At 33.9% G+C, this 125,418-nt stretch overlaps 11 protein-coding genes and 1 pseudogene across 14 annotated transcripts; 10 read left to right on the forward strand and 2 right to left on the reverse strand.

The window, feature by feature from the left end:
• The first annotated feature begins 7,345 nt into the window (after positions 1–7,345).
• On the forward strand, positions 7,346–8,201 carry LOC131606031 (uncharacterized). Its single transcript, XM_058878318.1, has 2 exons — positions 7,346–7,423; positions 7,623–8,201. Exons 1-2 carry the CDS (start codon positions 7,346–7,348, stop codon positions 8,199–8,201), a joined length of 657 nt encoding a protein of 218 aa, XP_058734301.1.
• Positions 8,202–11,882: 3,681 nt separating this feature from the next.
• Positions 11,883–26,314, forward strand: LOC131606032 (alpha-1,3-arabinosyltransferase XAT3-like). Its single transcript, XM_058878319.1, has 2 exons — positions 11,883–12,108; positions 25,197–26,314. Exons 1-2 carry the CDS (start codon positions 11,883–11,885, stop codon positions 26,312–26,314), a joined length of 1,344 nt encoding a protein of 447 aa, XP_058734302.1.
• Positions 26,315–34,771: 8,457 nt separating this feature from the next.
• LOC131606033 (uncharacterized) lies at positions 34,772–36,222 on the forward strand. Its single transcript, XM_058878320.1, has 4 exons — positions 34,772–34,991; positions 35,084–35,340; positions 35,394–35,446; positions 35,634–36,222. The coding sequence occupies exons 1-4, from the start codon at positions 34,772–34,774 to the stop codon at positions 36,220–36,222; spliced, it is 1,119 nt and encodes a 372-aa protein (XP_058734303.1).
• Positions 36,223–36,586: 364 nt separating this feature from the next.
• LOC131606034 (uncharacterized) lies at positions 36,587–37,549 on the forward strand. The gene is made up of 2 exons (XM_058878321.1): positions 36,587–36,794; positions 36,837–37,549. Exons 1-2 carry the CDS (start codon positions 36,587–36,589, stop codon positions 37,547–37,549), a joined length of 921 nt encoding a protein of 306 aa, XP_058734304.1.
• Positions 37,550–40,375: 2,826 nt separating this feature from the next.
• Positions 40,376–43,414, forward strand: LOC131603990 (alpha-1,3-arabinosyltransferase XAT3-like). Its single transcript, XM_058876474.1, has 6 exons — positions 40,376–40,706; positions 40,855–40,935; positions 41,266–41,322; positions 41,413–41,478; positions 41,681–41,743; positions 41,832–43,414. The coding sequence occupies exons 1-6, from the start codon at positions 40,565–40,567 to the stop codon at positions 43,001–43,003; spliced, it is 1,581 nt and encodes a 526-aa protein (XP_058732457.1). The 5' UTR covers positions 40,376–40,564; the 3' UTR covers positions 43,004–43,414.
• An 864-nt stretch (positions 43,415–44,278) lies between these two features.
• LOC131603989 (DExH-box ATP-dependent RNA helicase DExH3-like) lies at positions 44,279–60,202 on the reverse strand. Of its 2 annotated transcripts, XR_009284565.1 has the most exons (20): positions 59,801–60,202; positions 59,076–59,230; positions 58,511–58,598; positions 55,859–56,104; positions 54,460–54,555; positions 52,992–53,180; positions 52,732–52,891; positions 52,515–52,645; positions 51,877–52,050; positions 51,505–51,777; positions 50,058–50,252; positions 49,040–49,243; positions 48,812–48,881; positions 48,515–48,663; positions 47,821–48,129; positions 46,089–46,148; positions 45,813–45,965; positions 45,578–45,688; positions 44,815–45,432; positions 44,279–44,674 (listed from the first exon to the last, which is right to left on the reverse strand). XR_009284565.1 is itself a non-coding variant. In XM_058876473.1 (19 exons), the coding sequence occupies exons 1-19, from the start codon at positions 60,110–60,112 to the stop codon at positions 44,962–44,964; spliced, it is 3,546 nt and encodes a 1,181-aa protein (XP_058732456.1). In that variant the 5' UTR covers positions 60,113–60,202; the 3' UTR covers positions 44,279–44,961. The 2 variants fall into 2 exon arrangements, 1 of the variants encoding a protein (XP_058732456.1); XM_058876473.1 differs by having other exon boundaries at positions 44,279–45,432.
• A 4,063-nt stretch (positions 60,203–64,265) lies between these two features.
• LOC131603991 (T-complex protein 1 subunit delta-like) lies at positions 64,266–66,255 on the forward strand. Its single transcript, XM_058876475.1, has one exon. The coding sequence runs from the start codon at positions 64,417–64,419 to the stop codon at positions 66,007–66,009; it is 1,593 nt and encodes a 530-aa protein (XP_058732458.1). The 5' UTR covers positions 64,266–64,416; the 3' UTR covers positions 66,010–66,255.
• A 5,572-nt stretch (positions 66,256–71,827) lies between these two features.
• On the reverse strand, positions 71,828–74,303 carry LOC131603992 (pentatricopeptide repeat-containing protein At3g61520, mitochondrial-like). The gene is made up of 2 exons (XM_058876476.1): positions 73,909–74,303; positions 71,828–73,794 (listed from the first exon to the last, which is right to left on the reverse strand). Exons 1-2 carry the CDS (start codon positions 74,092–74,094, stop codon positions 71,947–71,949), a joined length of 2,034 nt encoding a protein of 677 aa, XP_058732459.1. The 5' UTR covers positions 74,095–74,303; the 3' UTR covers positions 71,828–71,946.
• Positions 74,304–80,470: 6,167 nt separating this feature from the next.
• LOC131608224 (2-oxoglutarate and iron-dependent oxygenase domain-containing protein CP2-like) lies at positions 80,471–85,216 on the forward strand. 2 transcript variants are annotated; one of them, XR_009285535.1, is made up of 10 exons: positions 80,471–80,561; positions 80,753–81,083; positions 81,389–81,436; positions 81,592–81,768; positions 81,914–82,064; positions 82,211–82,297; positions 82,668–82,792; positions 83,075–83,193; positions 84,060–84,163; positions 84,598–85,216. XR_009285535.1 is itself a non-coding variant. In XM_058880144.1 (10 exons), the coding sequence occupies exons 1-10, from the start codon at positions 80,494–80,496 to the stop codon at positions 84,613–84,615; spliced, it is 1,233 nt and encodes a 410-aa protein (XP_058736127.1). In that variant the 5' UTR covers positions 80,471–80,493; the 3' UTR covers positions 84,616–85,211. The 2 variants fall into 2 exon arrangements, 1 of the variants encoding a protein (XP_058736127.1); XM_058880144.1 differs by having other exon boundaries at positions 84,055–84,163; positions 84,598–85,211.
• Positions 85,217–102,824: 17,608 nt separating this feature from the next.
• LOC131603994 (uncharacterized) lies at positions 102,825–105,117 on the forward strand. The gene is made up of 3 exons (XM_058876477.1): positions 102,825–103,452; positions 103,542–103,727; positions 104,555–105,117. Exons 1-3 carry the CDS (start codon positions 103,036–103,038, stop codon positions 104,840–104,842), a joined length of 891 nt encoding a protein of 296 aa, XP_058732460.1. The 5' UTR covers positions 102,825–103,035; the 3' UTR covers positions 104,843–105,117.
• A 2,563-nt stretch (positions 105,118–107,680) lies between these two features.
• On the forward strand, positions 107,681–113,896 carry LOC131603996 (nuclear poly(A) polymerase 1-like; annotated as a pseudogene).
• A 4,503-nt stretch (positions 113,897–118,399) lies between these two features.
• Positions 118,400–123,481, forward strand: LOC131603995 (nuclear poly(A) polymerase 1-like). Of its 2 annotated transcripts, XM_058876479.1 has the most exons (12): positions 118,402–119,378; positions 119,470–119,547; positions 119,899–120,006; positions 120,282–120,344; positions 120,434–120,595; positions 120,695–120,808; positions 120,914–120,976; positions 121,063–121,392; positions 121,508–121,672; positions 121,798–122,583; positions 122,763–122,833; positions 122,972–123,481. In XM_058876479.1, exons 1-12 carry the CDS (start codon positions 119,256–119,258, stop codon positions 123,009–123,011), a joined length of 2,103 nt encoding a protein of 700 aa, XP_058732462.1. In that variant the 5' UTR covers positions 118,402–119,255; the 3' UTR covers positions 123,012–123,481. The 2 variants fall into 2 exon arrangements, with proteins under 2 accessions (XP_058732461.1, XP_058732462.1); XM_058876478.1 differs by having other exon boundaries at positions 118,400–119,378; positions 120,695–120,976.
• Positions 123,482–125,418: the final 1,937 nt, after the last annotated feature.

Raw genomic sequence — 125,418 nt, forward strand, 5'->3', positions numbered from 1 at the left:
AAACAGAGCGGACACACGAGATCCTGATGACCCGAAAGCACCCCACACTTAGCTAATTCATGTAGGTTTTTAAAATGTTTTATTTTGTTATTTAATTCAACCAAGTTATGAATCAACTCACAATAACATTAAGTGTAAAGTGAGGCAAATGTCTCTTATATCAATTTCGAGCTCAAGTTATTATATATTTTTATTAGAATATATTATTATTATTATTATTAAAGTTCGTTTCGGGATTATCCTAGAAGAAATAGCCACGACAAATAAGGCAGCTAGTTCGATCAAGAACTTTTCTTTCTTATCTTTTCAAGATGATATTTCATCCTCAGCAGATTAAAACTGCAACAACAATTACAGTGGACATGACAATGGTGCTTGTGGTAGCCGACACAATGACTACAAAGGTGGAAGCCACTCTCAGCTGCAACAACAACAGTGGTTTCCATCTCTCTATCAGCAACAACAGTCATGGGCATATCCATGGAAATCATGGGAAGTTCAACCATGTCCCTATCTGACAATAGGTGCGTCGAAGAAATAATCTGGAATCCTTGGTCCTAGGCATCAGCAAGCCCATATAGCCACTGCTCATGAACTTTCAACTGTCAGCAAATACCACAATACTATGCTTTGACAGACATCCGGGCTACTATGCATATTTTCTTCATCTCTCCTCCTAATGATCAATGGTATATGAGTAGTGGAGTGACTTCTTATATGACAGACAATGGACCCTCGCTTCTTATTTTAATACGAGTAATAATATTACTGTTGGAAATGGTCATCATGTTCTTGTTATAGGTTGTGGACATGCATATTGACCTAAATTCCAAACATTAAACAATTTCTTACAAAACTTATAAAAAAAAATTATTTTTGTCAGAAAAGTTACAATTGATAATGATGTCTCAGTTGAATTGAACCCTTTTGATTTTTTGTGAAGAATTTTTAGACAAGAACAATTTTAATGAGATGTAACAGCTCATGTGACCTTTACCCCATTCCCACAAGACAAAACACAACAACATCACCATCATCTACTTTTGTCGCTTCATCTACCGAGTTATGACATAGTCGTTTTGGACATCCAGAAGCTTCTATTTTAAATTCTCTTCATCGAAACAAACTTTTGCTATGTAATAAGTTTCAAATTGATTTCTTTTGTCACTCCTGCCCATTTGGGAAACAAATAAAACTACCTTTTTCATAATTCTTTGTCATTTACTTACATGCCTTTTGAGATCGATCATACTAATCTTTGGACTTCTATGGTATTAAGCGCCATAAGGCATAATTATTATGTATTATTCCTTGATGATTTTACAAACTATTTATGGAATTTTCCAATCTCAAACAAATCATAAGTACATTCCAACCCTGAAATTCACTAGTGTCACAATAAAAAGGGTCCTTAACAACAGACACTTTCCAACCTTGGACGAACACCGACTATAATTTTTAACATCAGACAGTCCAAAACAAGTAAAACATACTAACAAACATAAAAATTAAAAACTTTAAACAATCAGACTCTCGGAGATTCACCATCAACTTTCTAGATCACAATTCACAACTGTCACAATAGAAATGGTCCTTCTCAATTATCTCTTTCCAACCCTGGACAAAACTGGATCACATTTTCAATAACGGGCCGTCCACAACTTGCAAAATAGACTCACAAAAATAAATTCAAAGATTTTTATAAATCACACTCCTAGAGGTTTATCATCACCTTCCCAGATCTCAGTTTGTAAGTGTCACACTAGAAAAGGTCTTTCTCAATAGTCTATTTTCAACTTTAGACAAACACTAACTTCAATTTTCAACATTGTCCACAATGTGTAAAACAAACCAACAAACATAAAAATTCAAAATTTTAAACAATCAAACTCCTGGAGGTGCACAATCACTTTTCTCTATCACAATTCACAAGTGTCACACTAGGAAGGTTCCTTATCGACTGACTCTTTCCAACCCTAGACGAACACCGACTCAATTTTTCATCAATAAATCGTCCATAATGTGTAAAACGGAATAATAAACATAGAAATTCCAAATTTTAAATAATCAGACTCTCCGAGTTCCACCATCACCTTCCCATATCACAATTCACAAGTGTCACACTAGAAAACGTCCTTCTCAATTGACTATTTCCAACCTTGGACGAACACTAACTAAAATTTTCAACATCAGACCATCCATAACGTGTAAAATGGAATAACAAACATAGAAATTCCAAATTTTAAACAACCAGACTCTCAGAGGTCCATCATCACCTTTCCATATCACAATTCACATCTTTCACACTAGAAATATTACTTCACAATTCTGTCTTTCCAACCTTGTACAAACACTGAGTTACATTTTCAACACCGAACCATCCACAACGTGTAAACATGAATAACAAACACAAAAATTCAAAACTTTAAACAATCAAACTCTCGGAGGTCCACCATTGTAACACCCTAAAAACCCGCACTTATTATTATAAGATAAATCATACATAAAAGACATAATCAAATAATATAACCAAATAAAGGAAAACAATCGTTTGTCCCGCCCAGTGTTACAGATCAGAACAACATAATTTCTAAGAATTCCAAATGAAAAAATAAAAGAAGAATAGTCTCGTGCCATCCCCCACTTTAAGCAGCTTCTTAGTTACCTGCTTTTCTGTACTTCGAAGAGGAACACATAACACAACAATAACAAAGGGGTGAGAAATTACGTTAATAAAGTAAGTGGTACATATTTCAATATAGCATATTGACACATACATATTCTACAGATAATTGAATACAACATTGCACGATACATTCTCACACCCAACTCAACAATCACACACAAACACATATTATTTATATAATACATTCATGTAATTTAACTCAACTATGCAACTCGATGTGGTACCAACTCAACATTTGGTTCTCTCAGGAACCGGGTCCCTTCTTTGAACCCCGAGCCCCATCTCTGAGCTCTAAGTCCCCTATTCAAGCTTGAAACAAGCCACTAGTCTCTTCTCTGAACTAGCGAACATGCCTTTTGGCACAACTCGAATGATGCATGCCAATATCACCAATATCAATGCGTTAAAACCCTATCTGATCCTAACATAATGTACTGACAACTCTCGTAATTCCTCTATTTCTCATTTTAATTAAATAAACCACAATAAACTATTATTATTTTATTGGTTAAATAACTCTAACTCTAATAATTCTACTAACCTTTATTTACTCTTTGCGCTCCCTCCTTAAGGTCACACACCCATATCACCCTATTAGTTTAATTATCATCATATAATAATTAAACAAATTAAACACACAAAATTCATAAATAATCTAAATAAATAAGATAATCTAAATTGGGGTGTTACAACCATCGCCTTCCCAGATTGTAATTCACAATTTTCACACTAGAAATGGTCTTTCTCAACTATCTCTTTCTAACCCTTGACGAAGGCTGAGCCACATTTTCAACATCGATCGGACCATCCACAACGTGTAAAATGGACTAACAAACATTGAAATTTTAAAATTTAAACAATCAGACTTTCAGAGGTTAATCATCACCTTTCCAAATCACAATTCACAAGTGTCCAATTAGAAAGGATCATTCTCAACTAACTCTTTCCAACCTTGGACAAACCCCGTCTCGAATTATCAACATTGAACGGTCCACAACATGTAAAATAGAATAATAAACATATAAATTCTAAAATTTAAACAATCGGACTCTTGGAAGTCCACCACCACCTTCACATATCACAATTCACAATAGTCATTTTGAACTATCTATTCACAATCCTGGACAAACACTGACTCACATTTTCAATAACGAACTGTCCAAAACGTGTAAAACAACTAACAAACATAGAAATTTAAAACTTTAAACAATCGGACTTCTAGAGATCCACCATCACCTTACATATTCCTAATTTTCAAGTATCACACTAAAAATAATCATTCTCAACCGTCTCTTTCCAACTCTGGACAATACCGATTTGAATTTTCACAATCGGACCTTCCAAAATGTTTCAAATATATATATATATATATATATATATATATATATATATATATATATATATATATATTCTTTTAAAAAGTCAGTTTCTTAAAAAATTAATTTTAATAAAATACTTTTTAATTTATTAAATTTTAAAACAAATAAATATTTTTGAAATAAATAATATTGAATTATTAGTAAAATTTGTTTAATATTTCTTTGAAGTGTTGAGTTAGAATCATTCAGTGTTAATTAATTATTATAATATAAAAAAAACTATTTAAAAATAATGTGTAATAATTAGATCTATTTGAAAGTCAAATTAAAAATTATCATTGTAAATGGTTCAAGATTAATTGTTAAAATTCTACTAAAATTAATTAATGTATGAAAATAGTTACATAGTTTGTTGACAAAATAATAGTGTATGTTATTTTAAAATTATTTTCTTAAAACATGATTAAATCGCCAACTTGTATATATCAGCTCAAACACACCAACACCAATTTTATAAAATTAGTAACACTATGACACGCTTATATATAAAAAAACAAAAAAAAAAAAAAACAGTATCATACATACTCATTGCATAAGTATGGTTAATACATTTTAGCGAGTTTGTTATGTTGAGCTGTAACAAAGCCGTTATTCTAGAATGTTCGAATTTTTGTTACAACCAGTTATATAGATAGTAATGCGATAGTGACTTTAGACAAAACAAGAATTGAAGTTGAAAAGCTGAGAGAGGAACCATGTTCCTCACACACCAAGAAACTGTTTCATCTCCTAACTATTCTCCTCCCCCTTCTAGTGTAGAATCTCAGAATCCTCCATTAATGCAGGTCAGTGATTCATCTTCATCTTTATCATATTTATATTCTTGTTCTCTTGTTTTCTTCACTCACTAAAATGCAATGCATGTTATGTTCATACGATCTTAGCATTTTCGTTACCGTAAAGCATTGATCACTTGTTTGAACACACACACTGTTTGGTTTGCGCTATCACGATGTATAATAATATGTGACTTATATTTTACTAGTTTTTTACACAAGTTCACTTAATTTAGGGTTTCGTCAGTGTTCAAGTTGGCAATATATGATCTGAAATCTTGTATAAAATTTTGACAATCATGTGTTTGCAGCTTTCTGTTATCCTTCAATTCAGTGGCGCAACAACATCATCAATAGGAGATTCTGGTGCTTCTGCATCAACATCAACTGGACATGGATTATCTGGACTATCTGCTGCATCAACAGCAAGCAGAAATGGATTTCATGCATCAACATCAAATGGACATGGATTTGTTGAACCAATTGGTGCTGCATCAAGAGCAAGTAGAAATGGATTTCATGAACCAACTGGAAATGGATTTTATGGGCCAGCTGGTGCAACAGCTATCGTGCTTGTAAAAGCTGTTGGGGACAGTGATGAACATGCATCTGTGGTATCAAAATTCAATTCAATATTACATTACATTATATTATATTGTTGCTGTTATTTAATTACAAGATGCAGCTTATGCTCATGTTTTCTTTTCTCCGAACGTATATAGGTGCATCAATTTCGCCTAGGGTTAGGAAATCAAAGAATTAGCGTAGCTGAGTATCGCGGATTAATTTTAGGACTTACCGAAGCATTAAGGAAACGATACATGGAGATCACTGTCCAAGGAAACTCTGAACTTGTTGTCAATCAGGTTTTCATTTATTATTACTAGTATACATTTCATTACTACATACTTTTCACTTTTGATTCATTTTTCTTTTCCAAACAACAGTTTTTAGCTAATTGGGAAATCCACGACCCGGAACTAAGGGCCTTATGTTATCCGGCATTGGAACTGCGTATTTACTTACTAATTTGGTCTCAAAACAATATTGCTTTGTCAAGTTGAATACATTTACAAATAACTTATTTTTTTATTTTATTTTAATGTTTACAGAACTTAAGCCGCGCAGTTTATGATGAAGCAGTCAGGGCCATTTCTCTCCCAGGTTGGAATAATCTTGTCTTTAGCTTGCCTTAAGATTTTTTATTCATATATATATATATATATATATATATATATATATATATATATATATATATATATATATATGTATTAGGTAGGTAACCATAAAGTTTAAAGGATCTTAAATTTTTTGTTGATGGTCAAGTTGAAGAAGAACCATAACCACCTAGCAGCATGCTGTTATCCAAAGCTATTCGCAACATTACAATCAGCTCACGTTTCTGCCTAGAATTTAGCATGTCAATGGTCAAATGTTTGTAATATTGTCAATTTGAACATGTCTTGTTTGATGTATGTCCACCATTAGCAGTTTAGGGAATTCAGAGTGTTGTGTTGCTGTGATGTTTGGATTTTATATGCTTATTTTCCAACTTCATCTTTACAACTCTTTGTTATGTGTGATACTGATGATGACCACCATGCACTCAAGGTGTTTGATACAATATATACTTCCTAATATTTTGACTATCAAGTGTTTCGGAAAAATAAAAAAATCGAGTTTTTTACAGAAAAACAAAAAAATCTAGTTTTTTTAGGAAAACGAAAAAAATCGAGTTTTTCGGAAAAACGAAAAAGTTGAGTTTTTTTTCAGAAAAAATCGAGTTTTTTTCAGGAAAACAAAAAAAATCGGGTTTTTTCAGAAAAACGGAAAAAGTCGAGTTTTTCCGAAAAAACAAAAAAGTCGGGTTTTTTTCGAAAAAAATCGGGTTTTTTACAGAAAAATGAAAAAATCGAGTTTTTTCGGAAAAACGGAAAAAAAATGAGTTTTTTTTGAAAAAATCGAGTTTTTTCGGAAAAATGAAAAGTCGAGTTTTTTCGAAAAATCGAGCCTTTTGTGTCATCATACTACTAGGATTGTGACTATCTATTGTTGACTTGTACCTGAGAATTTTCTTAATGACTCATTCTACATAGTTGGTTAGTTAAGTCACTGAAGTAACTTTTATTTCTTTTTTATGTGCAGCTCAAAATGGATGAAGCTCCTGCACAGGAACAACAAATTGCTCCACTACAAGAACAACAAATGGCTGCTGCACAGGAACAACAAATTGTTCCACTACAAGAACAACAAATGGCTGCTGCAAAAGAACATGGATTTTGTATCTTCTTACCCCTAGATATGATGGCCACTTGCTTGTCACTTCTGCCTGTCTCATAAAGTTTAGAGCTATATCCACGGGGTTGAATTCCCTTATTCAAAGCTTACACTTTATCAGATTGCATCTCAGTCAATCAACAAGTAACACGAACTTGGTCGGGTGTCCATTAAAAAACACGTGGAGATTTACTCCCTATGAACGGAAGACTGAGCCTCACTTTAAAATGACCGAGAAACAAGGCATGAGTGCCACGTTTAATGCTTGCGAGAAATTAACTACTATAACCACTTGCAACGATCTTGTATGTTTTGGTTGGAGCTTTATTCCGCCGCCCAAGAAAATTGAGCATAAAAGAAGCATGTCAATCAGTGAAATTGCTCCAATAGAAAAAGGTCTGAAATACCAGTTGCAACTTACTTTTTTTGACCCGGCCACCGAAAAATTCAGCTTTCCATCGCCGAATTTGGAATTACCCTTTGGGGGCTGAAATACATTTACAGGGTGAGCTAACCTATATAGGATTTGGTTTTGCAACGTTTGATAATTTGCACAAAGTGGTGGCTATGAATGAGATTTCAGGGTGGGCGTGCAAAATATATGTTATGGAACTATGTCAGTGGAGATCCATAGATAGGTTTCCTGGAATTCCAGTGGGGATGATTGATGACCCCTATGGAAAGTTTATGAAAAAGAGTGTATATTTTAAAGGATTTTTAATTTGGCTTGTGACAGATGAAGACAAAATCCAGTTATGGATTGTGTCGCTGGGCTTGTCAAGAGAAACCTTTAAACAAAAGACCTTACCTGAAGACGTGAACATTACAAATGCAAATATTCCCAGAATGCGGCTTGGTGTTTTGGCTGACAAACTGTCATTTTCATACTATAGTAATAGAGAGTTAGTTGTATGGAGGTTGGAAAATTATACCACATTCGAAAATTGGTCCATGCTTACTATTGTTAACCTAGATTCCTTACCTTCAATCCCTGATATAAATCCTAATCAGTTTATTGCATTTAACTACATTGAAGAGATGGATATTCTGATACTGCAAAACTACGGACGGCTTTATAAATGACGCCGTCACATGATATATTATAACTGCAAATATGAAATTGCAGTAGCTATTCATGGGATGGAATTTGAGGGGGAAATAGACGTCCCGGGTTTGTGGATTGACGATGTTTTGTTCGTTGAAAGTTTAGTGAGGCCTAATTAAGGTTCTTGGTTTTGTTTTTTGTTTTGTTTGATAGCTTTATACTTTTGAATTTGAACCTTATTGGAATAAGGTTGGTTATGGTTTGAACATTTATTTCTGTTTCATGTTTTGTTTCCAATGATGACTTGTGGGACAAGTTTGCGTAGTTTTGTTTTATGTTCTTTCATTTACTCTACTTGATTTCTCCATGTATCCTCTCAGTAAACCCTTGTAATTGCTATTGAAGAATAGGTCGGGTGCTGGAGCATTGTTATGCATTTGAGAATCCTAATAGTTGTGTTCAGGTGTGTTTCTGAGTTTGGATAAATATTCGCTTAACCCGCAAACAAAATAACAAATTTCCGACTTAGAGTTTGTCAATATACTAAGAGCATGTTTGTTTCAGCTTTAAAAAAATTGATGTTTTTTTTTGTATTTTTTAAAATAGATTTTCCAAAACCGTTTTTCAAAATATTACAGTTTTTTATAGTTTATTTGTATGGAGGTTGGAAAATTATACCACATTCGAATATTGGTCCATGCTTACTATTGTTAACCCAGATACCTTACCTTCAACCCCTGATATACATCCTAATCAATTTATTGCATTTAACTACATTGAAGAGATGGATATTGTGATACTGCAAAATTACGATCGGCTTTATAAATGACACCGTCACATGATATATTATAACTGCAAATATGAAATTGCAGTAGCTATTTGAGGGGGAAATAGACGTCCCGGGTTTGTGGATTGACGATGTTTTGTTCGTTGAAAGTTTAGTGAGGCCTAATTAAGGTTCTTGGTTTTGTTTTTTTGTTTTGTTTGATAGCTTTATACTTTGAATTTGAACCTTATTGGAATAAGGTTGGTTATGGTTTGAACATTTATTTCTGTTTCATATTTTGTTTCCAATGATGACTTGTGGGAGAAGTTTACTTAGTTTTGTTTTATGTTCTTTCATTTAGTCTACTTGATTTTTCAATGTATCCTCTCAATAAACCCTTGTAATTACCATTGAAAAATAGGTCGGGTGCTGGAGCATTTTTATGCATTTGAAAATCCTAATAGTTGTGTTCATGTGTGTGTTTCTGAGTTTGGATAAATATTGGCTTAACCCGCAAACAAAATAACAAATTTCCGACTTAGAGTTTGTCAATATACTAAGAGCATGTTTGTTTCAGCTTTAAAAAAATGATGTTTTTTTGTAATTTTTAAAATAGATTTTCCAAAACCGTTTTTCAAAATATTACAGTTATTTTATAGTTTATTTGTATGGAGGTTGGAAAATTATACCACATTCGAATATTGGTCCATGCTTACTATTGTTAACCTAGATACCTTACCTTCAACCCCTGATATACATCCTAATCACTTTATTGTATTTAACTACATTGAAGAGATGGATATTCTGATACTGCAAAATTACGGTCGGCTTTATAAATGATAACTGCAAATATGAAATTGCAGTAGCTATTCATGGGATGGAATTTGAGATGGAAATAGACGTTCCGGGTTTGTTGATTGACGATGTTTTGTTCGTTGAAAGTTTAGTGAGGCCTAATTAAGGTTCTTGGTTTTGTTTTTTGTTTTGTTTGATAACTTTATACTTTGAATTTGAACCTTATTGGATTAAGGTTGGTTATGGTTTGAACATTTATTTCTGCTTCATGTTTTGTTTCCAATGATGACTTGTGGGACAAGTTTACTTAGTTTTGTTTTAAGTTCTTTCATTTAGTCTACTTGATTTATCAATGTATCCTCTCAGTAGACCCTTGTAATTGCTATTGAAGAATAGGTTGGGTGCTGGAGCATTGTTATGCATTTAAGAATCCTAATAGTTGTGTTCATGTGTGTTTCTGAGTTTGGATAAATATTGGCTTAACCCGCAAACAATATAACAAATTTCCGACTTAGAGTTTGTCAATATAGTAATAGCATGTTTGTTTCAGCTTTAAAAAAATTGATGTTTTTTTTTGTATTTTTTAAAATAGATTTTCCAAAACCGTTTTTCAAAATATTAAAGTTTTTTTATAGTCGTTTTTTCTAAAATGAAACACTAATTTTGACATGTTATTAAATCGCAATTTTTAAAAAAATTTGTATTTCAAAAATGATTTTAACGAAAATCTATTTGAAATAGCTTCAAAATTAAGTGATTTTTTGAAATTTGATATTCATTTTTTTTTTAACAAATAGATGAAATACATAAAATTACATTTTTTTTAAAATAACTATTCAAACAAAATTTTCATTTAAAACTTTTATAAAAAAATGATAATATTTTTCACAAAAAATTATGTAACACTATAAAATCATTTTTTTAAAAGTCAAAACAAACAAACCCTAAATTGTTAATCAAGCTTCTAATTTGAGTTGGATTAGTCAAAGATTTATCATTCTCAATGTCTATTTTTCTATAGGTCTTGCAAACAAGTGCCCTCAAGACACTCTTTAAGCATACTAAATGTTCTGGACTGGGTTAAGATTCAGCCCAGTCTACTTTCGGCCTAATTGGACTTGGAAGCCCAAAACGTCTCTAAGCCTTGGAGGAGCGAACACGTGCTCAGCTCTTGGGAAGCCCAAAAGCGTTGGAGCACTGCAGCACGTGCTCGGTATATGATGCTCCTCGTTAGCGTCCCATTTGACGAGGACTTCCCTCCTCGTCCAGACTCAGGCTTACCAAGCACCCTCCCCGCGAGCGTCCCTCCCGCCGAGGACTCTCTTCCTCGTGGCCTAATGTCGAGGTCCCTCCTCCTCGTAGGGTCACTTCACATCCAACCCCCGAATAATACAGAGTCTATGTAGTCCTTGAAAGACCGCGTCTCCCTTAAACTTCGGAGTGGTTGACCAGGACGGAGACCACATACTGGTCTCCGATATTTCTGCTTAGAATCCTGGTCGTCTCCTAATTGGGCCTGGGCGTCCAGTCCAGTAGCAAGATCTTGGCCCAGCGCTAGGGGCTATAAATACCCTCTTTCACTAGAAGGTCAGGTATTCACTTTCTATCCTTTATCTTGTACTTGCGCTCTATTGCTCCTTTTCTCATGTTACCATCGGAGTACCTTGCAGGTACATCCCCCTCCAGTATTCAAGCTTCGAGGTTGTTGCAGACCACGAGGATCCGTCTGATCAGGTTTGATCAGTGGCTTCGTCTGTGGGAAACTTACTTCCCCATCTTTTGTGAATAAAGATCAAAGCACAAATCCAACCTACGACCATCATGGCCGGCAACACCAACAACCAAGGCCCCGACCATTTCAACTTCGACCCCCTGATCCACGCTGCCACGAATTACGGGCAAGGTCGAACAAGGCGTGAAGGGCCACAACCCATAACTCAGTGGCAAGGTCGAGCCTGGCGTGAAGGACAACAGCCCAGGACCGACGGGAAAAACCGAACCAGGCGCGAAGGCCCATAGCCCACAACTGACGGGCAGAACAGACAAAGACAAGAGGGGGCACAACCCGCTCGTAACGGGCAAGTTCAAACCCAGAACAACAAGGCAGACTCCAGAGACGGACAGACCGCCTCTTCCTCCACTCGCGCCTCCCGCTAACATGGAGGTCTGCAAGAATGCAGCTACGAACACATCGATGTTCCCATTCTCGAGAACGTTGATCCTACCACCGATCTCGTGCTCACTGCCCTCAACCAAACCAACCGGCTCATTCGGCAGCAGAGCAAACAGATCGAAATCCTGGAGAAAAGACAGCGATCGCAATCTCCCCCGCAGAGACGTTGCTGATCATGTTCTCCTTCATCCTCCCGGTCTCCATCAAGAAGGTATCACCTCCGCATATCTCACACGCTTTCTCCCAGAAGAAAGGATTCCCCAAACCGGGGACCTGAGGGAGTAGATTCGGGAAGCATCTCCCCCAAACCCCGAACTCGAGGCCCCGCATTAGAAAGGGAAAATTCTAGAAAAGGTCGCGAACGCTCCCCTCCCGAGGACATCCGCCGCTCCACTGAAAAAACACAGGGGAAGAAACGTCTGCGAAGTCCCCCCCGGTGGCACCTCCGTAACCGGGGAAGAAACTGATCCCCCTCACCCGGCAGGAGCGACGTCGACTTCCGAAGTCCCTTATCTAAAGAAACCAGAAGAGCTCGTCGTTCTAGGGGGTGGAGAAACCTCCGTTGCTGGACCTATACGACGGGACAACAGACCCTGACGAACACATTCAAAGCATTGAACCCGTCATGGACTACCATGTCGTTCGAGGGTCCATCAAATGTCGCATCTTCCCGACGACCCTCAGAAAAGGCGCCATGACGTGGTACATAAACCTACCGCCAAACTCCATCCACACATGGGCAGATTTGAAGAGTTTGTTCTCCAACCACTTCACGGCCTCCCGCCGACATCCGAAAACCGAGGCCTCCCTGGAGGCAATAATTCAAGGTCCCGAGGAGCCCCTCCGGGATTATCTGGACAGATTCAACAAAGCAGCCGTCCAGATTCAGACTACCGACCAGATGAAGAGATACTTATTCCATAATTTTCCAGTTAAATCCAAATTAAAATACAAAAATTCCAATTAACTAATTTAAATCCAAATTAAATTAATAAACGAAAAATATTGGGTGATACAGAAAGGGTCTTTCTCAACGATTTCTTTCTAACCCTGGACGAACAATGAGTCACATTTTGAACATCAATCGATCCATCCACAACGTGTAAATCGAATCATCAATTGTAATATTGTCAACCATTAGCAGTTTAGGGAATTTAGAGTGTTGTTGTGATGTTTGGATTTTATGTTCATATTTTCCAACTTAATCTTTACAACTCTTTGTTATGTGTGATACTGATGATGACCACCTTGATACAATATATTCTTCCTAATATTTTGACTATCAAGTGTTTGAGTACTATACAACAAGAACAATAAAATATTCAAAAACTTTCATTTTACAAATTGTTTGCATGGAAGCATTTAAGATGGACAAGTTCAAAATTTGCCTATAATACTATTGTTGATTTAACAATAGGTAAAAAAGTTACTCTTTCACCCTCAAAATATTTATATTTTTTTATTAACCTTTTTAAAAGTTTAAATATTATTTTAAGTCGTATCCTTTAATTTTGCTAATAACCCTTTATTTTGTTTCTTCACAAAACCCTTTAATAAGTCTTAAGAAATATTAATGACTAAAATAAGTTTTAAGATCCTCAAAATATACTTAGAGCTTATAATACAACTCATTTTAGTAGCCATTGGGTATGTATACGTTCCTTAGATTATATAATCTTAACTATATTTTATTGGACTAAATATAACCCGTTTGGAATCCTCGTTATCTATAAAGTTTTACTCTCGAGTCTACTAGAGACCAAAGCATATGAGATAGAATGTTTTATCCAAGAGAATGAGTTTGAGAGATCTAGAAATACCCTCCATTTTATTTCTGAATTGCTAATCTCTTTCCAATTTCATCTCTAAAGTGTATTAATATATTAAGGAAACCATAAACTATTTTTTATTCTTCAATTTCATCCTCCATCGTACTTTAAGTTTTAAAGTTAAATATTTAATTAATGACTATTTTTCTCTTACCAATTTAGTCATTAATTTTTAAATTCATCTTTTATTTCTTTCTTTGAACTTCTTTTCTTAAAAGTAAAAATGGAATTAATATTCAGAATTACGGCCAAAAATATAATTGAAGAAAAAAAGAAAATTAATTAAACTAATTTAAATGGGGTTTTGATACCATTAAAAAATACATACGTTATCCATCTATTCCCTTCGTAACGGTTTATAAGCAAAAAAATATGCAGTTTTCTTGTAATAAATTATAAGTAAAAAAATATCAACTTTATTCCATTTAAGTTTTTTTTCTTAAAAATTACATCTTTTCCAAAGTAAAATTAAATGCAAATTGTATTTAATTTGAATTCTCTCACATTATTTTCATAAATAACAACCAATTAAAACTGTTTTTACAATTTTTCCTATAAAACATACTTCAAAAAAGACTCAACAATTTAAACTTTCTAAATAAGTGTGAAATCTTGATTTTGTACTTATAATATTGATCCGAAGTAGTAACTCTTAGTCAATCTCCAACAAGATTCTTTGCCAACAGATTAATGTTAATGTCAAATGCTCCTTTGTGACCACATTTAAAAAGAGTTTCATTTCCAGCCAACCAGATGACCCAAACTATTGCCAACCAAAAGATAAACCACCATTTTTTTTTTCAAGATCTTACTTGGAAGATTAGATTCAAAAGCAACTAGATGAGACGATAAATGTACTTAAAATGGCCATTGTTCCTTTTCGATCCAATAAAAAAAATTCACCCAAATAGTCTTTTTTTTTTTTTTTTTGAGCAACACCCAAATAGTCTTAGTAATAGGGCACAACATAAAAAGATGATCAGCCGATATCGGTTGTCCGAGGCAAATGGGACATACGAGATCATGAAACCCAAAAAGGATATTTCTCCTAGCTAATTCATCTATTGTAGGGAGTCTTCCTAGAAGGAGCCTCAAACAAAAAATTGAATGTTTGAGGGCACGTGCGCTATCCAAATGAAATCTAACGCTGAAGCTAGCTTGTTGTTCAAGGGAGAAGGAGGAAAAGAAATAGATGAAAATGTTAAGTATATCGATTTTACTGAAAAAACTAGTTGGATTACGTCACAAAGAGATTGAGTCCCTGCCCATGAATCAGGAGAAATATAAAGAAGAATTGATTGCAGATCATGTAGCTCGTATCTTGCTTCGTAGTTAAAAGAGATGAGTCTGCTTTGAAATTCCATCTCCAATTGCCAAAGGATCATTCACATGAATTACTCACCAACAACCTATTATTACAAAATTTCATACATTCTCTTCATATAACTGGAGTACCCGAGTCAAAAAGTGAAACAGTTCACGAGAAATATGCATACGCCTGCGTCCAAACTTTTCATTATTTTTTTGTTTCCTTAAATGAAGCATTTAGTGTTTGTGTCTTAAGTTTAACCTTTATTTAATGTCATTTACTGTACTTAACTCTTTGTCATTTATCAAAAAAATTCTTCATTCAAGCTTTGTCTTTGCACTATCTCTGTACAAACAGTCGCATTTAAATCACACACATTTTCTTACAAAATATTTGTACAAATTTTTTTGGAGATTTTTTTTGTTAATCTCACTATCTTATTAAACTTGTGATTGGTTAAAAAAACATTGATAAACAATATGGGAGGAGAGTGATACTATTTAATTTTGTGGTTAATACTATTCTTATTTTATATTTGTCTTTTTTGTAAATGTTAATGAAGATTTGAAAGAAGTTAGTTAAAATTTAAAGATAGTCCCTCTAGAGTGGTGTGAAGTGTGATTCTAAGATATTTTAAGTTAAGTGGTTTGAAGGGTGATTCTAAAATTTCTTAAATTAAGTGGTATGATGTCTACAAAACTAAGCATTAAGGTGGACTGAGGTTATGGATCTTTGTTTGGTTAATTCCGCCCTTTTGGCCAAATGGATTGATATTGGGTGCTTTAGGTCTCTGGTGTGAGATCTCAGGTTCTAGATATGCCATTTTATCTGGCTCTTTATAGAATTTAATAGGAATACATTGATAATTATCAATGTAAAGAAATTTTACAGGTGTCAGTGAATAGAAACCATCATATATTAAATTACATGTAATTTTTATTTTAAATATTTCTAAAGCAATAACTATAAAAGGTTGTGATGGATTGATTGTGTATAAAATTTTACACTGGTCTCAATTTTATATATTTTTAGAAAATAATCAAAATATTAATTATATATATATATATATATATATATATATATATATATATATATATATTCAAAAGAATTTTAAAATTTAAAAAGTGTCATTCTTTCTTAAAATAAAATAAAATCTAAAAAGTGTCATTCTAAAATAATTAAAATAATGATTTGGCTATATATTGTTTGAATTTAGTTTTTTTAGTTGTTTTTCTTTTTGAATTTTTTTAAATAACATTTTAAAGTTAAAATTTTCATTCTTTCCTAAGAATTTCAAATACTATATGATTTAAAAAGTTTGTATAGTTATTTTCGTAATTATCTCAACACTAGTTTTAGTTTTACTATAATTATTACTTTTGTTTACTATATATAGTCAATAATTTTTATGTGGGTAGAATATGATGAATATTGATATGAATTAGGTAGGGATGATACGAGTGAGTTGGACTGAGCCAAACTTTACTTATTAGTTTGTTCAAAAACTAATAAGTAAAGTTTTAAAAATCTATTTAACTTATTAGTTTGTTCAAAAACTTATTTTGTAAAATCTGAACATCCAAGTTTTTAAGAATAATAAATTTTTTTAAAACTATACTTTTTTTTCACTTTTTGCGACATACTTAATGTATGGATAAATAAGAGTTATATGCAACATAAAAAGTTTAAAAGAAAATATGCAGAAAAATAAAATATTGTATTAAGAATATAAAAAAATAAAAAATTAATTATTATATATAAATAAATATGATATGTAAGATTGTATATAAATAGATCGGCTTAATAAACTTTTCTATAAACTTTAGTTTGACTTATTCAATTTAATAGATTTTTTAAAATATTTTTTCAGACTTTTTTATCAAACTAGATAGGTTGAGTCGTGTTTTAAATAGACTAAATCATAAACTCCAAGTGGACGGATTGGATTATTCTCAACCCTATAGTCAGATATCTCTATTACGAGTATACTCGTAATTGAATTTGAATTCAAGATTTATGATTAAACTAGGACGATTTTTCTCATCTCATTATTTTTAAATGGTTGTATAAGTAATTTTTATAAATATTAATACATTTTTTTATAATAAATAAAAATAACAAGACTGGTATTGAATTCTATATTAAAATTTTACACTATTGAACTCAATTAACACATATAAGTTAAGCTACCGCACTCACCATTTCTTTTAAGTATTTATTATTATTATTCTTGTTTTTTTATTTATTTAAATAACAAATTTCTAGAAAAATAAAAATAATGGCTTAAAGTTGACTTTATAAAAAAAAAGAGATTTTGCAAATAAATATGATTTGATTATTTTATTTAAGCAAGGATTTTTTCCAAATGAAGACAATATATAATTGGAAGAAATAAATTTCCTAAAAATCATACCTTCCAAACTTCACATTTTCCTTGTCCAAAAGATTAAAGGGAATGATAACAAAGATCTTAGGATCATCCACTAATCAACTTTCATTAGAATAGATTTTTCTCTTGAGTGCTATAAAAAAATGATTTTCGATACAATTTTTGGCAAAAGCTTTAGTCATTATAAGGGAAAAATATTGGGATATGGAGCATATCTGTGCTTCTTGCTCATGATTTTCAGTCTTTGTACACTCTTAAAGCCTTACATGTTGGATCCTACACATCATTTTTGTAAGTGCTTCCATTTTTCTCCTACTTATTGTCATATACCATTAAAAAATGTTGAGATTGCGGTTTGAGTAAAGCATGGTTTGAATTGCGGTTGCGGTTGTAGATGCGGTGGGGTTGCAGATGTTGCGATGTTGCGATTGCGGTTGCTGCAATTCGAATTGCGGTCGTTATAGCATGAATTTTGATTGGGGTGTTTGAAATATGAGAAAATGGTGATGCACTGACAGTGTAAAATAGTTTTACACTGTCAACCAATCACAACCATGTATCCAATTAAAGTCCTCTTTTATTTTTAAAAAAAATTTAATGACATGGCATATTTGTGATTTTCTATTGGATGACAGTGTAAAACTATTTTACACGGTCAATGCATATCCATTAAACCCTTGAAATATACTTTTAAAAAATGTTTAAATATTTCATTGTAAATTGAGTTTTAGATTATGAAATTTTCAATTTTTTATGAAAATATTTGAAGAATTTTGGCTAAATTGTCTTATATGAAAATCAAGAAAATTTTGCGAAAATTCATGATTTACTTGTTCCATCACTTACCGGTATCGCTCCGATTTCGAAGTGGATGTCATTCTCCGATATGGGTCATCTAATAGCAAGTGCATATGATCGGGTGTTTGTCGATTTGACGAGGTTTGGACTAAGTGAGACTTTCTTTCCACTTCATAGTCGACCGCCATTGGACGCGTCTAGCCGCATCATGTGCATCGGGTATCTACGATCGCGGCACTTCGTCCAAGTGTTTTTGAAATCGGGGTGTCCTATACCGGCTACTTCTTGTCAATGGACGGCACATCGTTCAAATGAGGCGGAGACTTGGCCGGATCCTTTCGTTTCAAGAATGGCGGAGTTTGAAGAAATGATAAGCCAAGAACGCGAGCAAAATAGAGAACGGTCGAAGAACATACCTATTTTGGACTTAGGATCCACCGATTGGTTCGGAGAATTTTAGTTTGTTCCAGATCGTTTTTGGTATGTAATGACCGTTTTTGTATGTATTGTTGTTTATCATGTAAAATCGGACCGATTCAATACATATATAATATAAGTATGTTTTATGTCATCATTGTCTAATTTATGTCTATTTTGAATTCCTTTTGTATTTTTTACACAAAACACTAAGCAATCAACAAAATGCAAAATTTACATTTGTTTCTGCATAATTCGGAAATGAACTTCCGAAATATACTTGTCTGCCTCTAATTTTCGCAAGTTCATTTCCGAAAAGACCACTGAGCAGGATAAGGTTTGTTGGGTCATCATTGCTCCAATAAGTCTATAAATACAACACACTCTTCTTCATCCTCTTCACACCAGAAAACACAAATGACACAAACCTACCCCCACCTAGCATTCGTCTACTTCACCACCGGCTACCCGATGTCGTTCCAATTTCGCTTCTCGCGCGACACGCCGTTTGCGGAGTTGATAACGTCGCTCAACACGCTATTGCAATATCCCGAAAATCAAAAGGTTGTCAAGCTCGAGTAGCGCTCGCCATCGCTTAACGACGAGAGAGATATTGAGTTTACACCTTTTGAGATCAAGAACGACGAAGATTTAGCGGTTTTATGGACAACGTTCGACCGATTTTCTTCGAAGGGTCCGATCGAGTTGGACGCGAAACTTCAAAGATCGGGGGCCGACGTTATCAAAATGTTGACTCATCCTTGCCTACCCGTGTTTATCAATATGTAACTTTAATCTTATGTAATGTGATCGATGTAATCTTCATCCGATTAAATAAAGCGAATCGTTCTTATTTGTTATTTTTCTTCTGTCCAGACCTTATTTCGGAAGTACATTTTCGAATTCCTCCAAGGGGGTGAATTCGGAGATAAACTTCCGAATACACCAATTTTCTGAAAAACAACTTTATTTCGGAGATGCATCTCCGAAATCAATATTTTTCATTAAAAATAACACTTTTTCGGAGATACATTTCCGAAAACACATTTTTTTTCAATATAAGTACGTTTTCGGAAATGAATTTTCGAAATAAGGGATATTTTAGTAAATTCACCAGAGGTGACCAAGAAAATTAGGAGGTGGATAAAGAAATTTCCTTATTTAATTATGTGGTTAATGAAGATTTGAAAGAAGTTAGTTAAAATTTAAAGATAGTTCCTCTAGAGTGGTGTAAAGTGTGATTCTAAGATATTTTAAGTTAAGTGGTTTGAAGGGTGATTCTAAAATTTCTTAAATTAAGTGGTATGATGTCTATAAAACTAAGCATAGAGGTGGACTGAGGTTATGGATTTTTGTTTGGTTAATTCCGCCCTTTTGGCTAAATGGATTAATATTGGGTGCTTTAGGTCTCTGGTGTGAGATCTCAAGTTCTAGATATGGAACTTTATCTGGCTCTCTTTATAGATGAGACGTTGATTTTCATGTTTTTGCTTTGCGTCTGCTTGGTGGAAAAAGTGTTTCTTCTTAGACTCATAGAAGATGATCCATTTGATTGGCTTGTGTATGGTATTAGTAAGAGAGTTTGAAGGACGGGGTGTTGGTTTGGGATCTGAAGTGGTTGAAATATTTTTTTTGTCTACGAGAAGCCCTTAGTTATCAACCTTTTATGTGTTCTCCAAGAAATGACTCTTACTCTAGATAGAGATATGTGGTGTTATCGGCATGCTAAGGATGAGTTTTTCTCGATTGTGTGGTTAAGATTATTAAGTGGTTGGAAGTGGTTATTGGTCTCGGAATGTTTTAGATTTAAATATAGAAATTTAGGATTTTTATAGAATTTAATAGGAATATAGGGATGGCAATGGGCAGGGTTTGGACAGGGTACTATAGTACCCGTCCCCATACCCGCAGTTTAAAATATCCACATATTCGAACCCAAACCCGCGTGGGTATCAATATTCATGCTCGTACCCGTATCCTGTGGGTACCTCAATGTTCATATTTGTACCCGTTTACCTGCATTTATAGTAAAATAAAATCGTCTAATTACAAAATATCATATAATTTAAGTTCTCTTAACAATATTAAAAAAATTATGTATGTTATTGTTGAGTTAAGAACCAAATAAACACTTTTATTAAAATGTGTAATGATTTAATAACGATATATTTTTAAAAAAAAATTAGAATCATGCATTTTTATATAATAACATAAATGACATTATAGAAATATATAGTGTGGGTATGAGGCGGGTTGGATAGTAATGTACTCGTACCCACACCTAGGGGTGGCAAAACGGGCCGAGGCCCACCAGGCCGCCCGCGCACCCGCCAAAAATTGGTGGGTTGGATTGGGATTTTAGGCTCGCCGCTCGCCAAAGCCCACCCCGCCAAAACCCGCCGCCCGCCATACTCGCCCCGCCAAAGCCCGCCGCTCACCAAAACCCGCTCCTCCTCCAAAACTCACTATTTTTTTAGTTAATTCTAGTAATTGCAATTCTTGATGGTTTATTTTATACATTTATTTATAAATATATGTAATATTTTTTAGAGTAAATTTGTTAAAAAATTACTTTTATAAAAAATTGTTTTAAATAATAAGTGAAAAGTTTAATTAAAAGGTAAAAAAAGCATATTAATCTATTAAAAAAATATAAATAAAAATAGGCGGGTAAGCCTGCCAACCCGCCATCTTGGCGGAACGGGCATGATTTTGATGCCCATTTTACTTGGCGGGCATGCCCGTCCCGCTCGTTTTTTGGCGGGCATAAGGCGGGGCGGGCGGGCCGTTTTGCCACCCCTACCCGCATCCATACCCACATATTTTAATGGATAATTACCCATGTCCGTGCCTATACCCATTTTTATGGGTATTTACCCTATTCGATATGGGGTTTTTTGTGGGTATCCACTGAGAATGGCCAAAATTGCCATCCCTATAGAAATACATTGACAATGTAAAGAAATTTTACAGGTGTCAGTGAATAGAAACCATCATATATTAAATTACATTTAATTTTTATTTTAAATATATCTAAAGTAATAATTATAAAAGGTTGTGATGGATTGATTGTGTAAAAATTTTTACAATAGTTTTAATTTTATATATATTATTTTTCTTTTCAAAAGAATTTTAAAATTTAAAAAGTGTCATTCTTTCTTAAAATAAAATAAAATCTAAAAAGTGTCATTCTTTCTAAAATAATTAAAATAATGATTTGGCTACATATATTGTTTGAATTTAGTTTTTTTAGTTGTTTTTCTTTTTGAATTTTTTTAAATTATGTTTTAAAGTTAAAATTTTCATTCTTTCCTAAGAATTTCAATTACTATATGATTTAAAAAGTTTGTATAATTATTTTCGTAATTATCTCAACACTAGTTTTAGTTTTACTATAACTATTATTTTTGTTTACTATAGATAGTCAATAATTTTTATGTGGCATATATATTGATATGAATCAGGTAGGGATGATACGAGTGAGTTGGAATGAGCCAAACTTTACTTATTAGTTTGTTCAAAAACTAATAAGTAAAGTTTTAAAAATCTATTTATCCTATTAGTTTGTTCAAAAATTATTTTGTAAAATCTGAACATCCAAGTTTTTAAGAATAATAATAAATTTTAAAACTATATTTTTTTTCCACTTTTTGCGACATACTTAATGTATGGATAAATATGAGTTATATGCAACATAAAAAGTTGAAAATAAAATATTGAGAAAAATAAAATATTGTATTAAAAATATAAAAAAAATAAAAAATTAATTATTATATATAAATAAATATGATATGTAAGATTGTATAATAGATCGGCTTAATAAACTTTTTTATAAACTTAAGTTTGACTTATTCAATTTAATAGATTTTTTAAAATATCTTTTCAGACTTTTTTTTATCAAACTAGATAGGTTGAGTCGTGTTTTAAATAGACTAAATCATAAGTTCCAAGTGGACAGGTTGGATTATTCTCAACCCTAGAGTCAGATATCTCTATTATGAGTATATTCTCATAATTGAATTTGAATTCAAGATTTATGATTAAACTAGGACTTTCTCATCTCATTATTAGTAAATGGTTGTATAAGTAATTTTTATAAATATTAATCCATTTTTTATAATAAATAAAAATAACAATACTGGTATTGAACTCTATATTAAAAATTTACACTATTGAACTCAATTAACACATATAAATTAAGTTACCGCACTCACCATTTCTTTTAAGTATTTATTATTATTATTATTATTATTCTTGTTTTTTTTATTTATTTAAATAACAAATTTCTAGAAAAATAAAAATAATGGCTTAAAGTTGAATTTTCAAAAAAAAAGAGATTTTGCAAATAAATACGATTTGATTATTTTATTTAAGCCAGGATTTTTTCCAAATGAAGACAATATATAATTGGAAGAAATAAAATTTTTAAAAATCATACCTTCCAAACTTCACATTTTCCTTGTCCAAAAGATTAAAGGGAATGATAACAAAGATCTTAGGATCATCCACTAATCAACTTTCATTAGAATAGATTTTTCTCTTGAGTGCTATAAAAAAATGATTTTCGATACAATTTTTGGCAAAAGCTTTAGTCATTATAAGGGAAAAATATTGGGATATGGAGCATATCTGTGCTTCTTGCTCATGATTTTCAGTCTTTGTACACTCTTAAAGCCTTACATGTTGGATCCTACACATCATTTTTGTAAGTGCTTCCATTTTTCTCCTACTTATTTTCATATACCATTAAAAAAATGTTGCGATTGCGGTTTGAGTAAAGCATGGTTTGAATTGCGGTTGCGGTTGTAGATACGGTGGGGTTGCAGATGTTGCGATTGCAGTCGTTATAGCATGAATTTTGATTGGGAGGTGTTTGAAATATGAGAAAATGGGTGATGCACTGAGTGTAAAACTATTTTTAAAAAAAAAATTAATGACATGGCAGATTTGTGATTTTCTATTTGATGACAGTATAAAACTATTTTACATGTCAGTGCATATCCATTAAACCCTTGAAATATATTTTAAAAAATGTTAAAAATTTTCATTGTAAATTGAGTTTTAGATAATGAAATTTTCAATTTTTATGAAAATATTTGAAGAATTTTGGCTAAATTGTCTTATGTGTTTTTAATGGCGGCCGAACGCATGGTTTTAGTTAACACCACAATTGCAGCGTGATGGGTTGTTGACGCTAATGCATCAGCAATATTAGATTGGGGCTGCAATTGTATTTGCGTCCTGCAATTTAAAACCACAATGTAGAGTCTTGTAAATTTGAAATATCAAAATTATATCAGATGCCCAAAGTGTGTGAGTGTTGTAAACTTTAGATATCAAACTCTATTCCTATTGACAAAAAAAAAACTCATTTATTTTGCAGTTAGGGCTGTGCAAAAAAACCGGTTATCCTTAACCAAATTGATATCCAAATTATTCCACTTTTTAAAACCCAATCCAAATGCTAAAATATAAAATCGGGTACCCATTTTGTTATCCAAATATAAACCGGTACCCATAATAATAATTTGGTTTAGTTATTGGATACCCAAATTTCATTATATATTAAATTTATACGTTTTTTTTTTCATGGTTCATCATATACATATATTAAAGTTAAATTTCTCTAATAACATATTAATAAATTATAATATAATTTTAATTTTACTGTATAAAATTTCTATACTTAAGTTTATTCATATTTAATGATTAACTTTTCTAAATCAAAATGAACAACTTTAATTTTAAAAAAAAATAAATTTTGTAATATAAACAAATCACGGTGCTATTATTAAGTGTAAGTGCGTAACGTGATTTACCAACAATCACTTATTGAAACTGAGAGGAAATTAGAAAATACATAAGAATTACTATATAGAAACAGAGTCTAAAAGGATGGTTTGGAAATTATTTTTCATTTCAGCTATGATAGCCTTGGCCATTTAGTCATGAAATTTTTTCATGTTTCATAGCTTCTGATTACATTTTAGGCACTACTTCTTTATAATTAAATGTTTACTCACTTTTTATAAATAAATAAATTTTGTCATTTGTATTAATACATTCTTTAAGAAAAAAAATTATATTAAAATTTACGTGTACATGTTAGTAGTTTTATGAAATTTTTTATTAATTCTTATGATTAGATAATATTTACAATTAGAGATATAAGGAGTAAAATTTAAACATACTTATTTAATTATATTATAGAGAGAGATGTTTCTTTGTGATGTTGAAAATAAAATTTCATTTAACATTTTCTTGAAAATAATAAAATAATTAAACTGGTTTTAAAATTTAATTTTCTTATTAAACTTTTTTTAAAACTGATTCTTTTAAAAAAATAAAAAATTGGTTTTGAGAGAAACCGGTTTTAAACCGGTTTTTTTTATAAACTGGTTTTTATGAGAAACCGGTTTAGAACTGAACCGATCCACATGTAAACCGGTTTTAAAAAAATAAACCAGTTTTAAAGAAATGGTTTTAAGATCCAAACCAAACCATATATATGGTTTAATTTGGTTTGGTTATTGATCCATGCACACCCCTATTTGCAGTTGAAGAAAGCAAAACAATGAAAGTAGAGGAAGAAGTATGCACCTCAGAACCAAGAACAGAATATTGTCAAACAAATGGAGATATCAGAGTGCATGGAAAATCCTCCTCAGTTTACATTGTGCCAAACAAAACAATCACCATGGATGAAAACATGTCAAGGAGTGTAAAGCCCTATGCAAGAAAGGATGAAACAAATGCAATGAAAAGGGTAACACAATGGTCAATAAAAACCATCCAACAAGCCCCAAATTGCACCAAAAATCACACCATTCCAGCAGTAATATTCTCCACTTCAGGATACACAGGAAACCATTTCCATGAATTCAGTGACACCATCATTCCACTGTTTTTGACTTGTAAACAATTCAATGGACAAGTGCAGCTTCTCATAACTGATAACAAGCCTTGGTGGATTCTCAAACACAAACCATTTCTTGAAAAACTTTCCAACTACGAGATTATCGACATTGATAAAGACGAAGAACTGCATTGCTTCCCTAAAGTGATTGTTGGTCTCAAAAGGTATGATAAAGATCTAACCATTGATTCTATGAAAGAGTTTAGAGATTTTTTGAGAAGTTCTTATTCATTGGAAAGAGTGGATGCAATCAAAATTAGAGATACTAGTAAACAAAGCTTGAAGGTTAAGAAACCTAGACTTCTTATTGTATCAAGAAAAAGAACAAGATCATTCACCAATATACCTCAAATAGTAAAAATGGCTAAAGGGTTAGGTTTCAAAGTACTTGTTAAGGAAGGAGGAAGGAACATGACAAGGTTTGCAAATATTGTGAATTCTTGTGATGTGTTAATGGGAGTTCATGGTGCTGGTCTTACTAACATACTTTTCTTACCTGAAAATGCAATTTTCATTGAAGTTGTGCCTTATGGTGATGTGGAATTGCTTGCTACAAATGCTTTTGGAAAGGTTTCAGAAGATATGAATATTAGGTATTTGGAATATAAAATAAGGTTGGAAGAAAGTAGTCTTGTAGAAGAGTATCCATTGGATCCTTCACCAATAAGAAAACAAGATTGGGAGAAACAAAATGTAAAACTTGATATTATTAGGTTTAGGCCAATATTGCAAAATGCCCTTGAGTTATTGGTAGAATAGAGATGGCTTTATGATTCCATTTTACCTTTTGCATTTTTTAAATATACATTTTTATTAAGTTGATATTTGAAATTTTCTTTTCTATCATGTTCTTGAGAATACTAAGTATGTGAATTATGTGGAAAAAATATGAATAATTTGACTATTATTATTTTTTCCATAGTAAATAGAGGGGTTTTAAAAATAAATAATTTAATTTATTATTATTATTATTATTATAATAATAATAATAATAATAATAATAATAATAATAATAATAATTATTATTATTATTATTATTATTATTATTAGTGGATTTGATGGAATTGTGACATTTATAGAATGTGATTGATTATAGTAATTCTAAGGTTTTATATATTTTTAGGAAACAATTAAAAGATTATGAATTTAATTGAAATACATTCACAGAATGAATAAAATGTTAGACTGTCAATTATTCAATGAATCTATTTATAAGTAAATTTTGACTTTTTTGGTTCATTGAATAAATGATGCATTAAGATTATATATAGGTTAGATACATCAATTATTCAATTAATCTAAAAAATTAAAATTCGCTTATAAATAGGAATGTGGGTATAAAATATCACTTGTGAATGGTAGTGATGCACTGATCATATAAAATATTTTACACGCACTGTGGGTAACAATTATTGTTAATAATGATTTGGATTTAATACATTGTTTGAACTTTGTACAATTTCTTTTGAAATATTCTCAAAAAAAATAAATTAAAAGCTTTACTCTTTCCTAAAATTTAAATTTTAAAATATACCGCTTGGTCAAAAAAAATATTTGTACAATTATACTCAATTATTTTAACAATGGTTTTAATTTTTACTATATTTCTTTTTCTATATTTGTAAATATAAGGTAATGGAATAGTTGAACTAATATTTGTTAGTTGGATTAAATGCGGACGAAATTTTGAACCATAATTAAAAATAATTATTAATATTTTTTTATAATATATTAATATAAATAAATTATTAATATTTATAAATCAATAATTTTAAAAACAATTGTCATTGTATATATAGTCAATAATTTTGGCCGTGTAAAATATTGGTATTATCAAGACTGAATTTGAACTCCAAAATATCTCAATACACCCCGTGAATATTTTAGGTATTTGGTAAAATTTCAATAATGTCTCGAGTTTCCGTAGATGCATTTTCGGAAACACATTTTTTTTAAAGAAATTTAGTTTTTTTCATAGGTACATCTACGGAAGCGTTAAAACCATAATAAATGTTGGGAAAATTCAAATTATTTCAATTCAGTAATTATTCCGTAGCTACATCTACGGAACGTGTTAAAAACAGAGTGTTGCATAGATGTACCTACGGAACCTTCTGCTATATTTTCAAATCCTATGCATTTCACTTAAAAACTCAATTTTTATAACATTTATGAAAAATCAAATTATAGTAAATTAAAGTAATGCAATTTAAAGACAATAGTAAATAGTACACCAAAAAAATACATCGTATAAATTGTCGGCCATAATGTCAAATACATAAATAGTCGAATACATAATCAAAGTAACTTACATAAATGAAATCAAAATACAGATATTAAAAAAATCACAGGCATCACTACTGTGTGTGTAGGACATCATCATGCGCCTCTCCACTGCCTTTGGCCCCGCCTCCGCCTCTGCGTCCACCATATTGTCTGTTGGCTACCCTACCGTCAAGTGCCCCACCTGTCCTGACACAATTTCTACAGTACAAAAATGACTCCTCTGCCACCTTAATGATACTCTGAAAAAAGCAGCGAGGATCAAACATATTATCACAAATATATAATAAACTTTGAGAAAAAGTGGAATGATATAAGATTGTTACCACTAAGAGGGTACAGCTTCCAGCCAAAATCCTTGCCTTTCACATGCATCCCTCTCTGAGTCTATGATAGTTCTACACCAGCGTAGTCGTTCCCCAGTTGTACTCATGGACATGTGCGGTGTCCGATAAGTACCTCAGGTAAACGACGTCTGTGTACGACGAGCTCTTGTCCATGAACAGCTGGGTTCCTAACAAGTATAGGAAGTAACATCTCAGCACCCGCTCTCTGTGTATCTCCACCTCTACCGGGTCACCAGCAGCTTCATGTGCCACAAGAAGCTCGGCATCATATCTCTACTACAAGAAGGAAAACTGCATGTGCGCCACGCAAGTCCTCTCCACCTCCTGAAGCGCGTCATCAGGATCAGCCCTGAGCTCCTCAATCAGAATCTCCATCGCTTTCTCCTTCGTCAGCGTACCGTGACCAAGGAGGGTACCATTGATAGGTAAATGCAAGAGGCATGCTACGTTGTCAAGAGTGATAGTAATCTCACCGTGAGGAAGATGAAATGACGAAGTCTCTAGATGCCACCTCTTTACAAATGCAACTGACATCCCATTATGTATCGTCTAGAACCCGACCTGACATAGGTCCCTCAACATAGAAGATGCGAGGACATCCTGCAACTATGGCTCGTCAGGCTGCACTAGAGCGGCAATCTTCCGGCCATGGTTATAGAACTTCTGGGGATCCCTATCTTAAGATTTTCCAAAAAAACACTATTAATAATAAGCAAAATTAGAAACAATTAATCAGAAACTGGAGAAAAAAAGTAATAAGTAATAACAAAAGAAAATTTACCTCCCCGTCCCAGATATGCCTAGCTAAATGATCTGCATACTCTGTCAACAGGGATGCATCTACAGGACCTCCCAGGTACCAGACAAGCTCCGGAACCTCATCATCATCGTGCAGCTCAGGAGGTGGCATCGAAGATCCTGTATCGACCTTCATTGGCACAGGCACAAGAGTAGAAGAAATTCCCCGGAGACGTTTGCGGGTGGAGGGCGTTTGTGAGGAACCCTCACCATCATCCTGAGGTCTCCGTGATGAAATAGTAGTTTTGGAAGACTTCTCAACTGGAACATATGGAGAAGGCCCCTCTGCTGGAACAGGTGTAGTAAGTACATCTGTAGGAACGACAGCTCCATTTGTAACCTGTGACACTACCTGCATCTACCCACGTCGCACTGAGGCATTTGTGCAGTCCCCCCAGATATAATGCGGTTTGGATGGTCGACCATAATATTTGTGTTGTATTACAAATAAAATTGAGTGAGATAAAATTTAGTTATAACTAGAAAAGGAAAAAAAACAAATTAACCTTCGTAGATACACATACGGAAATCTTCCGTAGATGCATCTACGGAAGTACCTACTTTTCAAAATATTAGGTTTCTTCCATAGGTGCATCTACGGAATGACCTAACGTTTCATTTCTTCTGTAGATGCATCTACGGAAGGTTCTGAAACCTCTAAAACACAACAATGGCGTCTGTCAGTGTTCTAGAGGGTTAAAAACCTTATTTCGATGGTTTGATCGTCCGTTTTACACATCCAAAAATACCTACATTGTCTGTAAACTATGTTTCTAAAACTATCAAATCATTTCTACATCTAAAAATTCAATTCTAACTCTATTACAGGAAAACTCGAAAATAACTCGAAAACTTATCGATTAAGTTGAGTTTTGAAGATGTTGGAATGTGTTGATTGTTGATGTTGATGTCCAAAGTCGAACTCGAGAGAAAACAACGAATTTTGGTGGAAGTCTAATTTTTTATGTTGAGATAGATTGAGAGTTTGAAACGAAAAGTGAAGAATGAGGGAGGAGAAGAGTCTAGCGCGAATGTAACATCAAATGCTTCTGTAGATGCATCTCAGGAAGTCTTTCGTAGATGCATCTCAGGAAGTCTTGTTATATATACGGTCATAATCAATTTGTCTATTAATGCTAGTATGGAGATTTTAATTCTGTTTGTACCCTTAATGCTAGTAAAGTAGTGTGTAACGCTTTCAATAATTTTATTTTTCAAATGGAGTTGGTTTATCTACCGCTATTAGGAATGAAGTTTATTTGGTTTTAGTCTAATGGCATAGTTGTTAGTAGGTTAGATAGGAACTTTTTGTCCGATAATTGGTAGAATTTATGGGGTGTGGTTTTCCAGTGGTCCTTGCTTAGAGATGTCTCTCATCACCCTTAAGTATTCCAATCAATAATTGGAGCATAAATCGTTTAGATTCAAAGATCATGGGCTAGCTCATGGTGACTTTGCAGACTTAGTTCACTCTTGTTGGAATAACTTCATATTTTATGGTTGGAAAGCTTTTGTCATAAAAGAGAAACTCGAAAATCTTAAAGGATGGTGAAATTTTGGATTAAAATATCTTCAGGAATCTTGACTCCCAAATTGACTCCTTGAGAGATGAGGTGAGTTCTCTAGATTCTAGAGTTGATATAGGTGCCTTGTCTAGTGATTAGATTGGGGGCATATTGAGGTTATTAGGGATCTGTGGTCCTTACCGGGAATTAGAGACTCTCAATAGTTCCAAAGGTCTAAAGCCAAGTGGCTTAAAGAGAGTGATGAAAATTATGGTTTCTTTCATGCTTGTGTGAAGAGTATGACTAGGAGGAATGTAATTCCTACTCATAAGGTGAGTGATATTTGGGTTGAGGGGGTTGTTTGCATTATTGTTATACTAAACAACTGTTGTTGTATGTCTTTTAATAAAATTAAAAAAAATGCAGCAGTAGAACAATAACAATAACAAGAACAACAAGAATAACAACAACAACAACAACAAGAAGAAGAAGAAGAAGAAGAAGAAGAACAACAACAACAACAACAACAATAATAAGAACAATAAAAAATAACAATAATAACAACAAGAACAACATCAACTAACATTGCTAACTTGAATCCATAATTTCCTTGACTCATTCAAGTTGAAGAAGAGAAGATGGAGTTCTGAAATTTGTTAATAAAAGAAAAGATGTTTACGAGTTTTGTTTATGGAAGAAATGATATTTTCGACTTTGGTTTAGTGGAGAAATAGAGTTTCGTAAATGAAAGATGACGTTTAGAGGTAGAAGATGAAGTTAGTCTAAGTTAGAAGTTCGTCTAAGTTTTAGGTCTCACGCGAATCATTAATAGTAGTGTCTTGAGTGTTGATAATCACTAAATGGACAACCAAGATTTGTTTAAGGACGGTGATAAAAATCAATAAGCGCGCTACATACAACAACGTTTGTATTAAATAATCGTTGTACGTCTTTTAATAAAATATAAAAAAATGCAGCAGTAGAACAACAACAACAACAGCAAGATCTCATGACAATGCGCTACATACAACAACGGTTATATTAAACAACCATTGTTGTATGTCTTTTGATAAAATATAAAAATTGCAGAAGTAGAAAAACAACAAGAGCAAGATTCAAACTCATGACCATGCACCAGTTTTTACCACCGTTGAAATTTCTAACCGTGGTAAAAAGTGGGCTTAAAATAAAAACAAAAGCAAAGTGTCTAATTGAATAGATTCTACCACGGTGGATCATTTGACTGTGATAAAAATAAAATTTGATGGCGTTACAAAAGGTACTTTTTATAGTAGTGTAAGATCCTCTAGAAGCTAGTTAATTTCTTATCTAATCAGTTTAAGAAATCTCTAGAAGATCTCCTTCGGTTGGATGGGATTAGCTTTTGATCCCTGTTCGCGGAGGCGAGTGCTTTTATTCCATATTATTTATTGCTTTCTAAGAATGACAGGGCATTGGCCTCTTGTGATGGGAATAAAGGGCTGGGACTTGATTGTTTTAACTATTCTTTTTTAAGAGGTTCTAGCTTCTCATTAGAGAGGATGTGGTGGTGATTTTTAAGTAGTTTTACGAGTTCGCCTCCCTTCATAGATGCTATCCTAGTTCGCGACTTTTATCCTTAAGGTGCCTGCCTCCAAGAGAGCCTCTACAGCATCTATTTAAGCCATTACCTATGTGATTGTACTAGTTCCATCATCACTTTCCAATATAAGTAGAGTACGTAAGGCACTACTTCAGGTGGTCTTTGATCTAGATTGAAGCAAGCAACCTTATTTAAACAAGACGAATTTCCAAGTAAAATTGATAGTATATATGAGGAATGGAAAGGTCAACTTGCAATATGACTTTAGATATTTCATTAACTCCGCCCTCTTTTGAAATTTCATTTGGTCATACAATTGCAAAATGGACAATGGCCTTCAAAGTTCTCTTTTGCAATATTTGTACAAGGCCAATTAATGATTGTCATTAAGTCCATTTATATACCGAATATTCAAATTATGTAATAACTATCCTTTTTTGAAGAAAATTGGAATCATAGAAGTTTTTCACATGGAATTTGCTTTTGTCATGTTTGTTAGTCAGTAATTTGTGATGCTTTCAATTCAAGAATTGAATTTCCAAATTATGTAGCTGTGTTTATATATATAATTTTTAATTAATAAAATATTATTATAATTAGTATTAAATATTAGGTCTAATTAGTAATTTGTGATAAATTTGGGGTCTAATTTGTAATTTGTGATCAATATTTGGGTTTAATTTATAATTACGATAAATATTGTGATCTAGTTAAAAATATATGTTAGGATATAAATACAAAAATTTGTTTCTTTATCTATTACTTGAAGAATAGATCACCTATAATCAATCATAACCATTGAATTTATTTATTATTAAATCAATGGTAATTTTTTGTAGTTCACCATGATGAATAAATAAGTTAAGTTCACCATCTTATCCTTTACCTCCCTTTGATCCTAAATTCTTATTTCTCCCTTTTACTCTAAAACTCTGAAATTGTCACATTGTACTAACCATGAGAGATACATATTTATAACAATTAAAATCCAACAAACAAAGCCAAAATACAACCAAAAATTATTAGAATAAAATATTATAAATATCTTATAATATATTTTATATTAATTTAGACTATTTTTAAATTTATATGTATCCAACATTCTAACATTAAATAATGGATCTGCAAACCGAACCGGTCAAACCCGAAATTCGTGAACCGCCAAATCGGACTTCTTGTTGCTTTTCGACTTCCTGATATTTGGAAATCTTGAAACATATTTTCTTTCTCTTCATCACTCAAAGGTTTTAAGGCATACTTCAGCAGCAATGATGATCGAAACTAACTATTAATACTATAATCGAATTGAAAATCAATCGATAAGTATTATGTCGTAGTATGAGAGTTTAGCAGTGAATTTTTATCTTCATTCATTCAATCATTGAGCTCCTCAGATGCATTAGTACAAGTTTATGTACAAGTTTTTACAGTTACACAAGAGAGGCATGAGTAAATGGTTACTCTGTTAAGATCTAATAAACTCGTCCAGTCATCTAACGGTAAACAATAGAACTCAACTAACTTTGTTAAAGAACGAAGAATTCGGCTGAAGACATCTCAGATTCGTGCTTGGTAAAGGAAAATGGAAGATTCACGGAGAGTTTCTCTGAGGAGGTGGCGGTGAAGTTGTGGTCGAAGACGACGGCATATGGTATTGTTGGAGGAGAAAGCAGTGGGGTTTATGTCGATGCGATCAAAGAGTTGGAAATTAGATATGGTATTTCCCTTTCTCAGTAGGTTGTTCCTTCATCTGTTTCCTTATGAATGTTATTTCATATAACTTAAGGGGGTGTGGCTGTCTCTTGAAGCAGAAGAGGTTTAGCCAATTAATCAAGAAAAGATGTTCAATTTTTGCCTTATTCAAGAAACTAAGATACAGAATCTTGACGACAAGTGGGTGTTCGAGCTTTGGGGAGGTACTGATGTGGAGTGGTGTTCCAAGTACTCGATTTGCAGGTCTGGTGGTATGATCACTATGTGGTGTAAAGGTATGTTTGTTCTGAATTTTAGCTTTGTGGGGGAAGGATTTTTGGGTCTGAATGTTCTGTGGAAGGGATTAAATGATTATATTGTGAATGTTTATGCGGCTTGTTGCTTTCAAAAGAAGAGAAGGTTTTGGAAGGAATTGGTGGAGTTTAAGGAGAGGTTGCCGGAGAGTGTGCGGTGTGTGGGAGGGGACTTCAATGCTATTAAATCGGAGGACGAGAGACGGGGTTGTTCCAGGTTTGTTAATTTCAAGGATATGGAGGAATTTAGGGGTTTCATTGATAAGTTGAAGGTTTTGAATGCGGTGGCAGTGGGAAGAGAATTTTCTTGGTTCAGACTCGATGGAGCGGCTAGAAGTTGTTTGGATCGGTTCTTAATTTCGGAAGCTTTGTTGGATTTATGAAAAATTGATAGTCAGCTTATTAGGAATAGGGAGCACTCTGATCATTGCCCTATTTAGTTTAAGGGGAACAGTCATAATTGGAGTCCAAAGCCATTCAAATTTTTCGCTTGTTGGACTAAACATACTGAGTTCTTACCCTTTGCTGAAACGACATGGCTTGCGGTTCTGAATAGTAGGAAGACTATTTATACTTTGAAGGAAAAGTTGAAGGTTCTTAGAAATAAACTACGCTCTTAGAATGTGGAGGTTTTTGGGTTCTTAAATTTGCAAGAGGAATAGGCTTTTAAATATCTTAATGCTTTGGATTTTGTTATGGTTGGTGATGATCTGGTGGACATTGAAGCTTTGGCCGTCAATCATTCTTTGGTTTCGAATAGAGTTTGGGAGGTGGTTCATTCTAAGGAGAGCATTCTTTGCCAAAAAGCGAGATCTATTTGGCTTAAGGAAGGAGATTCCAATACTCGTTTCTTTCACAAGGTTGTGAAACATAGCAATAGGAGGAATTCGGTTGTAGGTTTGAATGGGATTACGGGTTGGTTGTAGGATGTGGCGTTGGTTAAGGAAGAGATTTGTAGTCATTTTGAAAGAAGATTTTCCGAAATTCTTTCTCAAGGCTGGTGTTAGAAGAGGTGGATTTAGCAAAGTTGTCTTTGGAGGATTCCATGGGTTTGGAGGTGCCTTTCTTGGAAGAGGAAGTGAGGGATGTGATTTGGAATTCTGACGGGGATAAAAGTCCGGGTCTTGATGGCTTTAATATGGGATTTTATAAGATTTGTTGGCCATTTTTGAAGAAAGATATCTTGAACTTTGTTAATGAGTTTTTCGAGTGTGCTATTCTTCCTAAAGCGGTTACGGCTTCTTTTCTTTCTCTAATTCCGAAGGTAGAGAATCCTAATAATTTGGATGATTTTAGACCAATTTGTCTTATTGGTAGCATGTATCGTATTTTGGCAAAGTTGTTAGCGTAAAGAATGAAGAAGGTGATAGGTAAGTTAGTCTCGAATTGTCAATCGACCTTTGTTGCGGGAAGGAATATGCTAAATGGTGTGTTGATTGTGAATGAGATCTTGAATTTGGTAAAGAGAGAAAAAAAGAGTTGTATGATGGTGAAAGTTGATTTCGAGAAGGCGTGCGATTGTGTTTCTTGGGACTATTTGAGATTTTTATTGAGAAGGATGGGTTTTGGTGAAAGATGGAGGAGATGGATGGAAGCGTTGGTTTTTAATAGCTCTATGTTGATTCTTGTCAATGAGAGTCCGACTAAAGACTTTGTTGTTTCTCGTGGTCTTCATCAAGGGGATCCGCTTTCTCTGTTTCTTTTTCTTTTAGTGGCGAAAGGCTTGACGGTGTTGATGAATAGAGCTTCGAGTTTGGGTGATTATGTTGGGTTTAAAGTTGGTCATGATGTGCATTTTGAGATCCTTCAATTCCCACATGATACGCTCTTGATTGGCGATGGGTCGTGGAATAACATGTGGAGCGCTAAGGCTATTCTAAGGGGATTTGAGTTGGTTTCCGGTCTTAGAGTTAATTTGTCTAAAATCCGATTTGTGGGGCTTAAATTGGAGCCGTGTTTTATTCAAGCGGCTTCAACCTTCCTTAATTGTATGGTGGGATCTTATTCCTTCTCTTTCCTGGGGATTCCGGTTGGGTTCAATCATAGGAGGAGGGAAGTGTGGAGGCCGGTGGTGTCGAAGTTGCGGAAAATGTTGGAATCTTTGAGATTTAGACACTTATCGATTGTGGGAGGGTGGTGCTTTTAAATTCGGTATCGTCTAGTATTCTAATCTTTATGTTTTCTTTCTTTAAGGCTCCAAAATTGGTTATTAAAGAGATTATCAAGATTCAAAGGTGTTTTCTTTGGGGAGGTACGGAGGATAAGAAAAAGGTTAATTGGATTGGGTAGGATAAGGTTTGTCTTCCTAAGAAGGAGTGCGGTTTAGGAGTCAAACATTGTGGGATGTTTAATGATGTGATGCTTAGTAAGTGGAGGTGGAGGATCTTGAGTGAAAAAAATTATTTATGGACTAACTTTCTTTCTTGCAAGTACGGTGACATAAGGAGAGTTATGCTTTCTAATATCGTGACTCATAAAAGAAACAAGGTGTCTCTTTGGTGGAAAGAATTATGTTTGGTTGGGTCGGGGGGAGTGGTCCGCTGGAAAATTGGTTTCCTTCAGCTATCATTTGCAAACTTGAGAATGGTGATCTTATTGATTTTCGGTTAGACAGGTGGTTGGTGGGAGGGGTTCCACTTTGTGAGCGGTTTCCTTCTCTTTTCCGTTTTGCTAAGTCCTCTGGTTCAAAGGTGAATGACAACGGGTTTTGGATCTCCGGTGTTTGGGAGTAGCGCATTAATTTTTGCGATAACTTTGTAGAAGAAGTCGAAGATGAGCATGTGGAGGATCTTATTCGGGAATTAGGTGGGACTACGCCTATGGTTAGGTTGGACGATTTGTTCATTTGGTGGAAAAATTCTTCAGGGTATCCGGTGAAGGTTGCTTATGACATGTTATTGGAAGGGCGAGTTCGGGGTCTAAGGTTGGGAGGCTCTCTTGTGAAGGCGTTGGACCATTTTTGGAAGACCAAAATTCCTAGTAAGGTTTTAGTTTTTGGTTGGAGGCTTTTGCTTGATAAACTTCCAACGAAGGTTAATTTCTCAAAGAGGGAGATTTTGTCAACTCCGATTGAAATTGTGTGTCCTTTTTGTGGGTTGGAGGAGGAAGATTCAGATCATTTATTTGCTTCTTGCTCGGTCACCTTCCTTTGGTGGACTAAGTTTTGTGATTGGCTTGGATTTGATACCGCCTTATTACCGGTTAATATCTTTAATCGTCTTTTTCTTTTGGAGTCGTTTTGCAAGTCCAAGTTTATGGTTGATACTAGTTGGCTCTTTGGAATGGCTTTTTGTTGGGGTGTTTGGAATTGTAGGAATGGTATTGTTTTTAATGGTGTTATTTTGAGGGATTTTGACACGGTAGGAATGATTAAGTTTGTTGCTTGGGAATGGTTTCTCTTCTTTTATAAGGTGCGAGAATCCATTCTTTATGTCGCTTGGTGCGTTAGTCCGAATTTGTGTATTAGGATCTAGTAGTTGGGTGTTTTGTGAGAGATGTCTTTGACTCTCTTTTTTGTATTTGTTGGTTAGCACCCCTTGTGCTTTTTTTTAATGCCATCTTTGATTATAAAAAAAATAATAATAAAACTAACTTTGTTAGTTGTTGAACTATTGAAAGGTTTTGTAACAACTTCTGTAACATTAGTTAACCAGTCTATTTGAAATAATTATGACAAGTGCTCTTGCATTCTTGATGAGATCTATTGGAAAGCTAAGATTTGTAGTAATATCCGAGTTTTTGTGTGGAGACTCCTTTTGAATAGGCTTTCATTTCGTTTAGAGGTTAAGAATTGCTGAGTTGTTAATGGCCCTCAAAATTTTGTCCTTTTTGTTTACATCATGAAATAAATGTTGCTCATCTTATTTTATTCTATCTGATTAGATTCAGAGAGTTCCTTGTTTCTCCATCAATTTTATATTAATTTTTAAGTTTTGATATTTTGTTTTTAGAAAGAATCAATAAAAAATTTAAAATGTTATTTTGGTTTTCAATTGTTTGAAGTTTGTCGTTAATTAGGAATGTTATTCTTTTTAAAGAAAATTTTTACTTATTGAATCGGATCTAGTTTATTTAGTTAAACTTCGAACTTAAAATTGGTTTGAGATTAGATGTAATGATTCTTTTCATTCTATTTTGTTAGATTGGTTTGAGAACATGTTATTGTGTATTAGCTGTAGGTTAATGTTTGTCTGATCAATTTTTGCCTTTTTGAATTGAGTGTCCCTTTTAGTCTCTTCAATATAATTCTTTTGTTTAAAAAATAAAAAATAAAGGTGCACCATTTGTGCTATAAACAATAGTATGTAAATAAAATTCTATCTTACATTGTGTTTAAGAAGGTTGAAGAAAAGAACTAGCTTTTTTTTATAAATAAAAAACAATATTTTGTTTTTATTTTATTTTTTATATTTCTAACATTTTGTCAACTTTAATTTTTTAGTGTGGGTCACAAAAGCCAACAGCAACCAAATGGCATCCAATAGATCATAGAGCTTTATTTAACACGTGATATTTTTTAGTTAGAGTCGGTTGATATTTTTCTTTTTTCCATGAAGAAGACTTGTTTAGTTTTCTATTATCTAATATTCTAATTAGTTAGGTTCTTCTGTAAAATAAAATTTTAAAAAATGGTTGAGGTTTCATATGAAATTCTTAACATTTTTAGTCATATTCCTAGTTTAAAAAACTGACTTTTAGAAGCTTAGAATATAGTTCCTTTTACGGAATGAATAGCATTAATAAAAATTGGTTAAATTTCAATTAAAAAAATTATCATTGAGTTATAGATTAGAATGATGTTTTTTAAGTGTTAAGTTATGCATCAGTCTCGTTAAATCAGCTAAGTTGATAATTTTGTAGAGAGATTAGATGTAAGGGTGCGAATTTGGCTTGCAACATCTCACTTGTTCATCTTTAAAGAGTGAATTTTCGATCTAAGTCAAAATTCAAAAAATCATGATCATTTAAAGTCATCGTATAAATAGGTTAGAAGATACATTTGCTCACCGTGTGCACTAGGACATACAATCTATTGATATTTTTAATCTGAAATTCTATTGATATCAAAATATAAATTAATTAATTTATATTTGAATTTGTGATTAGTTGGTGCATATATAAAGTGGAACATGCATAGCACACAGTGACACAAGGCACACGTTGGGCACGCATTATATATCCTAATCCCACAATTTGTTACCTAATACTCCCTCTGTCCCAAAATAAGTGTCACATTTACTTTTTAGATTCATTGAATATTTAATGTATCTGGTCTCTATACAGACTAGATACATTAAATATTCAATGAACCTAAAAAGTAAATGTGACACTTATTTTGGGACGGAGGGAGTACTTGACTTACGACAATACACAAAAGTTTAAGGTCAAGGATTTGTTGAGTAAATCAATCAATCCTTAGATTATTTTGAATTTGTACGTGCGTGCATGTGTGTCAGAAAGAGAGAAAGAGATTTAGTTCATTATTACTAAGAGGGTACCAAAATGTCTCAACCTAAAGGGTAAAGGGGACATACATAAGGTTGTTTGCATTTCAAGAAATCCATAAACAGTGCTTACTTTTGGAACTACCTTGTTTTTGTGTCTAGAATCAAACATTTAATGATTTTGTGATAATATATTTGCACACGTATTCCATAAGCAGAAATCACACATATAATACAAAGCCATTCCAATATGTCAATTACTCTAATTCCTCATCATGCACCCCACTAAAAATTAGAAACTAAATTATTCTTCTTGTTAAAATGTCTCACTCTTTGTTACCAAACGACTTAGACTAGTAGCATCCTGCCGACAATTCCTTTGCTTTTAATTATAAGTTTTTTTTATAAAGAAATCTTATATTTTATAGCATATATTATAATTCATTAAAAGGTTAAAAGTTTGATTGTTGATTTGTCCTTGGTTTTTTGTTCAGCAAGTTAACTAAATAAGTTGCTATATTCATGCAAAGGCTGGTTGATGTAACAAGCTAGTGAGATTTTTCACTGTGTCACCAAATACCAAGTAGGGTAATAGAATTGCAATAATTGATTGATATATCAACATTTTAAACAAACTTTAGTTGGTTAAAATATAACACTTTTCAAATCTAGCTGTTGGTTCTTGCTTCATATATGAAAAAACTACAATTAACTAACAAGAAATGTACTAATTAATCATTGAAAAAGTTTCCATATATGTCTCAACAGTCAACTACAGAGTCATTTTCATTCCCTATTTTATTAGTTTTGGAGAATCCTTATGATTCAAGAGCTAACAACTACGTGAGGAGCAGCATTTTATAGACAAATAAGTGCACCTTCCTCCATTTGTCACAAATATAAAAGTATGTCTCAAAATCTTAGCTTGGCCTATAGAGATTTTATATATGGTCATTCATTAATCAGCTTTTGATCAGAATGGCTTTCATTAGTGAGATGGCATTCTGATATAGAGTAGTTGGTTGTTTGGTTAATGAAATAAAAATGATTTACAATACAATATTTGCCAAAAGCTTTAGTCGTTATGAGCAGAAAAAGTTGGGATATGGAGCATTTGTTGGCTTCTTGCTCATAGTTCTGAGCCTTTGCACAGTGTTTAAGCCTTACTTGGTTCCTACACATGATTGTGAGTACTTAAAATTTTCCTATGTGTGAGTAGTACAAGCATGCATGTTGTTTTTCATTTAAATAGTTATTTCGCATGACGTGCAGAAAAATCCAATTTCATTTGTGAAATGAGTTTAAGTAAATCTTTACTTCTTTTCTTTTCATAGTGAACCTGAAGCTCTCTATTGGTGCTGACACCAAAATGTTGATGGTCAATGACACTGGTGGCTCTCTAAAAATAGCCAAAGGTAAGAAAAACATATATATAACTCCATTTTGGATGTACAACTCAATTAAGCACTTGTAACATAAACGTTTATCAATTTATGGAAAAAAGTTGAGAATAGCTTGAAAACATGTCATAATAAGTTATTTTCATAAAAAATTTCACAAACAGTATCACAACTGCTTATTTTAATAGATAAGCTTAAATAAACTGATCCTAAGAGATTTATATTCTGAATTTCAATAAGATTAACACAGTAGAGCTTTTTGTGGTAAGAATAATATATAGTTTTTGAGCCAAATGATTTTGACAATATATGATTATGTGATGATTCTTTGGTCTACTGTTGAAGACATTGTAACAGAAATACTTGTTGAAAGCACTAGCAATTCTCAACGTATGATTGAAGGTAAGATTTTCTGAATCTCAGTAAGGTTAAAAGAATTTATTTAAGGTAAACCATTAAATTAACCATGTATGTAAATATCTCATTCTTCAGATGAAAGACTTGTACCAAAGAACCCTGTTAATAATGCGAAAAGAATCTCTCCAGAAATAGCTAAAGGTAAATAACAAATTCATATTAGTAAGAGCAAGTTCAGATCAGATATACTTGTGGTTTAAGTAAATGAACACCTCAACCTACTTAATTTCCATCAAAAAAGTTAAAATCAGCAGAGCAGGCTACTTACTACACTAGGAGGAGTATAAACCATAAGGAGACAGTGAAGGCTAATGACTTTGACAGAAACTTTTTTGTTTTGCAGTTGAAGATAATGCAACAAGGACTCTCATCAATGAAACCAGCATCTCTCCAACAAAAGCTGAAGGTAAAATTATTTTTAAAGTGAATGACATTCTCAAAGATCTTTTATATGCAAGGCTTGATCATTCTTTATTTTTCAATTGAAAAATTAGAAACAAGAAAAGTAGAACAAGAGCAACAACCACAATGTGTTTCAGAAGCAAGAACAGAATATTGCCAAGCGCGAGGAGATATCCGAGTGCATGGAAATTCCTCTTCTGTTTATGTTGTGCCACAGAAAACAAACAGCTTGGCTGAAAACATGTCATGGATTATAAGGCCTTATGCTCGGAAGACTGATGCATTTGCAATGAGTAGTGTAAGAAAATGGTCGATTAAAGCTAGCAACCAAGTCCCACAGTGCACAAAAAATCACAGTATTCCAGCAGTAATATTCTCTACTGCAGGATACACTGGAAACCACTTCCATGAATTCAGTGACATTATCATTCCACTGTTTTTGACTTGTAAACAATTTAATGGACAAGTACAGCTTATCATAACTGATAAGATACCATGGTGGATTCCCAAACACCAAGCATTTCTTAAAAAGCTGTCCAAGTATGAGATTATGGACATTGATAAAGATGATGAAGTGCATTGCTTCCCTAAGGTGATTGTTGGGCTTAAAAGGTATCATAAAGAGCTAAGCATTGACCCCCAAAAGTATTCCTATTCTATCAAAGACTTCAGAGATTTTTTGAGAGACTCGTATTCACTAAAGAGAGTTAATGCAATCAAAATCAGAGATATTGACAATCAAATTAAGAAGCCTAAGCTCCTGATTCTTTCAAGAAAAAGATCAAGAGCCTTCACTAATATAAATCAAATAGCAAAAATGGCTAAAGGGTTGGGTTTCAAAGTAATTGTTATGGAAGCAGGGCAGAACATGTGGAGTATTGCAAATGTTGTGAACTCTTGTGATGTACTAATGGGTGTTCATGGTGCTGGTCTTACTAACATACTTTTCCTTCCTGAAAATGCAATTTTCATTCAAGTTGTGCCGTATGGTGGGACGCAAGTGGATTGGCTTGCCACAAATGATTTCGCAAAGCCCTCAGAGGATATGAATATAAAGTACTTGGAATATAAAATAAAGTTGGAAGAAAGCACTCTTATACAACAATATCCGTTAGACCATATGATTATAAAGGATCCCTCATCAATAGTAAAACAGGGATGGGAAGCCTTTAGGTCAGTGTATTTTGACAAACAAAATGTAAAGCTTGATGTTAATAGATTTAGACCAACATTACAGAGAGCCCTCGAGCTATTGCACCAATAAGGTATGGCTTTTGATCTAGTTAGTTGGATTCTTTAGGTTGTCATGGTTAGTAATCAGATGAGGTCTCCATAATTTATTTGTTTCTATCCATGTTTTTTCTAGAGTAGTTTACAGAGTATTTGCATTTGGATTAGTGGAGTTTTAGGCATGGCTTTGGGATATCTTGCAAATAACAAACAGTTTAAGACACTGTTGTGCTTGATTCTACGTGCCCAAAATTAATAAACCTATGAATGCTAAGGATCTACGCTTTGAAGCATAGGTACTTCTAAAATGATGTGGATACTCGTACCAGATAAGTACCCAGTACAAGCACACGTACCGTACTCGTGGTACTTCATTTTTTCTCATTATTTTGTTTCGAGTGAAATTTGTAATTTTCTCGTATATTTATATAATATTGTTTATGTATTTTGGTTTCTTTATTGGTAAAACTTAGAACAACTTAGTACTCTATGTTACATTATACAAACAAAAAAAATATCGTTTTTTATTGATGTGTTCATACCTTGAATTTTTTTAAATGTGGTACCCCGTACAGATACCACCGGGACCAGTACTCTACCCGGTACCGTAGATATGCATCATAGGATCTACATTATTAGAGCTTCAGGTATTTTAATGAATAGCAATATCAATGTATATTCAATATATACTAATGTAACATTATTAGACTCAAATGAAAAGTATCTGCCATTTTATAAACCAGAAAAATAAAATTATTATTTTATCATTAAAAATAGTTCCATAATTAATAAAAATAATAATCAAAGGTATAGGATACAACTGTTTAAAAATTATTTAAAAATATTTTAAATTTTAATTAGGAACCATATTAAATATATTTTGCAGGTATGAAGTGATACAAAAACTGTAGTATCAAAATCATTAATTTTTCAAACCTAATTTTATCTGTGACAATTTATTTGGACTGTGGTTTGGTATTTGTAAAATCAAAATTCAAGACGCTCTACTGTTTTGCATACCTAAAGACGGCAACAATTTAACTACATACTAGTCAATAATTTTTCTGAGGACTCTTCACTTGCATCATAATAACTAATAAATGACTCGTGAGCAAAAAAGAAGTTTTTGCATATTTGCAAGTCATTTTCTAGTGGAATGTGGATAACATGCGATGAGAGGTGATTGAACATCTGTACAGGGAGAAAATAAGAAAGAATTTGTTCAAAGGCCATAGAAATTCATAGCACTGTCAAACTGAGTTTGCATTGTTGCTATGGAAGACTATACTTCTAAAAGTCAGTAAGCAACTTAATAAATAAATTCACTTGCTTTTTCTAATTGGATTGAAATTTGACAAATCAAAATTGATTTCCATATTCCTTCAAGTTATCTCTTATAGCTTACAATATCATGTTGAAAAGAACCCATCTCAAGAGGTCTAACATGCATCATAATCCTCTCGAGAGTAAAAATAATTGTAAATACATATTCTATAATTTAACTGGATAATCAGATGGTTTGATTAACTAAGCAACTACAACTCTTAGAAATGCACATAAAAACTGTGAGTGAATTACCTTGTAAAGTATCTCTTATCTGCTCACAAGAGCAGTGCAGAACAGAATACATCATTAGCATGTGGATACGAACTTTAGAGGCTTACTCCCTCCATTTTCCTCCATGAATTCGTTGCATGTACAGTAGCTGCTCATCCAGCCATGCAATGCTATGGGTCAGATAAGTCAAAAGCAATTGTAGAAATACACTTCTTAAAATGTGCCCCAAATGTAGGTGGACTCTAGATAAGATCACCCTGGTACAAAATAAAGGGCTCAGATCTGTACCTTTCAGATTCAAAATCCCTATAGCTCTGTACACTCTTGCTGGCAAAATAAACCCTGAATATATTGCACCAAAGAGAGACCATAGACAAGCATTGGTATAGGACGCTATCAAACAAATTTATCCAACATAGTTCTTGTAAAGGTAACTTAACCCCATTTAGCATCACTAAACGATTTTTTCCTACTTTTTTTGTTGCTTTTCTTCAACAGCACAGATGCATGACCCATATCACCATATGAGTGGGTATTATCTCCTTTTAACCATAGAATAGCCTCAGCAGCAGCAGATTTTTCAGCTAGTTTTTTGCTGCTGCATGGCTGGCCAACAAAATCCAAGCCATTGAATATGACAGTAGAACGGAATTGGTTGTTTCTCAGTTGCTGTGTTTTGTAAGTCGGTGGCTGATGTCCAGCTCTGCTAAGGAATGTTTGAAGCTGATTTTTAGAATTATCACCCTCGAATCCATCACCACTTTTGGATTTCGCTGCCTTCTTCAACTGTGGTAGGACCTGGTGACCATACACAAATCTGCCATCGCAGTTGTCCTCTGATACCAACAATCTTACGGCTGAAAGAAGCTCATTCTGCGATTGTATATCTAACATAGGATCCAGAAGCTGGTATAACATGCAGAGCATAAAGTAATTATGTCAAGGACTTGAAGAGCAACAGGAAATTGAGGGGAAAATATGGTTAAACAACTGAATTATTCTCTTGATAAGTATCAGAGTTTAAAGCTATGGCCAATAAAACTAGACTTACTTTTTTCTGTATCAATTCCTCCAGTTCCCTCTTTAAAGTTGAGTAAGTCTTGGCTAATTCTGGTTTCATGAAAAATTCCAGATACCCTCCCAACATTTTTAGGTGACCATCCTGTCAAAAGAACCGTATGTTCACCATATGTCAAAGCACAATGAGTAGTCAAAAGGAGCTAACAGGTATAAACGATAAAGAGCTGATCGAGGGAAGACGTGAAGAAAAAAGAGTAGGAACTTACCAGTCCACCTTTGGATATGTTCCCACCAAATAAGAGCAGCATAGAATCAGTTACACCAGTTGAATCCCTAAGGAATACTGTATTCACTTTAATCTTTTCATTAAACACTAACCATGGGTATGGAATTTTGGGTACACTTCCATTTACAGAGTTCTACACGATACAGCACCAAAATTTTAGAACTTCAATGGATTATATTTTCCCCCAAAACAAAATGAGGTCATATAAACATACAAGGATTGATGAAAACATTGGGTATTGGAAGGAAAAACTTACAGCGTACAGAAGAACAGGACCATCCTCCATTGTTTTCAGTGCTATTGACTTTTCCTTATTCTGCATAACATTTTGCACAACCTCACATCAAAAAGAATTACACAGGAAAATTCAACTAACTTACATAAAAAAACACGAAAGACAGCATTTCCTCCATACCTCCTTAATGAGATTACCATAGACAATATCCAAAGACAAACACTTACGAATGTAACAAAATATGTATAAATATTTGCTTAAATTACAATTTCAGTAGTCCTAACTTTAACAAAAGATCAATTTATGTCCCCCAAATTGCATCGTTATCACCTCCATCATTTTCAAATCAATACCTCCATCATTTTCAAATCAATACCTCCATCATTTTCAAATCAATGTAATCAATTCCTCCGGTTATATCCTACTTTCGATATAGTAATGCTGTCTTTTTTTTCTCTCTATTTGTTTTTTGCTGATGTGATATTAGATGAAATGAAAAGTTGTTTATTTCCTGTTTGCTGATGAGGATATGATACGGCATTGATAACAAAAAAAAGTGCAATTAAAATCAATAATGAACATTAATGTTTAGAGGTATGTCATTTATTGTGTTCATAACTGGAGGCAATCATGACCTTACAAGTCGATTTTGTAACCCCTGCCCACACACACACATATATTTTTGTAGCCCTTCAAGGCCCTGTCATGCAAAACCCTCAAAAAACAACTCCCAGAAAAAAAACAAAATTGAACTTTGACAATATTATGGAGAGCAAATATGTAAGCTCGTGTGGTTCATATATATGCTGCTGTATGTGCCATTGAATGTGTGTTATACGAATGTGTGTTATACGAATGTGTGTTACTTTCATGAAAATTCCATAAATGTAGAAAATGAATTCTGCTGACAAGAACAATTCAACATGCATCAAACCCAGGGCCGTCTTTGAGCGTGTGCAAGGGGGCCTACAACACAAGGCCTCACACTTTTTTCATTATTAAGCTATGGCAAAGAGGGCCTCCATAAACATATTTCACAGTTAATTTATGGTCAAGTAGGGCCCCTTACCAAAAATTCATGAATCAAGTGTCTTAGAATTTGGGTTGGGCCTAACTCATCCCTTCAACACCATCCCTTCAACACCGGCTTGTAAGGTGAGGATTGTCCCCCACTTATAAACACAACACAAGCCATATCTCTAAGCAATGTGGGACTAAATCCACCTTTTAAACCCACCACAATGAAGGTGTTGGGAGCTGCAATGAAGGCATGCCAAATGCCGTAATTAAGGCGACTAGGGGCGGAAATTCTAACACACCCTCTCACGCTTGGGCCTCAATGAGCCCGAAGCATGGACGATGCGGGAAGCCCAACAATGGATCTACCATCTTAGAATTTGGATTGGACCTAACTCATCCCTACAAAACCGGCTTATAAGGTGAGGATTGCCCCCACTTATAAACACAACACAGGTCATATCGCTAAGCAATGTGGGACTAAATCCACCCCTTCAGAGCCAACACAATTAAGGTGATGGGGGCTGCAATGAAGGCAAGCCAAATGCCGCAATTAAGGCGACTAGGGGCGGACCGCAATTAAGGCGGAAATTCTTATAAACTGAAACTAACTTCAACTTCTTATACAGGGCCCCTCAAAAGTTTGAGATGACTCTCAAAACCAGAATAAATTTGAAAAGGTAAAAAAATCAAATTGAAGTATCACAAAAATGAAAAGAACTTATAAGTGAATTACCACAACAGAGGATATTCCCGGAAACAAACCCGCGCAGATAACTGCTCTGAGCATATGCTCCTCATTACTCCATTTATTGTTGGTTTCAGAATTGTTGCCAACCAGACCAATATCTTTGAGCAAGTGAAAGAATTGCTTTCGAAGAGAGTCAATAGCCCTAAGTGTTTGAGAAGAAAGAAAATTACGCCAACAGTACTCGTAACCAGCTTGCTGTGCTTCAGCATCTTTCCATCCATCATAAGCCCGGATAAGTGCAAGATGATCACTGTATGCACGAGCAGCAAACTGGGCCTTGGCAGATTCTGCAAGCTGCATAAAAAGTACAAAGTAAACAATTAAATAATCTAAGGTATAACACAATTCATGTACCTTCACTTAACAAATTTAGCTTATTATGCGATAGTTGGTTCATAACATCGCATCAAAGCCTCTAGGACCATGTGAACTACATTTGATCCGAAGCAAAACACGTTGGAGTGAGAAAAACGCGCTTAACAGCCATGGTTTAGGCCCAATGTAATAAACAAAACAGCACAAACATAAGAACTTACTACACTTTATGTCCAACAAAAACAATTAGACTCGCTTCATCATGTCACAACGTCAAAACTAATATAATCAATCACTATTTCTATCAAGAGGAACATGGCAGTGGGAGAGGTAGGGGCAGATATTAGCAGTGCTCATGACTTACATCCTTCTTGTCAGCTGGCACAACAAATGGATCTCTCACACTAAGCCCAGCAACAACAGTCAATATGGGATCCAAACAGTTGAAAATAGCTCCCAAGATGAGCATCTTGCCAAGCTTAGGCTCTACAGGAAGCATTGACAACTTGCGCCCTGAAAATTTACAACTCAATATTCGTAGAGACTTTTGAAATAAATTGGAATAATGCATAAAAAAGGCTTGGGAAAACAGTGGCATCAGTTGATAGAAATATGGCAGGAGAAGCTGAGATCAAGATGCAGAAAAGAAAGTTTTTTTTACCTAGAACTGTAAGATTTTCATTCTCATCTAAGGCACCGATAATCTTCAAATATTCAACAGCATTTTGAACCTGCACAACAAAATTATTTGACGACATAGTAAATTAAATCAAACAACTCTGATGCATGATGAAGAATGTCCTAAATCAACACAGATGTCATTGAAAATAAATTCAAACAACCATCATATTTCAGTTCAAGTTCCAAAAACAAGTGCAATGAAGTTTACCGAAAGGGCCTCTGGTGGCTGGAGAGCACTAGACAAAAACTCAGAGATGCTTCCAAGTTGTAGACTTTTTATTTGTAGACATAAGGACTGTAATGGTGTTCTTAAAAGCTCTGGCAGTTGATAATCAGCAAAAGCATCATAAACACATCTGGGATAAAGATGAAAGCATTCGCCAGATTGAACACGACCAGCCCTTCCTTTTCTCTAAGAAAAAAATGTAAACTTTCTAATCAACCAGAGTACCAAAAATCTATCCAAATGAATTAGGTAAAGAAGACATTGTGAAGCTGTACACAGATAAAATGAAAGAGTCATATTTGGCAGCTTAACTAGAAAGATATAGCTCAATTTGATAGCAACAATCACAATTTAACAATTGTCCATGGTCCAACTACAGTCATATTAAAATAGTGAGCAACAGTTTGTAAGGTTTCTAAGATCTTCCCGGAGCCCCTTTAAAAGAAAAAATGACTTTGATGAAAAATAATTCTGATTGTTTTTAGATTTTTTAAAATCAGAAGTTAATTTATGTTTGTTTGCAAGTTGCAACTATAAATGTAAACAAGAAAAACATTTTTTAACATGGTTGGATCAAAGTAATCAAAAGCGGACCGGAACTTTTAACAGGTGTTGGTACGACCGGTTCAAGGTCTGGTAATAATTAAATATTGTTTTTTATTTTTTAATTTAATATATAAAATAATAATAAAAATTAACATAATATTCAAACTTTAACACATTAAAAATTAAACTCTACATAATAAGTCATTGATTTTCTCTTCCATCTATTGTGACTGATTTTTCAAATATTTAATGAAAATAGCTTCAGATTTTAACCTAAAAATCTTTTTTTTTAGATTCTATTTATTTTAATTATTGAAGGCATTAAAAATTGCTTTTTTACTCGAATTATCAATAACGAACAGACTCTTAATCTGTCTTTTTCCTTTTTAAAGGAAATAGACAAATAAATTCTCGAATAATCCAAATTCACAAACTAATTTGAACGATCAAATACCTGTCGGGCAGCAGCTTTTGAGATCCAGGATGGAAGCAAACAAGGAGTGTTATTTAATGCATCGTATGATGTCTCTTTTGCTTTTCCACAATCAACCACAAAGACAACATCGTTGATGGTAATACTAGTCTCTGCCATATTAGTAGCCAGAACAATTTTCCTCACCCCTCCTTCAGGATTTTCAAATATTAATTTCTGCAAGTAAAAACAGGAAAGCAAACAAAATTCACTATACAATATCTTGAATGAATAAATGAAAAGAAAAGAGTATAAAACTCTCAGAATTTGGGTTGGGCATAACTCATCCCTACAAAACCGGCTTGTAGGATGAGGATTGCCCCCACTTATAAACACAACACAGGCCATATCTCTTAGAAATGTGGGACTAAATCCACCCCTTCAAACCCAACACAATGAAAGGACCACAATTAAGGCGGAAATTCCAACAAAAACTATGTGGTTTTAATAGGAAAAGAAAAAACCCCGTGAGATTTAAAAGAAAGTGAAAGAGAAATGCTAGATGTGAGAGAGACCAAGACAAGAGTCTCTTTTGAAAATTTGGTGCACTGCCTACTTATATAGTGGCCAAGCCTTTACAAGCTCAAGGTAACTGTTTATGACTTGGTCTCCCAGAGAAGAGATAACAGTAGCACTCAGATGGGTTGGACAATCTGATAGACACTAGATGCACCAGAAACTGGTTGTGGATATGTACTTAAGGTGAACCAGACATCTTTGTAGGGATCAGTCTTGAGAAAAAGCTCTAAATACCATGTTTATTCGATTTGAGAGAAAATGAAAGAAAGTGTAAGAAAGTGAGTGAGAAGTTCTAGATCAGATTCTCTGTTTAGAGAAATTGATGAAAATGATTCTCGACATTTCAGCATGGTACACTGCCAACTTATACAATGAGTGAACCTTTAGAAGCTCAAAGTGACTGTATTGTAACTAACAAAACAGTGTATTCTGCTAGTATGATCAGACCTGCTACTAACCACCTATTCAACTAAACACTAAATAGGTTACTATGCTGATACAAGTACATATGGAAAAATTACTGTAATACCCCCTCCCTCCCTAACAAAAAGAAAATGTATTACAAAGGAAGTCCTTTAAATAATCAATTGCAACTGTCTTGATCACAAAAAAAGTGAAGAATTGGAGGAAAAATTCTTGTTTAACAAGCCACTCTAAAATATTGTTTTTAAGTTTGATACTAAAATGTCTATCATTATCTCGGACAAACTGAAATAGTGTTACCTGGAAACTAATAATACAGAACCCAATTTTACAGTACTTAATTTCAATAAGCTTAAGAGATTCAATATTCCCAATGTTTTAAATTAAAATAAAGTACGCATTAGATATACAGTACTAAACTGCAAAATAGATAGCAACGGGTAACATTTACTGTGATAGCATTTCAGTCTATTAGTAGAAAGGTTACCTGCTCTGAGCTGGACATAGAGCCATGGCATGCAAGAAGTAATACACGGCTCTGATCACCTAATAAAGGATGAGCATGGAGTTGATCCTTCAAAGAGTTTATATCATCCCAACCAGTCATAAAAACCAAAACAGCACCTGGCCTTTCATTCTTAACAATGTGGCAAAGCACGTGTTCAATAAGGTTAAAACCAATTGAGTCAGGGTTCCAGCAGGACATTGACTCCTTAGTGCGTAGGCTATACCCCTTAAAGTCCGCAACTTCTAATGCATCCTATGCAACATCATAGAGAAATTAACAGAACTAGTCAAAAAAATGACCTCCCAAAAAAAAAGATAAAACAAGAAAAGATTACCAGATCAACTTGTGTACCTCAACAGCAGAAACAATCTGGCTCTTTCTTTTTTTGAAAGATTGAGCTTGCTTCTGCATTTTCCATGATTTCTCTTGACCATAGTTATCAATTTGATTATAAGGAGTCAAACGATATCCAGTCCTTTCCAGAATATCCTCAAGAAATTGTGCTCGAACTGGAAAAGTAAATCCCTAGATATTGCACAAGTCCCAAAATTATAAAAGGAAAATAAGTGTTATTGTATCCTTTCACAACATCTGCAAACAAATGTGTACTCATAGCCAAAGCAGAAAATTTGGGAACTTTAATATGCTAGTTTGTGGAAATATTAGCTGAAAAGTATGTTGTCTGTGAGTTTACCATCTTACTAAAATGTTAATATGCCAAATAGTTCTAACAGAAGCATTTCTTTCAGCAGCTAAGTTGTTGAATTGCAAAAGTACACAGTTTTACTTTGTAAAAGCTTAGACAATCAATATCAAGAGAGAAAATTCATCATGTCCATAAAAAGGAACATTGCAGATCATTGAAAAGTTATCAAATGAAACACATCAGACCAAATTATACGACTGCTGAAATACAACATAGTAAGATATATCGTGATGGCATCGATTGAACGTTAATTAAGTTGCAGAAATTAGTATCCTATGCTTACAGGGATATGCATAGTTGGGGCACCATCAAAATACGAAGAAAAAAGCTCAGCATTTAAAGTTGCACTCATCAAAATTAATCTCAAATCAGGACGACGAGGGAGAAGATCCTTCAGGACAATGAGAAGAAAATCTGACAAAAGTGAGAGCCAACGGTAAGCATCGTACTGACATAATAAATATAACAAAAATACTGGAATAAAACAATTATGTTGCTACCTTCATTCATTCCGCGTTCATGAATTTCATCAACAATAACATGAGTTACACCTTTTAAACTTCTATCCACGAGTAGTCTCCGCAATAACACACCTGTGGTGCAAAAAAGAAGACGAGTATCCCTTCCTCTCATACCCTCCAACCGAACTTTATAGCCGACCTTTCAGAATTGAAAACATGCAAATAACTGAAGTCAAGTAGAAAGCATATAAATTTAAGTAGTTCAAGCATTGGCAAGTTAAAAAGGTCCAGAAACTAACAGATTCTCCCAATTTTTCCCCATGTTCTGCTGCAACTCTTTCAGAAACAGATATAGCAGATATTCTTCTAGGCTGAGTACAAATTATGCTACATAGAGCTCCACGTGCAGCTTCAATCTCAGATTCTAATATGTATTGAGGAAGTTGTGTAGTTTTACCACAACCAGTTTCACCCGAGACAACAATGACCTGCGAATTTTCATTAAAGATACCAATTGATACAAATTATCATTAAGCAGCACAAACATAACCTGCGAATTTTCATTAAAGATGCCAATTGATACAAATTATCATTCAGCAGCACAAACATAACGGTACTAATATTCTGAAAAATAGATAAACCTGCAGAGAAACTATTACCACATATGTTACCCATTTTAAATTATCATTTGCTCTAAATGGATCAATTTGATTGTTCGCTTTTGACTACTGTCGCATACAAAGAGACAATGTAGTTCAAATTTTACTGAAATATTGTACTATTTCTTATTTAATATATAATATAACAGTTATAACTTATGCCCAAATTTGTTATATATTTCTAAAACTATCTAAAAAAAAGTGGATTACAGTGTCTATATCTCTTCATGCTTGCCCTTTTTTTTGCCCTTCACTCCTCCATTCTAATATTTTACATGTCCGCTTGATTCAGTTATGCAATCTAGTTTGTATCCATGCAGAAGCTCTACACATATTGATATGTAATGTAATACAATAATGTTGGGCTTCACATTATGAAGATAGAGAGTAAAAGTTTGCAGATGAGATATAGCCGATGTTGGATGAGCATTAAGAAAATCTGTTTTGATGATAATAATAATAATAATAATAATAATAATAATAATAATAATAATAATAATAATAATAATAATAATTAATAATAATAATAATAATAATAATAATAATAATAAAAATAATAAAAATAATAACAATAACTTTGTGACTTATCAAAGACAGACAGCATATTGTAAAAGTAAGAAAGATTGACACTAATTCACAATAAGAAGTTATAAGTTATACACTAGCACCCTATATAAAGGATCATACATGGGCATCAAATCTTTAAACCTTTTTTCACTTGGCTTATCATTTGTAGAAGTAAATAAACTATAAGGAAAGTAATAATCCCTCTGTTACATAATAACTGTCACATTTGCAACAAAATAATTATCCCAAAAAGAATGTCACTTTTAATTTTAATTGTAATTTTAATTATTATGCTTCCGATTGTACCTCTAATTAATTAATATTATGTACCTCACTCCCATGTTACTATTCTCCACTTTAGCTTTATAATAATAGGAATACACTAATGGTTAGTAAGAATAAATTATTAAAATCATCATTCTCTTTCTTTTATTTATCATCTTTTTCTTATTATGGGTGAAATGGTCAAATGTGACAGTTCTTGTGGCAATAGTAATAATAATTTACAAATTGCAGAGGGTACCACATATTCCTTTTTCACCTGATTCTCTTTAACGGCTTTCAAAAATGCATCTTTCTCTTTGAATGCAGGAAGACTTCGGCGAAATTCAAGCATCTTTTGCCCTTCGGGAGATTCCTATGGATAAACCAGCATATGTTGTAACATTTAAGGCTAAAAACAATGACAAAAAAATATTTAAGTATAGATAATTTCACTAATATCAATAAACAGCTGACATCATATGATGTATCAAGGTAAGAAACCGTAGAACACAAATTGTCAAATATAGATCTAGAATATTCAATCAAAACTTATTAGTCAATAAGTTGGAAAATTTGAATTATTATAACCAAATTTCGTTAATTGTTTTGATGTACTAATAAGCTTTGATCTCCGCTAATAGTGTGTTGTTAAATTGATAGCTATCAATAGTGCGCAATAGCACCTTTAATACCGAAACTGATTTACTTGATGAATACTACATAGCAGAGCATTTTCTTTCACTATACTTTTGTATTGTTGCTCACATTCTCTTAGCATTATTTTATTTTTTTCAGACTCCGTGAACTCCTTTGCCACTGTATCCTTCAATCATAGTTTTAAACTTATTTAGTCTACAGTTTTTTTGTTATGAACATGTGTACTTGACTTAAACGCATTAATTATGTGCATGCCTTTAATTTTATGCATCTTTTCTTGTTGAGTATTTATATATGTTGATTAAAAATGATAAATATATTGTAGTCTTCAGTATAGTGGCCATCCTACTATAGCAGTTTTGAGGTCAGCAACTCCGCTCCATGCCTCTATCCAAGAGTTTTACATGAAAGATATCTGTTTTAAAATGACCAGATAAAAAGATAGGTTTATTTACTTTGTAAGCTCCTGAGCTTTTTGGCGATTTTTAGACAGGTCATTGAACTAAAAAAATTTTAATCGAGTCTCTAAACTTGTCAACAAATTGTAACTAATAACTATGTCCTTAAATTGAAAAAAAAAAAATCAAGTCTTTGAACTTTTAAATTATTCGTAATTACTTTTCTGAATTACAAAAAATTTAGATGTTCAGAACGGGCCTAATTGCAAATTTTAGGGACCTCATTAAAAAAATGTACGCTGGCTTAATTCCAAATTCAAGGGCTGCATTACAAACTCTTTGTTCAAGGACTTATTAGAAAATCCTCAAATAGTTCAAGAACCTTCATTGTAATTAAACCTAAAAGATATAACTCTTGAGATAAAAGATAGACTACAAGATATAACTATTATGAAAAAGATCAAGGCTGAACCTAAAAACATTGTTCATTAAAAAATTTACATTATATATTTTTCAAATTCACACAACAGGAATGTGAAATAGCCAAAAATTACAGAAACAGCTGAGACTGTAATTGCAATTGAGATGCACAACAAAGTTTAGACAGGAAAAACAAGAAACCTGCCAGTTTTGTTGTTGATGACGCAGTTGCAGACTTTTTCGTTGAAGGAATTTCTCTTTGGCAACACTAATATGGCTCGTGGGTTCTGGATGCCCATAAATCCCTTCATCAGCAGGAATGCTTCCATCATCCCTTGATTGATGCAAGGAATCATCCAAAGAGCCTGCTCTTTTTGTAGCCTTATGTGAAAGATGAGCAAGAAGATGAGTGTCTACTTCTCTATGAACACCAAATGGTAAGGTTACCTGCAGAGCATAGAAAAGCAGTCAATCAAGATATGTGCAAGAGAGGATAAAAAACCGTCCAAACAGTGCAGTTTTGCAGTGTTAAAACTGAAAACATTAAGACAGCTGTTTTCTGTTTATAATTCTTTCCACTATTTATTGCTAGGGATCTATTATAATCTTACAAACAGAGTCACAAACAATTGGTTGACACCAGATCACATATTTCTCCATATCACTAAACTGATGAGGCGCAGTCATTGAAAACAATTCATGCATTGCTTCTCCGTAGCTCACCAATTATTCACCTAAACCTCTCTCATCAATACCTACACTTTTGTCTCCTCTCACTTCCATCCCGAAACAGTAACATAAAATATGTAATGACCTCTTTAAACATTACAGATTTTTAAAATTCTTTTATTATAAAATTTACACCATCATATCAATGGATATTTTACTACGTTATAGATTACGATTTAAGGTTTCATACTTTCATATAGCATAAATAATTTATTCAATCTCTAATTTCATTACTATGTTAACACAAATTTCATTACTATATTAACACAAATTTTTTAAAACCATTAGTAGGCCTTCTTAATTTAAAAAACTTATTCATTCTACCAATTTATATAAAAAAAATACCATTGTTTTAATCTATTTTCTTCCACATATTCTCATAAGATAACTTTCATTGACATTCATATTCGCTGGTGTTCATAGTTTAATTAGCTTAGTAGCATGCTTATGAGAGAACCTGCGGTATAGCATACATGATAATTGGATCGTGATAGGGCGGAAATGTTTTTTTAGACAAAAATCTGACGTCAACACCGTAACAGTTGTTGACTTTTGTGTTGTTTCTTCTCTCTCCCAGATTTCAACACCATGCACACTGAGTTGCATTTCATACGGTGTCGGATATGGTGTCTGACTTTTAAGTGTCTAAATAACACATCTCATGATAGAGCCTGTGTATGTCAAATTAAATTCAGTCATGTAATTATTAATAACGGGACGGTATTATCTTGAACAAATCAAATCAAAAGCAACTCCAAAATAGAGATCTTTTAGCAAATAGTACTAGATCCTTGGTTTTTATTGCAATAATATTATTCTAAATTCCAAAAGATCATTATATATGGACATATCCATTAAAAACTGTCGATATTGGGTTGCCAAAGATTAAAATATAGACATGTATAGGATAATATACTCTTAGGCTTTGTTTGGGATATTGGAGGGAAAATGAAGGGGATTTTGGAAGGAGATAATTAAAGAAAAAAAAAGATAAATCTTTAATTATTTTTGAAAGAGAGTTTTGTGTAGAATGATAAATAAACAATTATTAATATTATTTTAATATTTGGACTATTATAATAACATAGATTGGATTTGGAGTGTTTATCTAACCCGTCCAAAACCCTCCTCCAATATAATGTTTAAGTTCCCCAAATTATGGAGATTTTGTGTTGTGAAGAAAAATAAGCCTTCCACTCTCAAACCTCTCAATTCTTTACTTCATCCTTTTTTTTTTCTCAAGCTCTCTCCTCCCTTCCCTTCCCTTTCAAACTCCCAAACAAAGGCTTAGAGTCAACACATAACTTTGAAAAGGCTTTCTAAGTTGTTAGCTTTAAAATAGAAGTTGTCTAGCCTTTTATAGTGATATATGATATCTGAACTGAAACAGTTCAGTCTTCCCTGACGGAGTTAGTAACTCTCAGAATTTGGGTTGGGCCTAACTCAATCCCAACAAAACCGGCTTGAAGGGTGAGGATTGCCCCCACTTATAAACACAACACATGTCTTATCTAAACAATGTGGGACTAAATCCTCCCCTTCAAAACCAACACAATGAAGGTGTTAGGGGCTGCAATGAAGGCAAGCCAAACTGCCAAAGTGCCGCAATTAAGGCGACTAGGGGCGGACCGCAATTAAGGCAGAAAGTCCAACAGTAACAGAAATATAATTTCATACGGTTGATTATATGGGAGCCTCAGTGAGCTCGAGAGTAGTTTACACAAATACTCTCTCAAAAACACAATATTATAATTTCCTGCTGTCCTCTATCTGGACATTGACCGTGCCAGCAAACATGCTTCACCGATTTCTCCACCGCTTGTGAAACCACCACCACCACTCCCGACCATCAATACCACTAGTAACTACGACAGAGTCTCCTTCACATGTGGCATAAATGACATCAAACTATAAAACTATACTTGAACTGAACTAATTGCAGTTCTAGGATTGCAACTACAAGTGTAACAGATATGGTATTATGGTATCCCCTAAAAGTGTTTTCCTTCACCCAAATTTTACAGGTCCATCAAATTCATTTAGTTAACCCAGTTCATGCATTAAAACTCCTTTATACACAAGAATTAATATAACAGAAATGAAACACTTGATGCAAAGTGATACCTCTCTCAACGGACGCTTATCATCAAGATCAGGGCGATAATTTGGCAAAGGAGCCTTGCTAAACACGACAACTTTTGCATACTGTCGACTGCCAAAGCAAAAATATAAACATTCATTAGACCCTAAGGCTATGTTTGGGAGTTTGGAGGGGAAGGGAGGGGAAGGCTTCCGAAAACGAATTTTTAAAAAAATATAGAAAAATATTTGATATTTTTTGAAAAAATGGTTTTGTTTAGAATGATAAAAGAGTCATTATTATTACAAAATTTTTAATTTTCAAAATAGTATAACAACCTAAAAGATGTTTTCAAAATTTATATAAGCCCTTCAAAACCCTCCTTCAATACAATTTTTGAGTTCCCCCATTTTATGGGGTTTTTGGTGTTATGAATAAACTCAAACCCTCCAAAACCCTCCTACCCAAAATCTTTTTATTCTTTTCACCTAATTCTTCCTATTTTCCAAAGTCCTCCCCTCCCTTCCCCTCCAAACTCCCAAACATAGCCTAAGCAAACAAAAAAATGCAAGAGAAAACGTGATTAAATTGATGCAGAAGTGAACATACCTGTATAAACCCATCCTGGTAGCTAAAGTTTCGAGTTGCAGAAAATCACGACGGTCCTTTTTCTCATTAGACACAACTTCTTGCTCGTCTTTATTGCGAAGAAGCATGGTGAGTTTCCATCTCCAAGAGTCAATGTTTTCAAGTGTCGAATCACCCTAATAAGTAAAATCACACATGAAGGTATGTTTGAATTGGCTTATTCGAGCTTATCAACAAAGTTAAATATTGCGAGACGGTTTGGAAGAATTGACGAAAACAACTTATGAAACTAACTTATTTTTATAAGTTCTCCAAAATAATTTACAAAAACAACTTGTAACATATAAAAAAAAAAATCACTGTAGCACCGACATTTCTAGAAAAAAAATGTGTATGTATCTGTGTTAGACACTTGCACTTAGACTTGAAATTACGTTTTAATTTATTATTTTTTCAAATTATTATCAGTGTCCACCGTCGGTGTCATTTCCCGGGTGTCCGTGCTTCATAGATAAAAAACAATTTATTCTATCTTTTGCTAGCTTAAATAAGCTTATGCATAAGTGCTTAAATAAACTTCGTTTGTATTATAAGCTGCAAAATAGTTGTTTATCCAAACAGGAATATGATTCGAAAATTGAGCAAACATGCTTTTATTCAATTCAATCTACTATGAAGTATAATTAACTAACAGCGTAAGTAACAGTGATGTAAAGAAGCGAATAAGATGAATTAAGAGTCTATACCAACTGTTGTTGAGGGCGGGATTGAGAGTGAGGAGGAGCGAATTCGAGGTCGGACTCATCGCTGGAGACGTCGTGAAATGCGAAACGGCCGTAAGTGGAACTTTGCTGGTGAAAAAGCGGAAGAGCAAAGGTTCTGTATCGGAGAGGCGCGCCATATCTGTGGTGGATGGCGGTTAAGGAAGTTGAGAGACGAATGCGGAGGTTTATGGTTGTTGGAGTTAGGGAAGTTGCGGTTAGGAAATGACGAGCGGCGGTTCTGAAGATGCCGGAGTATGGGAGTACGGGGGCTCGAATTCGCATTGGTAGTGGCATGGTGGTGATTCTGCGGAGTTGCACTGACCACGCAGCTTTTGCATCCCTAACTCTACCTCTTTTTCTTACTTCAAGATGTATTTTTTTTGTAAATGGTAAATCATTTTTCTTCCTTTTTCCCCGACAAAAATAAGTATTTTTAATTTTAAATTTATTAAGATAAATTATTTTGAAACTTCTCAACGAACCCATGGTTCTTTTAAATACCACACGAAATTTTATTTTTGTCTCCAGTTTCCGTAGATGCACATCTGGAAGCACTCAATATTTTGAAAAAATTCCGTAGATATATTTACGGAAGCGTAATAAACTAGTGTATATGGGAAAAAATACACATAAAATCAGTTTGAGGACGTTTCCGTAGGTGCATCTACGGCATAGCTTAGCACCACATTATTCCGTAGATGCATCTACGAAAGTTTCTGATATAGTTTGAACCAGTGTGATCATTCCTCCATTGTTTCATTTCTCCAAAATCTTCATATCCCACACCCTAAAAACCCTACATCATCAATACCCTATTTCACTTCAAGACTCAAAGGGAGCAAAAAGAGTCTGAATTTCAGGTAAATAATCACTTTCAATCATTACATTATCAATGATTTTTTCTGTAAAAAGTTTACGTAGCTTTCGTAGATCCATCTACAGAACGTGCTGAGGAAGAACACTTCCGTAAGTGCATATACGAAATAATCCCTGCAGTTTTTTTTTTCAGCATTTTGTAATTCGGTGTGATTTTGGCAAAATAGGTATGGTGCACCTCGATAATATTTCAAGAGAATTAGCTACTTTAGTCGATGTTTGTACGAGTATCGATAGGGTAGTCGCAAGTGTGGTAGATGTCGGAGGTGACTTTAGTAGTAAGCAAGACTTTGATGATCGTGAAAGCATGTTAACATGGATTCGTAGGAATGCAATTAACATTGGTTTTGGTGTGGTGAAAGGAAGATCGGATAATGGTACACCAAGAAGAAACCAATTTGTGAGGTTGCACTATTACTAGCACGTATGGTCTCCCGTGTGCTTGTGTTATTGCTAAAAAGGTGACATTAGGTGAGCCAATAGGAATGGATGAAGTCACTCCTCATTGGAAGAGACTTAGTTTTGATGATGACGGTTGTATCGAAGAAGATTCGAATATCTCTATTATTTACAAATTGGAGGCGATACAAGAGAGGTTTTTGAAGGTCGATGACAAAATGAAATTAAACATCAAAGAACAATTGTGGAGGATTGGATTTCCTGAAACAACCGACATGAAACCATCGTCTCAACCCTTTAAGACAAAGGGTGCTCCGAAGAAAGTGAAGTCTATGTCAAATGACAACTCGACAACACGGTCTCCTTCATATTGTGAGCACGTCGACAAACGCTCTCCCGACTCACCTACTTTGAAATCATAAAAATCTCAAAAGAGTTCAAACAAGGGAGCTGGGTCTATCAGAAAATTAGTTTTCTTAATTTTCTGTTTGAAATTTCATTGTAATGCCGATTAATCAATGAATCAATGCGTGGGTCTTTATGGTTAAAAATGATGTTGTTCTGGTTTTTTGGGTCTAGGCTGATTCCATAGATGCATTTACGGAAGTCTTCCGTAAGTGCGTATACGGAACAAAATAACTTTAAACAAAAAAAAATGGGTGCTTCCAGAGATGCATCTACGGAAGCACGAGGGCAGTTTCGTCAATTCGGTGGTGGGCCTCATACCTATAGAGTGGGTTAAGAAATTTTCATTATTTTATTATTTTATACCTAAATATATTTAAATTTTATGCATCATAGCTTTCACCTTAGGATGTCTTGGTTGTGGATGCAGGGAGGTATCAGGCTGCTGCTAGGACATACATGCTACATCTAGTGACGTGTAGTCTCTTTGCGGAAAAGTTTGGAGTTTATATAGATGTCCATTATTTTTCTCTATTCAGCGCCCTAGACACACTGTGTTGGGCTTAGGGAGTGGCGACTTTGACGATGTTGTACACGGCGCTTGATGTTGCATCTCGTCCTGACACCAGACAACTGACTGGTTACCTGAGCTTGTTACATGTATATTTATAATTTTTTTACATGGTTTTTTGTGTTTTATTATAATTTATCCGAGCTTGATGATTTTTATTTATGCAGTGTTTGATATACTAGTACTTCCTTGACATCTGTGAGTGGAGCGTGTTGCGACTGCTGACCCTTGTGCAAAGAGGTGGAAGGCCAAACAGACCATTCCAGGAGGGTTGATTGAGTACAGACGGAGGTTGGATGCTCAGACGCTAGATGATGTCATTTGGACATCGTATACAGGTCATTGTCATCATCGTCCTTTTGATGTATCTTCCTTATATTCAGGCTATGTCAGATGGGAGAGTCATGTGTCTAGACACTTGCCTGAGAGGTGTCTACGCCAGCATGGTTATATACATGGCATCCCACGTTTGGTTCTAGAGGCTCTAGCAAGTGGCATTGATCGATGGTTTCAGAGTCACATCATCAGCTCCCCCCATGAGATCACAGATACAACCGTTGAGGTTCAGTAGCCTGAGCAGTTCTAGGATGGATACCTGGAGTGGTTCCACAGTGTGTCACACCCTAGGATCATACCACCTGACGCAACATCTGATATTCCAGGGCCTTCAGGTATTAGGGCTTATTCGGATCCACCACCACCACCTCCACCTCCCGCAGGTGACTAGGACAACCGGCTGCAGTTCATCGTCGTTCACTTAGATAGCCTAATGGGTTTGGTGAACCTTGATGACGAGGTTCATAGTATTTTAGCTAGGTTGGCCGATGTTGCCAATGGAAGGCCTATGTAGATTTATTTTTTTATTAATGTATTATATGTATACATATTTTTTATTGCATAATCTTTTTTGTTATTCCATGTTTCGAGTAAAAAAAAATAACATCAACAACAAACAAACATAGTTAACAAACTTCATATGACAAACAACAAACATAAACAGTACTTTGAAACATGAAAAAACCTAGGCACTAACAGATGACTTTGGATCTTTCACACACTTCATTACGTCGTCCACTGATCTTTGGATTTGCGCATTCAATTTGACCGAACCTTTAGTTAACCTACGGCGAAATGATTTCCACACGACCTTCACATTGTCATCATTCTTCAACTCGATTAAGTTGCATTTCACTCTTTCATTTGTATCAATCCATTTCTCCCGAAACTCGATCTTTGTCACCCTTCTATTATCGGAATCAGGAAGCAAATTGTTCAACTTTTCTTCAAGGTGGCAAAGAATTTGGTGTCAATTGGAATATTTGTTTGAACAACAGGGTTGCGGCCATTGAAATTCACAGATACTTTAATCATATATTGAGGAAGAGACATTTTGTTGAGATGTGTTATCCAATAACTCCAAGACCCCTATTTATACAAATGGTTGTGCATTCTAGACCACACTATGTGTCGGTGTAACCAGGATTCTCCAAAAGTGTCGGCAAAATCTCAATCGTTGAAAAAAACTAATATTAAAACATACCGAAAATTTCAGTTATAATGAAATTTTCGATACTCCCTAAAAATTTGAAATATATGGCATATTGGAAATTTCATTATAACTGAAATTTTCGGTATGTTTTACCAAAAATTTCAGTACAACTGAAAAATCTGATATCTTATCCTAAAATTTTTGCACGCGTTATCAAAAATTTTGTCCAAAAATTATTTGTATCTCACCAAAGATAAAATTGGAATAAATGTCATATTTTAACAAATTATTTGTCCCAAAATAAGTGTCACTTTTGATTTCCAATGCAATTTTTATTTTATTCTTTCAATATTACCCTTCAATTAATATTACCTATATCACTCTCAATTTATTATTCTCTCACTTAACATTTATGATCATTAAAATAAACCAATAATTAACAAAAATAATATAATAAAATTATCATTCTCTCTTTCATTTATTATGTTTTTTAATCAGTGTGAAATGTTCAAATGCGACACTTAATTTGTGACAGAGAAAATATAAGATAATATCGGGCCCGTTTGAAATACAACGTCAAACAATTTTAGAAATTGCCCGTGTCCTTTAAACCACTTACATAAAAAGAAATGAGATATTTTGGGAGAGAAATAATATAATATAACACCCATTTAAATTTTAAATAAATAGACTAATTCAATAAAGAAACAACACTAGAGTGAACATTCAGAAAATGCAAAACCCTCATTTCTTTTAAACCACTCTTTCAATTTTATTACAACTCACACACAATTTCTTCTTCTCTTCACTGAAACACTCGCTCATTTCTAAAATCTCAGTTTTAGGGTTCGATCTCCAATGGCGGCTCCACCACACCGTTCCTCCAAAACCGAATCCTACACTGACAACAAACGCAAAGATGACGTCCGTCAATCCAACATCATCGCCGCTCGCTCCGTCGCCAACGCCGTCCGCACCAGTCTCGGTCCCAAAGGTATGGACAAAATGATCTCCACCTCTTCCAATGAAGTCATCATCACCAACGACGGCGCCACCATTCTCCACAAGATGCAGGTCCTCCAACCCGCCGCTAAGATGCTCGTCGAACTCTCCAAATCTCAAGACTCCGCCGCTGGTGATGGTACCACCACCGTCGTCGTCATCGCCGGCGCGCTTCTCGAGAAATGCCTCCTCCTTCTCTCTCATGGCATCCATCCTACCGTGATCTCCGATTCACTTCATAAAGCCTCTCTCAAAGCTGTTGATATCCTCACTGCCATGGCTGTCCCGGTCGAACTCTCCGACCGTGAGTCTCTCGTCAAATCGGCAAGCACTTCGCTTAACAGCAAGGTTGTTAGTCAGTACTCTTCGCTCCTCGCTCCCATCGCCGTCGACTCGGTTCTCTCTGTCGTGGATTCTGATAAACCTAACATGGTTGATCTCCGTGATGTTAAGATCGTGAAGAAGCTCGGTGGGACTGTTGATGATACTGAGCTTGTGAAGGGTTTGGTGTTTGATAAGAAAGTTAGTCATGCTGCTGGTGGACCTACTCGTATGGAGAATGCGAAGATTGCTGTGATTCAGTTTCAGATTTCGCCTCCCAAGACTGATATTGAACAGAGTATTGTGGTGAGTGATTATTCTCAGATGGATAGGATTTTGAAGGAAGAGAGGAGTTATATTTTGGGTATGATTAAGAAGATTAAAGCGACAGGTTGTAATGTGTTGTTGATTCAGAAGAGTATTTTGAGAGATGCTGTTACTGATTTGTCTTTGCATTACCTTGCTAAAGCTAAGATTTTGGTGATTAAGGATGTTGAACGCGACGAGATTGAGTTCATTACCAAGACTCTTAATTGTTTGCCTATTGCTAATATTGAACATTTTCGTGTTGAGAAGTTGGGTTATGCTGATCTTGTGGAGGAGCTTTCTCTTGGGGATGGGAAGATTGTGAAGATTTCGGGGATTAAGGATATGGGAAAGACCACGACCGTGCTTGTTCGTGGATCCAATGCGCTTGTGCTTGATGAGGCTGACAGGAGTCTGCATGATGCTCTGTGTGTTGTTAGGTGTTTGGTTGCGAAGAGGTTTTTGATAGCTGGTGGTGGTGCGCCGGAGATAGAGTTGTCTAGGCAATTGGGTGCTTGGGCGAAGGTGTTGCATGGAATGGAGGGTTACTGCATTCGTGCATTTGCTGAGGCACTTGAAGTCATTCCTTATACTTTGGCTGAGAATGCTGGCTTGAATCCGATTGCGATTGTTACTGAGCTGAGGAATCGTCATGCGCAGGGTGAGATAAACGCTGGAATCAATGTGAGGAAAGGTCAAATTACAAACATCCTGGAAGAGAATGTGGTGCAGCCTCTGCTTGTAAGCACAAGCGCTATCACCTTGGCAACAGAGTGTGTGCGGATGATTTTGAAGATTGATGATATTGTCACTGTGAGGTAGAGTTTAATGGAAAGTGACAGGAATTCGAAGAAAAACTGAATTGTATTATGTCTTTCATACGCGCTTATTTTAAGTTGTTAGTTTATGTTCTCTGTAGTGAATTTGGTTAATCGATTTTGACTCTGGCTGCTGTATTTATTTCTAAATTTGGATGCCCTTGTGGATTGTGATACTAACTGCAGTTATCAGAAGGACTTCTTATATGTATTGTGAGTTTTTCAACAGTTGATTATTTGATTGTGTTTATGTATTTACCTTCTATTATGGAGTTGAATGAGTGCTTCTTGGAGTTGTATGGTTGAATTATGCTGTTAGGATATTGGTGGAAGCATCGCAAGACTTGAAAATAGAAACTGTTATCACTATGTTCTACCCCCTTGAGCTTTTTAGTATATATAAAAACTTATAGAGATATTTTTTGGGAAATTAGAGGATGGAAACTAGTTATGTTGGGGACTACTCCTATTGATATTCCATTGGTTGCTGAATTAGGATGGATCCTTGTGACATTGTTATTATTTGGCATGAAGTAAACCTCATATTTCTGGCCTCCCAATGTTTTGTTTGTTTGTTTTATTCGTCAGTTGCTTCAATTTCTTTTTCTGTAACTCTAGATGCTGTCCATTAGGCCTCTCATTCATTTGACCTAAACAACAGCATCACAAATGGAATTCCAATACTTTCTGGAGAACAAGAACAACAACAAAAACGTGTAAGTAATGGCCATGTTGATGGCAGTAGTTTCATACTATTAACTTCACCACATCTTCCAAAATCATAACTAAATCACAATTTGTTCTAAAAAACCATTCCAAACAAGCACTTTTTTCCTTTTCCAAATGCAACAATTCAAATTTTATCAAATAACTTGTGCACGATGATGATGAAGGTTTATAGATAATAAGAATACTTAAATAAGTTGCTAATTAGGTGATGACGACGAAGGTTTATAGATAGTAAGAATACTCAAATAAGTTGCTAATTAGGTAAATATAAATCACTGTTCTATAGAGGAAAAGCAAGCCAGGACTGACTTTGACAAGCGAAACAATACTTGCAAATCTAAAACAAACATCAAGAATATAAACGCATTACACATATTTTACACAAGCAAGTCAAAATATAACAACTATCATGAACAAACAAGCAAAAAGGGAGAAGAGGGGAGGAACATGGTGGAATACCTGAGTAGAAGTCGAAGAGCGAAGATGAAGAAGATAAGGGCATGAAGTTAGGGTTTGTTAGATTCGTAAAGCAAAGAATGATAGAGCTTGGATGCGAGTGACACTACGGTTAGCGACGACGAGAGAATGAATTCAAGTGTTTTGGGTTTTCTTGTTTTTGGTTGTCCAATTATTTTGTGTTTTTGGAAGTCTTGAAGGGCATGTAGGAGCATATCAAGGGGCTTTGAGGGAGTGTGTGGGGTATGGTCTTATGGAAATAAATGTAGATGATAAATCCATCTTAGATTTTTTGTTGCCTATTGATCTTACTATAACTAGCTAATACATGTTTTAGAAAAAAAATAAGTATCTTACCACATTCAAGAGTGAGATTACATGTTTTCAGATAGTTTTTTTTATTAAGAAATTAGATAAAAATATTTGTTTGGACTGTAAAGTTATACTGAGAGATTCATTATTCAATATAGAATATTGGTTAAGAATGTAAGAATCAAGAGAAAAAAAAGCATGAAAAATCTACAAGGGGTTCAATGGATCAGGTTGTGACATTTGAAAGGTGAAAAATAAAAGATTTTCTAACGCAAGATCTAGATCTGTGAGAGGTTTCAAACAACTCCAAAGAAATGAAAATGATATGTAGGACAAAATGACACAAGAGATTAGAGACATAGTAAAAGAGGCGTTGGGAGAATTAAGAGGTTTTGAACCTAGGGGTAGAGAATCATGGTGACAGATTAAACATTTTTAGTGTAAAAGAGTTAAAAAAAATGAATGTTTAAAGATTGAATTAGGTGTAAGAATGTCGAAACTTTTAGGAAAATTATAAGAAAGTGACAAAAGGTTTAAGCAAATGTCGTGGAGAAGAAGCAAATTAATTATGATCTATAAGAACAAGAGAAATATAGGTTTAAACTGTTGAGTCAACCATACAATTATGATAAATAGTGATTGAAGAAAGACTAATAAAAGGGGCTCAAGTTACTGATAATAAATTTGATTTTTACATGAAAAGTCGATTAGGAAAGCAATCTATCAACTACGATGTGAGATGGATATGTATTAGATGTATCAACAAGTCTTGCACTTAGCTTTTATTAATTTAGAGAAAACGTATGATAAAGTGTCTATAGAAATTTTATGGAAAGTCTTGGAGAAGAAAGAAGTTAGCATTGCCTATATTCGAGTTAGGCAATATATGTATGAGGGGACATTGACTGGTGTAGGGACACATGGTGGAGAGACAGATGATTTTTCCAAAACAATATGATTGCACCAAATTTCAATCCTAATGTCTTACCTTATTACTTAAGTTTTGAATGTACTTATGAAACACATCTAAGAGCTAGCATCAAGATGTATTCCATTTATAGATGATATAGTTCTATTGAAGAGGCAATGGATGAGTTAAGTGAGAGGTTGAAGACTTGAAGACAAGCCTTAGAAGCCTATGACTTTCGCCTAAGTAGAATTAAGACGCAATATATGGAATGTAAATTTAGTAAAAGGAAAAGTGTTTATGATTTATAGGTGAAAGTTAAAGATCATATCATATCACAAATTATGCAGCTTAAATATCTTAGAACCATAAAAAGATGGAAAAATAAAAGGAGACGTAAATAATCAAATTCAAAGTTGAGTGATTGAAATGGATGATGGTCTCAATAATTTTGTGACACAAAAGTATCTATAAAACTGAAAGGAAAATTTTATCAGACAACTGCAAGACCTATGATGTTGTACGAGAGAGAATAATGGACACTAAAGAACCGACATAAAAATAAAATATGTGTAGTAGAGATGAGAATGTGTATATCTGTGGAAAAATTGGACGAAATAAAATTATAAATAACAATATTATAGAAAGTATTGAGGTAACATCCACAGTAGAAAAGATGATGAAAAATAGATTTAAATTGTTATGACATGTAGAGAGATGACATGTGAATTATGTAGTAAAGAGAGTAAATTAGATGAAAAGTAGTCAAACAATTAGAGGTTCAAAGAGACCTAGAAAAACCATAAGAAAAACTATTAGAAAAGAGCTTGAGATTAACGAATTTGATAGAAACATAATTTTTTATAGAATATTATGACATAATTTGATCCCTGTAACTGCCTCTATAGGATGAGATAAGACTTGGTTGTTTTTGGGGAAGTCTAGAATTTTAAATCTAAATCAGTAAATTTGTTAAGTAAGCTTATGAGAAACAGCTTATGAGAATTCATAAGCTCATAAGCTCTTGTGATATTCTCTCCGAAGCAGTTTTACTAGCATTTATGCTAGTAAATAAGCTCTACACAAGTCGGTCCAAATATGCTCTGCTCTGGATAGATTTAACTCATCATCAATCTTTGCATAAGCATCGAGAAAACATATTAACACCACCATTCCACAAACCAGTTTTTCAATAGAACAATGTTGTCGCTAGTAATTTTTTTAAATAAACTTGGTATTGATATGCATACAAATACTCAAGGACTGACCTCAATAATAAACAATACATTAAACTTTTCCATGAACACCTGACACTATAGAAAACCAAACTAACTGTTTATTACAACAATTTGTAAAAGTGAACATGACTAAATTCATAAATATACAATTAAATAGTACTTGGTCAACAGAATTGGAAGCAGTTGCATAATCCTATAACCGAGAAAATTCCATATTTCCGTGTCGTTTTACTATACCAACCTTGGAAGAATCAAATGACATTGACAACAATTATGCTTGCTAAATAAAAAGCAAGTACAAGCAAAGATACTTAAACATGATTTAAAAAACATTACAAACTGCAGAGAAATGACCTTAACATACTGAGAAAAGTCAAAAGAAGCGACTACATAACAATCAACTAATGCAAGACTTAATTAACTAACTTTGGGCTGTTGAGATATTGATATTTGTTGTAGAGATCTAAGTGAAGTTTTGGTAAAGATATCACCTAACTAATCATCAGAGTTCGTAAAGGAAATAATCTTCTCAGCAAATAAAATACTAACAATTATTCTTTATGTGTTTGGTACGTTTATGGAAGACCGGATATAATGCAATATGTAAAAATATCTGAATGTCACATATGAGACTCAATGCCTGTGGCTAGCAAAACTTTAATTTATCAAGAAGTTGTTTCAGCCGAATAAGTTCACATGTAAGGAGAGTTATAGCTCGGTATTCAGCCTCTGAACTGAATCTAGCAACAACACTTTGTTTTTCCAATAAATAAGATTCCCTCCATTAAGCACACAATAATCAGAGATTGAGCGTCAATCACTAAGACATCCAGCCTAATCTGCAGGTGTATATGCAACATTAGTGTGACCCTTGTTCTCATATACTGATCCACTTGTGAAGACTCCTTCATATATCTCAAGATCCTAATCATTGCATTCCAATGATTATCACATGGAGAATTAAGCAACCGACTTAAAACAGTGACGGCAGATGATATGCTAGGTCTTGTCATAGTAATGTAGTTCAACTTCTCAACTAACCTTCAATATCTACCCGGATCCGCATATGATACTGCTCGGGTCATTTTTAGTAATAACAATATCCACATATACAACAAGATAAAAACATTGATCTTACAAAACACTAAATGGTCAGCTTCACTGCGGAGCATGCCAAAATCTAGAAGAACTGAACTGAATCTACCAAACTATGCTTTTAGACTATCCATGAGGCTGTAGAAGGCTTTTTGCAATCTACAAACAAAGCCACGTGACTCTCCGTGAGCACCAAACCCGCGTGGCTGCTCCATATAAACTTTCTCAACTAAGTCACTATGTAGAATGCATTTTTTAAATCTAACTAATAAAGATGCCGACTATGCATAGCTGCCATAGAGATAAGAAAAGACGGACGTATGTCATCTTTGCAAATGGAACTGATCTATTACAGTGCATAGAGACATGCTATGCGAAAAATAGAGCAAATATAAGAGGTAGACCGGGCACCTCTAATTATGGTACTGAATCAGACGATTATCCCCTTGAAGAAATAGAGGAGACGCCAGCGAATCAAACTATGGAAAGAGCGCTTCAAACGGACTTCTTTAAGGCGGAGGGCGGGTCTCACACACCTGTGGAAGGCTGCAGTAAGGGCAGCGCAGGTGAACGCATCAAACATTTTCCAGCAATTTCGTTTTGGAGTCTAATAGATCGGTGCCAGACGAGACCAACGATGGGACATGTGTCACCGTATGAGGTGGCGATGGCAGTGCTTCAGTACTTTCTGACTTGTTTTTTCTTAAAGCGCAAAGGACAATACCTGACAAGACTGGGAGAAAAAATAAAATGAACCTGAGCTCTAGATAGATACCATACTTGAGAGAAAATTATTCTCAGCCTTTTTTATTTATAACCAAGTCAATACATTCAAATCTATAATCAAATATCTTGATTATTAGAGATAAATAAACTAACAAAGCTAATCATAGAGAGATTTTCTCAGCAGAATATAATTCAAATCTCTATATATCTTAACAACAGTAAAGATGAGTTCACTTACCCTCTAAGGTGATCACTCTCCCTTTAAAAGAACCAAATCCTCTAAAGATACGTAGTTGTTTTTAGGAGTACTCCATTAAAATACAAACCTACTTTAAAATGTAACAAAGTCACGACAAGAATAATTTAAACAGGCATAAATTATAAATTTACATGTAGAATTCAAGTTTTAATTCAGCTATAATGGTTTGAAAATGAGCTCAAAAGAAATACAAAAATTTGGAGCTCAGACTAATAAAAGCTAATCATTTTGACTTAGTTCAAGCCTACTACATAATGAAGTTTGAAGAGATGATGGATTAGAGGAAACCCGGTATCCTTCGACAAAATGTTTCAGTTTTTCTATTTCACCAATAGCTGAGAGCCATTCGGTAAGAATCTCCATGGTTACATAGTCAGGGCTGCAAGCATCTTCCGACATCCTGTCCATAAGTTCAAATGCCTCGGGCAACATTCTCTTATCTCGAACCCCCTTCAGAATAGCATTATATGTGGTTGTATTAGGCCGAACTCCCTTTACTTTCATGTCATTCATCAAAGAAACAGCTTTTTCAACGTCGTTATTTTTGCATAGAGCTTCTATTAAAATGTTGTATATCACAGTGTTAGGAGGAACCGTAGATATAGAACACATTTCCTCGAAAATCTTCATGGCCTCATCAATATTCTTCTTTAAACAATATGCATGTATAACTGCCCCATATGTGACAACAGAGGGCTTAAGACCTTCTTTAATCATCTTTTTCATCATCTTAGAAGCCGTTGCAAAATCTCCAGCTTTGCCAAGGTAAGAAACCAAAGTATTATACGTGATAGTATCGGGCTTAACTCCAGTTTCTTCCATTTCATTGAGCATTTCATAAACTCGTTCCAGCTTCTTCTTCTTGCAGAATCCACTGATGAGAACATTGTAGCAAGCTCTATCAAGACCAAACCCGGCACGTTTCAACTGTGACACAACAACACTGGCATCATCCATCCTTCCAGCAATGGTTAAACCAGATATCAAACTATAGTAAACAATTGCATCCGGTGAGCTTCCAGAACTCAACATCTCATCGAAATATTGCATGGCTTTATCAATATTGTTCACACCACAGAAGGCAGATATCAGTGCGGTGTAAGTAACAGCATTTCCTTTCAGGCCCTTGCCTTTCATCTCGTTGAAAAACTCAACTGCACTATAGACTCTTCCAATTTTGCACATACCATCAACCAATGTATTGAGGGTGACCACATTTGGCTGTACTTGTTCCTCATTCATCAGGTTGAATAGCTCAATTGCTTTATCGATGTTGCCAGCTTTGCAGAACCCATCAATCAAGCAATTATATGTCACAGTGTTTGGCATATTTTTCTTCTCCGTTTTCATCTCTTCCAACAAACTCAAACCGTCTTCTTCCCTCCCAACTTTACAAAGTCCATTAATAAGAGTATTATACAAGACCACATCAGGTTCAACACCAATCCGATTCTTTTCTCCTTTACCTCTCAATTTATCAAACACCCCCAGTGCCTCATCAATCCTCCTACTCTTGCACAAATGATTAATAAGAATCCCAAATGTTATGACACTAGGATGTATTTTCCTCTCTTCCATCTCCGCCAACAGTTTATTCATCTTCGGAATATCTCTTTCCCTTCCAAGCCCCGATAACAACGCATTACAAGATGCAGCTTCAACAGTACCTCCCAATTTCATCACAGCATGCAAAAGTTCCCACGCCACAGAGTTCTTCCATTTCCCACACAGCTTAGATATCATCTGAGTAAGCTTAAACGTATCCGGGAAAACTCCACGCTCCCCAAGCTTAGTAATCAACCCCACAATTTCCTCATCAGCAAAGCCTTTTCCAGGGCGGCCCCTCTTCACCAACTCACCAAAAACAATTTCACCAATGAAATGATCAGGAGGAAACTCCGAACCCGGTTCAAGCATTTGATCGAGCACGTGGCGGGCATCATCAGTACGACCCGATTTGAGCAAACCTATCAACAACTCTTTGCAAATTTGTGTACTTTTCAAAGATGGGTCTAGCTTGTTGAAGTGAATAAGCAATTCATCCAAAGTTCGGGCCTTTTCTAAGCCCTGCATAGGAAAAATTGACACAAATTCACAATAAGAATTTTACGTTGTATATTCTTCCTAATATAAAGGATTCAAATAACAAAAATAAGAGATTTGATGTAAATCAATGCATACCCCTCTTAGCGGACGCTTGACAGATTGTGGTTGAGAGTGAGAAGAGTCGGATTCGAGGTCGGAATCATCAGTGGAGACATAAGTGAAATTTCGTTGGAGTAATAAAGGAAGAGCGAAGGTTTTGGCATATCTGAGGTTCTTTGGGACTCTGAAGATGGCGGAGTAATGTAGTACTGACCTTCGCATTTTGATAGTGAGATGTATTGGATTGAATGGTTGAAATGGTGAAGTTTGTTAAGAGGACATTGTTGTGTTGGTGAGTATTCAAATGATGAAGGAAGAAGAACACAACAGAATCGAGAACGAGGTTTGGAAGTAAGATTGATGCAAATGCAACATATAGCTATGCGGGTTCAATCCAAGTGACTGGTCATTAGAACTTAGAAGTCAATTTCTAGCAATTACAAGTCCATTTTTTAATTACAAAATATGTCCAAAAATCTAGAATGCCTTACTTCTTTTAACAAAAAGGCTATGCTACGGAATCTGTCACCGTCGAGCAAATCGAATCGAACTGAAGTTAAAATAATTGAATCAAAATCGAATCGAATTGAAGTTAAAATAACTGAACCGTTAAATTTAGTTAGTGAATTAAACTATAATATACAAATAGTTTTAGAATTGAACTGAAACTGAATCGAATTGAAACTGAACTCGAATCAAATCAAAAACTGAAAAATGAAAAATACTTAAAATACTTTTTTTAATTGAAAAATAATTTAACGGTTCGGTTCTTTAATAAACGGTTCGGTTTAGAAAATATTGTCTTCTAACGGTTTGACACGGTTCAGAATTTCGAAACGGTATACCAAACCAATAATTTTGGTTCGGTTCTTAATAAATTGAAATTGAAATAGTTCGGTTCATTTCAAGTGAATTTTTACTATGGTTTGTTTCGGTTCAGTTTTCTCACTAATTGTACCATGGACAATCCTAATGTTTTGGGGTTAACATCCTCTCAATTCCTTTGTCTCTTAATTTTCATTATTATAGTTTTGTGATTAAAAAACACTCGTATCTAAGACATGTCACATATAGTTATTTTACAATACTAATTATAAAGCCCAGAATTAAATATTTGAGTCAAGAACATCTCATAATTTGAGTCAATTTGGCAAGTATAGTGAAATGAGATATCATAAAGAAAAGCTACCCATTTTCCCTAGATTCAAGTCTCGTGATTCGATTCGTGTACAAAGTTTGATTCGAATCAAATTGGACAAAACCTAATAGGATAATGTGAAAAACTTTGTGATTCGAATCATGTAGAAAGTGTGATTCGAATCAAATTGGGCAGTGACTAACAAGAGGTGTATGATTTGGAACACTTATATTCACTAATATCGTGGTAGGTAGTATTGGGAAAAATAACAAACATAGAGAAAAAGGAGGAACACAAGAGAATAACGTGGAAACTCCAAAACCGGAGAAAAAACCAGGACCGTTGTCAAATGACAACCAGAGAATAATACTATGTGAAAATTGTTACCACACACAATATACCCTCAAATACCCCAGGCCCCGAGTACACCCACAACCTCCAAAACAAATATTTAACTACAAATCACAATACTCTAATACAAAAGCATAAGAGAACAAAGAAAGTCAAATACAAGCTAAAGTGTGTTTGACTAGTGCATCTTGTAAAGAAAAACTTGAATCCTATATATAGTCTTGGACTCCCTCTTTCTTCATAAAACTAACCAATGTAAGACTTCTTCAACATATATATTTCCAAGCAAACCCAAAAATCTTCACCTTGATTGAAAATAATACATTAACTTTCATTGTCTTCACCGATAATCGTACTCCACCATAAATAGTATCAACATGCATATTTTCAACCAATCTCAACAATCTCAATCTTGATTGAAAATAATACATCAACTTTCATTGTCTTCACCGACAATCATACTCCAGCATAAAGAGTATAGTCACTTAAAGCTACACCACTTCAAGAATTTTCACATTGTCTTCACCGACAATCATAGTTTTAAAAACTATCATACTCTTTCATGAAGAATATATTCCACTTGAAGATAAACCACTTCAAGAATTTCACATTGTCATCACCGACAATAATATACTTTATCATGAAGAATAAATTTCACTTGAAGCTAAACCACTCTAAGAATTTTCACATGCTGAAAACCAGGTTGAAAACTTATGGTGTAACTTCCTTATTAGCAGGAAGCTCTTCAACCATCGACATAATCTCGCACCTTGTGTAATCTTGATTTCATACACACATCTTTGACTTGAACTTTCCACAAGTCAAAAATAATTCTTCCATCAATTTTCTCTAATTAGAGTTGTGCGGCGGAACTTATGACTTCAATTCAACAACTCTTTCACAACACCGCCCTTCTTTTCTGATGTGGAAGATCAGACAAAGCTGCAACCATAGAGCATACTAAGAACTCCTATCCTCGGATCGAACCAAAATCTCTGATATCAATTGTTGGGGAAAATAACAAACATAGAGAAAAAGGAGGAACACAATAACAACACAAGAGATTAATGTGAAAACTCCAAAATCGGAGAAAAAACCACGACCGTTGTCAAATGACAACCAGAGAATAACACTATGTGAAAATTTTTAAACACATAATATACCCTCAAATACGCAAAGCCCCCAGTACACTCACACTCTCCAAAACAAATATTTAACTACATCTCACAACACTCTAATACAAAGAGCATAAGAGAACAAAGAAAGTAAAATACAAACTTAAAGTGTTTTTGACATGTGCATCTTGTAAAAAAAACTTGAATCCTATATATATATATATATATATATATATATATAGCCTTTGACTCCCTTTTCCTTCATAAAATTAAGCGATGTGGGACTTCTTCAACATATGCGTTTTTAAGCAAACCTAACAATCTCCACCTTGATTGAAAATAATGCATTAATTTTTATTGTCTTCACAGACAATCATACTCCACCATAAATAGTATCAACATGTACATTTTCAAACAATATCAACAGCTAGTTGGTTCAATCCTTAAGTCTGCTTGTGCTTTATTGAAATTGCGAGCTATCTAATATTGGTCTCTATGTTCTTGATGATGAAATATGTTTTACGTTAAAAATGTAGATTTTGGGCAATCATTTGCTTTACAAGATCCTCTGATGAAGGTTCTGATATAACAACTTGTGGCTTATTTTGTTGCTGCCAGGATTACTGTTGTGTAGACAAATTTCCACTTCTCAAGTTTGGGTGGTTTCTCTGACTTGGAGGAACCTTTTAGTTGGCAAATTAGGGTTATTGTATCTGACATAGTTGTTAGGTTGAGGATTGTATATGTTTATTTGCATATGCTTGAGGCAAATCAACATTTAGAGGATCTTCTTGCAAGGTGGGACATGAATCTATTGGATGCGTTGGAGAAATGAAAATACCACAAACCCTCTCTATTTGAGCTTTTCCAACTGCTAATTAGTCCACCAATGAAGCGAGTTTATCAAGTATGTTCTCTTGATTTTTTTGTTGGAAGTAGAAAAAAGCTTGAATCTCATTAACTTCTGTTGTTAATGCTGCTGAATAGTTTCTGGTGGTAAACTGTTGATAGTTAAGTGACATATTCTCAATCAATATTTTTATCACTTGTATGGTCTTATTGGTAAGTGCTTTTCAATTATCATTATCTAAGATGTTTCTATTCATAGGTAGCAAACCTTCATAGAAATATTGGATGAGTAATTGTTCAATAATGTGATGTCGAGGACAATGACACACTAGTTTTTTGAATTTCTCCATTACTCATTCAAAGAATATTGTTCAATCTTTTAATGCCACATATTTATTTTCTAATAGAAGCGCCTCTTGTGGTAGCAAAAAATTATTTAAGGAACACTTTCTTTAAATCATCACAGCTAGTAACCAAATTGAATTCCTATTTGACTATAGAGTAAATTATAGAAGCGATAATCAACTCTATGTTAATTTGAGTTCCTTTTACCGGAAGAAGTATCACATATGACAGTGAGATATTGTTGAACAATCAAGCATCAGAGAGATATTGTTGAACAATCAAGCATCGTATAATTAGAACCTATCAATAATTCCCTAAGAAATTAAATTCTATCAAACAAAATCTTATCAATTCTATAAAAATTTAAATTAAGCACTAAAATACAAATTGGATCATATAGGAAAATAATATAAGTGCTAAAAAGACATAAAAACGTCAAGTCATGATGAATTGACAAAACAGTGAATTGATGGAAAATTTTAGTCACTCGTGAGAGTAAAGTTCTATTTTCCTTACAAACTTCGTAAACTATAGTATGTAATTTGTCAACTCGAAATAATGGCATCAACATACAATTGTAACTTTTTCTTCTAGCTTTTCTACACCCCCTTGTACGCGTTAATCTTATACTCGTAACCCAAGTTGTGATATGCACAACAAGCAAACATCAAATTACAGCTCATTCATAAAATAAGTAAAAAGAAATAAAATAAAACTTACTTATGATTCAAATTTGGAAACATATTAAAACACACAAATTAAACTTACGACACCTTCGAAATATCAAAGTACAAAGTTGAAAATAAATGCCAAACGAACTGATCACACACCAATGCACCTATTCTTTAGTGTATACTTCATGCTCAAGTAGTGTGTTGACAAGACGAACATTTGAAGGTTAAAAGAAGGTCGTCTAATTATGATGTTGTAGGATGAAAGGGTGTCTAACATGAGGTACCACACCTTTATCGTTTTGACACTCTCCTTTAATTTGATTAGACATGTTTGCAAGAGAAACAACCCAAGAAGCCCCTAAATGACTGCAAGTCATCTATATCTAATTTCACTCTCTCAAAGGCGTCCCAATACAAGACATTAATCAAGCTTCCTGGATATATTAAAACTCGTTTAATTTACCAGTTTGAGAGTTGTACCTTTATCTCCAATAGATCATTTTCTTGGGGGTGGGACCCTACAATGTCTTTACGAAAGATGGTGATCTTGGTAATTAATCATTTTATTATTCTAATTTTGACTTGGTTGACGTCTCCTCCATGACCTTGAAATGATAAGCATATCTTCTATGGGAGGAGCTCAATTCTCCATATTCGGAGAACCCTCCTGTGAGAGTATTTAGTTTATGACAAACTGCTATGTCCTTCACTCCTCTATCTTTCTCTATGTCTTTTATAGATCTAGGGATTTTGAGTTAGTCTCGCCCTTGGGTTCGGGTCATGCCCTTGCTTGTTGAGAGATTCCCGTAACACTAAAATGGACTTAATGAATATGGCGCCTAATCTCCTTCTTGAGTCAGTTTTCTCGTTAGTTTGATCGCCCTTAACCTTATAATATTTGCACCACCTATTGAGTTCGAGCCCAATGACCTGCGATTTGGGAGTTGATGGAGGTGAGATGTCGAGTCTGTGAAGAACTTAATGCAATATTTACCATCGACAGGTGTTGAGAGGTGTAAATTTGTGTACGAGCCTCCCACCGTGTTTGATAGTCACCTTATTCATAACAAGATAAGAATAACGACTCTCGTTAGGGAAGGGTAATTTAGGCCCTAACAATATTGTTGCAACGAATCGGACTTGACGATGTCATGTTCTTTGATATATCTGATTTTATTTTTTGCATTGCTCTTATGCCATTTAATATAACACCTAGTACGCGCCATGATTTCACCCATGTAAGTAGCGGGGTTTTAGGTTAAAGACCTGTTGAAGTGTCTGACCTTTAAACCATTTTTAAACGCTCCCACGTGCATATTCTGGTTTGAATGTACAACCTTTATAAGCGTCTCATTGAATTGAGCGAGGTACTCCCTAAAGGGCTCAGAGTGGCTCTGACGGACGTTGAATAAGTTATTGTTGAAAGTTGAAACTTTTGAGAGTTTACTCGCGAAAGGTGATCGACCAGTTTTCTTGAGAGGTCTTGATATTTGGTCAACAAAAAAACAAGGGAGGTTCGTAAACTACCTTAAAGTTGTCTCCTTAAAAGTACTAGACAAGAACTTGTAATTAAAGGAGTCAGATGCCCCAATTATTGCCACTCGAGTATTAAGTGTTGTGATATGTTCACGTGGATCACCTTTTCTATCAAAGTTTACTAGTGATTACACTTTGAAATTTTCTAATACTAAAGTGTCCCACTCCCACATTTCATCAAAGGTTAGAGATCACGACCTTAACTTTTTCTAGTGGATTGTAACCAAGACGTTGTTGAACAAATATAAATATTTAAATCAATAACTTAACAATAAAAATAATAATATTTAATTACAATAAATATAAATATTTTTTTAATCATAGAACATAAAATAGAAAAGCGGGAATTTTTATTGACACTAAACCTAATACGAAAACAAAACTTTTTAAATAAATAGGTATCAAGTCTGAACTTTTTTGACATGTAAATCAAAAGTTGCATTCTAAAATTCACTATCGAAACAAAACATATTACTAGACCTGGATATCAAGTCAAAAAAAATTCACTTCAAATTTATTTATATAATTGTTAATTACTCAAAATTTATTTATTTTTGAGTAATCTCTTGAGCAATAGAGAAGAAGATTTTTTCCATCAATAATCTTATTCAAAATGCATAAGCATGGTAGAAAGAAATCTAAGCAATCAAACTCCAAATCTAGTACAGAACATTTACAAAGGTACTGTTTTATATAATTCATCAATTTTATTTGTTATTTTTATTCATTTTATATATGTATTTATAATTCATAATAAAAATTCAAACCTAATTGCAACAACTAAAGAGTTAAAACTCATTTGAAAAACCCTAATTTCTCATAAACCCTAATTCCCAATTGAACATTTTCAAAACCCTAATTTTCCAATGCAGAACCAGTCCAAGCATTTCACTTCACGGTGGCTCCACTGGCCGTCAACCAGAAGCTTCTCCGGCGACGGGGAGCACCAGTCAATGCGGCATAAACAGCTTTGAGGCTGGGAGCTCTAGCGGTGGCAAGGAAATGTCGAGGTTGGTGCTGAATCCGATCAAGAATCACAAGCCTGAAACGTACGAGGACATGGAATTGGATGTTTCTTCTTTGCTTCTCAGCTCGTTGGAGATGCACCTTCCGAGTTACTTGCTCGGTGCGTCTCGCAAGAACAAAGCTTCATATATGCGCGGTATTTTGCAAGATTACGTGCCTCCAGCATTGCGCTATAGGGTATGCTTCCATTTCTCGATTTCTCTTCATTATTATGTTTTGGTTTTTGAGAAACTTTTTTTTTGTTTGTTTGCTTGAATTAATGGAAGTGACTGTGTTTTTTAATGCTGAAAATGTATTCCTTGTATATTAAGCAAAATTTTCAAAAATATATTGCTGAGTATTGTTTGTAGAGTTACGCTAATTATTATGAATTGGTTAGTACAGCTAGTTTTTTTTGTTTTTATTACCATTATTGCTGTGGTTGTTATTACTTATTATTATTTTCCCATACTTTTTTGGTGGTTTTAATGTGATTATGGCAGGATCAAAAGCAAAAAGAATATAGAGAGAAGATAATGTCAAATTATCAGGTATGTTGTGCCAATTGTTAATTCATAGCCTACTTAGTGTGAAATGTGGAACCTGAAAGAAGGGACCAACCCAGGGAGTGGCAAGGGTGGGTGGCAACCCCTCCATGTTAATAGATATTATATATTCACTACATGTTTTCTATTCAATTTTGCAGCCTCTGCATCAAGAGTTGTACAGTATTGATCCCATAGCATTCTTTGTGCCAACATTTCTGAAAGCAATTAATGATAATACGGAACAAAGTTTTAGAAGCATAATGTCTGAACCAGCCCCAGGCATTTTTACATTTGAAATGCTTCAACCACGTTTTTGTGAGTTACTGATAACTGAGGTATTTATCATTTTAATTATCGGGGTCTAAGCAATACTCTATTCTTTCTTTGAATTGTAGCTTATATCCTGCAAGGTAGTGGCGTATCATGTACGTACAGATACTTATATTTTTTCTGTTTAATTTAATTTGTTGGCCTCTCTAGGTTGAACATTTTGAGAAGTGGGCTGGCAGAACAAAACTCAATGTAATGCGTCCCAATACAATGAATCAATATGGTGCTGTACTAGATGACTTTGGCCTTCAAAACATGCTTAAGAAGCTTATGGAAGATTTTATTTCTCCTTTGTCAAAAGGTGAGTGAAGTCTGCTTGATTTACTCTTGCTCATGGTGATTTGACCAATTATGTTTATGCACTTATACACTTTGAGAGACTGGCTGCTGTATAAGTTATTCATTCTCTTAAGATGTATTTTAGTCTATTGGTTCTTTGTTATACAGTGTTCTATGCAGAAGTTGGTGGATCAACCCTGGATTCTCATCACGGGTTTATTGTTGAATTTGGTACACATAGAGATGTTGATATGGGTAAGAGTTATGCTTGAATATAATTTCTTTATCGTTGATATATCTATCTAAAAGTGAATGCATATTCCCGCATGTCTTAGAATGTGGCATGCATTGCACTGTCTGGTTTTTCATCACCGTGTTTCTCATATTTAATATGACTTTATTTTCTTTTAATTAAAATAGAATTTTATTTCCATTGTACAACCCATGTGCATAATGTTGGCCATTTATTCTAGTGAAGGCTAGCATATTTGTAAGCAGACCTTGCAACAACAATATATAATTCCCGCTAAACAGCTTTTAGGTTACCTATATCTTTTACTTTACTTTATACACCCGTACTAATTTCAACTTATTTCATGTCTAACTGATGATATTACATTTGTAGAGTTCCATGTGGATGACTCTGAAGTTACCTTAAACGTTTGCCTGGGTAGGCAATTTTCTGGAGGAGAGTTGTATTTTCGGGGAATGCGATGCGATAAACATTTAAATACATTGGGTCATTCAGAGGTAAGAGTTAAGAAATGGAGAGATGGAACAACATAAAAGCAAACTGGCATTAGGATTTCTTTTAAAATTTTCATGTTAAGTATGTATTGCTCTAATCTCAAACTGGACTATCTGATCCTTTAGTATTGAAATGGATGAGAAGGCTAATTCAAATTGTTATGCCTAATTCCTTACAGACTTTTACTACTAGTATTGCTAAGGAGATCATTGCTTCTTTCAATTTTTCATTGGTATGATTCTGAGTACCTTTTTTTCTTAATGGAGTGTCTTATTTGAAAACAGGAGATCTTTGATTATTCGCATGTCCCTGGTTGTGCTGTGCTTCATCATGGTCGTCATCGCCATGGTGCTAGAGCCACAATTTCTGGTCATCGGGTCAACCTACTTCTGTGGTGCAGAAGGTGCTTTCATATTTTGTTTGCGATTATAACTTCCTATATTAGTCTAATACACCTTATCGTTGTTATCTGCCATGCATAGTAAGGATGATAGAGCTAGAGTTATTCAAGAACTGGAAAAAAAGATAGAAACCAGATAGAGTGAATAACAACAGTTTTCTGTTATTTCTACTGAGGGAATTCCCTTTTATTTTTACAGATGGGTGCAATGAATGAATCCTTCCATTCCCTACAATGCTTTTATTTATACCCCCTAGAGTAGACTTTTAGAATAGGAGGTTTATAAGGGATATTGGGGGTTCTAGCAATCTCTCAAACCTTATGTTGCACCGCTGAAAAACAACGCATATAAGTTTATAAAACTCTATTGATCACTTCTGTCTGATTATCAGACTCTGTATGATAAGTCGTGCTTATGCGCAACTGTGTGCCTTGCATTTTAAATAGTTCTTTCTAAAAATGACGCATGAAAATAATATCTCTATCACTCACTAAGGATAGAGGTATCCCATGCAGCTTCACCACCTCCCTAGCAAAGATCTCAGGCAAAGCCTGGCGTATAGGGGTGTTTCAAAGGTACAAAGAGTATACTTACTTAATCTGTCCACTATCATCCAGTTTGTGTTGAACCTTCCAAATTCTTCCTGACGGCTTTCTATATTTGCATTTTTTATTTAATATTTTTTTCCTATTGCGTGGGAAATAGCAGCTGAAGTCTCGGATTGTGACGGCATATTCATAGCATTGGTTTTGAATTTTGTTTTCCTTTATTTTTTTTTTTACCTGAATGAATTCATAATTTATATTATTTTCTTTTCATCTTTATTATTAAATAAAATACGGAGTTTCATTATTTCCGTGCAGTTCAGTTTTTAGAGAAATGCAAAAGTTTAAAAGAGGTTTCTCTAGCTGGTGCGGTGAGTGCAATCAAGAGAAGAAATCCAAGCAAGATAAGCTGCTCACTACCGGAATGGTAAATAAACTTGTAATCTGCATTCTTCATGCTCATGCATTACATTATAGGAAGAGTGTATCAGTCGTATTAATATTTGTCCCCTACCTCCCGACCCGTGACCAGTACAGACAGTACTTGCCAATTGCTTCTACCTAGTACAATTTTTGCATCACTTGAATGGTATAGGAACTTTGTACAGCATGTGTTGAAAGAATCAAGTTATTCTATGAAACATCATGTACTAAAGGAGCGTTGGGAAGAAGTTATTTGGGCTTATGTCATAACATGAGCATTTATATTAGTTTGATACACTTATTTCTTTTTAAATATAACTTATTAAACACATAATAAGCAATTCCTTAATCCTTAGGCTACATAGATCCCATGATGATAGAAATGCATGTTGACTGTTGTTTTGTATTATGTAACCGTACGATTTTATTTTTATGCAGGAACTGTTGATGAGGTAAGGTGAAGTAACTGCATAATCTATTTTGTACAGCTGATCAGTGGAAGTAAATGGTAGAAAAGTAAGGCCAGACTTCAGTTAAGTTAAATTTGTTCAAAATGCCTTTTAGTGTGAGGAGTTCATGAAAACATACATATATGTTGAAATGTGGAGATGGCAGAATTCATCAAACATAACTTTTGTAAAACATAACTTTTGTATGTTTGGATCTGCGTTCACAAGTCAAATCTCATGTCCTGATGCATGTTCAACAAGAAATTCCTGAAGTTACAATATGAAGTTTTCGGGTTGAAGTGCTATTTTTCTGCAAGTATGTGAAAATCAAACTCGAGTGGCAAAGAATGGTTCAGTTAGATATGGTGCAGAAACTCTGATAAGATCTCATGAGCTTGGGTGATCCAATATTCTAAATTCAAACTGAGTTATTGTTTAAGTATTCATTATAGATTTTGAATTCACTTTTTATATTATTTTTGATACATTTTAAATTATAATTAAGTCATTTTCTAAAATTTTGTTATTACTGATAAAAAACACTCGGTCAATTGGATGGTTCTATTAGCTGGATTATAAAAATAAGTCAACAATGATTATTTAATTTCCTAATGAAAACCGCAATTGATTCTCATTATAACGAAAGTCAAATTTAAAGTTGTTGATAAAGAATTATTGATATCATTTATCATATTTATTTGAAATTGAATTACTATTGATTTAAGAATTATGTTATATTTGATTTAAAATTGATGAAATTATAAATAAGTTTTTATAAAGGGAATTTTTCATTGCACCCTTATACATTTTCTTAGGTCCCGTGCGAAAATTTAAAAATATTTCATATATTCGGAAATATATTTCCGAGCGCACCATTTTTTAATTTTATTTAAAAATTAATTCTGGGATGTATCTGCGAAGGGATTTTAGAAAGTGTATGATTCAGTATGATTAAGTCAGTTGGTGTTTTATGGATTACATGTTTATTAGGTTTTGATTTAATGATAAATATAGATCATGGATGCATGCATGTGTTTTTATGAAAATCTTGTAGTTTTAGTTAATGATTATCCGACCCAAGAGATCACCATCCAAAGGGGTTTGAAGCAAGGTGATTTCATGGCACCTTTCCTATTCCTGTTTATGGTGGAAAGTTTGAGTGGGTTTTTATTACCAAGGTAAAAGGTTATGACCTTTTTCTGGGTTTAGAGTGGGCTCCTCATATCTTAAAGTCTCTCATATCTAGTATCTAGATGATAACACTATCTTTGTAGAGGCTAATTTAGATAACCTCAAGGCTATTAAGGCTATTCTTTAATGGGTTTGACCTTGCCTTGAGTCTTTGGGTGAATTTTGCAAAGAGTAGCCTCATTAGGGTCCATATGGATCCTTTCTTTTGGGACTTTTATTGTGATTTTCTCCCTTGTAAGAAAGATGACATCCCTTTCAAATATCTTGGGTTACCGGTGGGAGCTAATCCCCATAGCGAGTCTATGTGGGAACCTCTATTTACTTTGTTGTATGATAGGTTAAGCTCTTGGAGACATCAGAATGTTAGTGTAGGGAGACTGATGGTTCTACTCTTTTCAGTTCGTAATATTATTCCTATATTCTTCTTGTCCTTCATGAAAATATCTGTCATGGTTTGAAAGAAGATTTTTAAGATCCAAAGGATGTTCATGTGGGGATGGGTTAAAGAGGAGGATAAAATTGATTGAGTTAAATGGGTTGATGTTTGCAAACCTAAGCACAAGGGGATTTAGGAATTTGGAAACTCCGCCTGGTTAATCTGACCCTTTTGGCTAACTATATATGAAGCCCCATTTCATGTTCCTTTGGGCTCTGGTGTGATATTTATCTTCTAGATATGGAATCCAAGTGTTCTCCTCCCTTTTAGGAGTTAGGTCTGTTGGATTCCACTCTGCATTATTCTAGTGAAAAGGGGTGTCTCTCCTGGGATCGAAAATGGAGTACGTTTCTAATTGGTTTGTGACTAGCCTTAGTAAGAAGGTGACATCGGGCCTCCAAAACCCCTTTATAAGGATCTGAATTTGGTCATATCCTTTATCTGATGGGTTTCCTAGGATCCTCGGTATTTATAACCAGCATGATTGGGATATGGCTCATGTTGGCGGGTTTTTTTTATGTTAATATGACTTGGAATTTGAAGTGAAAAGAACACTATTCGTTTACCAAGAGGTGATGGTCCAAAATCTCCTTTTAGCCATTTAGGAGGTTACCCTCTTCCAATACCATGACAAGTGTTGCTAGGGGAACTCAGAGGACGAGGTTTTTCTATCCATCGCCTCAACTTACTTTACCCTTTTTGAGAGTGATATATATATATATATATATATATATATATATATATATATATATATATATATATATACACACACACACATACATATAACTCATCTGGTCAATTAGTAGATCTTGGTTCTTCTTCTTATTTGGGATAATTGAGCGACCTTTAAACAAAAAAGGGGGAGTGAATTGTGAGAGTTTGAAAAACAATTTCCAAATAAAATCTTTGACAAAATCAAAGTTTAAAACACATTTATAAAACAAATAAGAAATTAGTAGCAAAATAAGGTAAATCAGAGAGAATGAGATGCAACGGAAAAAATTGAAATGTAAAGAGATAAAGAAAGAGATAAAAGTACAAAGATTTATAGAGGTTCGATCAAATAACATAACCTACTCCTAAAAATGTATTCTTAAGAGTTTCCATTATGATATTGTGTGATATTTTTACAGGTTTGGCACACGAATCTCCTTACAAAAGGATTGAAGTTTTTTACTGGATATCCTCCACAACCAATAACAGATTTTACCACCAAGACAATCTCGAACTAAGAGAGAGAGAGAGGGAGAGAGAGAGAGAGAGCTTTTAACAACATGTTAAACTCAAGAACTAAATTAGAGTATTGATTACGGAGACCTCCTAAGCAAACACATGATTTTTCACTAGTATAATCTCGAAAATCAAACATCGATTTTATAACTTTCAACTAAAAAAATAAAACAAGAGCTTTTCAAATGATTTAGCTCAAAATCGAAAACACACTTCTTCCAAAGAAATATTACAACAAAGCCCTTACACCAGACCTAAACACTCATAGGTAAGAGATTCACTCTCAAAAGCAATATATATATATATATATATATATATATATATATATATATATATATATATATATATATATATATATATGGAGAGAGAGTGAGAGAAAATAGGAGAGTGAGAAAAGGTGTTTGAAATATGTTTTCTGGTGTGTATGTAACGAGGAAAGAACCATCTATTTATAGGATAAAAGGTGGTTTAAATATGGAAAGAATCCATGGACTTTTTAAGGATCCTAATCGATTATGCAAGTCCGATAATCTATTAAGTACAAAAGGAAGGTTTTCAAATTGCGTAGTTACTAATTTTATACCTTTACAGACGCAGTTCACTCGACACTAGCACAACGAGCTTTCACACTTCCCTTAATTCACAACTCAAAATATTCAAGATCCCTTGCTAGATTTAACATTGATTTAACATTTCATTTGAGACTTGCCTTCTTCAATTCAATCTTATGATGCTTTAGATAATTCTTAAGGATAAACATCATCATCATCATACAAACTGATTGATCCGAGATTTTCACTAACTTCATCGAACACCACTTGATGTTAGGTGTTATCCTCTAAACATAGGCTTATATAACATAATCCCTAAGCATTAGATGTTGACTCCACCTTATAGAGTTGTCACCATCAAAATTACAAAGACTTGATCACCACATCTGATAAAAACTTCACGTGACAATGTTGTCATCATCAAAATCAAATAAGCCATCTGATTGTTGTATGAATTACACCTGCAAACACAAAGATCCACATGTCTGTCAGGTTCCCTAGGCTCTTTGGTAATTTTGACCAGGATGATTGGACCGTGGGTCAGGTTGGGGTGTTTTTGGTTGGTAATATGACTTGAGATTTGAAGTGGAATAGAACCCTCTTCACCTATTAGGATGTGATGGTCCAAAATATACTTTTAGATATTCAAGAGGTTACGCTATACTTATATCCTGACCGGTGGTATTGAGGGCATTGAGAGGACGATGTTTTTTTTAGTTGCCTCAACTTACTTTTCCCCCCTTGATAGTGATATGTATTACAATCCTCTGGTCAATTTAGAGATCTTGGGGTTTCCTCTTATTTGGGATAGTTGGATGCCTTCTAAATTAGTTGTTTTTTCTTGACAACTTCTCCAAGAGAAGGTGTCTTCTAGAGATAATCCGTTTAGGCATATGGTGTTAATGGATACTAAGAGTGTTATTTGTCTAGTGTGTGGGAGGAAGGTTGATTGAGTTTATAATTTGTTTGTAAGTTGTGACTTGGCAACGTCTGTTTGGCATACGATATTTAGGTGGATAAGTTTGTGTTTTATTCTTTCTGGAGATCTTAGTTCTATTTTATTGGTCATTAGATCTTTGGGTGAAAGGTTTAAGGTGATGGGTGTTTGGTTATGATCAGGCACCATGTGATTTGGTGGATTTGAAATTCTCAGAACAATATTTTTTTGGCTCCTCTACCACTTTGAAAGATGTGGAAGATAAGAATATTTTCACTTCTTAGCTTGAGAACTCCACTCTTTATCTAAGCAGATAGAGCGCTGAGTGTATGTTGCCTTGTGATTGTGAGTTCTTGGTGGTATCTCATTAAGTGCTTTTTCAATTGATGATGGTTTCTTTCAGTCGAGATCTACTTGTTCTTTCATGGGGTGGTTCTTGTTTCACTATTTCTCCACAAAATAAGTTTATCTTAAAAGAAGAAAATAAACATGGTGGTACAAGATTATACAAATATATTACGTTGTCCAGTTGTTGATCTTTCCATTAATAATAGATATAACTTAATATATCTGTCCAACTTTAAGAAGTAGAATTATATGAGCAAAAGCGTCCAATATAAAGAAATGAGATAAAAACATTATGTGATGAAGTAGTGATTTGAAAGGTTATAATGAAGCATAAAATTAAGACAACAAATAAAAAAAACCATACAATTAAAAAGTTTGTCTTAAATAAAATAAAAATTGAAATTAATTATATATTTGTAATAAATCGAATACATAATTTTTAAGATAAAATTTCTTTATTTATATTAATACTTTATTAGAAAAAACTAAACGTTCAATTCAATATTTTTCAATATTATGAATGAAATTTATCAATTTATTATGATTATTAATATTTTTCTATATGTTGGAATTTGGACTTCCACCCCCAACATATATTTGTGTCAACCAATATACTCTTGATCATTAAAATTTAAATTTATTATAAAATTATGAACTTTATTTTTTATTTAGGAATTTCAATATTCTAAAATTTAAATAATAAACGATCAAAAATTCCAAATTCAATAATGTATTAAGTTTTTTATTTTATTTTAAATAACATTGGATATTAGATCAAACAACTATTTATATTTTATATTACTTTTAATTTTTTTCATCTTCATACATATGGTAAAGATTATTAGTTATAAGTGACAACTACTTTGATTTTATATGTTTCATGAGAATTTAGTATTTGTCATTTTTCATATATTAAAGATGATTTTTGAAATGGTGTATTTCATATGATAATGAGTATTATGTATGTTAAAAATTTAAATTGGTTTAAAATTATATCTTCTATTACATTTATATATTATTTGTCTATTATTTATCTATTATATATCAAATATCTAGACTTTCTTAAATAACCACATACGAATTTGCAATTTTTTTAAATTATAAATTCCAGTTAACATTAACCTCTTTTAACCAACTACATTATCAATAATTATAACAATAGTTATTTTCTACCTCGCTAGGTGTGTTTTATGGGTTTTCATAATAAAATATTTAATTTTTTTTATAAAATAAATAATATAGTTTAATGTATTTAAAAGTACTTATTTTAAAAGCATATAACTATGTTTGAAATTAAATTCTATAGTTTAATGTATTTAAAAGTACTTATTTTGTTGTGTTATAATATATTTAATAAATTTAAATAATTATAATATATTTTACTATAAGAGTTCAATATGTAACAATTTTTAATAGATCTTATAAATAGTTATATTTTGTTAGAACTTTTAAGAAAAAGTTAGAACTTTTAAGAAAAAGTTAATAACAAATATAATAGTTGTTTTAGTATTCTTATATTTATTATTATTATCATTTATATTTCAAATGTTAAAAAAATTAAAGAAGTAATTTGAATTTATATTAATAGTTACTATTTATATTGTTAAGGGAAATAAAAATTTTGAATCATATTTATCTAGATTTATTATCAGTTATGTTACTTATAAATTTGTTCTTATGTTCCTACAACGAAACAAACTACACCATTACTTCAATTCAAATATATTGTTGCTCTACTATAGAACTCAAAATCTTAACAAGACCCTACTAAGGACACTCTTGCCTCAACAAAAACCAAAAAAGTCCTCAAAGTCAAGTTCTAAATTAAATGATTTCTCTTCAATTTGATTTTTGAAGCCATTAAATATGTGATCTCTAGTGTTGCGACTTCATGTACATTTTCCTCTTCATTCATACATTTTCACCATTAAGAAAAAAACACTCTTCATTTATATTTGTACTCATAATAGGAAATTAATCCACCATTTACTATTTCTATGCCCAAATTTATTTATCAAAATATTTCTTTCAACAATGTTTTGTTCCTCTCTAATTTACAATTAAGTTTCATTTCTATCTCCATACTCACAAAAACCCTTAGTTGCAATTAATATTTTTTCAATATTCATGTTATATTTAAAAATTTTCTACAGTATATGATTGGAATTATTCTCATTATTAGAGTATATTTCAAAGAGTATGAGTCCTATTTATAAGATATATGTAATGAATGAAAAATCAATATGTAATCCACTAGTTTATGGACATCCATAACCATGTCATTTATAATTATAACACTCCCCTATAGATGTCCATCAAGAATATCCATCATTAAAACTTTACTAAAAAAACCTATAGAAAAATTTCTAGTGAAGAAAAAGTAGTACAACATTTTTTTGTTAAAGAATTTCCTTGTTACTAATCAATACAAATTATTTCAAATAAAGAAGTAACATATTTGAGAGAAAATCATATTTAACATTCATTAATTATAACACTCCCTTTCGATATTCGTTTAAGATATGTCTCGTTAAAACCTTACTAGAAAAAACTAAGTGAAAAAAAATTTAGTAAAGGAAAAATAGTACAATATTTTATTACGATAAATTCATTTCTCCCCATGAACTGAACGATCATTTTTTTGATGATAAAATCAATCTTTTGTACTAGTTAGTTAAAAGTTCTATTCAGGAGTGACTTTGAAAAAATATTTAAAGATTATCACATGAACGAATTTGTTAGATGCTTATATCACCACTTTTCTAAATATTATGAGTGAAAATGAGCCTTGGAGAAATATGTTTTGTTCTGTCTCTTTTAATGTAACCATATTTCAATTGAGTGATATATGCATATTATCTTCATATATGGTTGTTGTATTTATTTTCCCAGAAGTCAAATCATAAGTCTTTTATGTGTGTGTTGAATTAGGGACCTCAACCAAATGCATTCTCGACTTGTCTCTAGTGCTAAAAAATTCTTCATGATTAGATGAAGTTGCTGCTATGTTTTTTTTTACAGATCTTCATGAAATAGTTGTACCATCATAAGTAAACAAATAATTTGTGCAATCTACCATTATGAGGATCTGACTAGTAACATGTTTCTGCATAACCTGTAAATTCTAATTTGAATATTTTAGAATAAGACAAACTCATGTCGATTGTACTCATAAGATAACAAAGTATATGTTTAACTCTATTCCAATGTCTTAGTGTAGATGAAGAAGTATATCTTACAAATATATTGATAGAAAATGATATATCATGACATATATAATTAACAAGATTGATCAATGCTTGAATTACACTATGATATGGAACTTCTGAGCCAACTGATTTTTTATCCCCTTTTCGAGGTCTAAAAGAATCTTTTGCATATCCAATGATCATCATTGGGGTAGAAAACATACGAGATTTTGTGCATATGTATATATTTTTTTAACACTTATGCTATATAACATACTGGATATGTCCATATACACACGTTTTATTACTTTTTTTATATAACCTTCTTGACGTATGAAAATTTCATTGTCTAAATATTCACCTAGTAAGGACAATGTCTTTCCCAAGTCTTTCACCTTAAACAATTTCTTTAAACAATTTATAGCTTTTGAAATATTTCTTTCTAAAATATTTCTTTTTCACTTTCTCTCACTAAAGTTTAGCCATAACACTTTCGAGAAAGTTGTTTTACAAGTGAGACAGTTGTAATTCTAGAATAGTAGATTTGTAAATTCACCAAAGGAATTTGTTTTTACCTTAGATGAGTAATTCATCCATTTAGGTATTGTTTATTTGGTTTTGAAGGTAAACCCGTTAAAATCTTGTTTTTGGGGATTTAGTTATTAAGTCCAAGGTTCGGTTCAAAGGCTCAGTCCATGTAAACGTCTTCATCGGTTCAAGCTCGGTCTGGTGTTAAAATTTTAATAAGATTTGAGATAAGCCCGCTATAAAATCTCCTAAGTTCTTGGTTAGCCCGATATAAAACCATAGTTTAGTTCGTGAGCTCAGTTTGGTATTAAAAGCTCTCCCAAGTTCAAGATTAATTCATGTAAAATCTTGGTTTAAAGCTTGAAGAATAACCGCTCTATGTTTCTTGTGGAAAAAAGACTAACCGCTTTGATCCATCGTTGATAAGGAAGACTCACTGCTTCTCTCCTTGTTTGCTGTTTGGTTGGAAGTAAGCCTCAAAATTCAATTTCCTAGTATAAGTGGGCTCGAAATTTTAACCTACTAAAACCTCTTAAGTTTATTGAATACTCTCAAGAGTAAATCTTGGGGAGAGGATTAGGTCATTTTTTTTACCGAACATATATAATTTCTGATGTTATTTCTCTATTTCTTAACTTTTTAATTTACGCAATTTATTTTTCACCGCTTATTTCAAAAACCTTTCTAAAATATTTTCAAACTCTGAGATTGATTCAAAAAGTTTTTCAAACTCCAGTTTTTTTGAAACACACATTTCACCCCCTTCTTGCGTGCGTGAAGGAAGTCACATGTCCAACACCAACAATAATTCATGAATCGAACGACACATCTAACAAAGGAGAATTATGAGAAGTAATACAATTTACCAACTATATAATCTAATAAAATGCATTGTTTGACTAATGCACATAACAGTAGATAAAGTGTTGGTCCTGACATTTTAGAGGCCTTGGGCAATTAATAAAAATGAACGCCTAATAAAAAACTGAACAACTACCTTGATTTTTTATTAGCTTGGTTGGTCTGGTAGAATTTGCATTTTTCAAATATATGGTACAATCCCATTTGATATTATTTATAAAGTCCTCCATCATTTTTTCTTTTAGAAATTACGCTAACTAAAGTTTCTTCATTATATATATATATATATATATATATATATATATATATATATATATATATATATATATATATATATATATATATATATATATTTATATATATATATATATATTTATATATATATATATATATATATACACACACACGATGTTTCTTCATTAGCAGACGATGTATCTTCGAAACATATATTTTCAATTATTATTTACAAATTAAAGAAATAATTTTGACATCTAATTATTTAAATATTTATCACTAAAGATTTTAATAAAACCAAAATCACATAATTTTTTATATCTACAAAATATTTTTTTAAATATATTTAAATTAAAATTATAGGATATTATTAAAAAATTAAAATAAACTATATTTTGTTTATTATAGGATTATAAATTTCTAAAAGATAATTTTTAATAATTTATAAAAATCCTAAATTACTATGTAGGTTAATTTGTAACTAGGGGTGGGAATAGGTCAGACCGGCCTATAGGGGCCTATGGCCTAGCCTGTATAAGGTCAGACTTATTTAACAAAAAGGTCAGGCTTAGGCTTTTTTAAAAGCCTATTTAATAAAATAGGTCAGACTTAGGCTATTAAAAAAGTCTATGAAGCCTTATATGTCGGCCTATATTTTCATATATATTAAAAATGAGCTAAATAGATCAACCCATATATATATATATATATATATATATATATATATATATATATATATATATATATATATATATATATATATATATATATATATATATTAGAAAAAGGGCTAAATAGGCAAACTTATATATGCATGTATATTAGAATAAAGGCTAACTAGGTCGACTTATATATACATATATAGGCCGACTTATAGTGTTTCTTAAATAATATGGATTAATTGAAAACCATAATGAAAAATAGGCTTTCAGGCCAGACTCAGGCCTTTCAAGTTTATCATAGACTAGGCCTTATAAAGCTTAGTCTATTTCCACCCCTATTTGTAACTTTTAAAATGAGATCAAACTGAAGTCTTTATGAGATAAAATTTGCTGTTGAATTAGAACTATTGAATCATATGAAATATCTAAAATATTTAATTATTTTGAGATATTTTTAAAAAATATTAGAAGTTATTTTTAATTATTTTTATAAATTAAAATAATAATTTTAACATCTAATTATTTAAATATTTATCATTAAATTTTTTAATATAATAAAAATCACATAAAATGACATCTAAAAAATAAATTTTTTAAATTTTTTATTTTAAATAACATTAAATTTAAGTAATGTTTTAAAATATAACAAAAGAATAAACTATTTAAAATAATATTAAAAAATTAAAATAATTTACACTTTGTTTATTATAAGATCACAAATTTCTAAAATATAATTTTGTGATTTTAAAATGAGAGGAAGCTTGAAAACTTTATAGATCAACTTTATTGTTGAATAACAAAATTGAATTGTCAAAAGTACTAAGGTAGGTATCAAATCCAGAACATGCCACTATAAACTTCAGGAAACACAGTTCCTGTTGGAAATTATAAAATAATAATTACTATATTGTGTTTTAATGAGACAAAAATGGGAATAGATTTTTGATTGTTGCATAAAATTTGTTTTTTGAATTCAAATTTACAACACTTTATAAAGGGGTGCCATGTGTCATTGAAGATGAACCATTGCAATAAGGTTTGGATATCGAGTGTTGGAGATCATAAATTTATAAATTCGTGGATATTTACACAAGCTGGGATCTAATTTCTTGGACGAGCAAGAAATAAACATGCATCACTTTTTAAACCATGGAATCAGAGTTTGTGGCTCTCGATTCCGCTGGTCAAGAACTTGAATGGTTGAGGGATCTTAAGTTGGAAGTTCCATTGGCTAAAGACAATGTTTCAAATGTGTTGACTCATTGCGATAGTCATGCCATTTTAGTTAGAGCATTCAACAAAGTGTCTAATGGAAAGTCTAGGCAGTGAGGTCTTAGACATTCTTTCACGAGAAAATTGATTAAAGATATAATCATTTCACCCACATATATACGATCGATCTATAATTGGGAATTCATTTACTAAGCTACTGACCAGAGACTTAGTATAAACAACCTTGAGAGGTATGAGGTTAAAATTCCTTGAGTAAGATTTCCGACAACGACAGCAACCCAATCTTACGTTAACAAAACATTAACCTCAATATTTTCAATGAGTAACAACAAGTCGTTGATTTGGATAATTGTCAAACATTTCGTGATAATGTTGACCTTAAAACGAGGGTTGAGTTTTATTTCAAACTCTTAATGAAGTTCAATACCGAGGGTACGTGTCGCATGGAAAAAGACACAATATGAATTTCACCTATGTGAATTTCAAGATGGTGTCGTCTCAAAGTGAGAGTTGAAGTTTTTTTCATGAAAAATTCATGAAACAGGATAGCATATGATCATAAATAAGTGCTAAGCGGGATATGTAGAGGAAGAAATTTTAAAGAGTGTGTGTAAGGTAACGCCGGTATAATCACATGGAGTAATGGTTTAAAAATATTGCTACCTAATATTCCGATTAAACTTTGCGTTATTCTCACTAAGGTTAAGTTTTAAATTGAAAGATACCTAAATGTATTAACACTCTTTATATCTTTATTTTTGGAATGAGTTTTTATCATTATTATAACAAGTGGGGCAATTGTTGGAAATTATAAAATAATAACTACCATAGTGTGTTTTAATGTGACATAAATGGGAATAGATTTTTGGTTGTTGCATAAAATTTGTTTTTTTAATTCAAATTTACAACACTTCATGAAGGGGTGCCTTGTGTAATTATAGATGAACCATTGCAATATATGGTGAAAATGTGTTGTTTCATCAAGAGTTGCAAACTTATGAAAAAACACATGCATGACCTACAAATACACATTTATGAATTCAAAATGAAACACAAAAAATCACAAATCCTCTTCCAGACACTCTTCCTTGCATTCGAGTTCTTCACCGGTCTTGTGCAGATCGAGTAAGACTGACATTATCCTGGGTATTATTGCTTTCCAAACTCTAAGACAATTAAGAGGGTGCTTGAAATACTTTTAAGTAAAGTGACTTCATTCACGATTCATCCTGGATCATTTTGATCTTTCTGATATTTCTAACAGTTCCACCCCTCAATCAGTTGTCTACTTCGAAGTAATAATGTAATGTATTAGATTTAATATATCACAATTTAATTCACAAAACCCATTACCAAAAATTAAAACCCCATTTTTTAAAACTCTAAACTGTGAGTCTGTTTGTCCTGATCCAGAGCCTACCTTGAATAAATACATTAGCACTATAAGGGTGACAACTTCGTTTTTTTCTTCCCAACTTTGATTTTTTAACCTTAGCATTGTTTAAATTTATAATAAATTCGTGTGCATGAAACTTTGTTTCTATTGATCAAAACTACCATTTCAAAGTTAAATGTACGGAGAAAGCATTTACATATCGAAAATATGATAAGACAATGGTGGATGAAGAAGATGAAGACAATGGTATTCGGTTGGCAAAGACAATGGTGAAAAAAAAAATGATGTTTTGAAGTTTCGTTTATTGTAAAAATATAATTTCAGTAGGTGAATTCTTATCTACCAAACTCAAAAATGAAAAACGATATTTCGAAAGAGATGAAGTTTCGTCTAGAAAATATAGTTAATAAGTTTTGATCGTGTAAAAATAAATTAAAGAAAGACGGTTGTATTGAAAATTTCAGAAACAAAATTTTGATATTAATTGGATAGTCCAGCCGAAAGGATAACTTATATACTTTTAATATAAAAATAAAAACAAATGAGTGACGCAAAATAAAAATAATGAAAATTTGTAAGAAAAATTATATTGTAAATATATGTTTATGCGATATAAAATGAAAGTTTCTCGACCCATCCTATAGGTCTCTTACATACCACGCAAATTTCTATTTTTGTCCCCTGCTTCCGTTGATGCACATTCGGAAGCATTCCATTTTTTTAAAAAATTGATTCCTTCCGTAGATACATCTACGGAAACGTATAAAATAAAAGAAAACACAATTAACTTCACCTTATTTTCATTTTAATAATACTTATGTAGATGCATCTATGGTAGGTGGTGAGATAGAGTGTTCCGTAGGTGCATCTACGGAACAATCTGTTTTTTTTTTTTAATTCATGTCATTTTTATAATGAAACTCCATCTTTAAAGACATACATTTTCAGATTCAGTAATGCAATTTAAAGACAACAGTAGGTAGACCAATAAAAATACAATATATAAATAATGTCGGTCAAAGTGTCGAGTACATCATCAAATACAAACAACAATAAAATATAAATACATTATCAAATGTAACTACTGAGTATGTCGGGCGTCCTCCAGCGTACCATCATGCGCATCCCCTCTGAATCTACGAAGGGATCTGCTGGCTCTACCCCTAGCATTAAGTGTCCCACGGGTCCTGACACGATGTCGACGGTACAAAAATGCACTCTCTGTCATCTTGATCATATCATCCAGCACACTCCTAGAAGCAGTACCCTCCGGGAATAAACCCTCTGCAATGGCTCCGATGCCCCTGTCAGCTATCTGATGACAGAGAGGAAGAAGATCCGTAGTGTGGTCAAACTGAGCCTGATGCGCACGGAGAATCTCCTCGTGGGCTGGTCTGGGAGGACATCCCTCTGTAGCTGGAAACATGTATGGATGTGAGACTCTATAGTATTATGTGATGTACCCCTCGGCACAACTCTAGTCGTGCTCTGCTAGCGTCGCTCGTGCCTCCTCAGGGACTATGTGATGCTCCCAGTCTACAAAGACCTCATCTAACTGCCTTCGAGTCATGCGATGGGAGCTGAAACATGAGGATCGCGAGGTATCGTCTGCTCATATCCAAACTGACGCATGACGTGCTCCAGAAGGTAGCGTACAACAATGGTCGAGCTGGCGGTCAGCAGTCCAAAATACAGACATATCTCGTCAAACGGAGCCACCACCCGATGCTTATCATAGCAGCAGTACCTGATGTCCTCAGCGGCCATGCGGTTAAGAGAGCGCCTGTAAGGATTTGGCACCTGGTTCCCTCTAAGGGGGGTGAAAGCATTGGCACGTGGCATGACCTTTATGCACTCCTCTACCTCTCCCCAGCCAATAATGTCTGGGAAGTGTTGTAGTATCCAACCCTGGAAAAAAACACGGTTATTTTCAAGTACAATAAAAAACTATAAAAAAAGTAGAAAAGTGTAAGATTATTACCAGCAAAAGAGTACAGCTGTCTGCAACTGTCCTTCCCTTTCACATGCATCCCTCTCCAAGTCTATGATAACTGTACGCCAGTACAGCCACTCCCTAGTTGTAATCATGGATACATGTTATATCTGATAAGTACGTGAGGTAAACGACGTCTATGTACGTTGAGCTCGTGTCCACAAAGAGCTGAGTGCCTATCAAATATAGGAAGTTGCATCTCAGTGCCCGTTTTCTGTGTGTAGCCTACTCCAACTCATCTCCCTCAACCTACAATGCCGTAGTGAGCTCCACATCATACTGTCTCTGCGGGAATCTAAACCTGACGTGGGCCCCTCGTTTCCTCTCGACCTCCTCAAGGGCGTCATCGGGATTATCCCCTTGCTCAACAATCAACATCTCCTGAGCTTCCGCCTTCGTCAGCCTACTGTGACAAAGAAGGGTACCCCTGATAGGAAGATGAAGTAGGCATGCCACATCATCTAGGGTTATGGTAATCTCACTGTGGGGTAGATGAAATGAATATGTCTCAGGTTGCCATCTCTGCGCAAAGGCCGCAAGCATACCATTATGTATGGTATCATAGCCGAGCATGCAGAGGTCCCTCATGCCTGAAGCTGCTAGTACCTCCTGAAATCATGGCTCGCCAGGCTGTGCAAGATCTTTAATCTTCTGCCCATGGTTGTAGAACCTCTAGGGATCCCTACTATGAAATTTTTAAAAACTTAAAACGATTAGTAATAAGCAAGGTCAAAAATGACGCAAATAAAAAGTAATTAACAAATAAAATGTACCTCTCCATCCCATATACGTCTAGCTGCATGCTCGTCATATCCTGTCAAAAGGGATGCGTCTACAGGACTCCCAGGGTACCAAATAGGCTCCGGCTAATCTTTGTGGCCCTATGTAGGTGGCACATCATATCATGCATCAAGAGTAGAAGTAGAAGTAGTGCCACGACGACATCTGCGGGGTGGTGGCATCTGTGAGGAACCCTTATGATCGTCTCGAGGTCTCCGTGGTGCAGTAGTAGAGGGGGAAGGAGATGGTGAAGGACCGACTGGTGAAGGAGCAGGCCCGACTGAAGCGGGTGATGGAGAAGGTATGGCTGAGGCGGGTGTATCAGATGTTGTAGGTGAATCAGGTGGAACAGCTGCTCCATTAGTGACTTGAGATACTACACGCGACCGTTCTCGTGGATCATGATGTCTACATTATGATACAAAAAAGCTCGATTTAGATACCGCGTATTTATAAATAAACATCAAAATAAAAACAAAAAATTACTCTTCCGTAGATGTATCTACGGAAGTATGTTATTTACAAAACACTGGATTTTTCCGTAGATACATCTACGAAAGTATCTTTGTTTCAAAAATATTGTGTGCTTTCGTAGATGCATCTACGGAAAGCCCCAACGTTCGTCTCTTCCATAGAAGGATCTACAGAAGCAACTGAAACTCAGAAACGCAACAATGGCGTCTGAGTCAGTCCAGCCACTACAAAACTTATTATTGGTGGCTTGATCATCCGTTTAAAACGTCAAACAAACCCTACATTGTCTCTAAACACTATTGCTAAACCTATCAATTCATTTCTACTCCTAAATATGACATTCCAATTCAATTTCAAAACTACTCTAAATTAACTAAAAATTTGAAAAACTTACAAATTAAAGTTGATGTTGATGTTGCTAAACCTTGTTTGAAGTTGAACTTGAAAGATATTTGAAGTTGAGAGAGTATGAGGAGAGTTTGTGTTTGTGTTTGAGTTTGAAATAAAGAGAATGAGGGAGAGGAAAGGTCTGACGTGAGCTATAACACCAAACCTTTTCGTAGATCTACATACGAAATACTTTCATAAATGCATCTACGGAACAAAACAATGTTAAAACGAAAAGTGCTTTCGAAGATGCATCTACGGAAACACAAGAACAAAATAGATAAGATGCGGGTCATGGAGTTGAGAGAGAAATTCTCCCAAATTATAATAATTTAAATAACATTTTGAGACATAAATAAAAAGGGTCTAAATTGTTTTATGTGATGAGTTGTGTGAGTCCAAGTTTTGCATGTGCTTAATATTGAGGAAGAGCAGATTCGTAGAACATTCGTGTAAATGTAATATTGGGTGACAACTGTGTCTGTAATGCAACGCAGCTGTTTGTTTGTTTGATTGATTAAATATTTACATCTTTCACTCATCACTCAATCAAACCACCGCCGCAAACCATCGTTTTCACTCTTCACTCTTCCCACGCCCTTTGTCGTGTCCTTTTTTTCTTAATCTTTTCTTTATCTTATTAATGTCTTAGTAAAACACTTAATTACTCACTTATAATAATACCGTTTCATTTTTTTATTATTAGAAATTTAATACAGAATAATGGTTTTATTAAATTATAGTTATTAACTATTTAAGCGTTTGGGTGTAGTACTGTTTTAAAAGCTAGTGTAGTGTATTGATTATAAAACATGCTATTTTTTAAAAACAATTAATATTATAATTAAAATGATATTTATTTTAAATTAGTTTTTATACTAAATTCACATAATAAAATCGAAAGATCTCTACCGCCTTAATTAAAGATTGAGTTCGAATTCACTCTTAAACATTTGAAAAAAATCTTACATGTAGTATTTCATTATAAAAATGTTAAACAGTTTTTTATATAAATTTTAAAAAATTTATATTAAATATTATTCATTTGAAAAGTTAAAAAACATGCATTTCTTTTAATGTACTTGGTCTTGTGATTTTTTTTTTCTTTCGTTATGTGTGACTTTTGTTTTTTTATTTTTGTTTTTTTTTTTTTAAATTGTCAAATATCTTATTACTTTAAATATTTTTATACAATCTTTACTAAATACATATTCACTATAATATGAATTTTTTCTCTTTCCCTCTTTAAAAATTTATAAAATAATATTAGATATCTTAATTTAATATTAGATTAAATGTTTTAATTTACAAGCTTTATTTAAAAAAGTTTTATATTTATAAACATACGTATTATTAAAAAGTTCATTTTTTAATATTTTTTAATTAATATTATGTGTTTCACGGTTAAATTATTATTAATTATTTTATATTTACAATAACAAAAATATTAATAAAAAGTAAAAATTAAATAAAATTCTTATTATCATTATTTATCATATTTTATAATTTATATAAAACTATTAAATGAGACAAATATTATAATAAAAAAAAGTAATTTATATATATTCAGTCTAATCACACCAAAATATTAATTTCTATATATCATTAAAAATTACTGTAAAAAATATTTTTCCAAACAAAACACTATCAAGTACATTAATATGCTTTACATTTTGAGTCAAAAAAAAAAAAGTATGCTTTATTTTTTTTCTAATCTTGAAATCCAACCCACCAAACCAAATTAAAAAAGAGAGCATAAATAATAATCACCCACTAATACAATAGTCTTGTACTAATCCTAATCCTTGTAGTACCTTCATTTCATTTCATATACATATCTTTGAGAGAGACACAGAAAAGACACAGATCTATCAGATTTAAGACTTCACACACTTCCATCATCAACATCATCAACAACACTATCTTCATTCATTCATTCATTCATTCCTCACATCAATTCTTCATATTCATTCATCAAACAACATCATCAACAACAAGATGCATGCTAAGACAGACTCCGAGGTTACCAGCCTAGACGCATCTTCCACCACAAGATCCCCTCGTCGACAAGCCTACTATGTCCAAAGTCCATCTCACGATGGTGAAAAGACAACTACCTCCTTCCACTCCACACCTGTCATCAGTCCAATGGGTTCTCCACCTCACTCCCACTCCTCCTCTAGCCGCTTCTCCGGTTCCCGCAAAATCAACAACAACCACCGCAACACCAAACCTTGGAAAGACATCGATGTCATTGAAGAAGAAGGTCTTCTTCAGAATCAAGATCATAACCGTTCTCTCTCCCGTCGTTACTATTTCCTTGCCTTTATTCTTGGCTTCTTTCTCTTGTTCACTCTTTTCTCTCTTATCCTTTGGGGTGCTAGTAGACCCATGAAACCCCATGTCGTAATTAAGGTCAAGTTTCGATTTTTGTTGTTTTTATAAGATCTTGTAGCTGTTATGTTAAATGGGTCTTGATCAATTTTTGATTTTGTGTTTTGCAGAGTATAAAATTCGATCATATTAGAGTTCAAGCTGGTTCTGATGCAACGGGTGTGGCTACTGATATGATTACTGTGAATTCAACTGTGAGATTCACTTATCGGAACAAAGGCACATTCTTTGGTGTTCATGTTTCATCTACGCCTTTAGATCTATCCTATTCAGATATCGTAATTGGCACCGGCAATGTAAGTATTTAGCAGCAATGTTTTAGAATTCTGTTTGACTATTAGTCAACACATCTGTGACCATTGGATCGAGATTGTACTCTCTAGATTTTGATGTGGTGATCTCGATCCAAGAGTTATAGATGTGAGGAAGGCTTGAATTGGTGTAATTGTTAACCATAGGTAATCCAAGTCCAATACTTTAAGGGATACTAGAGTGTGTCCGATGTTTGACACACGTCAGAATCGTAGACACCAGTCACAGTATTATCGAAATTGCTAACATTAGGCAATCTAGATTCAATACTTTGAGGGATATATGAGTGTCTATCTGATGTTTTGACTATAAGTCAACAATTGAATGCAGACGGCAAATCAGTAGCTGCTGGATTAAGATCGAATTATCTAAATTTTGATGCATTGATCTTAGTCCAACCGCTACTAATGTGCTTAACCGTGACTCAAGACTTTAAGGGCATGATGGTGTTTGATACGTAGAATTAAAGACACCACAGACACCAAACACAACATTCATGAAATAGGCAATCTAGATTCCATATTTTGAGGGACATGAGGGCGTATGACACATGTTGGAGTCACGGTCACTAAACACGGTATTAATGAAATAGGCAATCTAGATTCAATATTTTGCGGGACATGAAGGTCTATGACATGTGTCAGAGTCACAGACACTAGATACGATATTAATGGGCACGGTTATGATGTTTGACATATGTCAATGTCGTGTCCGATATTCGTGCGGTCACCTCAATTTCATAATTTCTTGACATTAGTTATTGAGAATTGTGTTATGAATCTTTTTCATTGGATTTGAAATTGTTATGCAGATGAAGAAATTTTATCAATCAAGGAAAAGTCAAAGACTAGTGAGTGTATCAGTGATGGGAAGCAAGATCCCATTGTATGGAAGTGGTGCTAGTCTAAGTAGCACAACAGGTATGCCAAGTACACCAGTGCCATTGAAATTGAGCTTTGAGATTAGATCAAGAGCTTATGTGCTTGGAAAATTGGTGAAACCAAAATACTACAAAAAGGTTCAATGTTCTGTCACATTTGATCCCAAGAAAATCAATGTGTCTGTTCCCCTCAAGAAGAATTCTTGCACCTATGAATGATTGAGCAATAAAAAAGTGATTAATTTTGGTTAAGAGGATACAGCTAAGAGATGGAAAAACGCGTTTTGTAGTTATAGAAACATAAAGACATGTTTGGATTCGGTGGAAACTTGTGATGAACATTACCTTTTTTTTTTCTACTTTATTTAATTTTTTAATTTTGTCCCATCATGTGATAATAAGGTTAAGGTGTCCTAATGTATTATTGTATTCATTATAAAAATGTTGTAATTTTATTTCATTAGGTAATTATTATAGACGAAAAAGTTGAATTATTCTTTGATTAGTTTATGATGTCAGATTTATATATATTCTAAGTTCCATATGGGTGAAGTCACCTATTGTAAGATGGCCAGCTTGTTCCACACACTTTTGCCAATTTTCATACATAATCAAAAAATAAATTTTTTTATTTTTATAAAGTCAATGCATGTTGTCTTTCTTCTTTTTTGATAAATGAAAGAAATAAAGACAAAAGCTAAGAAAAAAGATTAAGAGTATTAACACCCTATTAAGGATTTGGATCCTATAAAGTAAGAAAATGAGAGTCATTCTGTCTTTCATTACTTACTGTAATGCCCATGTTCATTTTCATTACTTAGCATTTAAGGTTTGTGTGAGCTAAATTGAAAAATAAACGTTACTCTGATTTTGTAACTTTGTAGAAGTGTAAGTTTTGATTGCATTTTTTATCCATATTTAATTCTTGCATTTTTTTTTATTATTATCTATTCTCATGCTTTAATAGTTGCTAATTCTTTAAGGTAGGGGTGGCAAACCGAGCGCTTTAATAGTTGCTACATTGTTTAAGGTAGGGGTGGCAAACTGAGCCGCCCACATTCGATCCGTCTCGTCTTATGTCCGTCAAAAAGAAAGCGGGACGGACAAGTTCGCCAGGTCAAAAAGGGCTTACAAATTATGTCCGCCAAAAAGAAAGCGGGGCGGACAAGCTCGCCAAGTTAAAATGAGCTTAAAAATTATGTCCGCCCTGTCTTATGCTCGCCAAAATCATGTCCGTCCCGCGAAGGTGGCAGGTTGGCGGACGGCGGACTTGCCCGCCTATTTATTTTTTATTTTTTTTATATTTTTTAATAGATTAATAGACTTTTTTACCTTTCAATTAAATTTTACACACATTTTTTAAAATATTTATTTTATAAAACATCTCTTTAATAAATTTTACTTAAAAAATTATTGTATATATTTACAAATAAATGTATAAATTAAACCATAAAGAATTAGAGTTAACTAAAAAAAATGCAAACTTAAGGCGAAATAGACTAAATGAATAGGTGAGGTGAACTTTGACGGGCGCCGGGTTTTGGCGGGGCGAGCATTGACAGGCGGCGGGTTTTGGCGGGGCAGACTTTGGTGGACGGCGGGCCCAAAATCTCAACCAACCCGCCATTTTTATGACGAGTGCGCGGGCCACAACCCGTTTTGCCACCCCTAGTTTAAGGTTAGTATATTTCTATCTTCATTTTGCCTTCATGTGAATATTGTATCGTTAGTGTTATATTTGTAAAAGGCCTTGCCTAGGGCGATGTTATGAGACCGTCCTAGAAGAGGCGACGATAAATGGTCGTTCAGAGGGAGGTGTTGTCTCGCATTGTAGTCCTCTCTCGTCCATACGTAGAAAAATGTGGATAAGACGTTTTTTGAGGTAGAGAGAAAGTAAAGGTCATTAACTGACTCATGACTCCCTTAGAATAAGAATTCAACTGTCCATTATTTGACTAAGCAGACGGTGGCCCTTTTCGAGAAAAGCCTAGGTCATGGAGGCCCTCTATAAATACACCACTCTTAAAGGGAAAAATGACAGATTTTAAGTCTTATGTATCTTCCACAACCTAAAAAGATCACGCACAATCCTAAAACCATAATCATACCACTCGCATGCAATCAACAGGGTGTCTCACCTCACATGGTGGTCTCTTAAACAACTTCAAATACCCCCGTACAAGGCTTCTCGCTGCTGTGAACAAGTCCTCACCAGTCACCACTAACATGTATTATATATTTACTAAGACATTTGAGTCTCCCTGCCCTTATCGGAGTAACATGCACCCATGCACTTTTGATAAATACATAACAATAACAATATGATTGATGAGAGGTAGGAGACAACAAATTCTTTCTTTTTCTATTTTGTGAAAGTCAAAAGTTCTAAACTCTTTTTTTTTTCTTTTTAAAAAATAGTTTTTTTTTTATATTTTCAAAAATAATATTTATAAAAATGTTAAAAAATTCAAAGTTTATATCTTTATAAATTAAAAAATTAATTTTAAATTATGGAACATAAATATATATTATTATAAATATATATTATTAAATATTAAAATATAGTTAAATTACAAATTTTAAAAAAAGTTGTATTGAAAAATAATTTTAAATTTAAGTGATCTTTTAAAAATTTATGAAAAATGATAAAATACATAAAATAGTATTTTTAAAATTGTTATTTAAACTAATTTTAAATTTTTAAATAAAATTATAAACTTTTTAAAATAAAAATATGCAATATTTATAAAAATCATTTAAAAAAAAATTAAAATACACGTAATTTATCTTTTTAAAAAGGGTCTTGCTAACCAGTGGCCGCAATGGTTAAGCATTCCTAAAAAAGAAATTATTTTATAGAAATTTTAAAATTTCAATTTTCAAGACATTAAATATGCAGATTACCGAAATAAAATTATTATTTTAAATTTTTAACCATTACCCTTAGGGCTTTTAAAAATGATTTAAGAATAATGTTAATTTATTCCGTAGGAGTAGAAGTTAAGAATCATCTCTTCATTTAATTCTATATTTTCATTAAAATTTAACTATTAGGTTATACAGCTAGTTTTGGTGAGGATCAAAATCGGTCTTGTGTCAACAACAAGTTAACAATAAACTGTAGTTTGAAAAATATTTCTGCATTGGTTTACCGGGAAACCTTCAGTTTCCCACTCTCTCCGGTTTGCGACCACACATTTCGATTTCATTTGACGTCACTCCTCCCCTTCTTCCACTTTATTACATTCTAATTTACTCTGTTTTTTTGTTTCTACAGGTTTTCTTCTTTTCATTCTATTCTCATCATCCAAGTACAACACAATCATTTGTTAGGGTTTCAGTTATTTGTAATCACTTTTTTTTCTTTCTGTTTTTTATTATCTTAAAAGAAACTGTGCCTTCTTTTGTAATTATTTCTCCATATTAATAATTTATACCTTTCAATTCCTCTTATCCATTACTTCACAATCATCACTCTGTTATATATATTTTTTACATTTTCTTGTTCGTAGTATTTTGTACATTTTTATTGGAAAGAAAATAATTATATAGACTTTATATACATACAATTGAAAGAAAATATATATAGTTATTGTAATGAAATTCGTTAAAAAAAAAGTGTAACAATTTGTTGATGGGGAGCCCTGGGTTGAGCAACCATAGTAACGGCCAGCAGCAGTGGTTAGGGATTACAGAACCTATCTCATTTAGTGGACCGACCGAATATGATATCGCCAAATCCAGGGAACTCGACAAGGTTTTGTTTCTGCGATTATACTGAACTGATTAGTTATTATCTTTGAGCTTTTACTAGTTCTATTGACCTGAGCTTTGATTTTGGATTTCAGTACTTGCAAGACGCGGGCTTGTATGAGAATCAGGAGGAAGCAATTTGCAGGGAGCAAGTGCTAGGCAGGCTAGACCAGGTTGAATTTATTTTTTTCGTCGGATGATATTCGAACTTATTTGTGATTTGCTATACTCGCTTATATAATTGTTGGATTTCTTACCCTCTGGAGTGAATGCGAATTATTTTGTCCATTTTGTGTGACTTTGATCCCAACAAACTAAGGTAAAGAAGCACACGGCTTCTCTGGAAATATTGTTGAGTTTAGGGTTGTGTATTCAGTTATATGAATTTTATTTTGTTGTTGCATTTCATGTTATCCTATCTTGGAAAAGTGGTGGGCTCCTTATGAATTAATATATTTTTGATGCGATGTTGTGAATTGAACTAGATTGTGAAGATTTGGGTCAAAACCATTACCCGTGCAAAGGGATTTAATGAACAAGTGGTGCAAGAAGCAAATGCCAAGATTTTTACTTTTGGCTCCTATCGTCTGGGGGTATAGTGCTGTTTTTCCTTCCAAAATTTTCTTGTATGCGTCCTCCCTCACACATACTTGCACTTTTTATCTTTGCATTACCCGTTGAGCTTGGGTTATTTTATGAACAGAGGATTCTCGAAGTAGATGATTAGGAAGGCATTGTCATATGGCTTGCCGCTCCAATAGATTAATTATTTTCAATTTATATGTTTTCATGTCAAATGCGATGTTCAAATTATGGACCAAAAATACTCAATTTAGTCATAGCTTCAATGTATCTATTCAATAATTTATATTGATGGTTTTATCATATTACCATTTTTAATTCAAATTTTGTAGGTGCATGGCCCTGGAGCAGATATTGATGTTCTTTGTGTGGGACCTAGATATGCAACCAGAGATGTGATGATTCTTGCCATTTTTTAATGTAGATATAGGTTTTTCTTGTTATAACTTCTAAAATTATTATTTGAATTGACTTTAGGATGATTTCTTTGGTGAGCTACATAAAATGCTATCTAAGATGCCAGAAGTGACAGAGTTGCACCCAGTGCCTGGTGCTCATGTTCCAGTGATGGGTTTCAAGTTCAACGGTGTCTCTATGGATCTCCTTTATGCAAATTTATCTTTATGGGTTATTTCTGAAGTAAGAGATTTATGGAATACATTTTACTTGAAACTAGTTTAAAGTGTAGTTGTATTTTACATTTTTATTCACCACGAAATAATATTGTTTTTTTTTCTTGGATAGGACTTGGATTTATCACAGGAATCAATATTACAAAATGCTGACGAACAATCTGTTCGCAGTCTTAATGGTTGTAGAGTGACTAGTCAAATCTTGAATTTGGTTCCAAATATTCAGGTATTGGATATAAATTTCGTAGACAAAGATAGAATTTTTATGTTCAGCTTTGATGTGACTTCTGGCTTTCCTATGATTGGTTATATTTCCATTTCTGAACCGCAGAACTTCCGTACGACATTGAGATGCATGAAGTTATGGGCTAAACGCCGTGGCATTTATTCTAATGTATGGGAAAGCTCGTGCTCTAGATGATTTATGTGGTGTTTTTTTGCTGTTTTAACTTGAGCTTCTTCAACGTTATTTGTTATTATGTTCTGATTTACCTAACTTTTCTTCATGCTATGTCATGGGCAGGTTGCAGGTTTTCTTGGTGCCAGTTGGTGGTATAAACTGGGCATTGCTTGTTGCTCGAATATGCCAGCTATATCCGAATGCGCTGCCTAATATGTTGGTGTCTCGATTCTTTAGGGTATATACACAATGGCGTTGGCCAAACCCAGTAATGCTTTGTGAAATTAGAGAAGGATCACTTGGACTTAAAATTTGGGATCCTAGAATACATCCGAAGGATAAGAACCATCTAATGCCGATAATTACTCCCGCTTATCCTTGCATGAATTCTAGCTACAATGTATCGTCAAGTACATTGCGTATTATGACAGAGGAGTTTCAAAGAGGAGGTGAAATTTGTGAGGTAGCATTTTTTATTTTGACAAAAAAGTGATGTTTTGATGTATGGTTTAAAATGTTTGTATTTTGATAATTCAAGGAGATAGTCCGTGTTAGTGTTTTTTTAATTACTCTTTTTGGGGTGCAATGGAGGCCTACTGCCCAAAAAGAAAGAAAACTAAACCTATATGCACAAGCAAGATACAAATCATCTTTCACAATAGTGATAGTAAGTTAGTAATAGTAATTAGTAGTGGCAAATCCTTTGAAGGTGAGTCCCAAATTTCCAGTCTATAGCCATGGTCAAAGCTCCATTTAGTAAGCCAATTTGTACAGTTGTTACTTTCAGCAGAGTTTACTTTCAAGCCACCTCCAGTTATGATCCTTGTTGATCCAGTTATGTATCTGTGTGATAAGTCTAGCATTTTAAGCCGTGTTTTCCTCAAAGGTTGGCCGATACTTTGCATTTTTGTTTTTGTTTGACAATAAACAGCAGCATTCAATGAATATTTGCTATGCTAAATGGTGGGTTTCTTTGGAGTTTGGCTCGTGGTGGTATTTTTTGTTTATTGTGCTGGTATTTATTTGTCTTCTCTAGTTTGTTTGTTTGTTTTCCTTGGATTCTCGGGTGTAGCTTTTGGTACTTCTTGTGCCATTTTTGAGTATTTGTACCCTGTTGGGTTCCTCCCTCTTTTTCTCATTTTTATTATAAATTATTATTATTTTCCTTTCAAAAATTTCTTTGTGATGCTTAATATATATTGTTTTTGATGTTTTATAGGATATGGAGGCTAAGAAAGCTGATTGGGATACTCTTTTTGAGTGCTATCCATTTTTTGAAGCTTATAAAAATTATTTGCAGATAGACATTTCAGCGGAGAATCCTGATGATCTTAGAAACTGGAAAGGCTGGGTTAACTCCCGCTTGCGCCAGTTGACATTGAAGGTATTTACTTTAAGTTTTATTGTTTATAGTTTCATTTGTTTTCTATTTGTTTATTTTCTGAAAGAATTGTGGGGTGCAAATTTGTTCTTTCCCCATCTGCATTTAGATTGAGAGGGACACTCATGGCATGCTTCAGTGTCATCCACATCCTGGGGATTTTTCAAACAAATCTCAACCTCTACACTGTTCTTACTTCATGGGTCTGCAACATAAGCAAGGAGTTCCTACCAAAGAAGGCGAACAATTTGATATAAGACTAACCATTGCAGAATTTAAGCATTCTGTCAATATGTACATTCAACGGAAACATGGAATGGCTATATTTGTCACCCATGTGAAGCACCGCAATCTACCTGCCTTTGTATTTCCTGATGGTGTTCGGCATAACTGCCCATCCAAAGTAACCAGGGTGAGGAAGCAAAGTTCAGAGCTTAGGATCTCCGGCCATGGTCAAGCAGAAAAATCTCAAGAAGGTAAAGTGGCCGTGTTAGGAAATAACAATGTTAGGAAGAGAAAGCAGGCAGAAGATAGTATGGATGAGTTGAGAAATTCCAAGTCCTTTTCATTTTTGCCATCTGGGAACAGAGACACCGGTAATGTGAAAAGCATCTCAGAAATTAACCCTCTACTTACTGCTACTGATACATCTAATTCTAAAGAAGCAGAGAAGCTCAGTATCGAAAATATTATGTGTGGTCCATATGATGCACATCAAGCCTTTTCAAAAGAACCTAATGAGCTTGAAAATGATCTTGAGTATAAAAGTAATGACAAAGATTTTGGCGGGAACATGGAAAACATCAATTTCAACTCTTCGTACTCAGAGTCTATAGTGGCAGCAGAACCCCTTTTTTCTCAAAAGGAAAATTGTAGTTCAACTCATATATACTCCAATGAGAGCTTGGAGGAGCTTGAGGTTAGCATCTTAATATATCTTACATTTGGAATATTTTCATATGGCTGTTCCTAGTATATTTTAGATTTAAATAGAACTTGTTTTATATAATTTTCTCACATGATGTATGTTCCAGAAGTTGCGTTAGTAAAGTATATGGTGAGATTATTGACGTGGAAATAGATTGTATCATTTATCGCATGAAGCTGACAGGTTTTATATAAAGGATATTGAGTTTGCTTTTCTTTCCGTCACTTCATGATATGAGCTGAATCGATAAATTGGATTCAGTTTCTGTTTTTATTTTTATGTAAAATCCATATATCTTTAAATTGTATGTTCTGTCACGCAGGTTTTTTGTTTTTATTTCAACCATGGAATAACATTAAGAAAAATTTCTGACTTGTTATTTTTCTTTCTCTCCTCTTTTTTGCTTACAAATTTTATAAAGCCTACCGAGCTAACAGCACTATTGTTAACTTGGAATCATGCACCGGTGCCACAGCGAAAGTCCATCATTAGGTAAACCATAATTTGTTGAGCAATTTCTACTCGTCATAATTTGTTTGATTTCAATATTCTTGGAGTTGTCTTCGAAGTTTATGTCATAGTTAACCTGGATCAATTTAATTGGTTGATCATTCATTTCTTATTCTCAGGTTCACTTCATTGGGGAAAGCTGCTGACAAAAGTTCTTGAAACTCTCTAACTTTGATGTCAGAAACAAGGTGCTCAGCCTCTATTCTCTCAAATTTGAAATCTCTCTTCTCTTCTCTATGAACTTGTTGCATTTGTTCTCTTGCTGGTTTCAAAGATTATTTGTATTGTAACGATTTTGGGTGAATATAATGCGCTACGATGAAAATAGTAAAACTGGATTTTCAAAGTTTTGCTCACCTTGATTTTCTAGACTCTTAAAGCTCCTTTTCTTTTTTTCTCTTTGGTTGAATTTATAGAAGTTTTTTTTTTTTTTTTGTTTTGCAGGAAGTATGGGTGAAAGGGTGGGATTTTGCTCTATATCAACATGATTTAAGTGATTGTGCAGTCCTTGATTCAAGGACACTGTAGAGGTCAAAATGTGGAAGGTGCAGTTGTTGAAGAAAAGAAAAGTGGTTTATGAAAATCAAGAATGAGTTTAGGTTGTTGAAATTTGGAAGAGAGCGATGGAGCGCTAGATTATGTATATAGAGAGAATTATTTTCATTTTTATTTGTTTTTTTAATTTAAGGGTTAATAGTAATTCACCCCTGTAAATTGTAATGTTAGTGAATTTTACTTTTCCTCCTCCCTACCTTTTGGCAACCGTTTTTACAAAAAAATCGTTGTCAAAACCTGCCTTTGATAATGGCGGGGTAAACCGAAACACGCTCATATTACAGAGGATAAATTACTATTAACCCTTAATTTAATTATTTTGTTGAATTTTTTTTTTTTGGTTTATTTTGAATTGGATGTAATAATATGAACCTTCATGTAAAATTGGGTTCAAACTAAATGGACTAATATAAATAGAAATCAAATTATTGCTCTTTTTAGATTTTTTTTGTTAAATATGATAATCAAATAAAAAATAAATATAAGCTATTCTTATTTTTTTTTGGATTTTTAAAAATAAAGTAACTATGATATTAACATACAAAATTAAACTCCACATTTATATTTTTATTTATTTTTTGAATTGTTCATACAAAATTAGAAAACTACATTGATGAAGTGAAGATGTAAATGTTGAATTTAGTCAAAAAGATGTTAGTAATGATGTCAATAACAATGAAGAAGTCATCCAATATGTTGGTAAATATGTTAGTAGATGTGTCATCGAAGATATCAATGAAGATGGCAATATTAATATCAAGGAAGATTAAAATATTGAAGTAAGTCAATATGTTAGTGAAAATGTCATCCAAGAAATTGATGAGAAGATAGCATAAGAAGTTCCTATGATCTCTTTAGTTGACTCAGAGAAGGAAATAGAAAGAAGACTTCTGCTGACAAGAAAAATGTAGTGATTGATAGTAAGAAAAAAGAGGGTTGCGAAAAAAGAAGACTACTGTTAATAAAGGAAGGTTGTGGTTGAGAAGAAAAAGAAGAGTAAGATATGAAGAAGAAAAAGACTGTGGAGAAGAAATTTAGCAAAAACAAAGTTGTGAAAGAAGACTGCTCCTAGCATTGTGGAGCATAATGTTGAAGATCATGTCAATGACACCATGGTTGACATAGAAGATGAGGAAATTTTGGTTGAATGCAAAATGAGTTAAAATGTCTATTCGGGGGAAGAGGCTTCTAAAGACAATTCCACTAGTTTCTCTTGACAATGTTTCTTTTTCATTTTGAATAAAAAGTATCCAAGTGTAAATTTATTTTTCATGGAGCTCCCTATTGCAAAAGTGCAATGAAATTATGAAGCTCCTCAGTGATGCTCAATCATTGTAGACTTCACCGATCTAAATGTCGTAAGTCAACCAACTATCTTGTTCGTAAAGTCTTAAAGAATCCCGATCCAACAGGAAGGATGGTATCACAGATAGTGAAACTCTCGGAATACGACATCTAATATGTTCAACGGAGAAGCATTAGATCACAAACTCTGACTCTGGCATATTTTGTGGAAGAATTTAGCTCACTAATAGACGGGGAGACGCCCCTTGAATGAGTGATTCATGTAGATGGAGCCTCCAATGTGAAAGGAAGCGGCCCCGAGATTGTCGTGGAAGAACTTGGCAACATAATTATCGAGTAGGTGCTAAAGTTCTAGTTCACCACCAACAACAATCAGGCGGAGTACGAGGCTCTTATAACTGGCAAGATCCTCACCTTAGAGATGGGAGCCTCTAGACTGAAGGCAAAAAATGACTCTTATCTAGTTACCAATAAAGTCACCGGGAAATACCAGGAAAATGAGACACAACTAATAAAATATCTCTAAAAGGTACAAAGTTTATCCTCTCATTTTTTACTTTTGAAATAGATCACGCCCCCTAAGTAGAACTTCAGAGTAGACCTCATATCCAAACCCGCCGCATCAAAGACAACGAGATTTAATAGAATCGTCATCTAAGAGACTCTCACCTCCCCCAACATTGAGGAGGAGGAGGTGCATTCCTTGGAAATTATCCCCGAGTCTAGCTAGATGTCGCCCATATTGTGTAACCTAGAGTCAAACTCGACGAGACGAAAGCAAGAAGAATCAGAAAATAAGCTACCAAGTACACCTTATTCTCTAGAAAACTTTACAAAATGGGGGAGGGCTTTTCCCATGCTGTAGTTCCTAGGCGAGCATGAAGCCTCCTTGGTGTTCGCAGAAGTACACAAGAAAGCTTGTGGCAGTCACATTTGTGGAAAAGCCCTCTCCCACAATTTGTTAAGGGCGAGATACTATTAACCAACTCTGATGAAGAATAACATCTCCTTTGTCAATAAGTGCGATCAATGCCAGAGACATGCTTACCTTCACCACACCCCGACTGAACTTCTCCAGTTGATGACTTAGCCCTGGCCTTTTTACTAGTGGGTTGTGGACATACTGGGTCCGTTCCCCTTGGCGTCGGGTCAATAAAAGTTCTTGATAGTGTAAGTCGATTATTTCACCAAATGGATCGAAGCAAAGGCTGTTGCTAAAATCACAACTGAGAGATTTTCCCGTTTCTATTAGAAGAAAATTATGTGTAGACATGGACTTCCCGTTGCTATTGTGTCTGACAATGAAACCTAGTTTGCCAATACTATGGTTACTGACTTTTGCAAAGGATGTTGCTAAAACTACAACTGAGAGAGTATAAACAAAGTTTGTGTCCATAGTACTTCCTCAGGCCATTACCCAAGTGAAATCAGTAAATAAAATAATTCTGAAGGATTCAAGAAGAAGCTTGACGATGCTAATGGTTTATGCACATAACTGCTCCATGATATGTTGTGGTCGTACCCCACCGCCCCACACTCCACCACTAAGGAAACTTTGTTCAACATGGTATATAGAGCGGAAGAAGTGCTACCTATGGAGATCGACTCACCCTCGTGACAACTATCCTAGTTTATTAAAGGAGTAAACAAGGTAGGACTGTAACGTGCGGAGGACCTGATCAACAGATTGAGAGAAGTCGCCCATGTTTGAGAATTTGCAGCCAAGCATAAATTATGTAGAAAATATAACTCCAAAATCAAGCAAGATAGATGCAAAAAGGTGATCTGGTATTAATAAAAGTGGTTCTACTCGCGCAACCGGGAAATCTATAACTTAAATGGGAAGGGCCATATCGCATATTCCAGAAGCACCCTCATGGGGCACGTAAGCTGCAGGAGTTGGAAGTACCACTCTTGCCTAGAACCTCGAACACACTCTGTATTAAATACTATTTCAGTTAAATTACTCTCCTAATTGACATCATTACTATATACATGTGAACAATTTCTTAAGCGTTGTTGACCATCAGTGATATTTATTGATATTTTATATAATAGATTTCATGGGAAGATCCTTGCCACCTTTTTTTTCAGGGAAATTTTTATATGCTGGACTTCATAGTGAAGATCCTTACTGCCTCTTGAGGCAATATTTATCGGAGTACATAAACGAAGATCCTTGCCTCTCTTTGAGACAATACTAGACTTCATAGAAAATATCTTTGCTGCCCTTTGAGGCAATATTTGTTGGACTTCATAGCAAAGATCCTTGTCTCCCTTTGAGGCAGTACTTATTGGACTTCTTAGTGAAGATCCTTGCCACCCCTATAGGCAATACATATGAGCTATCCAACACCTACAAATAACTCTGTCGGAGAGACTTAGATCTTCTAGGCTAATTAAACTCACGCCTGAGGAACTTAGTGTTTCTTCAAATGAGATCTGAAAAAGAAATAACGCCTAAGAGGCGTGATCGAAGTCCCACCAAAGAGGTTCAAACGCCTCGCTTGAGAGACTTATGGTCTCATCAGCCAAACTACAGATAACTTCGCCTGAGGGATTTAGATCTCCCAGGCTAGTTAAACTCTCGCTTAAGGAACTTAGTGTTACCTCAGGCGGACCAAACAATATGACTTTTCGTAAATAAACCATTGAGCCTAAGCGGTCATATAAGGAAAGTCAAGGCTTCAAGACTCCCTTATTCACAATCTAAAAACACTGTGTCCCATGTTCTGTACCGGCCAAAGATTCGGGACCTACTTCTCTGAGTCAAATATCTGGGACCTACTCCTTCGCGTCAGCCAAATGACCAATAACACAAGGCCCATTACTTAGATTACTCCGCCAGGACCAAAGTATAAATACCTTCGTAAGGGTTCTAAGGTACACAATCTCTAATCTCCACTTTCACTATGATCTATGTTGAACCTAACTGACTTGGATGTTGGAGTTCTAACCATGCAAGTACCCTCACTTAGTCCACAGTATGAAGATAGCAACAGCAGTTGACAACACCACATCAAGACCGATACCTCTGGTTCAAGAAGCAATATGGTTGCAACCTTCGATCCATGGTGCCATGTCGACATAGTGCATCGAAAGATCTTTTCTGTCGTCATTTCTGCAATCAACACCATTTCTAGTTCTGCAACGGAACAATGGCGTCGTCTGTGAGAATCGAGTTCCGATTCCTACGATTTTCCATTTGATTCTCAAATATGAATTCTGAAGGGATCTATGGCGAAGAAATTGAACTCTCACGAAGCCGAAATATCAAATCTACACTGTTTGGATCCACTAAACTCCGATCTGATGCCTAACATGCAGATTCGTCGATTCTGAGCCACCTTGGAACGATGCCAATGGAAACCTCAAACCAAGATGCTACCGGAAGTCCCAGAAGATTGGGGCCCCCACCTCGAACACTGGGAGGAGCCGATTGGTGGACGCCAAGTCAGGATTTAGATTAACAAATCCGGGGTCAGTTATGTCCCATTTCGCCCTCGATCATGTCATAGGTTCCACCCCGCCAAACACACCTCCGCTTGGGCCCATTGAATCCGAGGTAAAATTCAGCATGAACGCGAGAAAGGGTAGAAGGAGTCACCCCTAAAAGGTGCCTCGAATCCGATACCACCTCGGACAATCAGTGCCAGGTGTCTCACCATCGTGAACATCTCATATCAACCCTAGTAACGTCGGGGAGGATGAAGTTATGGGGTTGACCATCGCTCGGTGCCGAATTGCAGACAATTCGAGAGACAAATCGCAATCCAATTCCAGCCGTCCGGGTTTTCAAATATTTAAAAAACAATCTACTATTATCAAATTTACAAGATAATCTTCTCTATTTATGTATATGATGCCTATTTACGTAACAACCGAACTACTAGTAATTACCCATTAATTAACTAACACCGAAGTAACGACTTCTATATCAATATTATATCATAATAAAAGCAAGTGATCAAAAAAATCTTAGTTTGGAAAATATTTGTAATTGGAGCATCACACTGCACTGTGTTTGCCGGGAAACCTTCCAGTTTCCCACTCTCCGATTTGCATCCACACATTTCTCAAACTCATTCTATTTCATTTAATTTCATTCTTCACTTTCTTCCTCTTTCTTTCTTACATTCTAACTTTCTCTCCCTCTTTTTTCCTACAGGATTTTCTGAACTTCAACTTCAACCACGCCTCAACATCTACACCGTCACGCTGTTAATCGCATTCCAAGCATTTTCTTTATGCATTTTAGTGTTGCTCTTTGCTGATTTTATTTGTTAGGGTTTCGGTTCTTAGTTATTCATATGTAATCTGTTCTTTACTATCTTAAAAGAAACTAATTCTTGGTTGCTTCTTTTGTAATTATTTCTCCATACTTAATAATCAAACTTTATACCTTTCAATTGTTCTTACCCATTACTGCATAATCATCACTCTCTGTTCAATTTTTTTACTTTTACTATTCACATTGTTTTCTACATTTTTATAGTGTTTATATACATTGAATTGAAAGAAAATATATATAGTTATTGTAGTAGTAATATTTCAAAGAAAAAGAAACAAAGTGTAACATTTTGTTGATGGGGAGCCCTGGGTTGAGTAACCGCAATAGCGGGCAGCAGAAGTGGTTAGGGATTACAGAACCCATCTCATTGATTGGACCGACCAAATATGATATCGTCAAAACCTGTGAACTCGAGAAGGTTCCGTTTCCGCGATTATAGTCAATTGATTAGTCTTTATTTCTGAGTTTTTACTAGTTCTGTTGTGCTGAATTTTGATTTTGGATTTCAGTACTTGCAAGACGCCGGCTTGTATGAGAATAAGGAGGAAGCAGTTTGCAGGGAGGAAGTGCTTGGCAGGCTAGACCAGGTTGAATTTACTTTGTCGATTGATTGTTTGAAAATCGACGGATGATATTCAAACTTATTTCTGATTTGCTATACTCGCCCCGATGTAGTTGTTGATTTATTTTGAACAATTAAGATTGTTTGTCCATTTTTGTGTGATATCGATCCCAAGAAACAGAGATAAAGAAGCATACGCCTTTTCCGGAAATATTATCGAGTTTATTTTGAACAATTAAGATTATTTGTCCATTTTTGTGTATTCATTTATATGAATTTTATTTTCTTGTTGCATTTCATGTTATATCATCTACGCAATGTGGTGGGCTCCTTCTGAATTACTATATTTTGGATGTGATGTTTTGAAATGAATTAGATTGTGAAGATTTGGGTCAAAACCATTACGCGAGCAAAGGGATTTAACGAACAAGTGGTGCAAGAAGCAAATGCCAAGATTTTTACTTTTGGCTCCTATCGTCTGGGGGTATAGTGCTGTTTTTCCTTCCAAATTTTTCTTGTTTGCGTGCTCCCTCACCCTTACTTGCACTTTTGATCTTCGCATTGCACGTTAAGCTTGGGCTATTTTATGAACAGAGAATTCGGGAAGGAGATGATTAGGACGGTATTGTCATATGGCTTGCCGCTCCAATAAACTAATTCTTTTCTATTTATATCCTTTCATGTCAAATGTGATGTATCTATTCAATAATTTATTTTGTTGGTTTTATTATATTACCATTTTGAATTCAAATTTTTTAGGTGCATGGCTCTGGAGCAGATATTGATGTTCTTTGTGTGGGACCTAGATATGCAACCAGAAATGTGATGATCTTTGCCATTTTTTATTGTAGATATAGGTTTTTCAGGCCATAACTTCTACTAGCTAAAATTATTATTTCAATTGGCTTTAGGAAGATTTCTTTGGGGTGCTACACAAAATGCTATCTAAGATGCCAGAAGTGACAGAGTTGCACCCAGTGCCTGATGCTTATGTTCCAGTGATGGGTTTCAAGTTCAACGGTGTCTCTATGGACCTCCTTTATGCAAATTTATCTTTGTGGGTTATTCCTGAAGTAAGTGATTTATGGAAGACACTTGAAACTAGTTTAAAGTGTAATTGTATTTTACATTTTTATTTACCACCGAGTAATACTGATATTTTTGTTGGATAGGACTTGGATTTATCACAGGAATCGATATTACAAAATACAGATGAACAATCTGTTCGCAGTCTTAATGGATGTAGAGTGACTGATCAAATCTTGAATTTGGTTCCAAATGTTCAGGTATTGGATATAAATTCCGTAGACAAAGATAGAATTTTTATGTCCAGCTTTGATGTGACTTCTGGCTTTCCTATAATGGGTTATATTTCCATTTCTGAACTGCAGAACTTTCGTACAACATTGAGATGCATGAAGTTATGGGCTAAGCGCCGTGGCATTTATTCTAATGTATGGGAAAGCTCGTGCTCTAGATGACTTATGTGGTGTTCGTTTTCTGATTTACCTAACTTTTCTTCATGATATGTCATTGGCAGGTTGCAGGTTTTCTTGGTGGTATAAACTGGGCATTGCTTGTTGCTCGAATATGCCAGCTATATCCGAATGCGCTGCCTAATATGTCGGTGCCTCGATTCTTTAGGATATATACAGAATGGCATTGGCCAAACCCAGTAATGCTTTGTGAAATTAGATATGGATGTCTTGGACTTAGAATTTGGGATCCTAGACGACACCGGGAGGATAGGAACCATCTAATGCCAATAATTACTCCCGCTTATCCTTGCATGAATTCTAGCTTTAATGTGTCGTCAAGTACATTGCGTATCATGACGGAGGAGTTTCAACGGGGACATGAAATTTGTGAGGTAGCATTCTTTATTTTGAAAAAAATGCTTTGTATTTTTGTTTTTGTTTGACCAGAAACAGCAACATTCAATGAATATTTGCATTGCTTAATATATTTCTTCTGATGTTTTATAGGATATGGAGGCTAAGAAAGCTGATTGGGATACTCTTTTTGAGAATTATCCATTTTTTGAAGCTTATAAGAATTATTTGCAGATAGGCATTTCAGCGAAGAATCCTGATGATCTTAGAAACTGGAAAGGCTGGGTTAACTCCCGCTTGCGCCTGTTGAGATTGATGGTATTTACTTTAAATTTTATTGTTTATAGTTTCATTTATTGTCTTTCTCTCCTCTGCTTGTATTTGTTTATTTTCTGAAAAAGAGTTGTGGGGTGCAAATTTGTTCTTTCCCCTTCTGCATTTAGATTGAGGGGAGCACTAATGGCATCCTTCAGTGTCATCCACATCCTGAGGATTTTTCAGACAAATCTAGACCTCTGCACCGTTCTTACTTCATGGGTGTGCAACATAAGCAAGAAGTTCCTGCCAAAGAAGGCGAACTATTTGATATAAGACAAACCCTTGATGAATTTAAGCATTCTGTCAATAACTACACTCAACGGAAACATGGAATGGATATATTTATCACGCATGTGAAACGCCGCAATATACCTGTCTTTGTATTTCCAGGTGGTGTTCGGCCTAACTGCCCATCCAGGGTAACCAGGGTGAGTAATCGAAGTTCAGAGCTTAGAATTTCCGGCCATGGTCAAGCAGAGTTAGGAGATAACAATGATAGGAAGAGAAAGCAAGCAGAAGATAGTGTGGACGCGTTGAGAATTTCCAAGTCCTTTTCAGGGGAGTATCCTTCTGGGAACAGAAACTCCGGTAAGGAGAAAAGCATCTCAGAAATTAACCCTCTACTTACTACTACGGGTGCATCCAGTTCTAAACAAGCAGAAAAGCTCGGTATCGAAAATATTACGCGTGGTCCATATGATGCACATCAAGTCTTTTCAGAAGAACCTGATGAGCTTGAAAATGATCTTGAGTACAGAAATAAAGACAAAGATTTTGGCGGGAATATGAAAAACATCAGTTTGAACTCTCCATACTCAGAGTCTAAAGTGGCAGCAGAACCAGTTTTTTCTCAAAAGGAAAATAGTAGTTCAACTCATATATACTCCAATGAGAGCTTGGAGGAGCTTGAGGTTAACATCTTAATATATCTTACATTTGGAATATTTTCAACCATTTTGCAATAATAGTATATCATATATCTTATAGGTTTTTGTTTTTATTTCAACCATGGAATAACATAAAGAAGTTTTTCTGACTTGTGTTTTTTCTTTCTCTCTTATCCCTTTTTTGCTTACACTCTCTTATAAAGCCTGCTGAGCTAACACCGCCATTGTCAAGTGGGAATTATGCACCGGTGCCACAACGGAAGTCAATATTTAGGTAAAGCATAATTTCTTTAGCAATTTCTACTTGTCATGATTTGTTTGATTTCAATATTCTTGGAATTGGCTTCGAAGATTATATCATAGTTAAAATGGATCATATTTAATTGGCTGATCATTCATTTCTTATTCTCAGGTTCACCACATTAGGCAAATCTGCTGACAAAGGTTCCTAAGACTTTTGCAAGCTTTAGCTGCTGATAAGCTGGGATGTTGATGCACGTTTCTAGCTTCTTGCTTTCTGATTGACAATAATGTTGATACTGCAAATAAGCACCGAGTTAGAATAACATGGAGCCATCACACATGTTTGCAATCATTTTCAATTTAAAGTTTAAGATTTCTATGTATGGTTTGATTTTTTATAGCAGGCATGACTTTATGTGAGAATTCCTTAAGTAGAATTTAGGAACACAGCAGTGAAATAGCGATAGCATATAGATTGTTCAGTGTGCGTAATTCTCTTCATACCACTTGAGGAAGTCACTACACATTGCTTGGCAAGTCAGAGAAATGTAGAATTCATTCTATTGTTTATATTTTTTTGTATGGAATGAAACAGTGAAATGTAGAATTCATTCTATTGTTTATATTTTTTTTCTGTGGAATGAAAGTGTAAAACGTAGAGAATTCATTCTATTGTTTATATATTTTTGTATGGGATGAAACTGTGAAATGTAGAATTCATTCTATTATTTATATATTTGTGAAATATAGAATCCATTCTATTGTTTATATATTTTTGTATGGAATGAAACTTCATTCTATTGTTTATACTTTAAATATATTTTTTTTGTATGAAATGAAAATGCATTCCATTTCATGACCTGTTTTAGCATCTGTTTGGTTCCACGTTTTCCACTGTACCCACCGTGAAAGCCAGAAGCTACAAAAGGTAGCTTCTTGCTAGACGTGCGTTTTTTATGCCTTCCACCGCGATTCCAAACAGATGCTTAATCAATTTAAATTATAGAACATACACTTATTCTATTCTATTTTATTTTAGATTTAATATTCTTTTTAATCCTTAGGATTCATTTTGGTTCTATAACTTAAAAAAAGACAATTTGAATAATTTAATTATACAAATCAAGAAGATGAACAACAATCAAAATCAGAAAATATTTTAGTGACCAATTTTTCTATCACTAAATTGGTCACAAAATTGAGAATGATAATGGTTGGAAGAGTGACATAAGTCTTTGCTCTCATGAAGGAATCAAAATTGGGAATTCCACTTCCAAAAATTTCCCAATTCAGAATTGTTGTTACTAGAAATGGAATTCCACAAACCAGCTGACAAATTTTCAATTTCAAATTTTCAAAATTATTTTAATCGAGATATGTTAAGGAGGAAAATTGTACAACCTCAGAGATGCAATTATGTTGAGCTTAATTGTTATGCTTTTAATGCGGATGAGAAGTTGCAATACTTAGAACCAAAGACCATTAATAATACGTTCAAAATCAAAGGAAGTCAAAGATGGTTGAAAGCGATGGAGATGAGATGTATTCACTGATAAAAATCATGTTTGTAGGCTTGTGAGACTATCTAAGAAATAAATGGTGGTTTATACATGTGGATGCAAGTGCGAAGATCAAAGTTCAAGCTTTGCTTGGACTTAATCAAGTTTGTTGAATAATTATTCAAGCTTTGGAGAAAGCAACAAGGTGATTGATGGTTAAGTTGACATCACCATTAATTTTGAATCAGGGTGGAGAACTGTAGAAGGATGCCTCAAAATCTTAAGTGATACAAAGAGAGAAAAAACATTTTTTTAGACCTAGATATTTTTTCGGCAAGCGATGGTGCAATTGCAGGGGTGTGGAGGTGGAAGCTCGTTGAATTAAGACAATCATCAAATACGCAACAACAGGCAAAAATTTGATCGTTGAAGGCGGTTAGGTGGATGTTTAGCCAATGGCCGACTCAGGTACTAAGCTTTGTTTGCGTGCCAGGGGGATATTGAGCCACTGACTTGTTCGTCATCGATCTTCAGCCCAAACCTCGCAAAATAAATGATTATTTTGTTGAAGATAATAACTTATTATATCAAATCAAATCCTTCCTATATGTTCTATTTGTATAGTCCCCGCTTCACGGAAAATTTGTTCGTTAGTATCTTGGTCATATATAAACTCTCTAATTTATTTCAAACCTCGCTCAGAGTCTTCAAATCCAAGATGATAAATGAGCTCTTTTATATACATAAACATATAAATCCTCATCCTTCGTATTTACCCTATCGTTGTCCTCCACGTCTCATGCGATGCCTTTTATAAATTTTGTTGAGCAATTAAATTCTTAACCATCCTTTGCGATAGTCCAAAATTGTTCGTTCCGTCAAATCTTGCCACTTTGAATTTAGCACTATGGTTATTTGACATATATCTAATGTTAGAATAACAAAAGTAATAAAAAAAGAGTGAATAAATCACAAGACAATGTTTACCATGATATTTGTTTACACAATACGATCAAATGTGCCCACATCTACGACTATATAGCAGATGTAATTTCATATTTATATTTGAATTTACAAAATACAAATTATATATATATATATATATATATATATATAT

Source organism: Vicia villosa, linkage group LG5 (assembly GCF_029867415.1).
Source record: "Vicia villosa cultivar HV-30 ecotype Madison, WI linkage group LG5, Vvil1.0, whole genome shotgun sequence".
NCBI lineage: Eukaryota > Viridiplantae > Streptophyta > Magnoliopsida > Fabales > Fabaceae > Vicia > Vicia villosa.

Excerpts from the sequence above, each read along its gene's own strand:
- LOC131603990 (XM_058876474.1), top strand. The coding sequence starts at position 40,565 with ATGATTTACAATACAATATTTGCCAAAAGCTTTAGTCGTTATGAGCAG. Across the intron at positions 41,323-41,412 it reads TTCTCAACGTATGATTGAAG|ATGAAAGACTTGTACCAAAG; the intron begins GTAAGATTTTCT and ends CTCATTCTTCAG. Across the intron at positions 41,744-41,831 it reads CTCTCCAACAAAAGCTGAAG|AAACAAGAAAAGTAGAACAA; the intron begins GTAAAATTATTT and ends TTGAAAAATTAG.
- LOC131606032 (XM_058878319.1), top strand. The coding sequence starts at position 11,883 with ATGGAGGTCTGCAAGAATGCAGCTACGAACACATCGATGTTCCCATTC. Across the intron at positions 12,109-25,196 it reads TCCCGGTCTCCATCAAGAAG|TTGAAGAAAGCAAAACAATG; the intron begins GTATCACCTCCG and ends CCCTATTTGCAG.
- LOC131603989 (XM_058876473.1), bottom strand. The coding sequence starts at position 60,112 with ATGCCACTACCAATGCGAATTCGAGCCCCCGTACTCCCATACTCCGGC. Across the intron at positions 51,778-51,876 it reads AGATTGTTTCTGCTGTTGAG|GATGCATTAGAAGTTGCGGA; the intron begins GTACACAAGTTG and ends GATGTTGCATAG. Across the intron at positions 48,130-48,514 it reads TGCCAGCTGACAAGAAGGAT|CTTGCAGAATCTGCCAAGGC; the intron begins GTAAGTCATGAG and ends CTTTTTATGCAG.
- LOC131603994 (XM_058876477.1), top strand. The coding sequence starts at position 103,036 with ATGCATGCTAAGACAGACTCCGAGGTTACCAGCCTAGACGCATCTTCC. Across the intron at positions 103,453-103,541 it reads AACCCCATGTCGTAATTAAG|AGTATAAAATTCGATCATAT; the intron begins GTCAAGTTTCGA and ends TGTGTTTTGCAG. Across the intron at positions 103,728-104,554 it reads TCGTAATTGGCACCGGCAAT|ATGAAGAAATTTTATCAATC; the intron begins GTAAGTATTTAG and ends ATTGTTATGCAG.
- LOC131603995 (XM_058876478.1), top strand. The coding sequence starts at position 119,256 with ATGGGGAGCCCTGGGTTGAGTAACCGCAATAGCGGGCAGCAGAAGTGG. Across the intron at positions 121,393-121,507 it reads GGGGACATGAAATTTGTGAG|GATATGGAGGCTAAGAAAGC; the intron begins GTAGCATTCTTT and ends GATGTTTTATAG. Across the intron at positions 122,584-122,762 it reads AGAGCTTGGAGGAGCTTGAG|CCTGCTGAGCTAACACCGCC; the intron begins GTTAACATCTTA and ends TCTCTTATAAAG.
- LOC131606033 (XM_058878320.1), top strand. The coding sequence starts at position 34,772 with ATGGTTGGTGATGATCTGGTGGACATTGAAGCTTTGGCCGTCAATCAT. Across the intron at positions 34,992-35,083 it reads AGGTTTGAATGGGATTACGG|AAGAGGTGGATTTAGCAAAG; the intron begins GTTGGTTGTAGG and ends GGCTGGTGTTAG. Across the intron at positions 35,447-35,633 it reads AAGAATGAAGAAGGTGATAG|GATGGGTTTTGGTGAAAGAT; the intron begins GTAAGTTAGTCT and ends TTTATTGAGAAG.
- LOC131606031 (XM_058878318.1), top strand. The coding sequence starts at position 7,346 with ATGACCGAGAAACAAGGCATGAGTGCCACGTTTAATGCTTGCGAGAAA. Across the intron at positions 7,424-7,622 it reads TAACCACTTGCAACGATCTT|GGTGAGCTAACCTATATAGG; the intron begins GTATGTTTTGGT and ends ATACATTTACAG.
- LOC131606034 (XM_058878321.1), top strand. The coding sequence starts at position 36,587 with ATGTTTGGTTGGGTCGGGGGGAGTGGTCCGCTGGAAAATTGGTTTCCT. Across the intron at positions 36,795-36,836 it reads CAACGGGTTTTGGATCTCCG|AAGAAGTCGAAGATGAGCAT; the intron begins GTGTTTGGGAGT and ends ATAACTTTGTAG.
- LOC131603992 (XM_058876476.1), bottom strand. The coding sequence starts at position 74,094 with ATGCGAAGGTCAGTACTACATTACTCCGCCATCTTCAGAGTCCCAAAG. Across the intron at positions 73,795-73,908 it reads TCAAGCGTCCGCTAAGAGGG|GGCTTAGAAAAGGCCCGAAC; the intron begins GTATGCATTGAT and ends TTTCCTATGCAG.
- LOC131608224 (XM_058880144.1), top strand. The coding sequence starts at position 80,494 with ATGCATAAGCATGGTAGAAAGAAATCTAAGCAATCAAACTCCAAATCT. Across the intron at positions 81,084-81,388 it reads CTCCAGCATTGCGCTATAGG|GATCAAAAGCAAAAAGAATA; the intron begins GTATGCTTCCAT and ends TGATTATGGCAG. Across the intron at positions 82,793-83,074 it reads ATACATTGGGTCATTCAGAG|GAGATCTTTGATTATTCGCA; the intron begins GTAAGAGTTAAG and ends ATTTGAAAACAG.
- LOC131603991 (XM_058876475.1), top strand. The coding sequence starts at position 64,417 with ATGGCGGCTCCACCACACCGTTCCTCCAAAACCGAATCCTACACTGAC.